Here is a 144,179-nt window from a genome sequence, read left to right on the forward strand (position 1 = left end):
CTAATTAATTTGATCATTTCAAAGAAATTTTGCACAAAACCATTTTCTACAGCTCTTTGAACCCACCTGAATGCACACACACCAGTGTTAAGTCAAATTGAGATGCTCTCACGACCACGCAGAGGCTGCCGTTTTCCCACTATGTGAGCGGTCACTTAAACTCAGATTAAAAGCACTCATTCTTCACTACACCTCTTCAACCCTCCCAGCCCTACTGACCCTTTTCTCCTGTCCCCTTCGACCGTAGGAGGTCGCAGCCTAGCAGTTGCGGACGGGAACGCATGGATGGATCAGAGCGCTCCCACATGACAAAGCTACAGCGCGTCTGGGAAACGAGGAACGGAGAGCGGGCGTTTTTGGGAGAAACCGTAGACCAGATAATTTCTTCAACCTGCGGCACGTCCGGCTTGGTTCGCTGTCAAACAACTTCACTGTTTAGCTTCTTAGTTGTGAGATTACTGAGGCGAGAAGCTCGCTTCTTTTCTCTCCCTCTTTCCAAGTGAACTTTATAGGGATGTTATGTATCAGAGCATCACCGCGCAGTTAGTGCTGAAGTAACTGTAGGACGGATATAAAGACTGAACATCTTCTTGTGCTACTTTTTGTTCGGTTTGATACACAAAAGAAAAAAAGAGGGAGAGAGAGAGAGAGACAGGCCGTGTGTGAGTGAGTGCGTGTGAGTGTGTGTGTGCAGAGAGAGAGAGAGAGAGAGAGAGAGAGAGTCGCACAGGTTTTTTTGGAGCTACGTTTTCATGCCGTCAGTCTTGCGGACTCTGAGATGGACGTCAGATTTTATCCAGGTCCCCCTTCAAGCGTGGGTTCATGTACGCTACCGACTGACTCCGGTTTGGACTATTACCATTCCAACAAGGTAAGCAATTATCGCTACTTCAGTCGGTCAGATGTACAGCCCTAAGTTTGATGATGCAAGCGCTTAAGTACATTGAATACACATGGTGGCATACGGGTCGTATTTGTTAGGGCACGCTGTTTGAAGACTTCTAGTGACAAGTGCTGCACTTGTGGTTCCCTCGGGATAACTGAGTGACAGGCTGCATTTACCAGGCAACTTTTGTATTTTTTTTTTTTTTTTAATGCTTTTTAATGCTTTCAGATCGTGCACACGAGGTTTCTTTTAATTGCAATTTGCTTGTTTGTTAATCTGAATAAACTCGGGCTGCGTTGTGCTGTGGATGTCCTGTTAGCAGAGTTGGAGCGCACTATTTTATCTGGCGCACCGGAGGAACCGGCGATTGTTTTTCCAAACAAATTGACAAATGGACAAAACGAATGTGTGCATGATATTTTTCCTGCTAATATATTGACCGACAGAAGGTTCCCCATACGACTTAAACATTTCCGAATTAACTACATATACACTTTCCAGCTACCTTCACGCGGTCAATGCACTGTTACTCTGAAATATAATTATCGATATTGCGTCGAAATATGAGAGCCTGTTATGCGTCTTGGTGCAGGTTGTGATACTATAGCGTACCCTATATCTTGCAGTGTGATTTTGCATATTCATCCGTTTTATTGTTCTTCATTGTTTGGCAAAATTATTTCCATTAGGAGTAATCACCAATATATTCCTGCATACTTGGTTATCCCCACCTTTATAGACAAAAATTCAACCGCATCAATGTGCGCGTGGTAACTTTTTAGGGATTATTATTCACCTTTGTCATGAAACGAAGTCTTCTGTTTTGGCTTAAAGTTTGATTATTATGCGAGCTTTTGTGTTTATATTAGGACTGATAAGAAGTTCCCCAAAATAACTGCGCTGTACGCATGCGATTCAGTAGTAATAGAAGCTTTTAATGACAAACTTGAAGTGCCACCATCTGCCATGAATTATCCCCTGAAAACATGCTCTTTGGAATAAAGGGGAAAACACTCTATTTGCAGTAGTGCTTTCTGGATTTCCAATTCCTTCTTGAATTACTGTATGTAGTTATTGATATTCTGTTAATACTAGACCTATTGTAAAGAGACCAGGTATATACTATTACACTCTGGCCATGCGTGTACACCATTACAGACTATTTGCCTTGCAGAAAAATGTTTGGCATCTACAAGTGAGAAATGTACATACAGACCTACTTAATAGTCCAAGGTTACAAGCTGCAAGTAACGAGCCAAGTTTCTTTTACTGTGGTGGTCAAAGTAAAACTTGTGTTAACATTTGCCAGTAACTACTGAGCAGAGTTAGAAGAAGGCAGCATACCCTCAGCCATTCAAATCGGTTTGCTTGCCTTAGCACCTGGAGGGAAGCCAGCAGGCAGTTAACATTTGCTGATGACAAAGTGAAACATTATAGCTCAGTACAATATTTGAATTGTTAATCTGTCCTGTTCATGCACACAGTCACCTGTATGTATACATGTCCAACACATGCGGTTAGCTGCACATGCACACATTCTTCTACAACAATCACATAACGCATACTTGCAGAGAGATTTGAATTACAATCCATGAGTACTTTACATCGATTACTGTTATTCCTTAACTCCTTACTCACTGGATCGTCAACCTCAGGCCTTAAAATCCAACATAAAGTATTCATAATTACAGCTTAATTTCAGTTTACACATTAATTTAGTCCATCAGTAGAAATAGGATTCAAATAGGGCTTTGTAATCTTTCTGTCCTTTTGAAAAAGTTGCATACTTGCCTGTGTTTCTGTGTGTGTGTGATTAACTAAACACACATACTGCAGGCAGACACAGAGTAGCTGCAGATGTACTATCTGCTGAAGATCACAGTAGGACCTTGTTGTCTCTGACTGAGGCTAAGTCCCAGCTCTTGTAGTATTAACACAATGAACTGTATTGGTTATCATGATTCAGCAAGCGTACAGGCTGTTGGCTCAGTAAGGAGCAGGTTTGGGTTTCAAGGACAGAATCATATAACATTGTCATTACTAAAGTAACAGCTGTGACTATGATGTAAAGCGACACGTTATCTGTACTGTACTCCTGCTTCTACACATATCTGTTGAATAATGATACAGGATATTTATGCGACATTTTGGCAATAGTTCATCTTACTGGCACCTTTAATTCACAAGTATGGAGTTCACCTCCTGGAGTGGCTCAGTGCTAGAAGTGCCAGAGCTGTTTAATGCTGCTTCACCTGCAAGTGATGAAGCTGATTTTTTTTTTTCTCTCTTAATGTGAGAGTCATGAGAGAGTTAGTCATTGCTGTCAAATCCATGATTTTAATATTTTCTTAGAATTTTTCATAGTAAATTGGAAAGATGATTGTAAGTAACACATTTTTGCAGCCTCAAGAGCTGCAAAGAGCTTCTGATTAGCCTCGAAATACACCCAAATGAGGCCTCCTGAAAACATTCACACCTAAAATGGACAATATATAAATTTACAGCTTGTGTGAAAGTCACTAGTGTAGTTATGCACTGCAGTACAGTATTAAACACTCTAACCAGGAAGTGAACATAATACCAAGTGGGACAGTCCACATGTAAAAAAGTCTATGGCTTCCTGTTCTAGTGGTGTAAACTCAAATCTATTTCTGAGGGTGACTGTTAAGGTTTGTGAGAATGACTGTAAATGGTATGTGTGCACATAATGATCAGATATGTATTCATTCTGTTTTTCTTTTTTTTTTTAAGGAATCAGTAGTAGAGGAAGTAAAGATCATTAATGATATGCTTTTATTTGTGTACAGGACCTGTAGGACAGTTTACCCGCATGAAGGTTATAGTGGTCAGTTTCTGGTAAATTCTGTTGCATTGTATGGAGAGGTGTTTTTATTATATTTAGCGTTTTCTTTAGTGTTATATACAGGGTGGGCAGAATACAGTATAGACAGTATATATATATAGTCAGCACCGTCATCTAAATCCTGTAGTCATAGCACTAAATCAACACCTCTCTAAAACAACCGTAAGAACTAAAACTGAGCACTATAATCTCCATGAAAGCAGGATTTATTGCATGACTTGACTACATTAGTCCTAACAAACTGACAAGTGAATGTAAGCATCACCCAAATGTTTAATCAAAAGGTTACTCTTTAGTTTTTGTTCTTCAATCCAATTCATATTCAGAAAACAAAAAGGTAAAGATATTGTCTAAAACCGTTGTGCTTCTCTGCATTTCATTGTAAAACAACCTGTTCACCCGTACTTCAGAACAATGCAAAGAACAACACATGAGAAAAGCATCGATTTGTGTTTTGTTAAGAACCCCACGGCTCTGTTGCTCTTCTCAACTCCATCCAACTTGCATTGTCCTGCACTTGCACAATCACTGTGAGTCATCTTTACTTTTCGCCCAAGATTTCTCCTAATCTTTTTGAAGCCTCTCTGTATCTTTCCTCGCTGAGTGGGAGGCTTGTTTGTTCAGCGTACACTCAGCTGTGTATACCAGCGCTGAAGGCCACTTCTTCGCAAATGCCTGTTTTAGTGGGAGACTATTTGTCAAATGCATTATGACTTGTGCATACCCCCAGGCAGAATCACTCCGGTGAAATGAAGTTGGATAGATTACTGTAGATGCTCCACTTTCCCCTTATCCCTTTTCCCTCTAACAACACAGTGCCCAAGAGAGAGCCTCTCATGTAATTATACTGTAGTTATACTGTAGGTTTATAATTCAATGGTTTGCAGATGTTACTCTTTACATAGTTGCAGTCTGTTCCAACTTACTATCAGTTATTTAGAGATTTTTATGTAGCACTAAATGCATGCACGTGTGTGTCCACAGCACAAATCTAACTGCTAAAACACTTTGGCATGAGATGTATGAAATAGGTTTGAAGGTAAGCCTCGTTTGCACATTTATCCAGGTTATCTTATGCTTTATCTTATGCCTTATTTTACACCACTGCATGAGTCCACATTACCGTTAGCTGACATTCATCCACTCAAAAAGCAATGAGGCCAGTTTTTGCAGAGCACGTACCACCCCTTTTTAAGTGGTCCGTTCCATTTCCAGTGCTATCCAAATCACTGTATTAGTCACAGGATACTTCAAAGTATGGACAGGCAAAAATATTTTCCATTTGAATTCTCAGAATGCAATTTTTTTTTTCCCCCTCTTCAAAACATGACAGTAATAGAAACAGAAATAAGAAGAGTTATTTCAGCAGTACCTCATTCTGTACACATAGAGAAGTTAATTACATGGAGGCAAGCATTCTTGGGTCGACAGCATGGACTTGGGGTTTTTCATTGTGCCCATTCATAACATTCTGCTGACTGGCCAGTCCGAGTTGCAATATCCCAACTATTCTCACTGGGAAAATGTTAACCCATGCATGGCTCACATGCACACCAGAGGGAAAAATGCACTCTGTGTTGCTGGAACTACAAGTGGTGAGTTTATTGTTATAATGCAGTTCTTGGCAGTTCGCTCATGGAATGAAGAATTTTTGGATTTAAAAATCACTAAACTGTCTACAGTGTGTTTTTTGTTTTGGTTTGTTGTTTGTTTGTTTTTTTTTAAATATTATTCTTTTTGTCTAACCACTTCCTGGCAGTATTCATAATGAAGTCATTCTGTCTCCCCACCCCCCCCCCCCCTCGCTGTGTCTAACTTCTTCTCTCATTTACCTTCCCAGCAGCAATGTCAAAAGGTTATGGAGGGAAGCTGGATCGCCTGGGGCTGATTGTGTCTTTGAGTTAATGATAAGTAGCTACAGTGTTACTCTCTGGAGCAGTGGGGCTTAGATTGTGTTGTGTGCATAGACTGTTACGGTAGGACTGTGAGTATTTTGCTTTAGATCAGACGTTTAAAACAGAAAAAAGAGAGCTACGGCTAGAGGTACAAGGTTGACTGCATTTTTCAGCTGAATTAAATCCATGCAGAACCCAACCTTCCTTGTTATGGCATTATGTCTGTTCAGCTATGTTACTGTATAGTTGCATCACAGGAAAAAGCCCCAATGTCACCACATCAATGACACTGTAGTTTCTATTCTATAGCTGCATCTATCTTGGATTTCACAGGGTATTTTAAGGACAGCAATTGCCAGTTTAGAGAACAAGTATGGGGATACAGTTATCCATTACAGGGATTTACCATGATTTACCAGGACTTGAGTTTAACCTGCAAGATAGTGAAGTCAACCAGACTCTGCAGCACTCCAGCGCTCTGAACTTCATAATCTAGACCAGACATGACTCAGAGCTACTAGAGGTGTTAAGAGGTTCATAAGTCATGTATGGCTGAAAATAGATTCTATAGTTTATCCTGCCTCGTTAGCTACTTAATCACCAAGGCCCATAGAAACAGGCTATTCATGTTGATGATTGATTATATTAACTACCAAGAATTGAAACATGACGGTGCATTTTTAGAAACTTCTCCCAATATACTTTTGTGATATACTATTGCCATCCAAGCCATTCCTGCATTGTTATCACTCTGTAATCTATCACTCAGTAAGTCTATCGCCAGACTGCTTTTAGGATGATATCAGGTTTTCAGCCTGGGTGACATGCATGACAGGCCGTAAGTTACTGCGATACACAGCCGCATCATAAGGTGTCAGAGTAATTTCAATCTTGACGTTGATTACGAACTGAAACAGCCAAGCCCCAGTTCAACTCGTGCCCCTCATTAAATCACATTAACCCTAATTATCGTCACAGCCCCTTGAAACAAAAATACAACAGTCAGGCTTGACTCTTGGCTCCTCGGCTGGCTGTTGGGTGTGTGTATTATACACTTGTGACTTGTGTAAAGTCAAGTCCAATGTGGCAAAGCATTTTAAACTGTCTTCACCTCAGGAGGCCACCAGTTTCTCAGTTTCTCAGTAGCAATCGCCTTGACTTGCTGTATCCCTCTCCCCCCTCCCCCAGCTCTCTCTATCACCTCCCTCATGAAGCCCAGTTTCCTTGTGCTTTTTTATATTCACTTCTTGATTGGTTGGGGGATGGGGGTGGTGGAATAGCATTTGAGAGGTTAGCTGGTTAGTGCAGGGAGGGGGAAGAAGGTTGGTGTGTGCATAAAGAAAGAGAAGGGTCTGTAGATGGAGGGAAACTGGAGAGAGATTTTTAGGGGTACTTTATTTTTCAGCTCGCCATTGAGTCTGTAATGTCATTCAACGATGTGGAAACCAAAATGAGCCTTGCCACCAGATGTGTTCCAGTCCAGATAGCGACTTGAAAGACAGACGTTTATTGTTTTAGTGCATTTGGTGTGGTTCAAACCCAAACTGCATGAAATGCTGATTGATGGATTTCACTAAAGAATGTCTGTGCATATGTGTGTGTGTGTGTGCCTACGCGCGTGTGTGTCAGAGAGAGAGGGAAGCAAAGAGAGAGAGAAAGATCTCCTTTATCTGATTTATTTAACTATTTTTTTGCCCTGTTCTTTGCTCAGTCTGCTGACGAGAAGGGAAAACTGACTGTATTTCACTGTGCTACAGTAGCATTTCAAAGCAGATTCATCTGCTTTCCATCAGCACTGCAGTCTTTGTTGAACTTGAAGGCTCATTCTTTAAGTAATGTATCACTTTTATGTCTGTTGAATGCGGTCTGTGTATTTCTATAAAACATGTAGACAAAACAAATGTAGCGTGCTTCAGTAGAGATAAGCATGGTAAACATACTTAGTAGTAAGTATTACAAAACTGTTGTATAGAAGGTTCTGTTCTTATTATAAAAATAAGTCAATGTAATTTAAACTATTGTGACCTTATGTTGTGCAACTTTATGTCTTTGGTTCACCAAGGGCAACAACCAAACTTATTGTTGTTGCTGACATTTAGCAGCATCCACATGCATGTGGTTTAGACTTTAGGTCAGGAAGTGCGCAGTTCAGTCTTTCTGTGCTACAGTTTTAGAATCCCAACTGTGAATTGCATGTTCCTAATTATCATATAATAAAATTTTTGTTGTTCCTATTGTTTTATGATTAGGGAATCAGCATGCCAACATGGATGCAACCAAGACAAAATGTTTTCATTGTGCTGAAATGCTGCAATTCCCCCAGCAAGAAATCTGATCTTCATTAGGATAATTGCTTCATTTCATTCATAAACAAATAGGCCACAAAGTGATTATTCTAGATGCTGGAGATTATGAGCACAGTTATTGGACTTGGCAGATTTGTGTAAAGCAGGCTTTGGTACATAAATTAGCGTAACCATTGTATGACAAAACGGTATCAACATTTCAAATAAGCACAAATGGATCTCATCATCTCTCACTTTCACACTCGCCACTGTCCAAACATCTTACAGTTTTTCCAGCAATTTGTTTTTTATTTCATCTCTGTAGGAATGGTATATCATAGCATATGTTTTGGTACTGCCGTGAGTTTTTCAGTAAAGGCTGCACCTGAAATGTTGCAAGACTGCTGTTTGGGTCTACGAGCAGGAAATGAAACACTAAGGAGAGGAAAGAGTGAAAGGAGAAGGGGTAAGAATGATTTGGGGCATCTTGACAGGTCAGAGCGTGCAAGTTGTGACAGAACAGATCTGGATCTGATGTTTCTATTAGTTTTAGTTAAGTCTGGTAAAGCTCCATATCTCTCGATCAAAATTCATTATCAGCTTTTTTTTTTTTTTTCAAGACAGTAAATTATCCTGGTTTGTACTGAAGGCTTGTTGTATTAAAAGGAAAGAGGAACAGGAAAGTTAAAAGAATGTACTTGTTAAGGTTACATCGTGGTAAGTGGTTTATTTCCTGGTGTTATTGCCCTCCTTGCTCCGCCTGATGGGTGTTTCTTTAAAAAAGGTCAGTAAGGATAACATGATCCAACAGATTCCATAAGATAAATGTATAAAAACACTAATAATCAGTGTGTCTGTGCTGTCAAAGAATGCAGCTGTCGGGTGTATTAAGAGAGGTTCGCAAGCCTGGGCAAACACGAACAGTTGTCTTAGCTTCCTGAGGCATGTCCTGTGCAAACAGAACTAGAGACTGCTGGTTCAGGTCCACACTCAAAGACTGCAGGCTCACTGAGAGACGCTCAAAGACATACAATTTCTTGCAAGTAGACACTCTTGCATGCAGTCACATAACATAAATAAACATGTGCATATGTGTGGTCATAAACCACAGAAATGATGTCGTGTTGAAAATCCACAGATCACTGTACCTGATAGTATGAACTTCTTATTAACAGTCGATCCCATGACTAAATGTGTGATTATTATAGAAGGACTTACAGTAAGATGTATCCAAAAGACTGTTCAGAAAGATAATTCAGCTTTATTTCTTTTTCTTTTTAAAAATCTTTGACTTGTCAATAAATCATTGTTGAGTCGCTTACGGGATGCGCCGGAAGTTAGTTAGCTGGTTAGGCCACCAGGGATTGGTCGTCTGCCATGTGCCATTTGTTTCTGTGCCTCTCTGAGCCAAGTGTGTGTGAGATTCCCCTCCCTATCACTACAAACCCACAGTCCCCCCAAGGCCTCTTTTTTGCCTCTGTCTTGTAAACCACCTCTGGCACTTCTGGGCTTTGTTCATAATATTTTCATTGTAGCTTTGCCTTACTTTCCAGGAATTATATTCTCTGTGTGTTGATAGCCAGACTTTGCTACCCAATCATTTTCAGTGACAACTCAGCATAGTAAAAACACCTAATCTTACAGAGGAGCTACCATGTACTAAAATGCAGATGCAAATTCATTTCTTTTCATTGGTGCACGATCATGCCAAGCCTAATTTGGCATTGCTTTTACACTTTAAAAAAATCCATTGTGTATAAAATACACAGAATAATAATTCCACAATGTGTAAAATAATTGATAATAAATTTAATGTTTTGTACCCTTAGATTATTTTGGATCTATAGTAGCTGCTTATGCCTGAGTATTCTGTTGTGTTGGTGCAGCTGAAAGTGAGTGTGTTCACAGTGCAAACACAGCATTGCTGGCACTCCTGGTTTCACTTAATCTTTGACACAAAGGCACTTGCTTGTGGCTGGAATCTCGGACAGATTTAGTGACAGAGACAGAGAGCTAGGGAGAGAGAGCGCTCAGTAAGTGTGCATAAATAGTAGGCAAAATTGCTTAAAAGTAAAAAAAAAAACAAGCAAAAAAAAAACACATTTTAAAGGATTTATATTTAATTCATTATTATTAGTTAGATATCTCCTTATACAGAAAATGGAGAGTCCATTTTTGTAATTTCTGAAATGCTTAAAAATAACAGACGATTATTTGGGCATCCTAAGGCAAACATAGTATAGCAGGTACTGTGATACTGTACCAGGTACTTTGGTCACCTCGGGACCTTATTCTTGGTTGTGGTGTACACAGACATCTACACGTACTGTCAGTGTGATGATTTATTCATCTGCCATTTCACTGAGAGCTTCTCTGATATTATAGTATCTTAAGCAAATAAATAAATAAATAAATTATTCCCAAGAGACTTTAAATGATTTGCTAATAAGCTCTTTTAAGGCGTCTTTTGATGTTTTATCAAGGACTGACACATTAATTGGAAATGTTTTCACCATTGCTGCAGTGATGAAAACGGAAAACAATTTGAAACATTTGAAAAAGGAAAACATTTATTTGTTTTTATCCAAATTGTCATGTTATCTGGAGTTGTGTCCTTAATTATGCTTTTTTTTTTTTTCCGTCGTATAACTTTACCTCTTGGCACCACAGGCTGTTGTTTACAAAGACTCATGTCTTTAGATGCAGAAGCATTGAATTTTGATAAGTAATTAATGAATATTTTCATATTAAAATGAGTTTTTCTGAATCTGCCTCGAAGGCTCGAGGAATTCGTCCAAAATGGAAACTGACAACCTCTCATCAGACTTCCCCAGAATTTGCTGACACCATTCAGGGGTTAATCACCATATTTTTGGCAGGAGGAGGGTGTCAGTTCTTTTTAGGTATAACCACCTAGTACTCTTTTAATTGACTTCAGGAGAAACCGTATCAAGACGTGCTGATGAAGTTACAAATTGGCTAAAGCGACTCATTCTGAGTGCCAGATCTCCTTGTTCCTTTTTGGTTCGGTTTGTTGTACTTTCTGCTGCTCCGCATAATGACGAGGGTGGAAGAGTGGAAGATTTCAATTACTCTGAGAAAGTCAAGGAGGCTGTTGAAGTTTGAAAAATACAACATGAGCTTGTTGCTCTGTGGAGATTGTGCCCATTTGGAATGTAATTAAATTGGTTTGGCTGCTTGCCAGTGAAAAAATACATTTTTTTTTTCTCATTGCAAATGAAAATGTATAGAGTGTTTTGCTGAAAAATACCTGGAGGGAACAGTAAGCTGTTGAATATTTGTAATACAGCTTGCATTGTGCAGTTGAAATGAGTTTTGAGATGAGTTATCCGTTGTGGTTTCCCCTTTGACATTTCAAAGGTATGCAGCTTTTGAACCATGGATTTACTGTAATCTATTTTTTTTCTATTATTGATGTGTGGTTGAGTTATAAAGTGTAGATTGGCTTCTCTGCCATTTCTCTGGCTTTGCCATATCAGAAACCACAAGGCCACGCTGCAGCAGCAGACTTTGTAATAATGTTATATATAGCGACATGTAAAACTCAGTTGTTGGTCCCAGTCTACATGTGAGACTGTGCAAAATTGGTGTTTACTTTATAGAAACACTCTTAGTAGCATTCACAAAGTAATCAGTCTGTAGTGACAGAGATATTATCAAACATTAAAATTTGAACATAAATTTGAAATTGAGGAACTGCAATTTATTGTAAATGTAATAAACCATGAATGTTATGGTGTCTGATGATCTCACTTAATTTACAGCCCCACTTTATAGGAAACATTACTCAGTTTCTGAAAAACCAAGTTTAGATTTTAAAATATAAATGAAATTGAATGTTTAATGGCTAACAGTTTGAAAAAGAGAAACTATTATAACTGTGTTATCACTGCTTCCCTTTTAGCTTCAAAAAGACCAAAAAATAATTGACATTTGAGATTGTTTTGGCAATCATAATGTGCAAAATGATCTTCCAGTTTTTTCAAATGACCACAAAGCAGCATAAACCTCAACGATAAAAATAAAAAGATTGTTGGTCGGGGTACTGTTTACTTTTAAGAGAAGGAGCGAGAGAGAGAGAGGAATGGAGTAGAGTGAGAAAGAGAGAGAAGAACCACAAGTAGAGTGTGAGCTGTTAGGTTTGTTAGGTTGTTGTGTGTTTGTTGTGGAGTATTATAAAAATCCAGCTTCTGATCCACTGTTCCTTGATCTGCAAATGGATCGAGCTGCCTAGTGGAGCCATTCTTACAAAATCAGCCTGACATGGCGTTATAATAGCTTTTCCTTGTACGTGTTCTGTCAAATCAACTTAGCCTCTTTGGGTGCTATTTTAGTGGTCACAGAGTCGATAGAAGAAACTGCAATTTTTTTTTTTTTGTCTGTGTTGCTGCTTATCCCCAGAGAGCCTATGGATATATTCATATATCTAGTGCCATAATGCCATCGTTTCAGCACTGTGACACTTTTGGAAAGTGTACTTTGAAACCAGATCTGTGAAGCGAGGCAGAGAGGTGCTGAGCTGATGAGCTAATTAGTGGGGTCTACCACTGTTGTGCTAATGGCTGTTGCTCATGCATGTGTGTATGTGCTCAGGCTGCTTTTTTAAGGCTTAATCCAGCATGCGCATGACACAGCTTGCTAAGTGAATCAAATGGCTGGGTATCAGTGGAAACAAGGCTCCTCAGTCTCCTCAATGGAACTGCAAAGATAGAGCAAATGGGCACAGATATGCCAATACACCTTCAGGGCATTGATTCTGTGCCATAATGCTTTCATGTGCCTCTGAATGTAAAGTCACATCTCAATGGAGCACAGCCCTGGACTTTTTTTTTTTTCTGTGTGTTGTCTTATGTTGCTAGATACATTAATGGGAAAACATGTATGTTTGCATGTGTGTTTGAGACAATCCAGACTCAGGAACATACTGCAAAGCTATAAAATCATGTAGGTTTCTAGTGTTGCAGCTCTGTAATTGTGCAATCAACTACAAAACAAACATGTTCTAGAGAGAGGAAGCGATTGAAAGATAAATCTTTATCTGGCAGACAGAGAAAAAGACTCGTTGAGCAATTTTGCAAACTTACACGGAGTAAAAATATTAAAATAATGAAATGGAGTGGATGTACAGCGCACATTATCACGTTTCCACACAAACACACGAGCAATACCAGTCTTCTTTCCCAAGCATGCACGTGCTGACATGACAGCAGCTCTCACTTTCATTTGTGCTCATGCACCTGCTGACATTCACTGTTATTTTCATTACAGTTGTCCTACATCAGTGTTCTTACCACAGTGTGATCACACATTAAACAACAAGTTTCTACAACTAAATGGAATGTACTTGTCAAAACAGTTCAGAGTGAGCCATATTAGAGTTTATGGGGTTAAGATATGATTAAGACTTTTAGGCTATTAAAACCCTAAACCCTGTTTGTCAAAGGAAACCCTGCAGGTAACATGGCTATTTATATTTTTGCATTGTTTGATACTCAAAACTGGACAATGGATAGGAGAGCACACAAGATTTGTAGCTATAAATAATTTTTTATATAACTAAAAGGAAACTAAAGATAGACTTAGCAAAACAAAACCAACAGGGTGGAAGCCAGGGAGGCTGACTGCCTCCAACTTATGTAGTGCAGCTGAACTGAGTGAACTCCACCCACCTTGCTCAAGGAACCACACAATCAACAGATAATAAACTGCCAATATTTTTGATGACTGAGCAATAGTTTAAGTCACAGGCCAATCAGCTTCATTATATGCCATTGTGTTTTAGTAGCTCAAAAGGAAAAGTAGAAGTAGAAATGAGCCTTTTTTTTTTCCAGTAGAAGAAATTATAAACAGAGAAATCGGTAACAAAACTAATCGAGTATAGTGTTAACAGGAAAGTGATGATGATGGAAATAGTGTGGTTAACTGAATGAAAAAAGACAAAGTAGTTTTGTGGATTGCTTTGGAAGCACGATCGGAAACATATGCAAATTTGTAGAAAGATTAAAAAAGAAATAAAGATAACAATCCACAAACCATCCGTTTGACTTTTCAGTAACACTTTCAAGCTTTCTTACGATAAAATACAATATCTTTTTTCTTTTGTTGCCACTTTGAAGCAACCACACTCTACGCTGTGGATGAGGACATTTAGTTACTCTTTAGAGCTTGGTTGTGTGCTGTTTGCATTTTTATGATCCCTGTTTCTTGTCATCCTTTGTAATTAAATGAATTTTTGTGTAGCCATTCAGCCTTATTTAGTGTATTTGGCAACTACAGTCATTAAGCTGCGCAAACAAACCAAAGCAACAAAGCAACGTGAGAGTAAGCAGGTCTCATGTATGGTGTAGAGGTGACAAATAAGCTAATTGGGGATTTACGGTTAATAACTGAGCGAGGGAAGACAAGTGCCGAACCCCTTTCTGTGCCAAAGTCTGCGGCGATTTTTTTTTTTCCTCCTGACTCACCTGCCATGCTTTTGTTCCTATCGCTCTGCATTCTCATCTTCTCAGTCTCACTTAGCTGGATTTCTTTTCGCTCCCCTCTCTGATTTTTGTCTCTCTCTCTGTCTCTGTCAGGCTGATTCTCATCCTGTATTAGTTGCAAATGCAGAACTAAGTAGCTGTGACAACATTCTCAGATGCTCCAGCTGTCACAGATTTATTGAGTTATTAAAGTAATGTACTGTGATTAAAAATGCTAATTTTCCCTGAGTCGTATGCCAGCTTACATAGTTTTTTTTTTCAATAGTTGATTTAATTACATGGAAAATGAAACAAGGGTTGATGATTCAATCTTTGCAGCCAATTGCCTCACCATACAAAAATGAATTACCTCATGATACAGAATTATTGTTTGAGCTGCAAAAAGTGAAATGACAGTGGAATTCTCTAAATAATCAGAGCCTTTTGGCATTGCGCTGTGCAAGCTGTAGTGAGCACAAATGCTCATATTATGCTCATATTTGAACCATCAAATATATTAGGTTAGCTAGCATTTTGCTTATACAGTATATAATCTCAGCAGTCTTACCTCAGGCCACAAAATGAAAGCAAGGCTTTGAAAAGAGTGAAAAAAAAAAACTGATCCATTAAAATCCTTATCTCACTGCTCAAGTGTGCTCAGTACATGTAGGGTAGTTTTGGTTTTATATTTAAAGCATGGATTTTAAATAAGGAGAGAAAAAAAAGTTTCTCTTCTCAATATTATTTGAATTGTGTCCTCGTCTAGTCTGAATAATTTCCTTTTCCCTGGGGGATTTGTTCAGTGTGCTTTCCTTGGCTCATTTTGGCCTCTCATTATGCATTCATGTATTCGTTTATATAATGCGGCACACTGCAGCTTCATTGGACAAATCTCAGTTGTTTTGGACACCATTGTGTATGATACATGAATAGTAACGTTTCTTTTAACTGAGTGCTCTTCAGTTTTTCTTCCCAGTCTTATTTCTCCTGCTAAAGTTATTTTTCAAAATATGCAAGACCTCTTTTAAACATCACTGGGTTGAATCAGCTACTGAAAAAGTAATTTTCATTTCAATAATGAGATAGAACTTCTCCCTTGATCACTTGATCTTTGCGGAAAACTTTTGCTGAGTGGCGCGCTGTGCCATTACTCCAGCCTTGTAAAAATCTCTGCAAGCCGAACAGCTTTATAAATCTTTTGAATCCCTCCCAAATTTTCAGGGTGTCATAACAGATCTGCATCAGTACCACTTCCTCTCTCCTCTGAATAGTACCTATAGGTGAGCTTGTGAAATATCCACGATTATGACACATGTCTTTTCCTCTCTGGAAAGGATTGAGTTGTATGTGGAGTTCAGTGGAGTGAGTGGCTCCAGCCCTCCAGATGTCCTAGACATAACAGAGGCTTGTCAGCTCTGTAGCTGTAGCTCTAAATGGGTCACTCTTCTTGATATCACACAGCTACTTCACAATGACCCCACTGTTCGCCTGATATTACAGCACACCAGGTGGCTCACTATGAAAGTCATGGTTAGACAAATATGGACTGCATGTGTTTGTAAAAAAAAAAAAAAAAAAAAAAAGCCAGAAAAAATATATCTGACTGCTGATTTCAGAATTAAGGTGTGAATATGGCCTTTTTTCCCCTTGCACTACAAATTCAGAAGGCAGAATCCTCTTTGTATGTTTCATTTAGCTCTTGTTCCCCTTTTCCAGAACTCCATGCATGACTGTATGTAAGATTACATACGGGGAGCTCTGCAGAGCGGAGTAGGAGGTAGTAACTAAACTAAGGGTGAAAGGGAGAGGGAGAGGGTTGGGTGGATGGCAGTTCAGTGATTTCTGATTTATGGTTTGATTACAGTCTTTCCATCCTGCTGAAGACTGGCTGTATTTGTCTGCATCACGTGAACTTGCGTGACTTAGTCATGCAGCAAGCTCTGGCTCATTCTGTTTCTTGTCAAAATGAAACATACATATGCACATATAGACTTACATCTGTGGGATAGCATTAAGGCATGCACACTCACACACTGATGGAGAGATAAAATGGAGAATTGCTCTTTTAGTCAGCTGAGCAGTCTCCCCTCCTGCAGCCTGGCAACCATTCAATTCGGTTTATCTCGTACTGGGAAATAATATTGATATTCACAAATGCACCCAGTAAAGGGACAAAAAACAAGCAGCACAATAAGACGGTGTGATTTGAGCACAGGTGTCCACCGTCTTGGATTCATGATATCCCACTCAACTGAATGAAAATCAGCATATTTATTGCTGCAGATATGAATGAGAAGCCAAACTCTCTTCATCTAGAATGTCAGCGCCACTGTTTGTAAGAAGAGTAGCCTTGAAAATCAGACAATGGGCCTTTTTTTTTTTTTTCACCTGTAGCTGGCTGGATATTCTCTACTGAGAGCTACATTCCATTAATAGTAGTGATCAGACCTTGGTGAGAAAGAAACACAGTAGCTAAGTGTGCTCCCTTTATGTGCCATTAGTGTTTTTAACCAGCATCGATCCACCTGCATTTCGACTATGTTGGTGTATGAATAGGATGAAAGCTCCTGTGAAAGAGCCAGCCACTGATATCATGTCTCCCTGGGCATTCATTAAACTGCCATTCATTCTTGTATTTTAGGTCTCTTACTTTGAATTCTCTCTCCACTTTGCATTTTGTTCCATGGGCTGAAGTAGACCGTTTGACTTCATCTTGTCATGGTTATGAAACACTTCAATAAAGTGGGGAACCAGTAGAAAACCTGTCTTGATTTATAGCTTTGGCGGGACAGCTTGATCTGTCAAAATATGCCATTGTAGTTGTGAAAGGTTAATAACTCATCAGAGTTTAAATAAATAAGTTCTTTCAGTAAAAGAGTCAGGAGAATGTGGAAATACACTATTAGATAATTGCAAAGAACAGATAGGTTCACCTTATCTGGTCTTTGAGACACAATAGTGTGAATTTATTTATCAAGAGTCTAAAGCACCAAACTGCCTATGGGTTTTTAGGTGAACCTTCATATGCTACAGTTAGCCTGACAGCAGAGTGGAAATGATTGTCTGTGACAGCACTCAGAAAGATGTGAAATTAACACCTACTTAAAACAGGAAAAAGAGGCCTATCAGAATGATGGTTGAGCGTGCAGTAGCTCTGGCTTCAGCAGGTACATTTGAATATGAACATCCCTGAATGAAAGGTTATGACCCATAAAGGGGGCGGGGGGGGGACGATTTGAGCAAAGCTTGCTGAGGGGAGAAATGTCAGAGTGAGAATGGCAGGAAATATGTTAGTGACAAGGAAAAAGCTGCCCCTGGTATTCTAGAGCCCCGATGAGTAAAAATAGGGCATTGGGCAAGAAGGCAGGAAACCAGCAGAGCGAGGCCTCTAGTTGGAATTTCTTCTGGGGAGGAGAGATAAGAGACTTAACTCCCTCCTGTCTGGGCTGGCTGACTTTAACATGCGACATTTGATCGCCGATCACTTTAGAATGGAAAGGAAGAGAGAAGAAGAGATTGAAGAATTGAATAAATGATTTCAGCACTGAGTGATGTGTGTGTGCTTCTGTGTGCTTTCTGATGACTTGTCAGTTATTGAGCATTGACATGACATTTTAATTAGGTCAAGACTTGTGATGGAAACCAAAGACCACACTTGCACTCTCATGAGAGCTCTCTCACTCAAATGCACATTTATGCGTACATTTATACTTCACACACACTTGTGCACACAAACACACTTTGAGGTAATGGTTGGGGGTGGAAAGTACCCTGTGTGAGAGTCTTTGGTTCCTCAGGTTGGAGAGTGGAAGTTAGACAATAAACAGTGGCCTTATCATGCTTTGGGCAGAGCTTCCAACCTGATAGTCCAACATAGGACTTCTAGCTATTAGAAATAAATATGACCTCTACACCACTTGCCTCAGCCCACTCACTCCCATGAATAAGCAATTATTTTAGGACCCTCGGTGGTAACTTTGTCTCGGCGTTGAGATTTTAGACTGCCGGGTGCATTAGCCTCAGCCCCGTGCTTCTTCACTGTCACTTTACCACACTGATCAGGCTCTTTTATTAGATTTCCCTGTAGTTACGTGACATCACCGACACAAGATTTATCAGGATTTTTTACAAATCAAATTTCCAGGCCTAGTGGAATGTGAGATTGATGGCCTAGAAGAGGCGAGACAACAAGGTCATTATCATATCATTGATTACAGTAATTTGTACATGGTGTGGCAGTTGTTCATCTGATAGGGCGTTCACTGCCAACTACACAGTTTACAATGTGGCCACTTCTTATAAACTGTGGGTGGTTCAGGAGTTCCTGATGTCGATCTCGTGAAGAAAAAAAAAAAGTCAGAACGTGCCGAGCATCTACGGAAGAAACTAATAATAGTGTACAACAGTGCAACACTTACATCAGCAATGGCAGTTGCTGCCATTTCTTATTTGCTTTCAAATACTTTATTCCTGTTCTGAGACCAAAAAAAAAAAAAAACCCTACTTCTGGATGGAACTGATCAAACTTTGCACTGCTTATTTCCTAATGAAGTGTGTCTGAATTTTTATCAGTAAGAAGAAGAAAAGGCAAATACATTTGTTGAGCTCATTTTAGCTACTCATTTAATTGCAATTATTACTGAAGTGCCACTTAAAAATATTAATTACCTCTAGAAAGCATGCAGTTGGAAATTCAGACATTTAAGAGGGGGTAAAACAGAATTTCTGCAGAAGAATAGTAGCTTTGTGTGAAATATGGTCTAGGATAATTAGAGTTTAAAGTGGTTGCATGGAAAAGAGAAAATGTGTTACATATGCGCCCTTATGTGTCCTTGTTGTGTCCAGTTACTGTCATATTGAGGACACAGCCTTCCTTCCAGCAAGACTGCAGTATGAGACAATAACCTAATACCTGGTGGATTTCCGACTTTCATTCTTTCTCTTTTCTTTACCTCACTCTATCTTCGTGATCCCCTTTTATTCTCACATTTTCACTCCTCTCTCTCTCTCTCCTTTTTTTTTTCTTATGCACCCGCTTACCCACTCTCCCTCATGGTCACTCTCTTAAGTGATTGCTACATTTCATCTCATGGTAAATCGGCCATCAGCCCAGTGAGCTATCATTATGCAAATGATGGGCAATTCAATTTCAGCTGGTCGGAGGGGGAATTTCTAATTAGGGTGAGGCACAGCACTCAAGATAGAGAGAAAGATGTAAAAGCAAAGGCAGACAGTAAGGTGGAGAGGTACTGTAAATGGATCTCAGAGGTAAAGTGAGAGGTAGCAGAGAAAGCCTAGAAATGAAGAAGGCATATCCAGCCACAAAATCAACACCTGCATTGCACATAGTCTTCAGTTATCTGTTAGCTGCTAGCGTCCTTCTCTTCCTATTGTGTTTTTTTTTTTTTTTTGATCCTTCCTTAACAGTTAATTGTAAAATACTGGCTTCTGAGGATAGGACATGTTTTCACTGTGGGATCCTCTCCAAAACTCTGGAGACTCATAATTTAGAAAACATGATCACATTAATTTTGTTTAATCACATTGATACTAAACTTTTCCTGATACAGCAGTGAGCAAATGTTTCTCATGCAGCTTCACATGAGGACAGGGGAAGGGTAATTTAATGCAAACTATAAATACCTACATTTGACTCATTTGCCACTTAGGTCATTTTATTTGTCCTATACTGTACCTCATTTCAGGTCACACTTCAAAAGCATTTAAGAGGTTTTAATACCCTAAGATATGAATCTTTTTACCTTCCCTGATGTGTTACAAGAATTTCTTCTTGGTGTGCAAAATCAGGTTTCAAGTTTTGTGGTGTTGCCTCATGTGACTGATACAGCAATTCATTTAGTTCAGTGTGGGTGAGTGTAACCCTGCAATTTACAGATGTGAACTTTAAACACATCACATTCAGACACTGCAGTTTACCAGTGTGACTCGAATGTCTCACATACAGTACAGGCTATTGGTCAGCACTGCAACAAATGTATGTTCCCTATTCGCCTCAAATGCAGGCTATTGGTAGACGCTACAGTTACACCAATGTTCCTTAAATGCTGCACAAGCAGGCTACCGGCAGATGCTACCATTTTCTAATGCAGTAGTTTTGAAAGCAAAACAGAAAGCAACCCTTCACAACCCTTCATCAAAACAGCTTCAGACTGAATATTATATTTAATTTAGTCCAACAATACCCCACCAAGTGTAAACTGGATGAGACAAACAGTTGTCAAGAAAAGCATAGAAAACACAGAAAGATATACAGAAATTCCTTGATGTATTAGTGAGCAATGGGATTCAGGTATCTCGAGACTTAACATGATGACTACAATTAAAGTATCTGCAGCATCTGCAAGTTTGTGCATTACATTTTACAAATGATGTTTCTTGATGTTGTGCTGCTGTCAGAATGGACTGGTACTGTGCAGCAGATTTATTTTGATGGAGTGTCTCTTTTTCTTCCCATTGTTGTAATGAAGCATTGGGCTTGTCTGTTTTTTGTTTTTTTTATTTATTTATGTATTCAGCAGCCCAGAGGGACAGCAGTTTCCTACAGGGAAAAAAGAGAGAGAGAGAGAGGAGAAACAGCTGGTCAAACTTTTTTCATCACGATTAATTGAATGTGTTCAATTTACCTGCATATGAGAGTTGTTTGCATACTTTAGTAGTTTGTGTTTGTTGTTAGAGCTAAGCAAACTGTCACTTATGATTTGATAAATCTTTCGGTTCATTTTCTGTTTTTACACATCAACATATATCTGAACATGTGTAGGTGTATGCATTTGTTGGTTATGAGCACACACACACACACACACACACACACACACACACACACCACACACACACACACACATGCACACACACGCACACACACGCACACACAGAGAGAGAACAGAGGATTCAGCTGAGATCAGCAGCTCACCCAGGCTGTCAAATATTCTGTCAGCACAGCCAAGAATCACAATTGGACTCTTTGGGAGGCATTAATTCAAAGCACCGTAACAATGCTCTCTGAAACCAAATCAACTGCCTGTAGTCAGCATATCAACTACCAACTAACTCTCTCCCTGTATCTCTCTATCTCCATCTATCTCTTTGGACTTGTGTTACACAAACTTTCTCAGCACTGCCTTTGCAGCAATGTCTTTTCTCACCCACCCCACCCCCCCCTCCAATGTGTGATTGAATTTCTAAATATGTTTCGGAAGCTGACTTTCTGTACAAGATTGCCTACCATTGACAGTAACTACCTCTTGAGCGCAGATGTAACGGTTTGGAGTAAACACGTGGCTTTGTTGCTTTAGCCCAGTCAGTTGCCACTCAACAAGGACATACTATATATACATCTTCCATAAGGATGAACCATAATGCAAATAAAAGACTCCAGTGTTTGAGTACAATAGTATTAACTATGGATGCTTTTAGCATTTAAGGGCTAAAAATGGCATTTACAGTTACAGATGGATAAAATCCAAAATATTCCATCTAAATTGATATAACACAAGTCAAGTCAAATTTGATAAGCTAGAACCAGACGGCATTTGACATTTTCTTTAAAAAAAAAACAAGTTTGACAACTGATTGCAGAATTTTAGAGGGATGAATGTTTTGCATGAGCAATTGTCACACACTGCATTATAATAGCCATAGCTATAGTCTAAAAATTGCTGTGGATTAAATTGATCTTTTACAGTCTAATTGCTTAATCATATCAGCACTACTTTTCCTGACATGTTGTATTTTGATAGTGCCATTACTTCATCTCAGTCCTGTTAATGAAAACAAAATAACTTTTTACAGTATATTACAGTGACAGCTTTCTCATTGAATTGGGTGACCTATAAAGCCAGAGATTTGGGTGTATTTGTTCTCCTCAGCAATCCTAATTTATTAAGGAATCAATCTGCCCAGCTTCTCTCTCTGTATTAAAGTAATCTAGCCTTTGCATTTTTTATTTGCAGAAAAAAAAAAAGAAATGAGAAAATTCTCTGTTTTTGTATTAGCTAAAGCTTCTCCCAGCCATCTGTTTTCTGCCTGTAACACACTAGTTGTGTCCAGCGCACAGCAGAGGTGCTGCGTTCTGCTTGTCATCTGTTGGTGGTAACTTGTATTATTGCAACACTGTGTTCGTTTGTCCTCAGGAAACAGCCTTATAAAGATGAAGGGTTTGAAAATAATCAAAAACAGAGGATAAAGGAAAATGAAAAGTTCCTTTTCTTCTCTCTGAATCAGAGAGGGCAAGGGCTCTGACTGCACTTTATTAATGCACTCCATCTCGCTCACTTCTGTGTCAGGCGTAATACAAAGGGCAGGTGGGTGCGTGTGTGTGTGTGTGTGACTGTGAAGAGAGAAAGTGACGGTAGAGAGAGGTGAGCAAATTTTTCTATCATTAAGACTTATTGCAAGTAGTTGTTATCCTTGGCAAAGTGTGTAGTGTTATAACGGTCCTGGTGGCATCTTTATAATTGCCTAGATGGAAAGAAGAGATTTATAGCTAGTTCAGTGAGGGCTGTCTTGTCCATTCAGCTTTCCTGTGAAAGCCTGTTTACCTTTCCTTAAATTTCAAATGTAATCTTTCTAGTCTTTTTAGAAGATCCTTAGAAAATAGCAAGACATAGATACAGTAATTATCCATACCTTTTATTCCTGCTGTGGAAGAGTTAAAAATCCAGTTTGTACTCCTTTCAGTGGATTGTATGCAGTATCTCAGCTTTGGTACAATTTTAGATGCCTCTGTTGAATCTCCTATCTCACTTGAAAACATGACAGCCAGCAGCCTGCGTTGTTGTTCCAGTAGTATATCGCTGACAAAAAGTCAGGAAAGCATGAGAAATGAGAACAGCAAAACAAACAGGCAAACAAAAAAAAAAAAAAAGATAGAAAACAGCATCATAAAAGTTTAAGAAAGAGGAAACGTCAAATGCATAACCACAACTTTCACAATTAGTTATAGTTCTTGGAACATTTTTCAACTGCTTCAGCATATGAAACAGCATGGCAGCAGTAACTCTGATTAAGGCCCAGGTTGGATCACAATACTGAGAAACTGGGGGATTTCTGTCACCAACGGGAGACAGCATCTTGGCATAAGTTTAGTTAGAAAGCAGATACAAACATTACCTCCTCATTATCACTTTGCACTAAACTTTTTCCATGTTCAACATCATGGGCGTGCAGCTGCAGTTTTAACACAGCATGCCTAATTTTGTAAAATGCTTGCAAACTGACTTGAAAATGGAGGAAAATGAATGAAAGAGACACTGAGCTATAATTGAATATACAGATACCCAGAGAGTGAGGGACGGATGGACTATCTCTGACTGATGTATTGACACTCCCCCACCCTCACCCCGTGTTGACTAGTGGAACAAAAATTATTGGAGAAACATAAACACAAGATAAGGCAAGAAGACAAGACAAAGGGTGCAGGAGAGGAGAACGTTAAAAGCCAAGTGTAGACAAAGAGAAGGCAAAACAGTGTTCATTTGAACTATAATAATTATTATGTAAGTGCTTCTTCCCAGCATAAACGCAGCCTTAAGCATACAAACTGAATGTTTACAGTAGGACATGAACACATAGTCACTGGAAAAGATGCGGTCATCTATAAACAGTCACAGCTAAATGCTGGTCGTTGGCTGGATATTCCCAGTGGTGTGATCAATAGATTGAAAGTCAGTGCTGCCTGAGGCAGGTAGCCCCTGGCCTTCATGTCCCTGGTTATGGTTCGAGCTGTTTAAGCCTGAGCTAACATCTCCTTTCACACATGATGGGATGCGTCTTTCTTAATGCAGTTTTTGGAAATACATAAAAACTGCTTGCATACAAGTAAGAAAGACACATATTTATCCATGTTCTTTTAATTTATATTGTTTTTGGTTCAGTTTGTGCATGCCCTTCTCTTTGAAATAAACAGCACTTACATGTCAGTGTTTTCAAGGTCTGCAGGCTGGAACTCACAGATGGTAGCAGAGAGACTGTGGATAAATTAACATCAAAAGATGTCAGTTTAATCCTTTTCAAGTTCCCTGCAAAGAAAACTTAGTTACATAAGTTGAGGAGTGGAAAAATCAAAGCAAGCTGTAATAATATTCTAGTACGATTACAGAACCTACAACCCTCCAAATATAGATGTACTTTCAGCTTTCGCTAAAAAAAAAAAAAAAATCACACCAAAGCTATAAAGCTATAAAATCACAGATCACAAACAAAAAAGGAATACCTCTAACATCTGTCGTTAAATTTGAATTATATCACATACTGTGAAAAATGTATGAAAGAAAATGATTCATCACCAATGCAATATGCAGACCGATGTTGCATCCTGCATCTGGGTTTTGTCTCAGACTGTTTAAAAAAAAACACTGGAAAAAGTGATTCATACTCTTTCACTGACTGTTAGACCACCACATCTTTAAATCTGACTGATATGATGTTTATGCAGCACAGCTGACGAGTTTTTAGCAGAATATCAGAAACAGCAATTTTAAGGGAAACTCTGTAAAGACTGAATGCCTATTTGGAATGAGTGTAATGTTTTGTATTATTGATTTTCTGATGTCAGTGTGCATGCATTGTTGAGTCCATACTATATGAAGTGCTGCCTCCGTGATGTATCACTACGTGTACATGGCATGACTGCGTGTGTGTGTGTGTGTGTGTGTGTCTGTGCATGTGTGTGTGCGTGCACGCACATTGTGAGTATTTTAAACCATAGATGAGTGATAGTGTTTCCTCATAAGCCTGTCTAGGCCTTGCATTCCTCTCATTGGTAGAGTCTGGTGTGTGCCGGCTTTCAACTAATCTGGGAAGAATGTCGGTTCAGATGCACATGTGTTCCATTAAGTCCAGATCTGCGTAAATAATATACATGCAACAGCTAACATTACAGGTAACCATACCCCCACCAGCTGCTCCTTTGGCTTTACAGTCCCCCAGTGGTGCAGCCTATAAAAAAGGAAAGCCAGTGTTGATTTCTAATGAGAAAATCTATTGCAGTACCCACTGCGCTTTAAACAAGCTACAGGAGCGAGAGCTAATAGAGAGTGAGAAATATAATTAATATATTTTTTGACAGTTATATTCAACAATATGACCTGAGATACTGAATTGTATTTGATATTAAGAAAAATAAAATTGGATACCAGGGTATTAGCTATTATTGCTTAGATAAGAAAAAATGGAAAACAAATGGTACATAATCATACATAATATATATTAAATATGTTGGGAGATATTTCAGTTACTCACTTACTCACTTTCCTGTCAGACACAATCTAAAATAGTCATATGTCAGAATAATTAGTGTTATGTAAATCAAAATGAAGACATAAATGTTTGTTGCATGGCTGGAGTCATGCAAGAATGCACGCCTCCCCTGTTATTAATGATTCTACATTCAGACAACTGCCATTAGACCTTTGTGTTTATTGTCAGTCTGCTGTGCTTGTACTGATTGGCCTGGCACTGTCGAGTGACAAGCCAGTGTTTGTTTCTGCTGTCTGCCTGGGGAAACCCCTTTTGTCCCCAAACAGCCACTGTATATAATACAAAGTTCAGAGGATGCCAGCGTCTTCCTGGTGTGGTGCAGCATCTTCCTGTGGCAGATCAACAAAGTTAGTTAGAAGTTCCGAGTCACTTATTTATTTATGTATTCATTTATGTACCTTTGACTTTTTCAGCAGGGATTACAATAGCATGAACAAACAAGTAAACCTTGCTTTCTGCTCTATTTTGGTCAGCAGCAGAGAGTGGGTGGGCAGGATTTAAAAAAAAAATGAATAAGAGGTTAGACTCAACCTGATGTCAAGTAGAGATGGTGCAGCATCTGGCTTGGCAAAAAATATCATAGAAACCCAAACCGACCAAAAAAGTGAAAGAGAGGTGATAAGGGTGGGAGCCTCTGAAGTGAGTAGAAAACAAAAGAAAGGTGTCAGAGAACAAGTGTAGAGAACAATGCTTCTTGCACTTGCAAACTGTTGTGAGCCAGCAAGGAAATGTGAGGAGTTTGGCTTTTGCCGTTCTGGGTGCCAGCACTCCTAATGAGTCTGTCAGGGCCAGTTAGCACAGCCAGGCCTGCTTGTGTCTCCTCCAGGCCGCAGACAGCTGTTATTAGCCCCGTAATGGCATGCCACAGGGCCAGATTAGCCTGGCACACTGGAGAAATATCAAACATTCACTTACTGTGGCTCCTTCGCTGGCTAAAGCAGCTATTTGGCAAGGCATTCATTTAGCTGTGATGCTGGCAAGCTACCTAACAAGCCCCAAAAGAAAAAAGGTCTTCAATGAGAGATGGAGTTAGTGTACAGTAGCTCCTCTGGAAGGGGAAAAAAAAATGGCATACTAGCGAATGTTTAAGGCAGCGCACATGAGGTCAGATTACTGATTCCTACAAGAATCATGTTTTCCAAAAAAAAAAAAAAACCTTCTGATTTGCAATAAGATATTGCATATATTAGATATGAAAAACAAATTATGTCATATTTTTTCTCTTTGATGTTTTTTTTTTTTTATACCTCGCTGATGATTGTCAAACATTGCATTGTTATCTTAAAAAAGCCGTGTCATCATTATGCAAACCTCATCGACAAGATGGCCACTGCTGTCTACTCATCTGTTTTTACCTTTCATAATGAGCACAGGAAATCAAAACCTTACACAGCAAGTACTCATACTCTGCCTTGGGGGATAGCATGCGCTATGCAGTCTGTGATCAGCCTACACCATCTTAATCGGCATACTGGAAACACAGTACACTGATCTATAGAGTATGCTACTTACACAGTATACTGTAAATCATGCTCTTTGAGTCTGCTGTTTCTTGCATATAAATATGCAAGCTTTTGCATATGTTGCGTTGTGGCTTTCACCCCATAGCAATCACTCTGCATTTAGGGCCATAAACACAATCTGCAAAGGTGTGCTTATTGTGTTCTCCTGTAAGAGCTGGGGCCTGACTCACACATTTGCACCCTGTATGTGTTTTCCGGCATCATGTGTCTGATTTGAAGTGGAAGGCAGAGATCGTTGCAGTTCGTTCAGGGATAAATCCATTGTTAAATATTATTAAGTACTGCATGTCTCACTGCAAAACAATCTCAAGCTCTGCCCTTGAATTTGTGTGTCTGTCAGGGTGTTTTGCATATATGTGTGTCACATGAATATTAAAAACGAGGTAAAGTGAACAGATTAAGCAAGAGTAACATGAGTGAAAGATAATGTGATATTTATTAATTAGTGCATTGTGTTTTCTTCTCTCAACAATCTGCATCATATCCTCATTAGCAGACCATGTGGATTGAGCGTGGCAAAGTCATTATATACTATACATAGCAAGCAACAGCTGTAGTTATTTCTAAATATAAATTTATCTTTTATTCTCTTATTTATGAGGGAGCTGTTTCCACATCACTGATTGCAGCTTTTATTTCCACAACAAGCAGGGTACAAAGCTAAAAGAGGGTCCTGAGAGAAAAAGATGCAACTCACTTTATCAATGAATACACACAAAGCACATAGCCTCACTGTTTTAAAAATCAGATGACTGAAACAACACAAAAACAGTTGAACACATGTTCCTGAAGAGTGATGCTAATGTGCAAACAACAGGATATCGAGGGAATAACAGTGCTGTGCGTACTAGCCGAGAGTGAAGTGAGGAGATTGATAAAGACAAAGAGTGAGATTAAGAGCATTAGATTTGAAGTAAATCCTGTGAGGTACCCATGCTGTGGCTGTGGGCCACAGTGTGAACCCCACTGAGCTACACTCTCTTTCCCTGGCAGGGTTCACTTTGTGCGAATCATTAGCTTCCCAAGTACGGAGGGCTTTTCCACCACTCCCGTAGGTGCAGCTGAAATCCACACGGGGCAGTACAGGGAGGAGCTGGCGGGCTTAAGAGCCAGTACCTACACTCTGATTATCAGTTGTGTAATGTATAAAAAGATGGAGTCAGTAGTAAGCCAGTGCACAGGAACACTGGCCACCAAACACAACAGCTTAGCACCATTAGTGCCGCTGCATGAGCCAATTTTATCCAGTTATTATGTGTAGTACATCACCATGAAGTGATGTGATTAACATGGCAGCCAACGTGCAGGATTGTGACTTGGGTAGAAATTTATGAAACTAACAGTGGTAAACAAAATGAGGACCATAAATAGAACTCAGGTGTGTTTAAGGACTGAATGATAGCTGTATTTTGGATGAAACAGTAAAAGTTGAGAAACTTTGAAACTAAATTAAAGTAAATTTGATTAAAATATGGACATTTTCACTGATACTTTATGTTAGTATTTAAGGTATTTTTATACACCTAATGTCTTTCTGTTTCTCTCTCCCCCTCCAGAGCAGATACGGCGCTCCAGATCGAGGTGTAAGGCTCTACAGTTCCCTGCCCATGCGCCCAAACCCTGACGGCAAGAGACTGCCCTCTACTGGGGTAAGACCCATCTCTCCCAGCCTCCCCTCCACCCCCTCACCCATTGGTCTCACCCACACCTACATGCTACTTTTAAACCATACAGAAAGCCACTGGAGAGAAACTTGTCTCAGTTGCACTGCAAGACTGCCCAGACATCAGAGGTGGAAGACAGATCAAAATGAGTGCAGAGTTTTACAATGACTGCATGAATTGAAAATGTTACATAGGTTGTTGATAGAACGAGTCTGAATGGAAACAACTGAAAAATATGGCCAGCAATGTCCGGACGTAAATCACTTCCAGGAAACAACTTAACCTAAAAAAACTGACAATGTTTCAAACTTTTTTCCTAACCTAAACTGGCCTCTTCCTCATTCTTTGACTCCACATTGCAGCCTCCTCCACTTGCTAATAACCACCCCATCATTTTTTCCACACTTACTTTAATAGACCTTCTCTGTCTCCTATCCTCACTCTGTTATTGACCACAGTAAGGCTCCCAAAAAAAAGCACCTATCTGACTTGATGGTTGGCGTGGTATGTCTCTGGTAGCTTTTCAATGAAGCCTAAGTGGTGCAGGTGATAGGCCAGCTAATTGACTCCTACTGAATTTGTGTTGACACAGAACAAAAGGCAATCTGTGCCTTTCTGGACAAACTGCTGCTGCCGTAGAACTATTTTAGGTGAAAAAGAGGATGTTGATTAAGCATGAAAATTAAATATTTTTCCTTTTCTCTATATCTTTTGTTGTAAAGTAGCTGTGTTTGGACATCAAAGGCTCATTCTTCCTGTTATTTTATTATACAAATGCTCATGGACGTGCTTGGGAAAAAAAAAGAAAGATTACATTTATTGAAGTTAAGTGATGGAACACCTCCAGTACTTTGACTTTGACAAAGTGCTGGAACAGTCAGTCTACTTTGTTTGTGAAACCGTTCTTTCATTTTTTTTTTTTTTTTTAATAAAACATCTTTTTGTGGAAATCATAATTAGAATCTAGCTAGCCTTGCTTTAATGCATTTATGTAACAAGGAGAGAAAATGAAAGAAACAATAGAGCAAAAAGAGAGAATTTAATTTCATATGTCTCCCTTTTTCATGTTTCACTCCATGCAAGTGCTTTTTGAATTATCTCTTCACTGCTCCAGGGCTCAATGGGAGGAAGAGTGGGGGAGTGAGGGAGAGGAAGAGAAGAGACAGGCAGACAAAGCGAAAGCTGTGTAATATTGTTGGTGCGCACCTTTTTTAATTACAACAGAGATTGTATTGATGTCTCAGGCCACATGTCCTAAATCATTTATCAAGGGGGGAGAGTGCTAACAAAGCATTTCTAAGAAACCCATCCTCTCCCAGGGCCTGGAATCATATGTTATCTAAAGTGAATATTGTTAATGCTTTTCAGTGGAGAGACCCACTTACAAATCATGGAAATGAGTTCCTTGTCAGGACATCCGTAAGGTGGTAAAGATGTATATCCACCTTCATCTAATCTTCTGTTGTGCAAATGAAATTGCATTTAAATCTCTCTGTGGAAGTTGTTTATAAAATAAAGATGCTCAAAGTTACGGATAAATGTACAGAAATGACAAGAAGATTTATAAGTAGTCTAGTTGCTTTGTTCAGATTAGAATTTGTAGAAAAAAACAAAACAAATCACACAAAGAAAACCCAAAACAAAATACACACAACACACACACAGAGGGACATTATAACAAACTCTCTCACTTACTCACCTTAGGTTTTGTGTCATTTCCTTTTGTCTGTTATTACCTGGGTACAGCATCAGTACAGTAGCATACTGTAGCTACAGGCTGCATGGAGAGGAGGAGAATGTAAACCACTTAACATGCAGGAGGAAACCAGACGTTTTTCCATTGCACTTATCAGGTGCTGCGGGTGAGAGCAAGTGGTAAGGTGCAGTAGGTCCCTGCCCCCCCCATCTCCTTTCCTCCTCTCTTACTTCCCTTGCACACCCCTTTTATTTTCCCCTGATCTTTATCTCTGTCCCCCACCACACCACCACTCACCACCCTCCGTTCAGTTAAAGTGGGCTTGGCACTTCCTCACCCACCCCCCCCCCACCCCCCCCCCCCCCCCCCCCCCCCCCCCCCCCCCCCCCCACCCCCCCCCCCCCCCCCCCCCCCCCCCCCCCCCCCCCCCCCCCCCCCCCCCCCCCCCCCCCCCCCCCCCCAAAAAAAAAAAAAGAAAGAAAGAAAAAAAAACACACACACACATTCCTCACCACCGCCACCACTTCTTTTCTCTCTGTCAAACTAACCTCCAACTCCTGCTCTTCACCTTTATGTTTCCTGTCAAGGTGCACTGCCCACCCGCCTCCCCTCCCCCCAACCACCAGCTCTGCCCCCGCAACCTTTTCTTTTTCTTTCTTTCAACATCTATTACAGCTCTAAATGCCTACGGTTCATTTTTATAAAAAAAAAAAAAAAAAGCTAAGTGCAGAGGGCGGGACCTGCGTTGCTCTGCGGTAATCTTGTCATCCCTACATGTACATGAATTGAAGGGGGCTTTTGCTGTATTAGTGGATTTGAATGGAATCGCTTTAGTAAAACAGATTCAAAACTTTATTGGAGCGCTCTGAAACTTAAACTACACAAACTTCTGAAAATGTGATGACTGTAGGAATCTGACCCAAAGTCAAAAGTAAATTAGGTTTGGAGATCTACGCCAAAGACCGACCATCCTGTTTTCTCCCTGTGAGACTGGTGAGAACCCATATCATAGGGAATAATGATTAGAAAAAAAAAAGGAGTGACATTTAACTGGCTGAATTTTTCTTTTTTCCTTTATACAGTACTCTGCAAAACTCTTGAGGCACTCCTCATTTCTTTATAATTTGATAGGAAATCAGGAAATAGGTGTAGTGATTTATTGGAACATGTACAAGCCAGCCTAAACTCTCTTATGCAGACTTTCTTGTAATTTCATTAACTAGGCTTCAGGAATAGTTCTCCAGGCTGCTTGAAGGACATCTAGAGCTCTTTGGATGTTGGCTGCCTTTTGTTCCCTTCTCTGTCAAGATGATCCCACACCACTTCAGTCATGTTGAGGCCTGGGGAGGCCAATCCATGACTGATAGTGTTCCATTGTGTATTTTTCTATCCAGGTATGCTTTTACTGCACTGGCAGTGTGTTTGGGATCATTGTTATGCTGAAAAATGAAGCCAGTGACATTTTGTAGATGGTATTGCATGGTGGATCAAAATCTGACAGCACTTTTCTGTGTTCATAATTCCATCAATTTTAACAAGAACCCCAACACCACTGGCTGAACACTTCTGTCCTGGCCTCAACAATTTGAACCAAAAATTTTGAATTTGGATTCATCAGCCTATAACACCTGTTGGCACTGATGCAAACAGTGCATGGATCAACTGAAGGGCCAAATGCATCTCTCAGGTCCTGTGCCAGGTCTTTGCTGGATTTTTTTCCCCCCTATTTCTTAAGGACATGACTTTTAGACACTGTTCATGTGCTGTAGGTAGTTTGTAGGTACTTCTTTTTGTGTCTTCCACTTGTCCTATTTCCTTAAATTTTTGAAGGACACACTACACATCTTGCCGAGATAAGCCAAGCTTTCAGTTTATGGCTCTTTGGGAATCACCTTGTTTGTGCAAAAGTTATTGCTAATCACTCTGGCCATAGTAGATCCCAGAATCCTTCTTCTATTGGCACAACCTTAAAGACCACATTACTATAAAGGGCAGGGCAGTGGAGCATTAACTATCCAAACTACTGTAAACAGTAGTTTACAGTAGTTTTGACTTTATTTGACCAGGAAGTGAAACTCTTGAGATTAACAACCTCTTGTGTGAGTGTCCTGGGCCAAGGTAGGCACCACTGAGTGAGTGTTGACAGCAGGAGAAAACAGAGCTCAAAATCTGCACAAGCACAGGGAGAATATTCAAACTCCACACGAGTTTGAAGCCTGGACCCATTTGTTTTGAGGCAGCAAAGCTAACCACTGAGCCACTGTGCTGCCAAACAGTCTAAAGCACTAAACATAATGTAACAGATTGAGAGGGTCGTGCGGCCCTTTCGAGTTTGTTCTGAAGACATGGATATGGGAGGGGAGGAATGGATATGATAAAGAGGGAGTGGGGGTATTTTCAGCTAGACTCTCCAGGGAGACATTCATACTGTAGCACTGAGTTGTTTATAGTAATGTCATAAATAGCTCTCACTCACCTTTGCATGACTTGGCTAACAACCCAGTGATGTTGATGCCAATGTCAGATTCTTAGTTTTGGACATGGGGAATGTGTTAAGGAAGTAGGTTCTGATGTTATCCTTCTGTTAATCTTGCAGGTTGTACTGCCCTGATGTACAGTTAACATACTGTTTTCCTCATTGATATTGCATATCAATCAGGTTAAAAAATCCGTTAAATGCATTTTCTTCATCAAAAGACATTCATGAATCTGATTCTTTTCAGTATTTAAAACCTACATTGTTTACACCCATGCATACAAGCTTGCAGGCCTCTTTTGCACTGTGTTTACTGGCACATTGCTGCAAATCTTGGCGCGTTACCGCCACGTATAGATTGCTGGAATTGTGTGAAACCATTGGTGGGAATGTGTATTGCATCAGCTGTATGCTTTTGTGTATGCTCGCATCTGTTAATATGCACACATGAGAAGAGATAAAATGAGAACCCACTCACACAAATGTTCCTACAGTGCTGGTTGGAGTAACTTAAATTTGTAAGAACTGCATATTCAACATTATTTCAGAATATTGTTGATTTGTTTTGTAACATCCAGCACATGCCATATTTCTCTTATACACATCTGTTCGAATGGAATGCAGACTTTTGTGGGCTTCACCCATTGGAAGATCAGTCAAGTTTAACAGGTAACCTCATACATGCTGAATGTGCGATTACTTTAATTAGCTCAAGTTCAAGTTTTATTGTCTGTAATGGAACTAGAGTAATTGTATACACTGGCAGTGATACAGTGAAATAATTAAACACATTGAGTGTTTAAAGTCATGCACAACAACTCTTAAATATGCTTGAGTGGAGTGCTCAGGTTGGATTAGCATCAGTGTATCTTTTGCAGGGAGTTGCACTGTTTGAGCTATCGTCTAGTTGTTATTGTTGTTGTTGTTTTAGCTCCACTGCCTTGACAGTGATACATAGGGTGAAGGTTCAAAATCTGCTGTAACGCGAAGATGACAGGATCATTTCAGGACTCCTTCGTGTATTTTTTTTCTTTTTCCTCCACTTCTCCCTCCCTCTCTCTCTCCTCCTCCTCTCTCCCTTGCTTTGTGTCTCTCTGTGTCTTTCTCCAAGCTGATTTGGAGCCTTGCATAGTCAATTATGTAGGGAGTGAGAGATGGAGTGGGGGCTCCAGCTTCCATATTTTGGTGTGATATTAATATTGCATGAGCACTATTCTGTAGCGAATATCTAAGAGACTGCCTATTAAGGCAGCAGCAGGAGAAGAATGTGACAGACACACACACGCACGCACACACACACACTGTACATAAACAGACAGAAAACCAAAGAGCAAGGGTGAATCAGTCAGGATCAGGCACAGGTTGTTATAATTAGTGTTTTCCTGATTTATTTCAGTGGGATAATAAGAGTGACTCATTTTCCTGTTTAATAAGTCATGTTTGTTTATCTTGACATGGCTCACATCACACTGTACAGGCAGTGTGTTTGATGTTAGTGAGAACTGAGTGATATTCCACTGTAATCGTGCTTTGAATGGAATATTTTAACTAACCAACTGAATAAACAAACAAAACAGATGCAAAATAAGTGCTCGTTGTAAAATGTTTCCAAGATAATTGTTATATTGCATATTGCAAAGCAGAAGTGGTCTGATGACAGGCTATTTATTTCCTGCTGCTGGGTGGGCATCAATGATGCACAGAGTAAGTGTCAACAGTGACAGGCTGAGAAGATCCCCGGCGATGACTGAGAGGCTCAGCATGGACACTTATTGCTTTTTGGGTGCTAAGTGGCAATGACACCGTGTGGTCTGTGAGAGACGTCTCATTTCATGCCACCAGAGACTAAAAAAGTGAGGTAATATTGTTTTATATGAGAACATATAAACAGTACAAGTACAGCTTTCAGGTATTACACCAGACACTTTTTAAAACTTATACATTGGTTGATCAGTTCTAGTATTGTCCAGGATGTCATCTTTATACGTTTTTGTCCAAAGCCAATAAAGATAAATAAACGAAAAGCCAGAAATTATCACATTTGAGAAAACATAACAAGTGAAATGTAGTATAACATAATATATAGTCCTACAAAATGTGGCCCATTTTCCCCCTCGCAGATATATTTCTTCCTATGGTGTCCTGAAATGTATCACAGTCTGTAGAGAAAACTGTCACAATTCAATTTGTTCAGTTATAATAAAAAAATATTTTCTTTATGTGTCAAAAATGCTTTGCAAGGGGCAATTATGGTTTTAATTCATTATCCATGTTCATTGTTTCATCTCTACTAAGTTGTCCCACTTTAGCTACCCAATCATGTAGGCTACCATCAATCTCCTGCTCATCAAACATATGTAATAATCAGCAGACTCATGGGAAAAGGGCCTGAGAACACACTGAAGTGGCACTCCTTTACAGCTTTTTCCTCTTGCAGTAGCATTGCAAGGTGCTGAGAAAGCCTGTTCTGGAGTCGACAAAGCCAGTTAGTCTAAAGTCTACAAACATCACGCTGGGCTTAACGTCGAACAAGTGCTTGGTGACCTTAGAGCACCAGCTGGAGTTTAAAGAAGTCTTTAAAAGGCCGATTCTCCACAGTAATATCATCGCCCATGCCTCAAAGAGTCAGGATTAAGGCCCACTTTCCCTCACTAAAATGTAACAAATGTGTGAAAACATCACAGCCAAAGCCAATGTGGAGAGAACGATGTAGAGCGTGGTGGCGGCAGTGGTGGCGGAGGTGGTGGCGGTGGTAGGGGGCCCACAAACGATACAAGAGGCAGAAAAGAAGGGAGAAAGTAAGGAAAACTCAACATCTTAACACTCGCCAAGCCCCCTCCCTGCCAGAGATATCAATGTAGTTGGCTTTCTCTGATATTCAAATGGCAAGAGGAAAAAAAGTAGATGAAAAAAGGGGGGGGGGAGAGAAACCTCTGCCTTTGGAAAGGGGAGGGGAGGAGGGTGCTGAGAAAAAGACCTGCCATCTATGTATTAGTGCTCTGTAAATATTACATGAGCTCCACATTCACTCAGTTGTTTGGCATTACTTCCACTGGATGGGTATATTATTTTAGAAACCATGCCTTGTTTATGGAGAGGCATGACCTACTTCCAGACACTCCTCTCTTTCTCTCTCTTTGGTATTTTTTTTCCCCCTTCCTTCTTTCTCTCATTCCCTTTACCTCTCTGTTCCTTTCCCTCTCTGTCTCTCTTTCTCGCTCTCTCTTATTCACTTTCAATCTGCGAAATCTCAACTGGTTGTCCCTGCTGAACAATTACAAGGCAGAGAGACCCAAATGGAGATGTTTGTAGAAAACAACATGTGTATAATTAAGGTTTAATGAGCTCTTGTCAGGGTGGAATGTGCAATTAGATTGGTAATAGAAAATTCTGTCTAAATGCTAGTGGCAGAGGCTGGATGTGGAGTCAGCATGGCAGTGAATGAAAGAACAGTGAATTATTTTGAGCCCTATTGACAGAAGTAGATGGTACTGGATGCTGCATTTAGATTTAAATACATGGTGAGTTCCCAAATAGACAAAAAAGGTTGTTTTTTTTTTTTTGCTTTGTTTTTTTTTTCCCTGATGGTGCTATATTGTGTGTTTTCAAATTACTGTGATCAAGCACACCAGGTTTTTTTTTTTTTTTTTTAACAGCTAAAGATTTTCTCAACCCCTGCAGAATGAACTGTGTGTTAAACTATGTTTTTACAGTTGCCAAATCTTAAGCAAACCTTTTTTAATGACTTTAATCTTTTCTTTAACTAACAGTACGACAGCTTTTTTTAAAAAACAAAAAACAAAACAAAATAAAAAACACCTTCATGTGTGGTGATATGGTTAGACTGAAAAAACTAAACAAAAAAAACAATTAAACCATTACCTTTGAGGAGAACTGTAACTGTATTTACTAATCTACCGATGGACATCACTGACCTATATTTGGTCTCAAATCACTGCCTGACATTTCTTTCGAGGTCTCTCCTTTTTTTCTGCCATAGAGACTCACTATTTTAGGGACAAACACTATTCCACCTTTAAATAAGGCAGTTGTGAGTAAAACCAGGTATTTTGTTGCTCTCTTTTCCCTCTTTTTTTTCTGTCTTCCTCTCTTCTGACAGCCTTTCTCTTGACTTTGTGGAATTGTGGTTTGTTGGTCTGGTGGAGAAGATCCATGCACACACAAAAAAATTGCATTTGGCTCTTTCTGAATTACTTGACTAGTCCCTGAAAGAGAGGGCCCTTTGTTGGCTTCCTCTGGGACTGCCCTTGAAAGGCTCCTATTGTGTGGTAAGCACTATGATATAATGCAAGTGGATTTAGTAGATTTAATGGAACAAGCAGATGTGGTTTTGAAGTCTTCATGTGATGAGTAGCTGCCTGTTTTAGGTGATCAGAACCACATCTTAAAGAAATTAAATAATATATGAATGGTGTGGCACTCTAAAATCATTCTAAGCTTTGATTGTGTGTTAAATACTCTTAAATACTTTTACTCCGTGTGGTGAAAAAAATCCACAGAATTTATTTGTACATGATTTAAGGTATAATTTGATAACTCATTTGTCAGATTTCACTTGATCTTCCATATTGGTGTGTTGTAAGTCAAGGTTAGGCAGAGTGGGGGCAGTTGAATGTCAGCGATGTGTTAGCTTTGTTTTCATTGTGTTAACAGGAGCACAATGGTACAATTGTGTGGCCATCTGAAACCATACACCTACCCAGAGCTTTCGGGGGTCAGAGGTGGGGGAGATGTGTGTGCCTTTAGTCCAATGAACCATGCATTTTGAAAAACCCAGAAACAGAAGAGTAATCCATCCAGCAAGCCATCAAAACCATTCTGCTCCACTGTCCTGCACACATACCAGATCTGCTCATCCTGAAAAATGTCATCATCTTCCAGATATAAATGACACCCCCCCACCCCCCATGTTGCTTTATAATCAGTTATGCATTATTTTAAGGTGTCATTTGAGAAGTGGCCTGCTTCTTGAAGCCCCTCAACGTGATGGACAAGATCATAAAGCCGAGCAATAAACCTGAGATAAATGTTATATCTTAACACTGATAGAGGCAATTAAGTCCATCATAAGCGAGACAGGGAACACTCTTCTCTGGAGACTCATTCACTTGCATGGTTAAACATGATCCCCAGCTAAATGCCTTATTTTATTTCTCCTCTCAGCTCACAGCTTACAGTCGAGCGCAAATTGAGCTGATGTGTTTTTTTCTTTCTTCACAGAATTTGGTCGTTCTGTCTGGTCTGCCCTTTTCTGTCTGTCGTCATGTGTCTCCCTCTCTCTCTGCCGCTCCCTTTGGCTCTCTCCTCCCCACTTCAATGTATTTGTCATGGTAATGTAAAAAATCTCAGCTGCTTCAATTCATTTCGTGCTCTTTCAGTCGAGAAAGAAGGGCAATTCTGTTTCTCCTCACTAGTTTCTGTGTGTTAAGGCTCAGGTAATGAAGACCACATTTTATCTGCATGGAGTTATATGACTGGGTGTGGCTGAGCAGGTCTGTTATGGGAAAATAAATATTATGAACGGGCTAACTTTGTTATCTTTATCACACTGAGATCAATGTATGTGTGTTACTGGACAGGAGACATTGCACAAACACTAAGGCCAGTATGCAGTGTGCATTCATCCAGCTCTTAAAATACAATGCATCCATGCTCATGTTGTATGCGTATGTAAACATGCAAACCAGTGCAACACATTGGTGAAATATATACGCAGCAGCAGAGATATCCACATCTGAAGGCATGCAATCCATATCTGCCTTAAATCACACAATCCCACTTATTTTCTGTACTTTAGTTATGTGTGTGTGAGTGTGTGTGTATTCATTAAACCGTGTGTCTGTTTGTGTGTGTGTACGTGCCTGCCATTGAGTCATTGAATGCTCTAATGACCACAGTCCTGACACAGGTATTTTGACTGCTGCCTCTTTCCATCGGCATATTGACTGGCATGCGATTAGTTACGCTGGGGTAGAAAACTAGGGAGGTGCATATTGCAACCACGAAAAAGACTGGGAGAAGAGTTAAGTCCTCTGCTCCACATCTCTCCTGTTTCATCGTTCTTTAAATCTAAAACATCCCTGGCTGCATTTAAGGGTTCTGTTATTTGGTATTCAATACGTACAGGAAAGCACAGTTGGGCTTACAGCGACCTTATGAGAAAAACCCTCTCCTCTAGATCAATGCAGGTTAGCAGCACTGTAGTAAAGAATGCAGAGGAGTTATATAGTGACAGTAGTCATAGTAGGAGCAGGAATTTGGTATAAAACTGATCTCAAAATGCTTTCTAAGTTGAACATGTACTGTTTGAACTTAAGGGATTTATTTTGAATACTGAGCCCAGTGAGTCCCACATATTGAGGTTGCACAGATTTTAAATTTGGGGTGTAAGAGAGTGTTCATGTCTATGCCGTCCTCACTATCGACAGATACTTTTCAGTAGGGCCCAACCGATTTATCAGCAGGGCGATGTTCATGGCTAGCATTAGCTATTTGCCAATCTATTGTTATCTGCATTTGTAACAGCCAACAAATTAAAATAAGAAAAATAAAAGAAGACAGAAGAAACACCCTTCAGCTATGTTGATGTTACATAAAGGGACACACTGTTGGGTACAAATAAAAATGCATGCAAAGCAGTTTTGTCAGCACATTATTTTGGGCCAGTTATTATAGAAAAAATATAAAATAACTGGAATATAAAATCTAAAATAATTGGAATCTAGTTCACTCTACTCCATTCTGCATCCCAGTGCTACTTGAAAACATGATGTTCTACTTTGTATCTTCATATATAATCAACCCTTAACTTGCAAATTACAGAATAAACCCAATTACCATATCTACTATCCAGTAAAAACAAGATCCAGTTATTTAAAAGTAAAAATGAGTCTAAATCTTATTTATCCCACTTCTGTACTGTGGATTTTGCTTGTAAAACATATTATTTACTGAATGGGTGAAACCAGATGAAACTAAAGGTGTGAATCCATGTTTGAAGTCTTTGCAAAACTCAGTTTCTGATATGCTGTGTTTCACTCAACTGTTCTATAACCTCAACAACTGTGGTGCACTTCCTGCGTCAAACTGACATTGGTTTGGCTTTACGCAAACACAAAGTTATTTATAGCATCTCTCCCACTTTATTTTCTCTCTCCCATTCTCTCCCTCTCTCTCTCTCTATTTGCATTTCTGCTATGCAAACAAGAAACTGGTGTCAGCTGCATCAGTCCTACAGCCGTAACTTGTCCCTTTTCTTTCTCAAGCCTCAATCTTTTTGAAAATTTCTGCCCTTCTTTCCCTCAACTCCCATCTCCTCTATCTCACTGTAGCTTTCTAACTCTCTCACCTTCGCCCTCTCCTTCCTCTTCCCTTCACCCTCTCTCTCTGTCTGTGTTTTCCTTTGCTCAATTGTTTTGCTGTAGATTTGACCACTATGATTAATGACCTCAAAGCCACAGGAAAGCAAACACAGAGAGACACGACGTGTGCACCATTCTCTTACGTACCTCCCTTTTTTCTCATATGTCCACTGCTTCTGTTCACAGTGAACACATTATGACTTCTGGGTAAACATGTTTATATTAAAAGCCAGATTATACAAAAGCAACATTTCCTTATTTTCAACTTCAGTTTCCTGGTTGTTTTAGTAAATAATTTTTTTGTCATCAGTCTCTGTAAGTAATAGCGAATTATGTGTTTTTCAGCATCATCTACTCTAATGCCGGAGCTCTTGTCTGTCTTTTCTGTGTTTGAAATGAGGAAATGAATCTCGGAGGTCAGTTAAAGATCTCAAAGGCCAGCAGTCAGAGGTCAGTGGTCAGAGATAAGCATCAAATTAGGCTTTCAGAGTTTTGGTCAAGTACGCTTCACCTGGGTGCTTGGCTGAATGAATTTCTTTCAGAAGGATTAAAATTGACTTTGGGTATTTAATAACATAAAACAGTTTTGAGTGGTGTGTGTGCACTCACCTAGGTTACTACTGTAAAATAAGCTAGAGCAGCTGGTTAGCTTAGCTTAGCTTAGCTTAGCTTAGCGTAAAGACAGGATATTACTGCACCACACCCAGAAGGACTTACATTAAGGATTAAAGACAGTGCAGATTAAACAAACAAGATGTAATAAGATAATGTGATAACTATTAGATTTTTTTACCTTTTTTTTAACCAGAGTCAGATGAGCTGGCCTCCTGCTTGTAGTTTAGCCTCAGCTATCAACTGTTTTTTTTTTTTTTTAATTATTATCATCAATTTGGTGTCAAGACTAGAGAATGTATTTATGTTCTCAGCTAATTCTAGGCAAGAAAGTGAATAATTTTGCTTCACAAAAGGTAAAATCATTCATTTTGGCATACTCCAGATCAGAGTGAGAGCATTAAATTAAAATTAGCACGGCATGAAAACCAAGGACAGAGCATGCTTGTAAAACTGTGTGTACAGTACACTCATCAGTTGTTACCCTCAGAGTACCAGGAAATGACTATTTTTACCTTTTTCCTCTGATTTTAGGTGGTGTTTATTATTCTAACAGTTCTGCCCTTAGAGACTCTTCCTATTATGCAGCAAGAGCATAGTTGCAGACCTCAGCTTGCTCCTTTGACATTCGATATAATTGTTTTGCACTTAACCTGTTTTGCTCATTGAGATCTGGTTTGCAGGTGTGAAAATAAACTATTCCAAGACATCATCACATCTAGCACAATGTGAATAGGACTGCATGTAAAAACCATTTTCCAAGAGCAAGAAAGTGATTGTGTTTTCATTGCAAAATACAATGATTGTGCCTCCTGCAAACTAATAGTGCTATCAGACAGAAATTATTGCACTAGAAGTAACAGTTCCATCAGAGGCTGAACGATAATGTGGAAATGGAACTGGGGCTTCAAATTGAATAATGTTGCTAGGAATTACCTTTGTACTCTGCTTTGGTTGTTGCTGTGAATGTGTTAGGTATGAAGATGGAAATGAATGTTAATGAAAACTGTACTGAGTTGAATCTGACTATAACTTAAATGGAAATATTAGAATATTCAAAAGAAATCTCGAGATTGCTAATAATAATGACTGAACAGCATAAATTTGTCTCTGCAACACATTGCACGCAGTGAAAAATGACTACAAAAAGATCTGGGTCCATTATCAGTCTCCAAGCCAGAGCTTGAGAAACACCCTCCCACTCGAACTTACTGTAGGCACATACCAATCACGTTATTTGACCTTACAGTAGCACCAGTAATTCATCTCAGCCACTACTAGCTGTCTTGAGGTGTGTTTTGTTTTCTCATAAATGGTTGGTGCCAAATAGTGTCAGACAGAGAGGCAGGGAAGGCCTCTGGGACAGTGTGAGTGTGTGTGTGTGTGAATGTGAATGTGTGTGCATGTTTATATTCCTCTGTCTTTCAAGCTGCGGCCTCTGGCTGTGACCCCAGTGTTAATCACTCTACAGCCAGAACAACCACAGGCTTCTGTCGCCACTACTGCGGCTACAGCCCTTCTCCTCTGCTCCTTTATTTCAGTCTCATTCATGCTCCCTGTGCTGTTTTTATTTTTCTCCCTCAACCCCTCCATACCTACAGTATGTTCCCTACTTGGCCTCCTACTTAAACAAGATCATTATCCCCTTCCCCATTAGCTCTGGGATACACCCATGTCATTCTCATCCTCTCTCCATAACCTCAAACTGTCACCTTTTCTCTAGCCTATGCCTCCCCTTTAGGCTTCTTGAGCTTGGTATTTCTAAGCTCTGAAATAGCAGGGCTGCCCTGTCCTGATTTCACTAGCAAAGTGCAAAATAAGCTAAAGGCTGTTCTCTTTGTGTGGTCACTAAATAGGTAGTAGGGTTGTTAAAAAAAAAAAAAAAATGTTCGCTTGGTTATTAGTGTACTAATTGACAGGTTGGTAGACTAAAATGTTAGTATTTCCTGGTTGTGTTTTATTCTCATATTTTTTTATTATGATATACATGTCTTGATAATGGTTTGCTTTACCTTTATTGTGTTTATTTGAAAATATACAGAACTTTATGAATAAATCTAATAGCAGGAAAAAGCCAAACAAGAAGTTCTGGGTCTGAAAAATTAGAATGTAGAATTGCCAAAAACTGCAATTCTTAAAATGACCACATGAGGGTGGCTCCCAAAGCAGATCAATCCCCACAGACTTCCATGTTAAAATGTCCATTTTCACAGCAGAAAGTCTGAACTGCCGCTTGACCCTGTTTGTGGTGTTGGTGCCTTTTAGAGGATTTTTAATGCAACAATCTGCAAAATTTCTGGCAATGTGGTTAGACAGTATGGTTAGTTATGAAAACAGACTATACAAGGCTGTATTCCAGTTTATCTTTTTATATCTATGTTACTTAGAATTAAGTGGATGGATGGATGGATGGATGGATGGATGGATGGATGGATGGATGGATGGACTTAATTAGCAGATGTGTGCAGCTCACCCATACAGTCTAATGATGCAGCTTGGTTAGCAGTCAGCCTCTTGTCCTTACGTAGTCACTTCTGGCTCTAAAATAATGCAACTATAATGGTGAAGTTTGAGGCTTCAAAGTGGGGTCTAAAGAAATAATGGGTAATCTCACAGTATTGACTTTTTTTTGTATCTCATTCTGTGCGAAAAGCTTACCTCATACAACTTAAAAAATGTGATCTTAACAGAAATAATGTTTGATACTTTGTAAATATTTAAAGTAGTCATCACTGGAAATTCCTTTACTTACTGAAGCAGAAATTATAGCACAGTAGATCAGTTTCTTGGTTAATACTGCATGTTGGCTGACTTACAAAGGTTATTTAATGAAACCAGTGTTGCCTTTGATTAACTTATCATGCTTGCATATCTACACCTGAGTCTACAGAGCCTCGGAGGCTTGCAAAACAGTTCTGATATTCTAATATTAGAACTGTTTTGCAAGCAAATAATGGCAACGCTAAAAAAACTGATGTTGAGAAAGACATAGATGACTGATGTTGCACTAAATGCAAATGTTAATTTGTGCTAAATGCATGCAGAAGAGGATGATGGCAACATCATTAAGTGAAAAATAACCTAATGATGGTGGTAGAACAAAAATCAGAAAATCCCCAGAGTCATGAGGACTTGTCCTCAGGGTACATTATATATCTGTACTGCATTTTATGAAAATCTGTACCTATTTAAGTCTGCACAAAAGTGGTAGACTTACTGACCAACCAACAGACCAATTCACTGTGGAGTGATTAGAAATAAAATGAAAAAGTACATTATATAAACTTTTCTTTAGTAGATCTGGATGTGTGAGCATGACTGCCTGAACCAACTTGCTAGTCGACTAACTAGATGGCTGTGGGTGCAGTTGTTGTGATTATTACTCTGTTGTGCCTTTGTTGCTTCATGACACCCGGAGAATAATGGCAGTTAGGCATGCATAACACTTACAAACACACACTCAGGCTGTAGGCAAGCTAAGAGGAAGAGTGTGAGTTACACAAGCTTTGACAGGGCCTAATTATACAAGTCTCTAATGAACTGTAATTACTGACATTCACCGGAGCATCAAGGTCTATTGCAGTCATTAGGCTGCAGTGTTACACTCTTTCTGTATCGGCACTGACTGACAGAATTTCTGTCTCTTTTTTTTTTTTTTTTATCCCTTTTGTGATCTGTTGACCTCTGCCTTACTGTTTTCTCATCTCTCTCTCTCTCTCGTCTGTCTCTTTCTCTCTCTCTCTCTCTGTATTTATCTCTCTCTCTCTCGCTCCCTGTGTCTCTCTGCTACAGTTTGATGGTGACAACATGTACATGAATGAAAACAATCATGAGTTCCTCCCGCCAAACCAGGTGAGTCAAAATTGCTCATAATGGAATACCTGCTCCTCGGCTTTTTTCCTCTTGTTACATCTCATCCTCAAAATCATTGCCTGAGCTGCTTTAAAGCCATTTTTCTTTCACTGTTGTCAATTCCTGTTAAGATGAACAACAAGTTGCTGTTACTGAAAACAGCCATCGAGTTATGTGACATCAGCTGAAAGCAAATGGACTGAAGATAGTTTATTCATGTTTCCTCTCACAAATGTAACAAAGAACATGCTTAAATGCTCTATACATATAACCAAACAAATAAAATGGTATCACAATCAAAGATTTGTCATACAAAGAACAATTAACAGTAAAATTGGTAATATAATAACAAATACAACACTAGACAATTAAATTGATAGACCATTTAAGCTGATTAGTCATGTCAAAGGTCTTAAAAAGTAAACACTGTAGTCACAATTTTTTAATGACTAGATTCTTGAGATATAAGGTATGATGATATAGAAAATGTGTGTATTAAATATGTGATTGGTACCTTTATAATAGAAAACATATGCTGCTTTCTTTAATAAACTGAAGCTGGACTCAGCTACTACATTTATAGTGCAGAAGGTATGGGAACCCCATGGCTGCTAGTTCATCATATACTAATCTGGCATGATTAGAGTTCTGCTAAGCACATGGAAACCAGAGAACCTAAACTATCAAACCTGCCCAAATTTCACACAGACTGAGCGGTGACCTTTCTGTAAAGTGACAGAGTCAACCATGAAGCTGACTCTGTCATCATAAAATTTTAATTCCCTATATTCCAAATGTTCAGTGCACACAATTTTGGTAAAAGCCAACATAAAGAAACATTTGGGCTTCATTACAAAGGATTTATTAAGTTAGAATGTGCTCTTCTACAGTACATGGCAACTCTGCCAGATACACTGTAGCACAGCTGGTCATGAACAACTGGGAGACCATATGGTTGTGTTTGGACAGGGGGATTTGTGGAGTTTGGGAATAAGCCCATCTGACATACACAGGGGAGCAGGGAATTTGTCCCTGTCAATTGCAATTATTAGAACCAACCCGGAGGCTACAGTAGTTCTGTGTTTCAGTTGCATTTGTTTTTTTTGCTTAATTTCTTAATTCTCTGGTTTGTTAAGGTTTGGCTTACAGCCCACAGAGCTGCTTGTGTTGCCGTTTCCGCATATATAAAGTTTACTGAAAAGCCCTTGACAACAAATATGTCTGTCACAAAGTAATTTCAAGTGGAACAGTGCTGTTAACTGACAGACTCTTCCATGCAGATACTTGGCTTTCTAAAAAAAAAATCTAACCACTGCTTTTATTATTCATTTTGATATAGCACATGTGGCTTTACTACAGTGCTGATTGACTGAATACAGGTCACGGTGATGGGCTCAGTGCTTTATGCTGAGTTACTGAGGGGTAGGTAAAACACTGCAAATTTGTTAGAGAAGACACAGCGAGTGAGTGGGAGATAGGTAGGGAACAGGGAAGCAGGAGCGAAAGAGACAGAGGGAAATAGCGTGAAAGACGGTGATAGGATGAGAGACGATTTTGCTTTGCTCTGTGTTATACTTTGTTTACTCAAGATCCCCTCATATTTGACATGTGCCTTGCTCTATTCTCCGCTTCACCAAGTTTAGCCTCTCGTTGCCTCTGACAGCTAGAATCAGGGAGGCCTAAGGGGTGGACACACACTCTGACAACAAAATGTAGAGATGGGAGAAATACAAAAATCACTGATCTGCACCTCCTTAGCCGTGCTCAAATTCTGCGCTACGTTTTAATCCAAGCAGATTTTAAATATAGTGTGGTCACACTGGAATAGGAGCAAAGAATTCACAAAAAAAAAAGAATTTTTGCTTTTGTTGAGACAGCTCACAGAACATCTTAAATCTTTATGAATTTTAATAAACAGTGACATACCAAAGTCATACATATCTCTAATCCATACTACAACCCAAGTACGCAATGTTTTATGTACTTATTATGTTACACTGTCTTTGTGGTCAGCACACAAAGAAATAAATATATAAATAAATTAATATTTTCTGCAGTGTTCTGGAGTGACCAGCATCAGTAGTTTGTTTTCAGGAAAACGCTTTACATCGACAGCATTCATAAGCACTCATAAAACAGATTTTAATACGCATGCATGCGTTCTGTTTTGAATATTTAGTCATTAAATTTGGAACAAAGCAACAGTTTGATATCAAGTGCACTAATATTCTGTAATATATACTCCATGTTCCTCAGAAGTAACGCTATCAACACTTGTGTTGTTCACAAATGTTTAAATTTTATTACGATAACTATTATTCTTACAGAAGTGTGTAATACAGTATACAGCGTGTGCTCCGTTCTCAGTATAGCCTATCTTGAACTTAAACTAATCATACTGCCTAAAGCTGACATTTCTGTGGTTGCTGCTTTATTATCTCCCTTAACTTATCTTTCACCCATTTTCTGACTCCCCCTCTTTTGCTCTTTTGCTCACTGTTTCTCTTTTTCACTCTCTACCCCCATTGCATTTAAATGCATTTGGGTCAGCGGTTCTGCCTTGAAACTGTGTGAAGAGTGTGTTTTTCACTGCTCGGCTTTCTCTCACTTCAGTTTCACCGTGTAATTGCTCTATTTAACGTGGCTCACCTATATGAATTAATTTTCTATATGTATTGCAGCTTCATGTAGGTCACACATATGACACTGTTGAGTAAATCTGGCAAAGTAACTACATCAAATTTTGTAGTGCTTAGATGGGTATGTTCTAGTGATGAGTCACAAGGAAATGGGGTCAGTGCCATTGTCATATCGATGTTCCCATGAGCATCGCTGTCTGACCCTCCTTAGTTCTCTGTAGAATTTCTTCTTCCCCCAAGCAGAGTGACAGAGTGTTAGTGATTCAATGACAAGGTCATGGACCCTGGTCTTAGCATCAACAAGCTCTTTGTCTGCCCCTGTGGCCACTGGCCATTGTCATGGCATCACTGTAGAAAAGAGTAACCAACGAGAAGAAGCTCTGGTATTTTCTAGTGTTGTCACAGATGTTTGAACTGACAAAATCTCCTCACTTGGAAGGATTAGAGCACCTCCTAAGTAGAGGCTTTTGTATTATAAAGGTCTTAGTAGACCAGATCACCTGAGGTAAGATTCCTCTTGCTATAACTAAACAGAACAGTGCGAAGCGACACGATCAAAGATGATGCACTGTGAAAGATTTCTTCTCATAGCTCCATGGCAAAGTGAAAGAAACAGTATATACTTCATCAGCACTTTACCTTGACAATGTTTTCTTTTGATGTCTTTCTCCCTGACTTATGAATTAATTTAGCAGAACTGCTGTTTGAGAGAAATATGTCACAGAAAAAAGAACACGAGAAAGAAATGGGAGGGGGGGGAGGGGGAACTGCACAGGGGAATAATTCGGCTAATGGAGTGACTGTTTGGATATTCAGCAGAAGTAGGAATGGAGATTATGATCTTGCAATTAGCGTAACAAGGTTTTATTGATTGGCTGCTGCTGTAGCGTCTTTGCTGCCAAGACACTGCATGTGGCTTTAACATGCACACTGTGTGTAGCCCAGCCAGTCACACTAGTTCTTCTACTACAATATGACCAGAGCAGAATCAAGCTCAGTGTTACCATCAAGCCACGGCCATTTCCTGATCATCAAAGCTGAAATATTATGGATTGTCGAGTTGAAAGAGTCTGTTTGAATGCCTGATGATAAAGTGGACTACATTTGCATTTTCCGCTCACTTTTAAGTTAATGCATTGCCCTCCTTCCCCTTTGAGTGAAATGCAGGTATAAAAAGGCAGCTTCTGATAGCGAGCAATTTGAAAGTTTGTCTGCCTGTTTTACATGTTCGGAGCTCAAATGATATTTTCACGGTAAGTTTGATGCAATTTCTCATCTCAGTTACTATTTTGTAACTCATTGCCGGCAAGGATTATGGAAGTCCCATGGGTGTTGTAATTGTAATTAGAGAGGTGAGTGCCAACAGTAGATCTGTTAGACACAGAGAACTAGAGAAACATTGATAGAAATGATTTTTTTTTTTTTTTTTTTTAGGGCAGCCAGCAGATGTGAATATCATTATGTTTATAAAACAAGATGACAGATTAAACTCATTTGTGTTTTTTAATTCATCTTGTTTTTAATGAGCGATTTATTGGCATAGGAGCTCTTGTTAACAGATCTGAACAGACATGCCCATCACATATTTTAGTGCCTAAACTTGAAGAAACTCCCCTCTTATGAATATGATTGAGCCCTCAATAAAGCTCCCTTGTGTCTCTCATCTTCTACCATATGTTTCTGATGAGCCATTGTAGAACATGATCCCATAGTCTTTTATGTCCAACCTTTGACAAATCTATCACCTCTTCCCTCTATGCTCTGAATTAAAGGCCCATTCCACCTTTCCAGTTTAGATGAATAATTCGCTTGTTTGGCAGCAGCCCAAAGCCCAGCCAGCATGTCTGGAACCTTGGTGGAGCCTGATTGGTCAGGTTCAGTCGTGTGTGACTGACAGGAAGCCTGCTGATTGGGGGAGACCGTATCTTTGGATCGTTGCACTGATTAAAGCCTTGCAGCAGCATTTTGTACACTCCCGCAGTTTGGGGTCCCCGCACTAGCGCCCTGGCCCTGCTGGTCTGAATTACAGCTTGGTCGTATTAGTCTGATTTACAGCTTCCTCCTGCTGTTTAGATTGGAGTTGGGTACCAGAATGGCAGGCTCCTCCTCTACTATACTTCCACCTGCCCCCTCCTCTTCATATTGATTCCCCCACTTTGTGCCTCACCCTTTACTTGTCACCCCAATCTCTCCAACCTCTTTTCTGTTGCATTTATCCCACCTCACCTGGTTTAACTCATTTTCAAGTCCCCCTGACTATCTGTCCTCTACTATGTCTTCTGCTCCTCATCCCCTCTTTTACTCTGGCCCACCATTTTCTTCTCCCCCTTCCCTTTGTTCTTTGTTTTTTTGCCTTATTTCCACTTCCCTATAACCTGTCTTCACACTCAGTGTCCACCCGTGTACTTGTCCATCTTTTCTCATATGTCCCTCTAACCTCTCACAACACCCCTTTACCTTTCCTACCCAGCAGCTCTCCCCTTCTCTCTTTCTCTCTTTCACTCCCTCACTGCATCTTTTGTGAAAATGAAAACAAAGAGCAGCCTGCCAAAATATTTCTATAGCCATTCGCTGACGAAGCAGGGAGCAGAGACAAAGCAAAAAGATGTGCAGGCATATTTGTCGCGGCAGCAGAAAGATGGAAAGCTCTGTCCCCGTGGCCTTTTTACAGTCATTTGGAAACTCCCCACCTCTCCCTCATCTCTCTTGCCCTGTTTAAAAGCCCTCTGTTTGAAATACTCATCTGACATGGCACTATATATAAATGCACAGTTGTATATTTGTATAAGGGCCTCACTCTGCTAAGCTGTCCATCCCCATGTTGCCCTAGGTGATCAGATGAAACTAATGCATTCCAACTTTAGTGTGTTTCTGCAGGCCTTTCATCTCATTGGATAAAGTGAGTGTTTGTTAGGGAACAAACACTCTTGTGCTAGATTATATGTTAAAGTATAATAGAAGACTTTTTAATTTTTTTTTTAGTTAAACTTGCAAAGTTTGCCTTGAATTGTTTTTCTCTCGTGGCTGTGAAAAAAAAAGCTGTGGGTTATTAGAGAGGAAAATGTTACATTCAACCACAATTCATTAGCAAAATATTTGGTTAATTATTGATGCAGTATCTTTAAGGTATGAGGAAAACTCAGAGCTGATATCGATCTATGTTGACTTATTTCCTGTGCTTAGAGAAAGTTGAAAAGAGGTGGTGTAATTTCTCTTATTAAACTAGTTAAACAGCACACAACAAAAATGTTTGTACAAAGCCTATAAGCAAATGGCTTTTATAGTTTTACATTAAATGGATTTGTGAGTTTTTCTGTCTTGTAATTCTGTAGGGGTAGAGAGTCACAAAGGAGAGAAGATAAAGATAGAAAGTAAATACAAAAACAGGACACATGAGCGCTATCAAAGTAAAACAGGAAATAACCCAAAAAAAAAAAAAAAAAAGGCAAATAACTAACACAGATATGTAAAGACTTGCATTAAACTTGGTAAGATAGTGTAACACAGAAAGGACCAACACATGGATGAGATAGAGGGATGAGGAGACAGGGGAACACTGAGATACAGGAAGCATACAGACATTAGAAAAAACTAGAACCGAGGGAAGCAGTCAAAGATCCAGTGATTACTAAACAAAAACCCTGCATCATGACAAGGAGAAACCACAATGGTTATAGGAAATACCCATATTCACAATGACTAATGTGTAGAGAAGCTGAGAGAGAAAAATGGGACTGGGCAGTTACTGTATTCAAATCATTCTTTTTTTTTTTAACTCAAAGTAGTTTCACTAATCAAGGACACAAAAATAGTCAGGAGACAAATATAAATTAATTTGAAATACCAGCAAAAGTACTGCAAAATGTAGTCTTAGTTTAACCATTAGTTTAATTACATGCAGTTCACTACTTCAAACACAGCTATGGTCAAGCTCAGGATAACTGTTGTGTACAAATGGTTTAGCTGTAAAACTGTGACTTCTGTCACCATGTGGGGAATAATTAATTGTTATGAATAAATAATTAGGTTACTGCTGTTGTGCTTCATGCATGAATGTTCACAACTCTGTCATTGTGGAGATACTCATATGGATTATGTTTAGTTTATGACACTTCAGGCATTTAATGAGTTCAGAGGAAAAACTCCCACAAAGAGCAACAAATAGAATTTCAGCTCCTTGTTTTGTTGGACCAGGACACAGGACTTAACACCTGACAGGATTAAGCACCTAAGCTATATTTTGTGTTCTTCTGTGTTTTTGGAACAGCATTAGTTCTGTTTTCTAGCAGTAAGCTTGATGTTCAAACTCAGCACCGTGAGCAAAAGAAAACCTTTTTAACTTCGCTGTTTTTCATAAGGAAGGGGCTTCGAGGCTTCCCCTGATTTGTTGTGAGATTTGTTTGGGCAGCATGAACGCATGAGACTGATGGTGAAAGCATGTTGGCACGCAACAGAAGCAAATTGGAAGAATTGGAAACACAATACGAACAAGGGTTAGCGCTGCATGAATACGAACAAGGGTTAGCGCTGCATGAAAGCTCCTTAAAGAATAATTTCTATACCGAATAGAATAGCCAAATTAGCCAAATAGCCAAATTAGGAGCAAGAATGAATATTCGCATGAATCGCCTCTGTGAGGCTGCCTGCATTAACGGTGTGAGGCAAGTCTGAATGTTAGCTCTTAGGATATTTTGTCATGAAAAGGTTAAAAAAAAAAAAAATGTTATTTGATGTCAAATAAATAGATAATAGATTAAAAGCCTGAAGTTAGTGGGATATGATTCAGATTTAAGGTTACATGAATAGCATCACCAGAGAGATTGAAGACAAGCATTAAAGAATCCTGCATTAAAACCTACAGGAGAATTTGTTAGTGCTTCAATAGAGAAAAGGCGCCCAGAGCTGTTTCAAAATGGCCGCCCAGTGGCAAGACTTATTGGCAGTTGGTGCGGTCGCTCTAATCTAACACTTGGAGAAACTGAAAAAAACAAAGAAAAACTGGGAGTGCGCCAAAATTAGGTAAATGTCTTCTGGATGAACTGACTGACCAGCATAGCCATATTAAGGCTAGCATGTTTTTGTTTATATGTAACTCATTTTTTGTGGACACTTTGGTGATACACGAATTATGACTTGCAGCACAGAACTCTAGTGAGAGACAGGGAGGTTCATTGACCCTGGAGAGCTGTCTCCTCCACTCTCCTCCATTCACAACCAGCCTCTTATTAACAATGGCACCAAGAGTACGAGGGTCCAGATGTTATTCTCCTGCTCCCACCAGCTGTGCCAGCCTCCAATACACAGCCTCATTGACTCTGAACCAGCGAAGCAAGACACTTAAGAACACACTGACACCGGACTCGCACAGAGCGTGCAGTCTCTTACAGTAGGTTTTTGTTTTTAAAAAGGAGGATACCTAAGAAATGTCCACATAAGCAGTTAAGAGCTGTTGCTCATGCCCGTGAAATGACACACACTCAAACACCCATATGCATTCTCATCAGCCACATGCTCTTTACAACCCCTACTCTTGGTGTGGAGTTAGCAGGAGAGTTATTTGTGGGTGACAAGATCCTAACAATTCTGAGAATAATGCACATTTGTTTGGATGACTGCGCCATCAGCTCTCCCTTTGTTATTTTGAGCATTGTTAGAGTCAGTTTGTAAGGATCCATCAACCCTTTATTCTGCTGTTTTTTTTTTTTTTTTTGTCCATTTACTTGTTCCTATAACAATAATTAGTTTTGTCATTCAGCCACAGTAGCACTATTGTCCACATGCTAATAATGATTTTTGACAGTGGGCGCAGAAAAGCAGATAACTGAAGAGTCATTAAAAATAAAAATATGAAAAAAAAACCCAAAAAAAAAACAGCTGACTGGCTGCTGTTTTTGGCTTGTTGAGTCTCTGGCCTTCTTCGGCATAGTTGTAACTCAGCAATAGGCAGTGGCTGTTGCTAAGCCTTGTTGATCAGGTAGTGGTGTGCCAGTGAGGAAAGTTGAAAAGACTTGGGTCTTTAGGAGACATGGCTGCTCCCAACATGAAGTGACAGAGGGGACTCTGGAAATAATACTGTATGTCTGCCAGTGTAACATTGTAATTATAGATTCATGCTGTCAGACAATAAGTTTGATTGTGGTTCTAATTGGAAATGTGGGCTTCATCTCTTTCCCCATGCACCTTTATTTTCATGCTACTTCCTCTCTGTTTCATCCTTTCTCCTCTCATTCTCTCGAGCTACCTCCTCTACCCACACGCAGCAGTATGAACATCAGCATCACAATCACTCTAGATGACTATTGGGAAACCTGAGCTATCTTGTGCAACCATGGTTTATTTTTTTCCGACCACATTACTGGAGATCGCAGTTGTCACTGTACGCCATCTGCATGTCATTACTACTACAAGGTCCTGAACTCTTTCTGTGTTTCCAAGACCAGAGAAAGATTTTTTTTTTTTTAAATTATCAGTAAATAACTCAATTTCAAAATAACATTGCTTTTCTGTTTGGCAACGATTTTAATGTTGTGTTCAGCAATAATAATGTGCTTGTTACAGTTGACAGTACATGTTCTATTTATCTTTTTTTTTGCCAATATCAAGTGTTATTTGACAGGAACAGAAGAGACAGAAACAACATGAGAGAAGAGGGTCAGTAGGACATTTTCACTGGTTCAAATTAATAAAAAAAAAATGAAGAGAAAAAAAAACACAGAAGGCAGCTAGTTTCTCAGCACTTGTGTCTGTTTGCAGAATAAAAAGAAAGCATATGAGAAACAGAAAGAAACAGAGGTACAAGGGAGGTTGTGTTTGTTATTTGATAAAGCCTCCCTTATAACCTCAGCATGTTGTGCAATAGCGCTGGCTCTCCTTCAACTCTGCGGTGTGCCACTTCAAATTAGTCGCTTGTGGAGAGGGTCTGCCCCATCTTTGCAAAATGCATTAGTACACCACTCAGAGCCTCATACAGCCTAGGGTTAAACACAAATTATATCATTTCTGTCATCCAATCAAATCAGAGTGACCTCTTGACCTGCAAGATGAGTCAAATGCATAATGAAATATGACGTGGCACAAAAGCTCTGATTCTAATCTGTTCTGACACGCGATCAGATGAGGATGACCTCCTGACCTTGACTGACAAGTGAGACGGGCACTTGGAACAGGGAGAATGAAGGGAAACTTAAAAGGAAAAGGGAGAAACATACACAATTAGAAAGGCAGGTTTGAGTCAGAGGGAGGTTAGTTAGTAATCAGCTCAGGGTCTGGGGTGAATGGGGCCATCTGCATCTTTTGACTTTAGACAGTTTGTGCTCACCTTAATTATTCTCTGCATTCTCTCCGTATTTTCCTTTCTTCTCCATCGGTTTCTTCACGGGGTTTATTTCTTTGAAAGAGTTTATTTCCTCTCTTCTCATCCTCCTGTGAGACACTCATTCACTGAAAAGATACCAAGTACATGGTGGTTTAGCATCCCCATCCCCACAGTTCCAAATTTCCAAACAGTAAAATAGTGACAGATAAATAAAGCAGCTGGGCTGTTTTAGAGAGAGATGAGATGACAGAGGGATGGATAGGAAGGGGGCTGATCAGAGTCTTCGGGATGTGGAACAGGGCCAGAAATTTGGGGGCTTTACAAGGGACAGAGCCGACTGGGATTGAGCCAGCCAAGAGAGGAAGAGGAAAGTGGAGGTGTAGGGTGGATGTAACTGGATCTTCTGCCCATTTTCCTTCCCTCTCTTGCATGATATTGTAGCAGAAGAACAGCTATGGCTTTAATTAAGCCTGAATTGAAAGAAAGAGATGGCTAGATAAAGGGAGAAGCCAAGGGAAACAAGAAAGAATATCAAAAACAGCAAGAGAAGAGTTCATGCCTTTTAGATTAGGCATTTAAAAATAACTGATCTCTGTTGTCAGACAAGCATTATTTGCCTTTGTTGTATTACAATAAAACAAGAGCTCTGTGTGCACTAGTAAACAGGATCATTCTTGAATATGCAGTATAATCCCCCTTCTCAAGAGCAATGACAGAGGGAGTAAAAAAAAAAAAGATGATTCTTTTAAATTCATCCCAAAGATAAATTCACAGTTTTCTTCACAAACCGGATTGCATGGAATGAGAGATAACAAGGCCTGACTTTGTCTGCAGAGTGCTGCATGGCGAATTTGGGAAGACATCAGAACGAAGAGTGTCAGAGGTGATGGAAGTGGTGATGTATGAGTATTTCAAGGATAAATCACCACTTTGACAAAGCTCTTCAATAGGCAGATAAGTGCACATTAGTGGTAAGACAGATATGTCATCATCTGTCTTTGAGCTGTCGGTCCCGCCCTGTTTGCGAAACAGACGTTGACTTGGGAGGACACCAAACTCTTCGTCCATGTGGAACACAAGGATCCGGCATGAAAACACAGCACTTAGTGTGTCACTTGATGTCTTGCTAGTGGAGCTTTTCCCAGTCTGTGGCCCACCTGTCAAAATAATGTTTGCGTCATGAAATTCCTTTGATTTACTGAGGGGGGAAAAAAATGATACAAGTACAGCTGAAAAGAATGGGTTTTTGTGATTATTGTGTTACCATTATGTGCCGGATTTAAAGTGTTCTCACTGAAAAAGAACTTGAACAATCAATCAAAATAAACAGTAGATTATTCTTTGTCAGTTGAAGCTTAATAGCCTGATAATTTTATGCAAGAGGAAACATTATGCCAGGAGGGTAACCATCATTCTATGTAATGCTGAAAAAGACAAGTAGCCTTTTATTGAACATATGAATTATAATTGACAGATGAGCATTTTAAAATGGATATACAATTTAATATTAGGTAGGCGATGTCCCAAATCCTGATTTCTACAGGCATCATAACAATAATCTAATAAGTAGAAGAATATAGAGATAATGAGCCATTAGCCGCAGTCAATATCGTCTCCAGAAGGCCTTGAATACTCAGGCAGTGTTACAGAGGGAGGGAGAGATCTGTGCCAAATAAAAGACAAGCTGGAAAGCTCCCCAATCAATGTTATTTTCTCTCTCAGTCCCAGACCAACTGTCTATTCATCTGTTTCTTTCAAATGAAAGGTGTGCTGGTATGTAACACTTACAGTCGAGAGATCTGTCTCTTAATTAAAATGTTACAGATTGCGTTCGCTCACAGTGAAGACAGCATACTGCGTATTGGAAATAATGTTCCCTATAGTGTGCTACATTGATCAGATGAGGAAAATAAAGGATGGTGAAAAATATAGTGCTGAAAATAGAATCTGCGGCTTTTTGAGGGAGAACAGCCTTGACTATTGAAAGTAAACCAATGATGAGTACTTTATAGGTAAAAGAAAAAAACTTGGTGGTGATGGTGGTGGGGGTGCTGTGTGTTTGAATAGGTACTTCCATTCTAGGACACATGCTGGTCTATACGATCCATCAAATACATTGCCTTGGTTTGGATTTTACTTTTAAAGGAGAAAAGAGTATACATTAGCCAGAGTGTACATGTGGTTCTGTACATGCAATCTCATTCTGAATAGAGACATATGAATAATTTATCTTGCTACAATCCAACTGGGAATGTCCTTGGTATTTACATTTTATCATCAAGGGCACTGGATGAGCCTTCATAGCAATCCAACACATGACTCATTCTCAGTCCTTGTTCCCTTGCACAATCAAACCCAATGGACGGGACCAGGGAAATATTTCAGTAGCTGGGATATAGATGAATTTACTGAGAAAACAAAAGATTAATGAACATGCTAGGTGATCGCTAAAGCATGGTGGTCTTTAGATTACATAGTGGTCTATTACAGTCAGAGTAAAGCACATGATGGCTCAGAGGGACACACACGCAGGGACTCACTTCACACAATAGCGCCAATGTTTACAACAGACAATTTAGTTTCCTTCCAACAATTATGAGGGAAATTGAATCTCAGGAAATGTTCGTTTTCTTGTCCATTAGACCAAACAATAACACTATCCCCAAAGGATTACAAAAACATCTGTCTTCAAAGGACAGTCCAGAAAATTAATATCAACTTGCTTGCAGGCTATGGCAGGACAAAGTAAATCAAATTGAGGCAATCACTTGCTAAATGTTACACCAAATGAAAAGCAAGAGAGAAAAAGCAAGAGGAAAAAGTGGTTTTAATGCAGTGTGTGTCTATAGTCCTGGTTTAACAGTGAAAATCTCCTGTTTTTGCCATTGTACTTAGGATGTGTGTTTTAGGCTTTTCTTATTGACATTCGTGTTGTTACAAAATTAAATTTATCCCATGTGGCTTTGTGCTTGTTGCCCCATGTGTGATTTAAATAGAAAAACACTCTTAGGTTTTTCATTCCAAGGATGTAAAACGCTTATTCATACTACTTTATCTGTAATTGATGTGTGCTCAAAAATTACAAAATAGGCCTTTTGCACTTACCTTGATACTAAAACAGGATGGAGAGAAAAAACAAGAAAAAAAATGCACTCCGTATCCTTTCTTCTTCCTTCCATCTCCACATGCCCCTTATTTTCTAAAAGTATCTGTTTGAGAGATAAATGACCGCTCTGCTGCCGAGGATGACAGCCTACACAAAGATGATATTGAATTGATTTCAGAAATGTTGCAGAACTGACTGTTTGATGTATACTGCTAGACATGAATCATAAAAATTCTATTAAAAAACCCTTGAATGGCTGACACAAGAATATTATTTGTGATGATTAATTTGACTCAGTCATTACAATGGGAGTCAAGTTGGATCGTCTCAGACAAAATTGCTTTTCATTCCCCGTTGAATTTCCCTGCTATTTTTCTTTTCTTCTTGCTCTGTGCAGAACCCTGATCTGATTGGACTTACTGCATTAGCACGACAGCACACAAATAGAGACTGTTGGTCTTCTATATTACTGATCACTGAGTATTGTTTTTTTTTTTCCTTTTTTTCTTTTTTGTTCCAAAATGAGGCATTTAACATTTGAAACAAACTTATACTTAATCTAGCAAAATGACAGATCAGCATTTAAAAAGCTTACAAACCTTTTTTTTTAATGAAATTTCTTGTGAAAACACAATAACAATTTTATATATATATATATATATATATATATATATATATATATATATATATATATATATATATATATATATATATATATATATATATATATATATATATATATATATATATATATAGTTGGTCTTTTTCTATGTAACAGTGTTAATGATTTGGTTTAATGTTACTTCAAAAATAACACACTTTCCTCCAGTTTGTTGTTGTAAATGACTGCAATCTAAAACTGACTATAATTTACTTGTAAACTGAATTTCTTGTAGCTTTTGTTCACTTTTTGTGAAGCATTTTTTTATGGAATGTGATTTGGGAGTTGTAGTTGACTTGCCCATACACTTTACACTTTAGAGACATGTATGTTCAACTTGGTATAAAGCAATTAACTTTGCAGTGCACCTGCTTTATGGCATTAATAATTTAGCTGGGAGTTTACATGAATCTAAGTGTTTGATGGGCAGGGCATTTATCACTCTTGGCAGCTCAAATAACTGTTTCCACTTTTCGACTCTTCTACTGAAAGAAAAAAGCCTGTAAAATACTGAACATTTCTACATTCAATCTGTGCATAATAGTCATAGGAAATATGACTATTAGCTAACACTATAACTGGTTGTAGCACTTAATGAAAACACAGTCTATTTCACTTTTTATTTCTTTTCTTGTCTGTCCCACCACTCAGAGCTACACAGGTCAGACAGGTGGCAGTGGGGGAGGAGGTGGAGGTGGCGGCACCTCAAGTGGAAATGGAGCTGGGGATGAAGACTATGAGATCCCACCTATCACTCCACCTAACCACCCCGAACCTCCTCTTCTTCACCTGATGGAGCACGAGTCCACAGGCTACCTCGGTCACTCGTTGCCACACAATGGGCTTATCAACCCATATTCCTACACAGAGCTGCCCACACTTATGATGTCGAACATGCTGGCGCAGGACAGCCACCTTGTATCCAGCCAAATGCCCTCGGTGAGTAGTGCTAGTTTAATTACAATAAGAAAAACATTTAATGCTTGGGAAGAATGAATGTTGGCTTTAAACTAAACTCTTTTAATTTAAAAGAAGACTTGCAAGCTATTGACTTTTCACATGTAAATACATCTGAAGCACTTATAATGTTAACATATAGGATGAAATTATGGTGGAGCACTTGAGAAATGTTTAATTTTATAATGATTTTGAATTATTTTAAAGCATTTTGTTTATTTCAACCATCCAAAATGAACCGTTTAAATACATTAGCCCTGCACCAAGGGAAAATGAGGTTTTCAGGATGTAGAGAATGGTGCTAAGTGGGGAACTGAATGATTGTTCAGCAGTTGCCATGTCAGCTCTAATGCATGGAGAAAAGGATTGTGGGTAAATCCATCAGCATCATATCTGCCTCGACAGCAGGCATCGGTCAATCTGTCAGGCCTTCAAACATGAATACGTGCTGATTACTCCCTCAGCTCCACACAGAACTGCTCCTCTACAAATTAGCATCTCCAAACCATAATTGCATTCATGAGAACTGTTGGAAATAGAGCAGGTTACTATCACAACAAATGAGCTCTGCAAAGCTTACGTATGATACATATGAATAGACTGCATTAAGCAAATAATCTGTATTTAGCAGTTTAGAAGTATATTGTACATGTAGCCCTAAATGTGTAGTATAGCTTGAATTTGAAACAGAGCTTGGAGTTCAAATTAATGTATATAAATTGCACTTCTTGTTCTTTCACTGTATCATCAAGGACAAATGTCACCAATGTGTTTTGTCTTTGACCATGTCTGAGTACCTGTTATTTATAGTATAATTATAGACATGCAAATGCATGTCAAGGTCAAGCATAATGTATAATGTTCATCATACCCAGAAGATAAGCAACAATCAGAGTACAGTCAAAATATGTCCCGGTAAAGATCTGAAATCTAAACATGCTATGCATTATATATACTTTAATACTGGAATATTCCCTCAAGGCATTGGATTCATATGTCATTTATCTTCATATTCATTTCACATTTTGGTCATGACCTTTACTGTGGAGACAGTGGTTGATTGGCCAGTCTTTCCCTCTGCAGTCAGGATATTTGTTACTGCTACAGAGGGCCACACTCTGTGGTTTTAATAGATTGAATACAGCAGGCTGGGTGATAAAAATGCATGAGATTTTAAATGTTCAACTCACACGCGATGAACTTGTGTTTAAAGCACGTGTAATGTGGATGCTGGTAACTGCTGGTGATTCTGATAGCACTGGTAGTTAAAAGGATGCTTTTTGCTTTGAAAAACTATTTTTGGGGCTTTAACACATAAACACATGAATCTGGGGGGAAAAAAAGGTTGAAAGACATTACACTTCATTTCAAATAATCTGGAATTTTTTGACAATTATATTTTTATGTGTAAACCCCCTGAATTGTGCTGTTTCTTACTTTTCTGAAAGAGTTCTTGAATGCATTTGGAGATCTTTTAAGAGCTGAGCTCAACTTCACTGCAAAAAGCAGCATATAAAGCGAACTCAGAATTTTTTTAATCAAATAGTCTGCCTGGCAAAACTACCAAACCGTAGCAGAGCTTCATTTGTGCTGAGAACGGAGTGTCTATTAAATTGGTGCCTCACCTTGACACAGTCTGTTGAGCAGAGTAATTAAGCAAACTCTGCAGTTCAAACATGAGTTGCTATCATTACGAATATCTCACTTGACATGGATAGATAAATAATCTGGGTTCATTCTAATTTTAGTCTGTTTTGGTAGCTAAAAAATACAGTGCACGGTGCAGCTGCTTCTGCTGACATTGGACTGTATGTGCGTGTCCAAGTGTGTCTATGTGTTTCTGTGTCTTTACTATAAACAATATATCTGCTGTTGAAATGGATCCACTACATCTGGAGGTCAGGCCTTATATTCAATCTTGAGCACATTGAAAAAAAAAAATCCATTAGGGTTCATCTTTCCTGCATCAGCCATTCTATTGTGGTGCTGCAGTGAGATCTGTTTTCATCAGGCAGATTCAATACGTGAGCTGGGCAATGAAAAGAGTGCAATAGAGTTGAATGAAGAAAGGAGGGGTGAGGATGGAGCGAGAGAGAGAGAGAGAGAGAGAGAGATATACAGAGAGACAGAGAGAGAGAGAAAGAGAGATAGAGAGAGGAGGGTATTGTGGGGAGGAACACAAGAAGGAAAAAGTGACTCTTATTCAAAATGAGCATATACCTCCAGTTTTTGTACTTCCTGGATTTCATTATTAGATATTTTAAAGATAATTCAGTTGAGTGAAATAGGGTTATTCTGTCTGAACAAAAGGCTGAGAGCCTCTGGTTTTTAAATTTGTGCCTGTGTGATTCAAGTATGAGGACATTTGAAAGTACTCCAAAGCAGGTGCAACAATATAAACATGAAATAAATAGGGCAATTATATAACAAAGGGGATTTAGACTCGAGCAGCATCACAGCAGCAGTTGATCATAGCTGTTAAACAGAATAGATAGGGTGTGTTTAGTTTGTTGTGAGAGGGTGAACTGCAGGGCTAAAGAGTGTTAAATGAGGTTGATTTAATGCTGAACTGTAGCCATGGATCTGACAAATTAATTAAAAAAAAAAATTGAATGTACATTTGTCAAAACACCAATGACACAGGATAGGACCGGAGGTTTATTGTATTTTTCTTTTTTGTATTTTTCTTATTGACAGTAAATTACATTAGAAACCCAAATTGTGCATCCAACTCTTGGTAGTGAGTTTCCTTTTAATTTGCTCCTGCTAAAGATGTACATTTTTGAAAATATGTAACAAACATCAAGCTTAATTAATTCGAAGGTAAGTTTGTAAAATAGTACTGTAGTCTTTAATAAAATAGTGGATTTAGGGGTTAATTTGTTGAGTATTTCTGCAGCCAATTAACACATATTTGCTTCACTAGAGATTACTTACAGCAGTGGGATTATGTATGTGCAATAAATGCAGCCTGGATTCACAAAATGTGTCAGAGCAGTGTTTTTTTAACAGTTTCTGGACAACTGAAACAGCAGGTCCATAGCACAGGACATGTTTTCGTTTTATAATGTGCATCTTTTATTTTTACGCATAATGCACATACATATGCATTAGCATTTGAGAGCTCTAAAAAAGAAGATCATAACTCCTATGAAACTACTAATACCATACACTATATATATATATATATATATATATATATATATATATATATATATATATATATATATCATCCACTGTGACTGAGTGAGTGAGTGTGTGCCCAAACTTTTGATTGGATGACTAACAGCTAACACTAGCAGATTTGGTGTGGAAACTGTTTGGCTCTGACACAAAAAAGACAAAAGCCTGCTAATTAGTGCTAAGTAAAAGGCTAGAACTTCAAAACAGAAGCTCTTCGATGGGCTGTGTCTCATAAGAAGCTATGATACACATCAGGTCATTACAAATAACAATTAAAAAATGCTCCAAAAAGAACCAACACCACAAAAACACCAGTGAAGTAAACTGGTGAGGCTGCAGTTGCAGCTCCCTGTCAATCAGAGTGGCCACGCCCCAGGCTTTAAACCATGTCAGTATCCAAAAAAAATAAGGTATAGAGCAAGTCACCCCATGTATGGTTTTTATGAAGGGGAAAAATATCCATATCTAGTTTTTAGCAGCCTGTAAACATGCTTTTTAATGCTGTTAAGTGGTCATTGAAGAAATTGCTGTTTTTGTCAGTTCTCTTGTAAATTTCCATCTCCTGAGGCTAAAACATTTCCCTGTACAGATACTGTAACAAGAATGTGTGATTGTGGTTGTAGCCTTAGATTTGCCTACAGAGGCAACATTTAGTTGATTGATGACCAACTAATAGTCTGTTTATTAATGTGGTCAAAGTAACGGGAGTATTTATTCATTTTCTCTACTTTACTGCCTGTCAAAACCTGAAATACAAAATTGACTGTATTTTCCGGATTTTGTAAGGAAGCCATTTTTGTATTGTTTTTTTTTTTCTTTTTCTTTTCTTCTTTTTTGGATGATGCTTATTGTGTCTGAAGCCCCTCCTGGTCAAACCTGATATCTTTCAGAGAGCTCTTTTCTGCATGTTTTGATGCACTTGGCAAGGCCCCCTCTCTCTGTCTCTCTCTCTCCCTCTCTCTAACTCTAAGTCTCCCTCTCTCTGCCACTCTCTCTGTTAATGCCCCCACTGTCATAGCATCTACAAGTTCCAAAACACATTAGACATTTAATAGCCTTGCTCAGGTTGCATTGATCTTATCAATAGAGCCCAGAACGATGCACAGCTCTGCTGCTAATTCCTGGCCTTACTGTTTTCTGTTGCATCCTTCTTTACACTTAAACAATAAATATATTTATATATACATTTTGCCCTGTACTATAACCACTATATCTGCAATCTATTCAAACGGGAAGGCTTCATTTTCAATTATGATATATTTATAATGCTCGTCAATGTGCCAGCAACTGGAATAAATTATCTTTGATTGAGATTATTTTTTTCATGTTCCTCAATTGTGCATGCAATATTAGCCATCATCAAACTGGCTCAAGTGTGATGTTTTGAATATGTAACAGATAATGAATGCATAATCAGCCAGGGGATGTTATGCATAACAGCTAAGTATTAGCTGAAAGATCTATATGCACGAGCAGCCTTAGTTCCATCAAACATCCAGGTATTATCTCTCTCTCTCTTTTTTTTTTTCACCCAGAATACAAGATGTGAATCTGCTTGAATGAGGGTCAGTTTATTTGTAATGAGGATTGTGACACTCTAAAGATCTGCCTGCCGCATTCATATTCAAATTCCATCCTCTAATTTCTTTTGTTGCAAAATTTAAATGTAAGAATTTCCTCACAACCTCTTTATCTTCATTTGTTGAGGTTAATTATCAAGTATTAATCCCATCTTGATTGTCATGTTAAGTTGGGTGGAAGCCTGTTCTTTTTCTTTCTTTATTTTTTCTCACAAGGTATTAAGTGCTCTTGGCAGGTGCTCGCTCTCCAAGCCTGCGTGAAAGAAATATGAGCTGCAATGTCAACTGAACTTGTCACAGACAAGCTGGGATGAATTAATGATAAGAGAGCAGAGGTGTGTTTTAATGTGTTCTCTCTCTGATGGAGGGTCTCAGCAAACGTATTATCGCATACTGTACACCTGCTGGTTTTTGTATAAACATGAAACAGAAAAAAAAGGTGGATTAGAGATATGGTGACGCATTTATAGAGCAAATCATAGTCCTCATTTTAAGTTTAAAGAATAAAAACTATATCAGCCAGCCTTCTGAGAAAGATTATAGTTAAATGTGTTTACACTTTTTCCATATGGACTTTAAATTGTCTTATATTTTTTTTGCCTTTAAGGACTTTCTGCTCTCTGAGGCTTTGCCTTATTCTATACTTTTTATTCAGATGAAGAAAACCTATTTCTCCTTTGAAAGACCTTCATTTTAAGTCATTTTTTAAAGGGATTAGAGCGTCTGCAGAAAATGATGGAATGTCTGTCGCTTTTCACCACAGTTCAACAAGCTCAGTAATAGAATGGGACTTGTATTAGTAATTCCAATGTTGATTTGGGCATAGATGATTTTGAATGATCAATGCCACCAGTGGAACAAAAATCACTTGCTTGTTTGATGGCCTCTTGAAGCCTACAGGAAAAGGGAGGGCTGTTCTTTAAACTGCTTCCTCTTTTTTTTTTTTTTTTCACTTTTTGTGATTATTTATTTTCAAATTGTACCTTAGGCTAATGTTCCATTTTGGCATTTCACACCTCCCTCTCCCATAAATGAACCATCACAGCCATAAATCACTGGACAAACAGAGACTTGTGCAAACCCTGAAAGGTTCAAAGATTTATGTAACACATTCATGTTTTCCACTTCCTCATTTTAGTACTCCACGGGTAAAGCCTAGCTAATAAAAGGTCCTATTAATATTTCCTGTTGCTTAGCAACGGCAGGCAGCAAGTAATAGCATTCTGTGGAAAAATAGATGACCGATAAGGAAAAATTCAATTCTTTTCTCATCTCTTGGGAGAAAGTGCCTTATTTCTCCGGCAATGTGATATGAAACTGTAGTTGTATATTAAGAAATATCCTAAAAGAAATATAGGTTATTTTCCAATTTCACCATTTTAGAGGGATTTTTGTTGCAGCCTAGAACGGCAGCTCATCTTTTTTTCTCTACCCCGATAACGTCAATTAACCTACCAGATTAAGTTAATAAGAGGATAAGAGTTTACTTAATTTCTTTCTTTTTAATCAAAAATCCTAAAGGGATGGTGTCATATAACGCAGCCACTGGACTTTAAAAAGATCAGTTATGTGGGAGAAATTGCATTTCATTTATATTGCATGTAATTTAAACTTGTTTTGCACAAACACAGACCAGCTTCTGTTAAGCATTATGCAAAACCTATTCTAATAACACTTATCACTCTGATCACAGGTAATAGAAGATCTCTGCAGTGACAATTTCCAATTTAGATAATTCATCACATCATATTTCAAAAACATCTGGGTAAAATATGTGTTATCGCACACATGTTGTTGTCATTGTCCTCCTCTCATAGATGTGATAAACTACAGCATTCAAGCAAAGAACAGAAGCTAAAGAAACAAACGCAGATTCAGCTGCAGCAGATATCTAGTGTTATGAAGCAGATACGAAGATAAGGGATTTCATATTACACTTAGCCACGCGCCCCTGCTGAGATTTATCATGCCATGAAATCATGCCCATATTGCACTATGCCCTATCTCAACAATCCATCAGCTCATTCTGCTTTCACCACCAGGAATATTCAGCCGTAGTGGCAGTGGAGAGCTATCCCATGTCATATCATTCTTGGACACCTCCCCTGCTGTGTCACCAGCCACTAGTTCAATGCAACTGTTTCTGTTAATGTCCATAAGAGTGGCTTCGTTCACGGTGATTAAAACACTCGGTGTATTCGTGTAACATGGTTCACAGTGAAATCTGCATTAATCCAGAACCGAGAGGCACATAGTATGCAAGTATATCTTTGCGTTATCTCAATTTTCTTAACATTTTGAAGACTGTAGCCGGATAGCTGTTTGCCTTGTTTGTCTATCACCAGAAGTGTATTCTGAGTTGTCCATAAGCAAGAATCATCTGCCCCTGTAAAAACAGTGTATTCTTTGCACTTTGTGAATTGTGCAATCACTGTAAAAATAGAAGTTTTGTAATTTGCTGTATTTGCTATATTTCAAAGCTTGAGGATAAGGTGAAGAATTCCTCTGTCAGACGTGCAAAAGTCTCTGTGCACATGGATTTGGTACACATCTATAACCTTGGCCTGACCTAGACTTGCATGATGCATTCAGTACAATATGCTTTCTTTAAAAATTCTATGGCCTTTGTTGTTTTTGTGTTCATTATTTCTGCATGTTGAATTTTTTTTTTGTTGTGCAAGTATAGGTGCGCCCACACACATGCACACAAAGTGTGTTTGACACGGCAGTCAGGAGTCTCATTAGTGGGAGCAGAGGAGCCTTGCCTTCTGCTGTCAAGAGTGTGTGTCCCTACCGCTCCTCACAACCGTCTCCTACATGTCATGTCAGGCAAGGCTCTGATTCTCTGACGCTGTGCTTTGTGAGGTGAGCTCAGTGACACGCCCAGGCTAAGAGGGAGCTAGAAAAGGGGAGAAAGAGACTTTGGGAAAGAACAAGAGAGAGAGAATATTAAAAAAAAAAAAAAAAAACATGAGGAACTAGAAAGAGAACTAGAGGGGTGGAAAGAGATAGAGACACACAGAGAGAAAAAGAGAGAGAGAAAGAAGCAAAGGAGGTTCTAACATTAGCAGTAATGAGGAACATGGAGGATGGTGCCCAGGGGGACATCATGACATTACTATCTGCAAATCAACCACTGCCTTTTTGCTGCTACTGATTCACCCTTAAAGGCGTTCACAGTGGTACTGTACATTTGAAACCAACAGTCACCAGTGCAAAATGCTTCCAGCTCAAGTTTAATTACATCATTATTATTAATATTATTATTTTCTTTTTTATGACTTTAATTCAGATTGTGTGTTTAAAAGTCCTTCCTGCATTTTATGAAACTAGAAAAATGTGTTAGTATACACTGTTCTTGGCGTTGAGATTTATAGTGGTAAATTCCATTTCAACACTGGGGCTACTTAAGGCATTCTTTGAGTAAACTGCTTTTTTCTCTCATAAAGTACGTGCTAAAACTCATAATTATTCCCTTATACTGCTGGTTTGTGAGGTATTGCTGTTTTTCTGCCAGATTAATTACAGGATCACAGTTCAGCACAGGAGGTGCAAGAGCAAGTGTTTGATATTTTTCCTTTTGACTAGCTTGTAATTGGAACGTTTGAAAATGACCTTATAGTGTCTTGTTTTGGCAACACGGTGCAGTTGCCAAGCTAATAAATAAAATGATGTTTTAATAGTGTGTTGGTAAATACAGTTGGCTGCATTGTACCTGAATGAGGGCATCACACATTACATTAAATCAAAGCCACGTTGCCTTATTGTGTAATATTTTAAAACGTAGTCTTGACAACTTTCAAAACACATTCACTTGGGCTTTAACAAATTCTTACTTTTTTTTTAAACATCCTGGCATCCTGGCCCATCAAGCCTCTGTACTTAGCATCTGTCTGATGTCACAAGAAGCCAGATACAGCATTTTGCCTCTGTCTTTATAGTTAAGTAGAGTATGATTCATGAATCCACTCTCTTCTTCTCAGCTTGTGTAAATGACCCTCCTGGGTATATATAAGCTTGATAAACCAAAGACATGGATGAAGAGAGAGAGACAGAGGGATGGAGTGAGGAGGAGGTGGGAGGGGTGGGAGAAGGCTCTTTGAGAAACAGAGTTGTTAGTGCTTTGCCCTCGGGGTGAATGAGAAGTAGCTTTGAGGGCTGTAAGATCCAGGGCTGGCTCCCCCACCTAAAGCCGTGTTTACCACCTTGTTGCACGGTGGCTGTGCTTTTGAAGGATCAGTCTCGAACGCGCCTCTAATTAAAGCTGTCATGGCTGGGTGCCTGCAGGGATAATGTTCTATTATTATAGTCATTTGTTTCAATTAAACGCTGGCTGATTTTACAATAGCAGCCGTGAACCTGTGTGAGTGAGCTATCACTCTAAACAAGATGGCTCCAGTCAAGCAGGGAGTGAGGAAAGAGAAGTCTCAGGACTCACACAGGCATTGATCAGTGAATATCGAAACAGGGCAGGGCGGGATTGGGTAAGAACCTGATGGTGCTGATTGTTTATTCAAAATCCAAATTAGACAGATATCATGCAGCATTTTAAGAACAAAATACTCCATCATTTAATTAATTTTTGGCTTTCATTTACAATTTGAAGCAAGTCAGCTAAAAGTGAATTGACTCCGACTCTACAGAAAGTACTTAATTAAAAACTGACAGACAAAGGAGATTCATTTTAGATGGTGCTAACAAGTTGAAACATGACAACAGTTTATTGATTCTATAGCATCCACAGATGGGTTTATTATGACACTAGCATAATAAAACCTGCATAGCAATCAGCCAGCTTATTTAAATGATGAAACAGATGCCACTCTGGTATAATCATCATAAGGACAGAGAAAGGTTAGCTGTTTTACTCTCCTCTGGTGTGCATCTCTCCTCTTTCTCCTTGTAGCTGTGTATAGGCTCTCTTCTCCCCTTCTCTCATCTCTGTGCTGGTGGTCAAATCCCCTTAGCTAAATCAAATGGTGCAGGCAATTGGAGCAGCCGTGAAACCATTTCAAAGGTAAGGTCAGCAGGAGCAGGGGAACAATGGCTTTGTGATATTCCATCTCGCACACAATGTGCTACACATAATTGGAAAGCCTTTGTTATTTGACTCCCATTTGACTATGATGTACAAGATGTGAATACAAACACGACAGGCGTAACGATGGCAGAGGAACACGTTCACACTGAGTTTCCTGGCTTTACATCACAGTTTAGGTCTGCCTGGCTGCTCATCACCAAAAAGCAATATCTAACTGTCCCCGCACTAACTTCGCTAACTTTGATTTTACTACTTAGGTCATGTGGCTTTTTTTTTTTCTCTTATAGTTTCTGTACTTTTTCTTACATTTTCGCTTCCAGCTTTAACTCCACTTAACTGGCTTATTTCCTTGGGGCTGTACAACAAACAACTACATTTCTGAAGGTTAAACACAGCTACAGTAATGCCCAAGAGAACTCAGAAACCCATTTTCAAAATAATCTAAAAATATAAATGAGCCATGAAATACAGCAAAATGATAAAATAAATAAATAAAACAGAGTGTTATTTCCTTTAAGATCAATTTAGAGTATTTACAGTCCTATCTGAGTTTTACTGACTCAAAATGATAGCACTGTTTTTATGTTGGATCACAGATCCTGTGCCCAGAAATAAGGCAGTGCTGTTCATGTCAAGAGTCCATGGAAAGTCAGTATGTGTTACATGCTAAAGGCAGAGAGCACTGACCAACTAAATCCTGTTACTCACTGTGCACTCCCACCTCTTTCTAGCTACTTAGATGATACCAATAAGAATTAGCATACAGTACCTATGGCAACCAGCAACCTTTGTCAGATTCTTTCATAATATTTGTACAGCCGTCTGCCACTAGCTTTATTTAGCTCAGGCTTGATGGCGCTATATGATAACTTCTTGCTCTTTCTGTCTCAAACAGGTGAAAGCTCCAACCAAAAGCACTCTGAGACAGTTTCAAAAAGGATGTATATTGCAAATTATAACAGTGGCAGTATACAGTACAACTCTGGTTTTAGTAATTATAATAAGGTAATTTAGATTTTCATACTTTGGAATAGCATACTTTCATCCTTATATAACACATTTTGTGCTATTATCTTCACACTTGGAGTGGAATAGTTTATATGTTTCTGTGCTTTCTGATGACTTACTGCTTCATTAGCCTGAGCAAAAACATGCAGCTTTAATGAAAATGGGGTTCATGAAATATGAGAACAAACATAGATAAATACCCATTAAATAACCAAACAGCAAATTGAGTAATTGCTATTTTTCTTGTTTATTTGTTTATTTGGAGAATTTTTTTGATTTTGCTCATATCTGTACTAAAGAAAAAAAAAACATTGCAAGTAACTTCACCTATATGATTTACTTCCTCTAGTAATTTAAATGCATGTCTGTAAAGGTTGATTTTTTTTTTTTTTTCGTGTCTCTGCTATTATGATGCTGGCCAAATACTCACAATGCTGTGGTGTCTTCCCCCTGTGAACTCTTCTGCTCTGCATGTCTCCTTCTTGTTTACATTAAACATGGTGTGACTCAGATTAAAGGGTGACAATTTTGCCTGGAGGCTGTTGCTATGGAAATGCATCTGCTATAGCTATGATAGGCCATTCATGTTTGATTAATTGGTTTTTCAGTGCTTCTTGGTTTGCAAGGACCCTTAAAGAGCAAGTCCATGGAAAATGGAAAATTAATGGATTTTGATTTCCTTCTTTTTTACTCCCTTTTCCTTCCCTCTTTTTTGTCTGACTACTTATTTTGCTGAAGCTATTTCCTCATGTTTTAAAAAGTGTAGTGATGGTGTTTTGAATTATGATTGGAAGTTGGAGATTGTCATGGATGGGGGAGGTTTGAGCTTGGTTATTTGAAATGCAAAATGAATGTCTTTGTTCACGCCTGGCTTTTGTGAGCAGCTGCTGAGGCAAACACAGAATCTAATGTCGTGTGAATATTATGAGTTTTCAAAGCAGGCCAGAGCTCCGCACAACATTACTTTGTTGTGCATTTTTATTCTAGCAATCTACTGGGACCAATTATGATTAGAGTGCTGAGCCTTCATCTCTGAACCTCTACTCATGTTTATCAAGACCTCATATGCTCGGGCCCTTTAAATTTGATCTTTTTAGCACTGCACTAATGTGTAATGTATTATTTAACTCATAAATGTTTAAAAGAGCTAACAAATGCTAATTCATCATTTTCAGATCTGTAAATTCCCAAACATTCCCATTTATGTCTGCATTAAAAGCATCCTTTGGTCTGTGTTCATGTTCTGTCCTGATGAATCTTGAAATAAAGCCTTTGATGTCGTTACTGTTGAAGATCTTACAAGATGGTTAAGAACAGAACTTTGCGAGTGTGACTCTGTAACTACTGAACAGTGTTTTCCATGTAGGGGTTATTCCCAGCTGTGAACAAAAATTTTGTTTCTGCTCGTGCTTGCAGAAGTGTTGCAAAAGTTTTTTTTTGTGTGTGTGTGTGTGTGTGTTTTTTTTTCCTTTTTATCACACAATAAGCATAATATCTCATGTGCATCAATAACATTGATTCAGTGACTGCTGTGCCAGGTGCTAAGATATCTGACCTTTAAAAAAATTAAGAAAAGGTTTTCAGGAGCAGTAAATGAGTAAATCTTAACCCCAATACCGTGCAGGCTACTGTGTCCAAGGGCTCTGCACATGGTGCCTGTAGCAGTGAATAGGAACCATGAATTGTACTATTGGCTGTAATAGAGGGACCCATTGAAATATGATTTCAGTGATAATAGGGTGAATTCAAAATTGCTTTGGGTTACACTTCACTGAGTGGCTTTGACATAGGAGAAGTTTGGATTAAATAAAAAAAGAAAGCTTTAAATTGCAAAGTCAATTTTCTCCTTATTAAATAATATCACGTAATAACACGTACTGTATGTATTTTTGGCAGCTTGAATAGCCAAACATGTAATCACTAGCACACAAACTTACCACTTATTTGGAGTCTCTAACTCTGTCTGGCTGACACATGTGGTGTGCAACTGTTTTTAGAGCCGTTTTGCTTGCTGTGGCCATAAACCATGTTAAACCAAAATATGGAGCATGAAGATGCTCAGTGCTCAGTAAATCTCTGAGAGGGACTACAGAGTTTGGTGGCATTCGATGTAACTTCATAACCATGATCAATTTTTGATTTAAAAATACTCATGATGGATGGATGGATGGATGCTTTGAGCTCTCAGTCACTTCTTAAAGTGTGTATTTTGTGTAATTGCTACTTTCTCATCCAACATCAAGCTCTCACCCAGCAGTCACTCATTCAAAGTATTTTCTGGTTCTGCTAACTGTCAAAAATGTCAGAAAGCAGTAAACCAAAAATGCCCAGGCTTCAAATCAGTCTGTTTTTCGAGTCTGAGTAGTTAACAGGGGATGTCATTAGCATTTAGGGAGCAAACATGCCCTTTGATGTGATGTTGCATTTAGTTGTCTTGGTTGTTTTAGTTTAGATATTTAGTTTTATTATTCAGTTCAGTCTCAGTTAAAAAAACAAAACAAAATAATTTAAAAAATCACCCTGCACAAAAGATAGTGTTGATGTCAATTCAGATCACGTAATCTGGCTAAAAAGCTACAATTTTACAAAGCGGGACTCTTTTCTTCCAACAGACAACCCCCTCGAGTTATCAAAATTTTTTGCACGTATTTATTGTATTAGATTTCTATTTACACAATTTCTCAAATTTGAACATGTCATCTCCACTTCTAAATATTTGCATATTTGGCTAATTGGCAGTCAGGAGTTTTAAGTAGAGAAGATAGTAAAGCTGGTGTTCTTCTCTCACTTCAGATGCAGGAGATGGCTTTGCAACACCACCAACAGCAACACCATCACCAGCACCCTGATGGCGCTCATTATGACCCTGCCCGTAACCACACCCTGATAAACAACTCACCTCCGATACTGCCCAACCCCATGAGTGCACTATCCCAGCTAAACCCACAGGTCAGCCGGAGTGCAGTGCCTCATGGTTCCCCCTCACCTCCCGGAAGTAAATCGGCCACACCCTCCCCTTCAAGCTCCAATCAGGAAGAGGAGACTGATCCTCATTTGAAGGTACTGGTGTGGCTTCTCTGGCTTGTAGTAGGGGAGATGAAGGCATACGCTTGGCAGTGCTTCTCACAGGTCGTTCACATTTTAACTGCAGTGCTGAGTTCAAGAGGAATGGGCATGCTTGTGCTTGGTTTATTTGGTCGCTTGGAAAACTCAAACACTGTTGTCCACTGGAGTTACAGCTATTTTTTCTTTTATGTTTATAATAGTGTCTCAAGAAGAAACTATGTTTGAGATATTTACTCCTGTTCTCTTCAGATCATCTTTCTTCAGAGAAGGATATTAAAGTAACATTTAAAGAGTTAAAAAAATCCTTTTAAAGCAAAAAATTCTGTTTTCCATGTCACATTAGTAAATAGCCATTAGCACGATGGTATGTTTGTAGGTTTGCTGCTTACCACTTAGACACAGAGGGACTGACATTAATCCTTTTCTTCTTTCATAATGAATAAACCGAAATTTATGTAGAGATGTGAAACATGTTTTAATGGGTTAGCACAACATGATTTGTTGCCAGTCCTTCCCAACTTTGTCACTGCTTTACCATGTGCTCAGTTACAGTCTGGTTCTAAAGCGACCACTCCTTCAATTAAATCACTCATTCATTTAAATGAGAAGAGAAGGATAGTTGTTTACATTCATTTGGTTTATGTAAATCTGTAAAACTGCTTTCATAAATTGCCCACCAACCAATGTCTCTGTGGATTTGCTTCATTTCTGTCAGGGGAATGTGAATGAGAGTATAATTGAATCTGCCACTTCCACAGTGTTTCCGATTCATCTGTGTATTTAACTGCCAACTCGCAGTGATACAGTATAACAAGAAGGGGATCCTTTAGTTTAAAAAATATATATTTCCAAGCCTATAGATCTCTGCTGTGCTTCTCACTGTGTGTGTGAATAAAAATGATTACCATCTCTCCTATCAGTAAGTAATTCCATTTGCTCTCTCCAATTCATTCTGAGACCACATCAAAGCCAGAGCAGATACAGCAGGCGATTTAAAATTCCTTTCACCCCCAGCATGAAAAGTCAGAATTTATGACTTGCTGAACAACTGCAAAATAAAGATTTGAAAAGGTTTGATAAATTCAAATAACAGATGTTATTTTTGACAAAGTAAGGCAGGGGGAAAAAAATGCTGTCAAGCAGAGTCTGTGTAAAAGCATTACTGTCAGTGAATCATTGCTGCAATATCCAAATGCTGGGTATTGAACAGTGAAATTAAATTCTGGATTTAATGAAGTTTACATGCTTCACCTGGACACAATGTTATAAGCATTCATCAACAGTGTAATTATTCATCCTATTTGTGTTTGGGTTTTTTTTTTTTTTTTTTTTGCTACCCAAGTTGAATCAGTAGACTCGTTTTCAGTGTCAATAAGCTGTTTGTATTTTTTGTTTTGTGCCACTGATGGTCTTCCAGATCACGGGTGAGAAGCGGCCGTCTTCAGAGATGATGAAGCCCAAGCCCAAACCCCCAAAAAAGAAGAAGAAGAAGGATCCAAATGAGCCCACAAAGCCTGTGTCGGCCTACGCCTTGTTCTTCAGAGACACCCAGGCAGCCATTAAAGGACAGAATCCCAATGCCACTTTTGGAGACGTATCCAAAATAGTAGCCTCGATGTGGGACGGACTGGGAGAGGAGCAGAAACAGGTAGAATTTTTTTATACATCGACACTGTGTGTATGGAGAAATAATTGTTAACTGATCTTTGCCCTTACAGCAAATGATAAATTCACAAAAAAAAACTGAAACAATTTGAACCTGCTTGAAACCGATAATGTTTCCATTTTAGAATGAGCCTGTAATTGCGACTTGTGCCACAGTTAGAAAAATGTACATATTCTTTCAGTAATCGAAGGAACATAAAAATGTAGCTTTTAACTGAAAAACCTTCAGAGACAAAAGCCAAAAAGAAGGGAAACAAGCTATAACACATTATTACTACTTTTTAAGATGACGCCAGTATGATAAAATTGTTTTAAAAAATAAATAAATAAAGCAAAACTAAGAAAAACAGATTCCTATTTATTTGAACAGCTTGTGTCTGCCTACCTAGCAATTATAAGTTCAGTATTCGCTCCCCTTTTAGATCTGCTTTTGGGTTGCTGATGGACACATTGAGCTTTATTGAGTTGATGAGAAATTTCCTTGTCTTTGTCATTATGATGAGTGACCCACATTATGGAATCTGAATAATGCAGTAATAGAAACATGTAATTCTGATTCTAAAATTAAAGAACTATCCCCCACTCTAGATGATGGCAGCTTGCAAGTGAGTGAAGCAAATAACATTTTATATGCTTTTATTTTATGAGGTGAGAGTCATGTATTCAGTGTCTTTCAGTCAAACTTGTAAAGTTTTTAACCATCTGCAGTGTAGATATATTTACCTGAATTGAATATTAAATTTGGTTTTATTACAACCTGACCTGAGCATGAAACTGCATTAGCATTTACTGCAATTTAGAGGTTTTCTGTCCACCACATTTTCTATTTCATTTTCCACATTGCAGTCCAACAGGCAAAGTCAAAGGTTTTTTTTTTTTTCTCTCTGTGTTTGTGGTAACAAATGATGGTGTGAAATGAATGAAAAACGAGACAGTCTGATGATCATGCGCAGACTCATATTTTTAGAATATCCAGTCAGGGCACAGCCTATTGGGTGTCAAATAAAAGCACCTGTCTCCATGACAAAGTGCAGCCCATTCTCCCCAGCCCCAGCCACTATCTACCAGACCCTATCTAGCATGTGTGTTTTTCTCCCACCAAACCTACTTCATACGCTGGACTTTGGAGGCCGTCTGTCCCTTTTATTTGCAGTTAATTTTTGCCGCCTTCACCAGGGCTCTTCACCATGAATCTTCATTTCGCCGCTGACACCCTTGAATGTGAATTCCTCATTTCCTGTCCTTTTATTTATATCTGTTGCCTGGTGATTTGATCATGCTGGGAATACAAGATTAGCAATTGCCTTGTCCTTGGTTTTGCCTCAAGGACATCTTCTCCTGAAATGTTATTGTTTGTGCTGCTTAACCCTTTGTGTCCTGGTTTTTATCTTTACCTTAGATTTTGCACTGTAGACGCAACTCTCTTTCTGTCTGTCTCTGTATGCCTCTCTTTATCTCATCCACATTTGTCCTTCACAGTTCTACCTGGGAACACAGGCAAAACTAATAGTATGGCAATTCCACCATTAAAATCCTGCCATTTAGCATGCCATTTCACAGCTAATTTTTTGATTTGTTTGTGCATTCATGTGTTTAATCAAACATGTCACCTCGCAAGACACATAATTAACTTGAGGTAATGATGTCATTATGGAATAAAATGTAGTACCCTGTCTGGGCAATAACACCGTGAGTGCTCTAATTATTCTCACTGACTAGCACTGTCATTTATTCCAGGCCAACAAATGGATAAACTTGATAACAGTGTATTTACAGAGTACAACCAATTCAGCTAGTGCACATTAATCCTCATTAGAGTCATTAAAATTTCTGTCCTTGTCTTTCCTAATGGAATAAATTCATGAATGGACATTATAGCATACTGTATTCACATCTGCTGGCTGGTAATGCAATAGTAAAATGCATTCATAATGTTTTCATATCCTTAACCTTTTCAGTATACAGTTTTAATGCTGTTCTTCCCCTCCTCTTGATCTGCTGATATGCATTGTATGAACTCAGTCAAGAAAACAATATGCTCATCCTATGTAAATTGTTATTTTTCAACATAACTGAAAAAAACAAACAAACATTTGATTCCCCTTTGAAACAAATAGATGACATAAATTTGTCATTTTCATTATTTGAATACTTTTTTTTTAAAAAGCACATTGGTCACATACAAAAAGTAAGTAAACCCCTGCATGGATTCTGCCTTTGGAGGTATAAACCTAGAGTCTGGGGTTTCAGATTTTATTCCAATGACTAGAATGTCTCGTGGAGTAACAGGTAGAATTTGTCTTGTTTAAAACGATGACATCTTGGGTTTGCTGAAGAACTCTCTAAGACTTTCAGAAGGATTCAAAGTGATTTAAAATGGTCTCCAAATTATTTGAAAAAAAATTATTCCACTGCAGGAACAATCATCGTCAAGTAGGTTCGAAACTACTGTCGTTTTGTCCAAAACTGGAAGACCCAGCAAATCCAGGAGCAGACTGATGCCAAACGCTTCCAAGAACCCTCAAGTGTCATCACAGGCTCTGCAGGTCAAACTGCATTTTTGTGCATGCATTTCCAAACACTGGGAGATTGCACAATTTGAGTCCTGCTGTCCTAAAAGAACATTAGAGCAAAACTAGATTTGAACAGTGAGCATGAAGGCAGAGATGCATCCTTTTGGAAAAATGTTTTCTGGAGAGATCAGTCAACCAGTTGGTATGCTTGGCAGAGACCAAACAGCTTTAAAGGAGACCAACACCTCTAGCATAGTGGTGGAGCTGCTTCAGGGAGTGGACAGCCTGCAATATATTTATGAATTGCGCATCATATCCAAGAGTGCTTGAAGATAATGTGACATCTTCTATCCAATAGTTGAACCAGAAGTGCACTTTTTAATAATGATTTTTAAATCCACCTAAAAATCTCTCAAAAAGCAGAAATGAGAGGTTTTGGTATGACCAGTTCCAACCATGGATTTGAATCTTACTGAAATCTTGTGTGCTGTTGTTGAGTACTCCACATTTATCTGTAGACACTATCAAAGAGGATCAAATGTTTGCTTGCAACAAAATGTCAAAAGGCCTAGAAAATCCAAGGGATGTACTTACTTTTCCACATTCCTCATGTTTTTTTCCACCAACACTGGCTGTCACGTCATCTCTGAGGTGTGTTCTCTAATGTCCCAGTCAGACCCTCTGGAGCCATGCAGGAGCTTCAGAATGTAAACACAACCCTTCCCCTACACACAGCTTTGTTTTAACTAGATCACAGTCCCTGTTTCCAATTACCTATAGCCCTCTTCACACACACAATGCAGCAAAATTCACATAAGTGAGCTGAAGGCAGCTGTTTTTTTTTTATTTTTATTTTTTTATTGCTGTAGTTTATTGAAGAAACAATCAAAAGTTTCATTGTTGTGATTTATGTTCCTTCTGTGATTCTTTTTGTGATGCTTCAGTGTGCATTTTCCCCACTTTTCTTGTGTTCTTGTGTATTCTCCAGTGCCGTCCTTGAGTTTGGCAGAACAAAGTCTTTTAAAGAAAAAAAAAGAAATCATGTTTATGTTCATATTTTCTTTTTTATTAAGATGTTTTCATAGCTTGCATGCTATACAGCGCTTTTTAATTCCCAAAGGCCTTTGCTTTATAGTGCAAGATCAATGCATTATTTGGGCTGTGTTATCCCTCAAGGTGACTACATGTTAACGCTGCCCCAGAAACACAAAAGAACATTTTTCTTGTTTTTGTTATTTAAATTTAAGATCAATTTTTAGTTTTAACTGCTATGGGGGGAGGAACAGTGATAATGGATTTGGGGAGGAGGGAGGGGAAACCTTAGTGTTATTTAATTGAGCCTGCTTTGAGGTGTACTGGTGAAGGGGAGGAAAGAAAAGAACATCGTCAGTTTGTAAAGATGGCATGTTTAGATATTAAACTCACTTTCTCATGTTAAGCTTAAAAATCTGTCACACTATATTCAGCTATTTTTGGTCCAGTCTCTGCATCTTTGTCTGGTTCTCAAATACTGGTATGTTTTTTTTTTCTTTCTTCTTAATGTAACTCTACCTTCCCCTCCTTTTAAATCCTCCTATTTCTCCTCCATTTCTGCTTCCCATTAGTTTCCTCTCCTCCTACTTCCCCTCTCACCAATCGTTCGGTCTTCACTCTCCTCAGTGTCAGCAGGGTGCAGAGTTATTGTCTCCTGTAATTAACTGGTTATCAAACAAGAACATTTCATTAAGGTACAATTAGGGGCTAATTCAGCCGGGACACCTCTGTGTCAGGATTACGTTGGAGGCATATGCTCTCCCCTTGCAGCTTTGTTATTTTTTATTCATACTGACCTGCAGCCTTTGACGGCTTCAATTGCCAATGAATCCACCCACTTTGGAATAATTAGACATCCTTAGGCATGGTAATTTATTTAAAAGTATCCGTCATTGCGCAAATCATTAGCTGTGTTAAATTAATTTGAAATTAAAGCTGCTGGGAGTAGTTTGGGTTATTAAAGAAGCAACCATGGGTCTGTCAGTCTATTAGAGGTGGCGGGTGAAGCAGTTTTTTTTTGTTTTTTTAAATTAATTTCTTAATGGGGATTATTTGGTTTTATTTTGAAAGTCTGAGGTTTTAATTCATTCATTTTTGTTCCCAAATATCCAAACGTCTATCAAAGAATGAAAACAATTATGATATTGTAAATAAGGATGAATGAGAGGATAAACATCAGCTGTTTGAGCATGAGATTGTATCCGCCATCATCCTCGGTTTGTTTGCTGTTCTTTGTGTATGTCTGTTTGTTTATTGACTGTATGTGTTAGCGGCTGCCAGCCTATGTGCATTTGGCAAGGCATGAATGCTTAATGGTTATCCTACCCCACCTCTTTGAAAGAAATGACCCTGTCCACGGAGCCACAGACAGTCTCCTCACTGAGGATCAGTAATTACCCAATGCATTTACTCACGCACAAACATACACTCGCCTTTATATTAAAACGCTCAAGAGATGAGCTGAGATCTGAGTCTTCCTCATCGATTTAAGGGTGGACTTTTTGCAACTTGCTTTTCCTGCATCAAAAAGGCGCTGGCAGCTATAAAGAGCCTGTGAGCGACATGTGATGACATTAATTCGAATTCCCTGTCTTAACGCATCATTTGAGGTTTATTCAGAAGACTTGAGATTGCCTCTTTGCTAATGCTGTTTTGAATTCTTTTATTTATTTTTTTCCCCCCATCTGAATGATTTGCTGGGACATCAGCTCTGATTAAGAGATGAGCAACAGCCTTAATAGAGGAAGAGACGGAAAAGCAGTACACAAAATGACAAACAATGTCTCACTCCTCATTTAACTCTGCTGAATTTCATACTATTTTCATGCTATTGTGCACGAGCTTTATGCACATTTCATTCTGGATATTCTGAGGAAACAAAATCTTTCAAATACGCAAACATCATGCAGATGGTCAAATCTCCCTGACCTGATAACTGGGAAATGAATGCATTTGATATGTTTTTCATCATGGAGCACACCGCCGGGTCACGCAATCACACCATGACTCCCAAAATCTCATTCACATCAGTCAGTGTGGACCACAGGGTCATTTTAGCCTTTCGCATCACCTTGTAATCAATCGTTGTTGTTGTTGTGTTTCTTCCTGCAGAGCTACAAGAGGAAAACAGAGGCTGCTAAGAAGGAGTACCTGAAAGCCCTGGCCGCCTACAGAGCCAGTCTGGTTTCCAAGGTAACAGCGGGGGTCATGTCTTTGATATACATGGGTCAGCGGCGATATAAGGGATGATAAATTAGACAGAGAATTCCTTTCACTCTTATTCCATGGAAAGGGTCCACAAACCGCACTGAACTATGTTTGTGCATATATATGTGTGTATGTGTCAGAGAGAAGGAGGCTATGTGTGTGCTCAGAGGAGAACAGTGAAAATTAGGCCTCAAACACACCCGATTTGTAACCTGGGGAGAAATGGAAAGTAATAGTACATGCGTGTGTGTTTGTGTGCATGTGTATGCTCATCACTGTGCATGTGTAAAAGTAGAAGTGGACATTACCTGTCATTTGCTATCCTCTTGGTGTTTCTGTCCTCCCTGATGTGCCACTAATGTGTTGCCTGAGGTTTTTTTTTTTTTTTTTTTTCACACCTGCTGCTCCGTCTTTGATGCAGGTTACTACAGTTTAGTTCAGAACATTAACATATTTCTATCCACGGTTGTTTAAAAAAAACAATCCCAGATTGTTTTCTTTAAAAAGCTGGTAGAACACTCCTCATTGGCTTGGCTTACATCTGCAATGTCTGTACTATATTGGTGATGGTACAGGGGTGTTCAGTCTGTTGGTGTGCTGCATTTCATTTCTGCCTTTCTGCATTGTTTTTTTTTTCTCAAATACAACTCTAAATTGCATTAGCATATACCGAGTCCCTCCTCTTTTCCCTCCCTCCTCCTTCCTCCCCGAAGCACAGCGCCACACTTCCTCTCGTGCTCATGGGCCGAAAACAAGCACCTTGATTAAGGCATGAATAGTTAATTCATCAGCCTCTTCACTGTGGCATACTTTCAGCTAAAAAGACTATTCTCATCTCTTGTCTTTGCTGCAATTAGACATTCATGTCATTGCTCCTATACAGAGGCTTGATTGATACTATATGCTGGTAGATTGCCAGTCAAAAATCTGACTGACTAAAATAAACCTGCAAACCCTCCTTCACTCATTCAGGATCAGCCAATCTGAATGCAGAGCTGAATCTCATGATTCAACACGACGCTCTTTTTTTAATTACCAATGAAGGAGTCTTTTCAGAGTGAATTGGGGTGGGTGGAATTGAAGGTAATTGGAGCATCATTTGAAAGATTCACATCTTAAGCGTGCACCTGTTGCCTTTTTGTTTTGTGACTCATGTTAGTTTGTTTGGGAGGAGAAGAAAAAAACGAAAGTTTGATTGCTACCCACTATATGTCATGTCATTTCTCTTGTGTTCATTTGAATCCAAAAAAAAACATTGAGAATTTAATTTAAAAAGTTTAAATTAAAAAAACATGCTATATTAAATATCACAAGCAATTCATATTTGTGCCTTGACAATCTGTCTTTTAACTTAAACATTGCTGTGTAAATCCATCTGCTGCCATATGCAACTCTCAAGTTGCAACAAATCAGACCTATTATCTCACTCTCTCCCTTCACTTCATTTTTTTTGTATTTCATTTTTCACTTGACCCTGCAAATGTGTCTGTCTCTCTTCTTTATCCATCCATTCATCCTGTTCCATTGATTATTTCAGGGATTCAGTTGGATTGATGTGAGCCATAAATAAGTAGCAGTCCAACAGTTAATGAGAAATGCTGGATGTATTTCATAGACAGACATACACTTACCTCCATGGAAAAAAAGGGAGACAGAACAGTCTGCAAAGCAGATGTGTGTGTGTGTGTGTGTACTGTATGTGAGTGCAGTGGTGGGGGGGTGGGGCCAGGTTACTTAATAAATTCAAAAAAAAAAAAGAATGAATAAAGAGAAGAGGAACAGAGTGATGACTATGGGTAAAATTAGCAACGATAGCCTAACATAATAAGGACTTTAATGCAGGTAATGTACAGTATAGAATTTGGGTACACTATTATGTGTTTCTTATATAGTACATCCATGTGAAGAAGAAATTCAATTCTAAAGCTTTATGTATCAGGACATGATAAAAAATTATCTATTACACAGCAGGCTCTAAAAATAAAAATTTAAATACAACCTCAGATGAACAGCAGTGCATGACATATTACACCATTTCAGTATTTATTAAACAAAAAGTAACCCAAAATGCACAAGTATTGTACGAAAAACATGATTCAGTAGCTTGTAGAACCACCTTTAGTAGCAGTAACTGGAATATTATCATTTTCTGAATTACTTAATCGGTCTCTTCACATCGCTAGGGAGGCAATACTGTACTATTCTATACAGTATTGCCTCATTTTATTGACATTTGTGGGTTTTTGTTTATGTAGAGCTCCCTTAAGGTCCTGCCAGACATTTCAGAAGGGTTGAGGTTTGGACTGGGCCATTGCATCACCTTGATTATTTTTTAGCCCTTCTGTTGTGGATTTGCTGGTGTGCAAATCCACAGCAGAATTGCCCTGTAGCATGACCCAGTTTTGGCCAAGCTGTAGTTATATTACAGATGGCCTCACATTTGACTCTGTAATACTTTGGCATATAGAGGAGTTCACAATAGATTCACTGACTTTAAGGTGCCCGGGTGCTGTGGCTGCAAAACAAACCCAAATCATCACCTCTCCACCACTGTGCTTGACAGTTGGTATGAGGTGTGTGTGCTGATATGCCAAATGTGGTGGCACTGACAGTCGCCACATTTGGTTTTCGCCAAATGTAGCAAACACCAACCATCTCCACTTTGGTCTCATCTGTCCAAAGGACATTGTTCCAGATGTCTTGTGGTTTGTTCAGATGCGGCTTTGCAGATGTAAGTGCTGTGCTGCCATGTTCTTTTTAGAGTGAAGACACTAACTCCTGGCGACCCTTCCAAACAGCCATACTTGTTTAGTCTTTTTCTAATTGGACTACTATGAACTTTAACATTTAGCTGGGACATCCACTCCTGGGAAGATTGGCAGGTGTTGAATGTTTTCCACTTGTGCATAATCTTTCTCACTGTATAATGATGGACTTCAAATTGTTTGGAAATGGCCTCATAACCCTTCCCAGATTGATGGGCAACAATTGCTTATTTAAGATCACTGCTGATGTCTTTCTTCCTTGACACTGTGTTAATATACAGCTGAATGCTCCAGACCAGCCAGCTGACTTCTTTTATAGCAGTGCTCATACTTGCTGATGATTAATTAATCAAGTAGATTGTATTGCCAGCACCTCACTGCTACCTGCCATCTTAATTCTTATGGATGGTGTACTTAGTTTTTCATATACTGTTTCTGCAGATTGGCTTAATATCATGAAACAAATAATGAGACTGTAATATGTCATGCTTTGTTGTTCATCTAAAGATATATATATATAATTTTAAAGACCTACTGAGGGCCAAATTTTTTTTTTATTATTCTCTGATATGTAAAAACTTATATATCAACTGTAACTGTAAAAAGAGGGTGTACTTTTTTTCAGTTTACTATATATAATACCAATGGAAACTGTTTTCAGTCGATTTCATAAGCTAACTTGCAGATTCCAGTGCCCCCCCCCCCCCCCCCCACACACACACACACACCCCCAAATGACCTGAGGGTTACAGTTGTGTCTGTGGGAAAGAGTTGATTGATCATCATTGCTCTTATCTTCTTCAAGCAATATTTGCATACTAAAGTTACAGTTTTTTGTATATGCTAGTAGTATGTAAAATAAGTGCAGTCACAAGGGTCACAATACGACACATATTGTTTGGTCCAAGGAAGGGCAGTACAGAACTACAAGTAATAGAACAAACAAATAATTCCATTCAATGTTATTTATATAGCACTAAATCACAACAAACAGTCACTTCAGGGCACTTTATATTGTAAGGTAAGTGTAATAAGTAAGTGTAATTGTACTGATCTAATTTTCTGTGTATGTAACCGTCATTTCAGTGGGTCAGCTGTAAGTTGGGAATTTTTAAATGAGAGTCTATGGAGAGTTACTCAAGTCAGCCTCAAGTGGCTCAAGAAACTGCAATTTTTTTTTTTATAGTTGGTTGTATGTATAATAAGCTATATTAAGTTAGCATATTGTTACAATGAGGGTAACCATTGTTGTGGATTTTCTCTCTTTAAGACATATAATGACCCAGTGGAGGCAAAAAGTGTCCAGACAAGCCAGGCTTCCCCACATATGATGCCAGCCAACCCGCCCCTGTACAGTGTGCCACCTTCTCCCCAGTCGTCATCGCCATACCTGGGACCTGGGGCCTTTCCTCTTACAGACCTGCAGAGCTATGCAGGACACGCCCCTCGCCACACTCTGTCGCAGACGCTCAGCCAATCGCAGATGCTGCCCAGCATTAGTGCCTCTCCCCCTTCCTCCTTCCAGATCAGCCCACCACTTCACCCCCACCAGCAGCTCTCCCTGCACCAGAGCTCACTTCTCAACCAGCCTATCCGCATGCAGCAGGTCCAGTCCCAGTCAATCATCTCTCACCAGATGGGGCTTCAGGCCTCGCTTCACTCCCCACCTCCAGGGCAGCAGGTATAGTAACAAACTAAGACACATCTGCTGCTGGGAGATTATAAATTAAAATGTGTGCCTAATTTTAATGTACTTCCTGTAGGGTTTTTCCCACCTTCAGTCAGAGTATCAGAAGAGTATTGGAGGCTCCCAGTCTCCAGGAGCTCCTGGCCCTGGTCCAGGTCCTGGAGTGGCTCAGACCCATGACTGGGACAATGAATACTGCAATCGGGAGTGTGGCAACCACTGCAGGTCAGTGGACACTCTTCAAATCATATAGTTTTGGTGAAAATACTTAGGTTAGGTTGTATTTGTCAGATAGATTTAGTCCAATGGAAATCTTAGACCAGAATTCCTCTAGAAATAAGTGTGTGTGTGTGTGTGTGTGTGTGTGTGTGTGTGTGTGTGTGTGTGTGTGTGTGTGTGTGTGTGTGTGTGTGTGTGTGTGTATATATATATATATATATATATATATATATATATTCATGCCAGACGTCTCTTCCACTGCTTTTGCAATGCAAGTGTTGAAAATTGTCAGCTCGTTTCCATCGAGACAGGCAGACAGCTGTAGAAGTAACGGTGACATAATAGAGCTCATCATGTGTTTGTCAGACAGCAATAAAAAAAAAAGTTTTCACTCTTATTGTACTAAATGGTTTGGAAAGTTGTGCAGCCCTGCTGCACTGGAAGGTATCGTATGTCAATCGTACCATTCATGCTCATGTTCATTAAGAGAGTTTGTTTTGAGAAAGGAACTATGAAAAATTAAATGATCACCTCCAGTGAATGATCATGCAATCAAAGAAAAGTGCTCCTCTGATTTCCCACTTCTTTTCAATTTTCATGAGTCAATCTAAACTGTGCCTGTGTTTTTGATTTTTTGTTTGTTTGCTTGTTTCAGTGGCAACATGATAGGCAGGGACAAGCCACTCTACCTCACCTGAAACTGAAGATGATACTCTGTCGACAAATACAACACAGAGGAGTCTACTCTCATCCCCGATTCCACTCCCCTACTCCTCCCCCACCCCCCCGTTCTTCTTCTTCTGATGCGCACACTTACATGCAGTGTACACTTAACATACAAATACATACATGCACATACAAATACATACATGCACATTCAAAAACACACACACACACACCACTTCCCAGACACGTCACCACCACCTTTTTTGGTCAGTGTAATTTTTATTTTTCTCAGTTTCTAGAATTTGTGACCAGAATTTGATGACTACTGTCTGTACCACTTAATGTATTAGCAGTCCTCTTGCTGTTGAAATTTGCCAAGCACTTATAAAGCCTCCCCCATGCCCTACCCACTCATCCCTCTTCCACCTTCTGAGTTGTGTGTCTGTGCCCTCTCTCTGATACAGGCCGGGCTGCAGAGCACTCCTCTCGCGTGTCACCACAAAGTCCCCTCAGGGACCCCATCCAGCTTTAATTAGAACAGGAAGAAAAAAGATACTCTTGCTTTCCTTTAATCGCTTTATTTTCCTTTTGTTTTTCTTTTCTTTGTTGTTGTTGATGCTGTTTTATTTATTTCTGGCTTGCAAAATTGTTCCTCTTTTTTTTTTGCCAATAAGCGATGGGCCCTGTACTGTAGAGAAATATTAACATTTAGTAGGTTCTAGCAGGCATTGATGTTATCGTAGCTTTGCTTAAGGGCCTGCAAATTAATACAAAAAGTCTGGGTGGGGAAGAGAAACAAAACAAAAAAGAATCTTTTTTTAATATTAAAGACCTGTTGAGGTCTACTGAGCTGTCACAGTGTGATTGTAAATATCACTTTTATGGGATCAAATTGGGAATTGGAAGTCCACATAGATTTGTTTCTTCTTTAATATTACATGTAAGTCGTGTGTGTGTGTGTGTGCGTGCGTGTGTGTGTGTGTGTATGCGTGCGTGCGTGCGGGTGGGTGGGTGGGTGCATGTATGTATGTCTGGACATTAGAATGTACCCATTCATGACGTGTGCAGTTGAGTATGTGTGTGTGTACGTGCACAGACACGTGTGTGCAAGAGTGTCTCAGTGTTCGGGCGTCGAGTCTTTCTCGTGAATTTTAACAGCCTTGTGCAGCTGGATTTCAGAGGAGTATTTCACACTCTCATTCTTGCATTAAATCTGTGCTCACTGGTGTGTTTTTTTCCAATAAAGTTCAATCTAAAACTGAATACACAATATGTGTCCTGCAGATCATTAAATGGAAAGAGCCAGGTGAGAGATAGAGAGCAGAGAGATAGAAAAAGAGAAAGAAGCGCCGTGAGATAAAATGAGATGTAATGTTGCAGGTGGGAGAAAAAAAAAATTGCCTCAAAATGCCTGCCCCACCCTTCTGTTATGTTCTGACCATAATGTCAGTTTGTGTCCTTCCACATGCAGAAGTGAAGTAATGAAACATGTGAATGGAGCCATCACAGCCACATTACAGTGACTTTTATAACTTTCCAGTTGGTGTTTGGTTGTGTTGATCTCATCTTTTTTTAACTTTTGTGTGATTAACAGAAATGCATTTTGCTGACATCTCGTTTTTATCTCTTAAGTGTAGCATCATTTCAGTTTTAGTTGCTGCAAAACTATAACATTTTAAGTTCTGTTTAAAAAAAAAAGAAAGAAAAGAAACCCTGCCAATTGTAGTTATTTTATTTGTAAAGCCAGTTATGATAAATATTTTAAACGGTTATCAGTATATTGTTTTCTGCTAGTTGCCCATCAGCCATTTGACAGGTTCTTATTTATAAAAGAAATTAGATCACTTTTGCTTCTTACAATGGAGGTATATTTTTATTCTTATTTTATTGTTTCTTTGTTTTGGTTTGATAAACTTAATGATGATGACCACAACAGTGATTATTTCTTTATTTTTTACATTTTGGGTGCTGCTCCTTTCTTTTCTTGCCAGCAGCATCGGTTTGTGTCACAATGCTTCTTTTATTTCAAACCTGCATAATAAAGACAAAAAAAGTTTAAAAGTGATCGTGCCTGCTCTTTTCCCTGCGGACTTGATGTCGCTCCTTTTTTTTCCTCCTTCTCTAATTAGATGATCACACCTTTTGTGAAGATATGGTAATAGTTATTTAAAAAAAAAAAAAATGCACAAACACCCCCAACTCACTGTACTGTACAATGTATTTGCACCTAAGAAGGTCACATATTTGTATCCTAAATTTACATTCAACTCAGGGCTCCAATGGCAGCAACTAATTAACCATGGATACAGTGTGCACCAGCCAGCGTAGATATTGCCAGTAAACTATTTTAACAAACAGAGCAGATGCAAGAAGACGTTTGCTTGTGAAAGTAGTGCATCGTAGGCGTCTAGTGTGAGATAAAGAGAACAGAGGAATGCAATGTGCATACAAACTCAGGCAGCCGTCCAAGTGCTGATTTTACCCCAATTGCACACAAGTCTTCTTAGAGACTTTATGAGAGAGGGAAAGAAAGATTGAAATGGAACTGTCATGATCCTTTCATTCAATGTTTTATTCATGTTATGTCTGCCTGCCGTCTCTTCTTCAGTAGTATTGAATTGGCAAATAGATCATTATTGGACAATTGGAAAACCTGCCACTTTGTGATATGACACACATTATATGAAAATCACAGTCATACATTCTTAATGTAGTGTCAGATAAAAGAGGTTTTGGGTGAAGCCACACAGACTTGCCTCTGTGCCTTTTGTGTACATACAGTTATGCGCTCGTATGAATATCTTCTTATGTACGTGTGTTTCTTCTTTTCTGTGTTTGGGTGTTGCCTCTCCAGCTGTAGGCATATCTGTGCATACAGAAGTGGTGTGGTAACAATGGGCTGTTTCTGCTCTCTAATATTTGACAAAAAAAAAACCTACTACGTATTCAGTCTGTGCTTACAATCATTGTCTGAAGTAATTCTGTAGTAAATACTTCAAGAAGACCATATCAATTTGACACTTCTATCAACTCCTTTAATCCCATCCCTCATCCCAAAGTCAAAGTCATGAGGCCAACAGAGAATGAAAAGTAACAATTTATGGTGGAGGACACCACTGAGAAGAGGTGAGTGCAGCAGTCTTCTTGGTTTCCATTGATTTGAAAAGATCACTGCTGCAACTAAATGGGTGATATGAGTAACAGCAGCCAGGATGGCAAAGACAGGGTCAGTGTGGTATCCATCTCGAAGGCAGTGATGGGAAACCATAAATTTAGTCTTTAACGCTGAGTCCAAAATGTTATAACCACTACAAAAGGTTCTTTACATGCAAAGATGGATAATATGAATAGAAGTGTCCTTCAATTTAAAGATTGAGAATATTTAATTAAAAAAAAAAAAAAAGGAGCTGTGTGCATAGCTGCCAAAATGTTTATTTTCTCTGTGTAATCAATTATTGTTATTATAAAAAAATAAAATAAAAAAAAAAAACTTGGACTGCAAGTTCATCATATTTGTGGGTGAAGAATAGCCAGTGATTTAAATTTTTCATCACCAATGCGCACTTGTATTTCTTACATATTTGCTGATTAACAATGCCCTTTAAATGGAAAAAAAAAAACAAAAAAAAAAAAACAAGATCCGATCCCATGATACCTACTTTCGTCTGTCCTTTGAGCTTAGCTTGATGCAGGTGAGAAGGTCAGCGCTATGGTTAAACTAAAGGCTTACATGCAACTGAACTCCAAACACGCCAAGCCTCAGAGACCAGCCACTGCAGCATATAGGCAAAACGTTTCAGTTGCAACTTTGGTGCTGCGGTAACAGAAACAAACAGCAGGAAATGTGGGTGGTTTTAACAAGAAATGAGTTTCGCTTTGTGTTGAGAATCAGTTAAGGTTTCTTTTTTATGCTGACTGTACTGCACCAAAAGTAATGGTTAATCTACAAAATGGAAGGTTTCCTGCATAATTTGTGAACAATACTAGATGTTGCAATTTTTCTGCTTTTCTTTGTTTTGTTTTGTTTTTTTTTTTAAATTGCTCAAATGCTTTTGCTAAATGATGAAAGACTAATAATTAAAAAATAATCAAGTTTGCGTAGATAGGTGGGGTTTTTTTGAACAAAGTTCCATTCTTTAACATAAGTATTGTACTCATAGTTGTGCACAAAGCACTAAAGCAAACATAGGGTGACAAAATATATCAGGAAAAACACAAGGCACAAAGCACACTTGCGGTTTCACACCTGTAGACATTTACGTAATCCAGCATATATGCTATATCAGTTTTAACAACCCTTCGACAGGACTTGTGGTGACCGAATTTTATCCGTTTCCTGTTTTTATTACAAACAATCAAATGTTTCAAGATGCTGCATTATTTGTTATACAATGCAGACTTTCTTTTTTTTTTTAAATCTAAAATTCCCCTGAGACTCATTGTGAAACATCAGGTGAGGAAGAGTTTCTCACTATGATTGGATTAACTCAAATTTGAATGTATCAATACCAATTTAGCAACGTTGCCTCACACCTTATAGGGCCATTAGAAAAAGATGGTATTCATGGCATTATATGGCAAAACAGCACCGTTATTACCGTTATTGTATCACAGCAACACAAAATACTTCCAGTAATCAGTTGCACATTTGTTTTATGATGCTGTTAGTTGCTAATGAATGAAAATAGCAACTGTAACATTTACCCTGTGTCTTTTCCAAGCTACTCAAGTAATTAGCCATTTCTGCCAGGTGTTTATAGAGGCCCCTAAATAGTGGTCATACAGACTTCAAATTTTGAACGCAACATGGATGTGTAAAAAAGCATGTTTGCCGAGATTCTCATCACATCAGCCTTCCATATGTCTGTACTGTATATATATGCATATACATATGTTTCTTTCACAATCTGACAGTAAACAAAAGCTTATTTATTGCAGGTTTAGATATGTTTGATTTTCACAGTATAATATATTTCAGACACTGTAGATATTGTACACATTATTCTATTAAACTACAATGAAAATGGCATGTGCAAAAGCTTATACTACAATTTTGATGTTTATGGATATATGAACATTGTGGTTGAGAGCATTAAGGCAATGGTGTCCAGATGATACCCTTTTTGATAAGTAGCAAATCCCCCCCTCCCCATTACCACCCACTCTTTTGGCTGTAGGACACGAGTCCTCATGTCTGTAGAAAACCCGCAGTTCTCACTGACTAAGAGGTAAAATAATAAAGTTTCACATTTCTTCATCTCAGCATTTCTTAAGTCTTGACTTGAAGTGGAGATGAGTCAGACCGAGAACCACACACATAACTATTTTCTCATCACCTCTGCTGTCGTCTGTGAAAGTCAAGTCCCTTTATGCCCTGATCACCTCAGACTGGAGCCACAGAAAGAGGACCAAACATATGCAGTCATTTTAGATGTTTGTTAAACACTGCAGCTGCTCTATTTGAGCAATATCGCCCACACATGCTCCACCTTACATCCTCTAATAACTACATGGGGGAGAGAGTGTTAGAAAGAAACGGTTGTGTTATTGTAATAAGGTTCCTGTCCAGATGTTTGGGATTAAAGGCTTGTTATGAAAATACAATATAGTTACTTAGGAAGATAGGTATTCAGGTCTGTCATGCACATGGCATGTAAGACTGTTTAAATAAGTCTGATGATGAAATTGGGAAAGGATTCAACTCAATATAGTGCAACATGTTGGCATGTTGTATAATAGACAGTCCTAGCATTTGGTTGGCATAAAAAGGGGTTATGTTCTTAAAATCAGCACCATAGCAACCAATCTGTGGAACATGCTTTGCCAATATACAGTAAACATAGCATCACTATACATTATGGTGATTTACTCCTTACTTTACCATTGCTGTGATACCCCTGAAAGACGCACTGTTCATTTCACTCATGTAATCATCAAATGCAAAACATGTAGGAAAAATAAAGATACATATTAAATCAAGCATGCCTTTAGGCAGCATGCAGAAAGGGGCAAGGCTAAACACAGAGTATTATGTCCAGCCAACCATAATTTGATTGCGTTATATGTCATATTTGGGCAGAGTTTAAGATTGATTTCATTGGCTGGACTTTGATTAATGTATTTCATTGTGTCATTTCATGTTGCCTCTGACGTTGCAGGCAAATGAAGAAGGACAGACAGCTGTGTTATATTACATACCCAATAATATGAATAATTTGTTAAGTTTGCTCTGTTGACCCATTTAATTAGGTAAACCTGACTGAATTAAAGATTGAACAGCTACACAGTTAGTCACGATGCATGCAATGAGTAGTGGTTCTGGAAACCTACTGCTAGCTCGCACCTAAGCTAGCTAAAGTATGAAGAAAGCTAGTTAAAAATATCGATATAAATGTCTAAGGCCAAAATGCGTAATTTGACTGTAACAAAATACCAAGAACATGATGTGAGACTTACATTTAGTTGCTGATATTGCACTAGCAACTACTGTGGCATTCAAATGTTGAAATTTGATATTTAAACCAATCAAATCATGGTTAGTGGGACTGGGCATACAATGCTGTTATGTAAGCTGCAGAGGTGCTTCTTCAATAAATGTTTGATTTATTTTATTTATTTATTTATTTTTTGGATTACACTTTTGAATACATTTAATGATAGGATGTTTCTTTTGCCCACTTCACTTCTTTTTCCCACTTCACTGATAACAACAGACTACCAACACAATGGTTGCAAGTGCAGAAAAATGAGTTTTTACAGGTTGCTTCTTTGTGCAGAGAAAAGGCCTTTATTCAGTACTTTTATCACTTGGTATAGATATAATTTTGCCAAGTAACTGTCGGAGCAGATGAAGGCTGTGTGCAATTCATGGCTCATAATGGCAAATATTTCCCCGAATCTCTTCTTTAACAACTACGTGTAACATTTTTTTCTGTTTCATTTTTGTTCAGTTTATTGTCAGTATGCCTAAGAGGTTCAAATCTCTCTGATCTTCTCTGAATTTGAGCTTTTGAGATGCTAGCCACAGTTAAATGCTAGAGAATGCACTGTTGGGTTGGAAGATGGCTTTACTGGGAGCAACATTTTTTTTTCTGTCTTTTTCGTTTGCAGTATATTCTCCAGTCGTAAAAAACGCTGACCTTTATGGCTCACTTTAATCAGTGTGTCTCACTCAGTATCTCAGGTGAATTTAGTCCACCATACAAGTCAGTTGTAAATTGCAAATAAAAGGTTTTCTTAAGTTTTTTTACACCACCATCTAATGAGTCAGATGATTCTTTTTTCTTTCTTTTCTTTTTTTGCATCTTTTGATCTCTGAAAATTGTCATATTTTTGTCAATTCCTGAGCAAAAGACATCAATTTAGAATGCTTTTTTGGATCAAAGGAAATTAAAGGGAGGGCAAATTGGTTTGTCTTGTTATCTTACTGTTATAACTGTGAACTCCTTTGTGTCTCAAACATGGCATATCATGCTCACATGGTTTTCCTCTTTTACCAATTACAGTTTTTGTGTACCTGCAAAATCCAGAATACTTTGTGCATGATTGCAATTTTCATATTTCAAATCCAATATGCCACTCTATCTTTAAACCCTCTCACTTTCTATTTATGTCTATAAGACAAACTTGTTTTTTCTTCCCAAGGGACATTTATTTTTGTCAGGTGCATCTGCATTCATTAGAATCAAATACACCAGAATGTTTTTCTTCTTTTTCTTTAGTTTCATCCCTCACTGTGTCTCTTCCAAGTAATGATACTTTCTATCACACTAAAGTGTTTTCAATCAGTCTCCCCGGTTTTAAAGAAATTGACTTAAAAGGCTTGGAGCAGGTGAAAAATGTGGATTGAATTCTAACTTGGGATTCAATTCAAAAAAATCAACCTAAGCTAAAACACTCAGAGAGCTAAACTTCCAAACAAAACCTCTGATGAGGGCCACAATTTAACATTGTGGGCTTTATTATTAATATATTTTTTCTCTGTTAAAATAATTTTACTTCCTTTCTAAATATTTTTAATCGTTTATTACACTTCATGTGTGCAGCAGGTGAAGTTGTACCAACTCCTTCCAAAGTACCTGTTTTAAAGGAACTCCACCGTGCCATGGAACTCAACATCAGAAGTTGAAGCTGTGCTCTGCCTGAGTATGTGAAAGGTCAGATGTTTATGTGCCACATGAGTCAGTCAGGGTTATTATTATTATTAGTAGTAGTATTACTACTACTACTACTACTACTACTCCTATTTTAGAGACATTCGACTATTCTCCAGAAACATTGCAAGTTAATAAAAAATACATTTGAGCCCAGCAAGCATAGCAGTGGTGCAGTAGTTAGCATTGTCACCTCACAGCTAGAAGGCTTCTTGTCTGAACCTTGGCTGGGTTCTTTCTGTGTGGAGTTTTTCCCATGTCTGCAGGAGCTCCACGAACTCCAGCTTCCTCCCTCTATGACCATGAATGAGAGGTAAACTGTTTAAGATGTAAATAATACCATACTATATGAAGCACTATATGCATGTATTATTAAATGTGGCTTGTAGTCTTAAGTGTTTTGAGTGTTCAGTATGACTAGAAAAACACAATATAAATGCCAGTCCATTATATTCCATTCCATATTAATTAATTAAGGCTTATAGAGAGCATGCTCAGAAAGACACATTTTGGCTTATTGGAAAATCTGAAAAATATCAAAATAGGGACAGACAGGACAAGTGCACCGTTTTGTCTTGGAAGGTGAGTTTAAAAGTTCTGACTAAAACAAAATAAGTAATAATTCATCAAGTGTTTATGGAGATTTTCGGCAGCAAAACTAAAATAACACTTTAATGGCAACCAATGTACTACACAGCACTGTAAAATGTACAATAAGACAAACTGTTTTACAGTAGGCACACTGTAAAATAACAGTTTGATTAACATAAATCAAGCTGCCAGGACTTTACTGTAATTTATCACTGAAACTTCTCACAGAATATGATTAATTTTAAGAAATAGACAATCTTCACCCATTACTTCCAAAAATAGCTTTTTGCTATTCCTTCTTTGATAGGTTTCAGTTGCTACAGCTATAAAACAGTAATCTGATAGCATGAATACAGCACAGAACCTACCTCACCAGTCTAGTAGCCTACCTTAACCTGAACAAATTCATATTAGAAGCACTGCAATGTGATCATTCATTCATTAGTAACTTTAATTGCATTTGTTAACCATGAGCCAGTAATTACTTAAATCCTGTTTTCTTCTCACACCCACATACATGCAGCTCGCGGCCTCTCCTTTCTGTACTTATCAGCCTCAGATAACAAACACAGGAGAACACTTTGGAAAAGGCACTTTTTAATACATTTCTTTTGAAAAATGGATTATCAAATTAATGGAAACTGCTCAATAACTGCTGCAGTGAGGAAAGCTTCCCACCTAATTGAATTAGGGTTTTCATTTCTGTGATTTCTGTGTTTGTTTTTGGCAGCTGCCATCTGTTTGCCTGGGACCAGCTCTATTAATAAGCTATTCAGATTGAGATGGGGCTTTATTCCAGCAACTGTTTCTCACCTCCTCTCTCTCTTTCTCTCTCTCCCTGCCTTTTCCTTTTTCTCACTTCCTCACTCACTCAAATGATTGTCATGGAAATCATCAGAGGTGCCAAACCGCAGACAAAAGAAAGAGCTTTAACATACACCTGAGCCAAAAAGAACAGAACTGTAGTCTAATTACGATGGGAACAATTAAGGCTGTGCATATTTATTGACAGGGGACTTCACACAGGAGCATATGCTCATGAATACCAAAAAATTAAATGAAGGAAGGAAGGATGGGGGGGGGGGGGGGGGGGGGGGGGGGGGTATGGGGTACTGGTGTTGGGTCTCAATGTTTATATGATGATACTACTATGTGTTTAAATTGTTAAAAAATATACAAACAAAACATTTTTTTGTGATTTCTTTTGGAGCTATTGTATTACAAACTCACATATAATATTTTACTTTAAGATAATATGGTCCCTTCCCATAGTTTCATATTTTTTAAAAAGTACTTAAAGTGCTTGACATCAAGCAATATTAACTCCCACTTTTCTTCCCCTCTTTCTTTTTCTCTTTTTCACCTCTCCTGTTGACAGCTACAGTCTCCTTTTCAATGCTCCAAGAACAAGGAAGTCCAATCTGGGCTTTGCTCAGTATTCTGATCACACACCTCTCTCCTCCAGTAATACAAGTCTACTTTAAAATTCATAACTACATTTGGAAAGAATAAAAGGGTGCCCTGATGGAATATTTCCAAGAAGCTTACTTGAGCGAAAATACAATTCGCTTTGGCATATTTAATAACTCTAACCTGGTCTTTAAGACATACAGTAGTAATAACAATTTCTTTAAAAAACAAAAGAAAAAAAAGATAACTGAAAAAAGAATTTCAAGCTATACCTTAGCATGAAATGAGTAGCTATGATTCCTGCCTCTAGGAGACTGATGAGAGAATGATAAAGAAAGAAAGAAAGAAAGAAAGAAAGAAAGAAAGAAAGAAAGAAAGAAAGAAAGAAAGAAAGAAAGAAAGAAAGAAAGAAAGAAAGAGAAACAAAGGAGGCAGGAGCTGGTGAGAAGCTTGTCAAAGTTGGAAAGTGTCAGCTCAACTCTGTTTTAATTCTGTTTTTTTCTCTTCTGCCCAGGAGGCAGTCTGAATTGAATCAAACAACCTAGATTGATTAAGCTTGGATGAATGACTTTCCAATGACACAGGATTTGGCGTTAGCCTCACCCCATCCCTCTGTACATATTTGACATGGTTATTGAGGAGTTGATGTGAAAGTGATTGCACAGTTGCTTCTTTTGGATTGCAAGGTTGAAACGTTCGAGCTATACTAAATGCTGTTGCCATTGTTCAGTTCCTTGAAAGTCGTATTTGATTCCGGTTGAACCCTGCTTTGATTCGAATGCTTCTCAGGAAGAAAAGCACAATGAATGAGTACGAGAAAATAGATAACATGCTCTTCCAATTGGAATATGAATTGCTCTGCTTGAGCCTAAGTATTAATCTCTTGTCCTCTTTCTACTCTGTAGTCCTTTTGTGTTTGTAGGAAGGGAAGGGTGGGGAGGAGGGCACAGTATTGAATACTGTGGGATGTCCTGTTCTGAATTTGGTCAGGACCAATCAAAGCTTGAATGCTCTCCCTCTCTCGTGCTCTCTTTGTGATTCTTCCATATGGAGACACAGAGACCCCTACTGCCTCTGAAAGGTACACTGCTGCTCAGTTTTTCTCTCATACCTAAGTACTCTACTGCCACCTGCCTGCTACAAGTGTAATATAGATATATAGATCTCAAGTCTGCAATAATGAATTACTTAGACTTCAGTGTATATGCATTGAATTTACAAAACTGAAAACTACTGCTCTGGGGCAGAAGGGAGATAAGTATTAAGTTCCTACTAAGATATCAGAAGAACAGCTTTATTCTCTCATATGTCTGCAGCTAAAAAAATAAACATTGTTATTTTAAGATAGAAACACTTACATAGTTAATACATTAAACAGTGGATAGCAACACAGTGTCCTAGACAAGTCAGCTGCATCTGTGGACATCCCTAAGGATGAGCTACTATTAAGACAAGTGTTAATGGGTCTTATTTTCAAACTACATTGTTAAAGCATATATATATATATATATATATATATATATATATATATATATATATATATATATATATATATATATATATATATATATATATATATATATATATATTTTTTTTTTTTTAAAAAACAAAAAAAAAACCTCTGTGACCTTTTGTGTGAGATAATGGTACAAAATATCCTTCATATCTGATCACTGTTCCTGATACATTTGCATATAAGTACCATTTTTGTTTGAGGTAAAGTACTGTAAAGACTGGATGTACAGAGTAAAAAGTAGATTGCGTTCCGCTAATTCAGTACCTCACATTTGTACTTGAGTAAATGCACTTACTCAGTTACTGTGTGAACTATGATCCAAGATGAACACAGAAAATTGTCAAACGATATTGTCCATATTTAACTTGAGATGATTTTCATTCACACTTTTGATCCTTATCACAACTTTGATGAAAAGTTACAGATAAGCTGTGTGATGATTCAATCCTTTAACTTTCAGAATGACACTGATGACAGCACTGATATTAAAATGACTCGCTTATTGCACGCAAGTAGATGAACCAATGAACTAAACATCACTTTCATTAGTGGGTTTTGTTTCTGTTTTTTAATAAAGGCTCATTTTTAAAAAGATGACTAAATAATTGGGCAATAAAGTGTAGAAACTATGCCAAAAGGACAATTTTGGGTCTGTGCCTAGCCTCAGGGATAACACTATATTGCCAAAATTATTCACTCACCCATCCACATCATTTAATTTAGGTGTTCCAATAACTTCCACAGTTGTATAAAATCAAACACCTTGCCATGCAGATTGCTTCACAAAGACCCATTCTTTGTGGCCAGGAGAACGGTATTTTTCTGACTGCATTGTGCCAAGTGTAAAGTTTGGTCAAGGGGGGGGGGGGGGGGGGGGGGGGGGGGGTCATGGTGTTGGGTTGTTTTACAATTGGATTAAGGAGTTGGGCTTGTCCTGTTCCAGTGAAAGGAACTCTTAATTCTTCAGCGTGCCAAGACATTTTGAACAATTTCATGCTCCCAGCTTTGTGGGAACAGTTTAGGGATGGCCCCTTCCTGTTCTAACATGACTGCGCACCAGTGCACAAAGCAAGGTCCAGAAAGACATGGACAAGTTTGACGTGGAAGAACTTGACTGGCCTGCACAGGATCCTGACTTCAACCCGAGAGAACAACTTGGGGATGAATTAGAGCAGAAAGTGTGAGCCAGGTCAACATCACCTTAAACCCTATAGATCAGGGATCCTCACATCCAGGCCTCGAGGGCCAGTGTCCTGCAACTTTTAGGTGTGTGTCTGCTTCAGTGCACCTGAGTCAAATATAGAAGTCATTAGCAGGAATCTGGAGAACTTGACTGCATACTGAGGAGGTAATTCAGCCATTTGATTCAGGTGTGTTGGATCAGGGACACATCTAAAAGCTGCAGGACACCGGCCCTCGAGGTCTGGATTTGAGGATCCCTGCTATAGATTATGAATGGGATGGCAATCAAGTTCATATACATGTGAAGGCAGATGAGCAAATACTTTTGGCAATATAGTGAGTTATATACTATTGCCATGGATGTGGCAGGAGTAAAGATCCAAATGCAGACATGAGAAACAACAGAAAATGCACTAAAAATAGGCCTTTAATGGGTGACGGTCCACTGATCTGGGGACCAGGTCACAGGGGCAGCAGCCTAAGCAGAGAAACCCAGACCTCCCTCTCCCCAGCCATCTCCTCCAACTTATCTGCAGGAACATCAAGGTGTTCCCAGGCCAGTTGAGAAATATAATTTCTCTGGTGTGTAGCGTGTTCTGGATCTGAGGACCATGGCCTCAGACTTGGAGGTAATTCTCATATCCGCTGCTTCACACTCGGCTGTGAACCACTCCACAGCGCAAGCTAGAGGCCACTACCTGATGAAGCCAACAGTACCACATCATCCGTATAAAGCAGGGATAAGATTCTGAGGCCTGAGGTAATTAGTGTCAATGGGTTTTTTTTTCAGCTGCCTTTGAAGACCCACAGGCTAACCAAGGACTCCAATAGGACTCCTTCTTTAGTTTGATGGCTCCCTTCATCTGGTTTGGGGATTGCCACCATGACAGGCACCAACAACCTTGCAGCTGCAAATCTGCAATGGACTTAAAAAATGGACTAAAAAAAAGTGTTATATAAATAAATGTGAACTTAGAGCACGTTAGGAAACAGAAACAGACATTTTGACAAAGGGGAAACCAGACTGTAAATACACTGAGAACTAACTGGGGATGACACGCAGGTGAGGAAGGAGAAGCAGGTGAAAGTAAAGGTGAAAGTAAAGGTGAAAGCAGTCTGAGACACAGGGAGGACAGAGGAAAAGGAAAAGTAACATCTTTAGAACAGAACCAGGATCCATGTCATACATTGCATTTGTAATTTAAAAATATCCAGTTTAAGTGTCTTATCTAACATTATACTTCAAATATATTTTTAATAAATATATTTTATCTGAAATTTTAGAGTACAAATTTATACTGAAGGGTGAAACCCTTGAGCAGAATATGATTAACTGTGTATTTTATTTATCATGTAGCATTTTTTCCCCTTTAGTATTTTATGCCTGTTATATTCATTCGTTTTATGTCATTTATCCAAAGCATGTTCCGTTTTCTACAATTGCAGAAAAATGCATTTGTAGCAAGTTTTTGATCCAAATTTTATTGTGAGGTGAGTTGCCTTCCTTTCTTTCTCTCCTTCTTTCGCAAAAATTCATACAAATGCCCTGATGCCAAACCAGATAGGAACCTTATTTAGAGAACCTCTCTTGTATATCACGATGTTTGCTTTTCAGACTGCAATACAAAGAAGAGTCTGTTTTATCTAGTACAACATGTTCTTTTAGCCACTTCTCTTACTAAAACTGTATTTTCCAACAATTGAATCCCTCTCTCTCTCCCTTCCAAGTGTCCTTACAATTTTATTGATCAAAATATATTCACAGGTTTTGATCCTCCTCTCCTGCAGGATCTGAGAGGCTGATTGACAATTTCAACAGCAACAGCCATAATGGAAGAGGTAGACGGAGCTCCCTGCCGTTTCTATGGTAACATCTAAACAAGAGGGGTGAGAGAGCTGGAAGGGGAGGAAGGCAGAACATATGATCAAATGTGAACACTATTGTGATTCGATATACAGCTCTGAGTTTGTTATTACTAGACTGTCATTTTATGTGCTGCTCTGAAACACGCAAATTCAAAGGTGTGTTTAAAAGAGCATATGTGTGCACGCACACACACACACACACTAACATAAAATTTTTCTAGTAAAAACAGCATCTGGGCCTCACTGATAACACTTCTTAATGACAGTAAAAGCACAAGTGAGTGGACTGTTTGCTTGCTCTTTTTACAATGGCCAGCAGCAGGCCTAACTGCCTCCATCACACACCCTGCTGACTTCAGCATCTCATCATCATCATCTTTGCTCTTTCCATTCTACAGATCTGTCTGGACTTAGTAAAACTGTCAGATCACCAACTGGGACTGTTAAATAAAGACAGCACGAAGGCTAGAGCCGCTGTCTGAAGCTGCTCAGTGGAACGGCTCGTTAAAGACCATGAGATATAAAACATGCAGCTGAATATATCAAGTGATTTGGAGCTGACTAAAAGGACTCTGGCTTAAGAGGGATTTAGAGTGATGGATTGATGGTGTGGGTCAGAATGAAAACACATTAAAATCACATGGTTGTTTTGGCAATCAGCGAACAGTTAACTTATTTGAACGTTCAGCCGACCCATTTAGAGTCATGATGCTGGGTACTTGATGGACATCAGCTTTAGCTCTGTTTTCTCCCCACCATTTTCTGAGAGGAAATATATCAATTTTAAGTGCTTTACTTGCTAAGCTTCACCAGTCATTAGTCCCATCTACAAATGTGGTGCAGTGTTTATTTCAATATAAAAATAAGAACAATAAAAATGCCCACCCCCCACTCCCCAAAAATAGGGGTGGTAAACCAGAAGAAATAGCTGTAAGGTACTAAAAGTGTTTGGGTATTCTGAGCGGTACGCCAGAGTCATTAGCTGAAAAATTAAGTCCGTCTTAAAACTGCATTTCCTCAAATTGCCACCTGAGGCTTGCTCCAGGTGTTATGCAGTCCCCATAATCCAAGATTTAAATGACAGTCTTTACAGCTAGAATAAACATGTTTACACCCTGGTACAAAAACTTTTTTTTATCTCTCCCCTTTCATGACAACTGTAGGGGGGGTGGTCTTTAAAACATGGTCGTAGCTTCTGGGTCTGGAAAATGAATCCAGTGAAGAAGTGCCTTAAACCAGTATTCAATCTGAAGGCCATTTAATTTGCAAAAAAAAAAAAAAGACTTCCTATAGAAGATAAAAACTGCTTTCTGTTTTGACCTCTGTAAACAATTTTGATGCCTTTGTGGGTTCAGTCACTCATTTTGGATCATATGAAATAAAAAATGAAGGCTATTTTGTAACTCTGTTATACTGCATTTCAAAATAAGGATTATCTGTGGTGTTGACTTGTGATTGCAGCGTGACCAGTCTGTGACATCATGGTAGCTACATCCATCTTTCATACTGTCTACATTTAACTCACCCATTATGCCTTATTAGGGGCATGGTTGCTTTGACGCTTGGGTACTGCTGGTTGCCTGCTAGGCTTTGCTTCTGCTAATTTGTCAGTGAACTTGACTGAATTTGTGGTATTAGAACTTTGTGGAGCATTTGAAATTAAATTATCTGAAAAATAACATGGTGTGCTATTTGGTTGACAGCCTGTCCAAGAAATCTGTGCTCCAGTTTTGGTGGGTGAAATTCTAGTAGTTTTATGTTACTTAGTAATAAGTAGCAGACATCTGTGCCTGTGCCATGCTCCAACAATTTATGGATGGCTGTACCTTGCAAATGAAGCTAACTAGCACTACACCCTTTCATGGCAAACATGGCAACAGTCAAAATGCTAATATTGAAGATTCAAAAAGGCTCTAGGGTCATAACAAGCAACAGCTTTTATAAAATGCATATTATCCTTTAGTAATCATTAAATATCAATTAGTTCAGCTTTAACTGTGTTTAGATAATGTATTCTTTCTTTTAAGAGAAACAAATATAAAGTATAATAATCAGGTGCATGCAAAGTAAACAATAGAAGTTAACAAAGTTTATTACATATTTATATACAAACAACCCTGCAAGGCACACTGTTGTTTAAATAAGAATATACAATACATTTTATTCTTGAAAGCAAACACTTAGTTTTGATATATATATATATATATATATATATATATATATATATATATATATATATATATATATATATATATATATATATATATTAATACAAGTCTGTTTAGTGTTCAAAGAGAAAAGAAGGCCCCAAATTGCAGATGTTCAGTCAGCACAGATAAAAGGACAGAAATGACCAACCTAACATTTTTCATATGGTACTTAAATTAAAACAAAGAAATGTGTGAAACACTATGGTGAAACTTTCTGTCTTAAAACCTCCCCTCTCAATCATAAGTAAGGGTTAAAAGCTATAACCATATAGGAGAAGTAGATTAGTTAAGCCAGCTGTATGTCATCCATCAATAAATGATCATGCAAAATATTTGTCAGTGTTGTGAAAACACAGGAAGAATTCTCACCACATTTTTTTTTTTATTTTATTGACATAAAACTAAAGCCAAGACTGATTAAGGCCATTGATACTCAGCACAGTTTTGCATTTGGTATAAATATTTTGTCTAATTCATTGGTTAAGTTAAAACACAGTAAAATAGCCTTTTAAAATATACTCTGTTCTTCTTCTTGTTGGGCCATAGAAAGGAGAGGGATGTATTTCAGCTGCAATGAAAAATCTATTTTAACTGGCGTTTTGGAAGTTGTCTTAAAAAGCATGTGACTTCTTACATAAAAATTCAGGGCAAAGGCAAGTTAAGAGTCCGCATGAGCAGTATATCATAATAGTTGGATTCTGTACATTGTTCAGTGCAGACTATTGATTATGTAGTGATCAGCCGTGTCATCCTGTCACTTCATTCAAGCTGCCTTTATGAAAATGTTTGTCCAACATCAATCAGGACCTTTGTGAAATAACTTTTGTTATTCACAACAAAATCATTTTGTTCACAGCACATAAAGCAAAGATTGAAAGATGAAAGGATGCTCAAGACAAAGGCCCATTTTGACTTATGAAATAAAAATAAACAATGTGATGACAAAAAACAAATGTCTGGGACTTTAAGCTTAGAAACATTGAGATACAGGCAGTCATACACACATGCACACGCACACACACATGTACACACAGTTTGCCATCATAAAGTGTCATGACATACTGTGACAGATCTGACAGATGAAAGATCCCTTAAGTGGCTACTGACTTTCACCAACAGCTACAACTTCAACAAACGTCCATCGTTGCTGCAGTTCATTCCATAGAAAAATCAGGAGGTGCCTGACCAAAGATGATTTTTAGAGGCTTAGGAAGGCTTGTTAGTATCATTTCCAGGGCCCCATCGTCTGGAATTTCAGAGTTTCTGGGCTGTTTTATTGAATATTCCTATTGTGACATTCTGGGTAATTGGCCACTATCAGGCCAAGAGACCAAGTCGTTTGACCTTAGCAGACAAGAAAGAGTGGATTATGAAGACTAAGGTCTTAGGGCAACAATGCAGGTCCAGTTGCTGAAAGAAGATACAGATAAGAACAAAGAGTTAAAAAAAAAAAAAGTGATTATATGAAGGAAATCACAAAATGTCAAAAATCATAAACAACATGATTAACTTTAAGAGTAAAATATGATTTGTAGCAGGCCAGGGAATGTGGCTGCAGAACACATTCAGAACACAATAGTACAGAAATATAATATAATATAATTTCAAACATCATTATGCTGTAATTTTGCACACACCTATTCATATGAGTCATATGAATGGGTGTGTCCAAACTTTTGACTGGTACTGTTTGTTTGTGATTTGAGTGTGGTTACATGGTTTTCCAGAGTTTTCTCATGTGTCATTGCTTAGATAGAAATTGGTTTAATCAAGTTCACTGTGTCTCTAGGAAGTAAGCACTCACCACTCAGAGTAATGGTTGGAATGATTTTACTGTAGTATCACTGCCCTGAAACATCACATATTTCACTTTAAGGCAAAGTCGAATAGAAAACAGAGGAGAACTTACTATCTCAGCCTCAGGGCCTCCAAAGTCAAGGAACATCATTCGAACCCCGTCGTCTGAGGACATTCTGAGGCGCTCAAAGGGCTGCTGGAGGAGAATATTTTTCCTGACACCCAGTTCTTCTGTGAATAGCGTGAAACCCTCATCGATGTGCACTCCCAGCATACACTCTTTCCCATTCCAACTGCAGGCTGTCAGAGCAGAAAAACAGGGCTTACGTGGAGTGACGGTAAGGTAATGATTGAACAGTGATCAGCCTGAGTCATCTCAAATATACAGGGATTTCTGATTTCTTTGTGAGTTCACTGCGGTATTGATACAGGGCCACAGATCAGTTAAATACAGTTTACTAAATGTGATGATGAAAACATAAAAATGCAGTTTAAATATTTTTTTTACTGTTAAGAAAACAGAATTTTAGTTTAAAAAAAAAAGGTAAATCTTAATGATTATATTGGAATTAAAAAATACATTTTTACTTGATATCTGAAAGTTTTTGCATCATCTTATTCTACCAGCAGAGGGCAATGTGATACTTTTACTACACAGCACCTTTTTAAACTGTTTATGGCACTTGCCCCCAAAAAGTAGGACTGTTACGAGCATCATGGGTTAAATCTAAAAGAGCTGTAGGGAGTGCAGATATCAGGGCAGAGTTAAGACTTTATATACTGCTATACATGTGACAAAAAATGTTTTGCCTGCCCTCAAGCTTTTTATAAAAATCCACTACAAGAAAGTTTCATTTCTAAAAACCCAGATCTTTTATGAGATTGCAACCAGAAGAACTGTGCAAAGATTGGGGACGTTCTACAAAGAGGTACAGCATGCAAATCACTGTGTAAAGAACAATAAGTCACACTAATCCTGCTTTGTGAGATGAGCCTCTATTTTGAACTGGAACGTTTGCGTGTGTCTGGTGAACAGAACCGTGTCTTACGCCAAAGCAGGAATTGTTTTGGTTGAAATAGATTTGAGGTATATTTATAGAAATGATTCAAATGTCTGAATCAGAATTTCTGACTCTCAGAAGACTGAAAAGAAAGTCATGTTGTACTGCTAGTATTTTGACTTTCAGAAGCGGGGCTCCGTTTTTATTCCCGTTTAGCTTCTACCGTCAAAGAAAGCATTTTTTTTTTCTTTAGGCTATTTAAAAGAAGGTTTTTTGTGATGTGCTGTTTTTGGAGAGTAACTGAATATCAGTCCAAATTATCTTTATGGGTGAAAACCTGTTGTTAAAGGTACTTTCTTCTTTAAAAATTGTTTATTTCTTTCAGCTTACCAATGTTATCAACCAGTGTGTCTGATAGTAATCAAAAAACAACAGACCCTTACTCTGAACTTACAGAGGAAGAGACAGATGCTACTAATTGTTTTAGAATATCAGCCCCTCGACATAATTTTATGTGGACTGTAGTATAACCGACATGCCATCATGGTGCATTTAACATATAGCGGGATTTATTTTTAATAAATCTGAATTTCTGCTTATTCATAGAGGAAACGTGCAGCAGGCATGGATCGAAAACTTGAAGAATCTTTGCATCTCTGTACCCGTGGTGACCTCCTTGGTGAGTTCAGCAGCACTGTGGCAACCCTCCACCAGCAGATGAGTCCAGGCTGACAGCTCCTTAGCAGAATCCACCCTGAAAACATGAGTCTCCACGCCTTGCTTGGTGCCTGTACGCAGGCCAAATGACAGCTCAGAGTCCAGGACTGGAGAACTTTTTCCTGGACCAGAATGGACCAGTCTGAGAAAGGAGGGTGTGGGATATGAGAAATAGTAAAAAAAATTATCAAGATTTACAGACAATAATGTAGACATAAGAGCAAATAATGTTGCTGAGAAACTGCTACAGGGCTACACAGGAGAGAAAGGAGGAAAAATCCATGACTCATAGGTTCTGTTTCCACTTTTTTTTTTTCCCCACATGAATATGATGTTATATGCCAAAATATCTCATAGTCCAGCTATGGAAAAAGTGAGCATGTGCTCTTTGGGCTAAAAGAAACCCAGGGGAAGGCCTGAGCTGAACAGGGTGGGGTTTATGAAACTCCATATTTATGTGTTATGTGAATGTGTTTATATAAGAAAGAGAGAGAAATAACCACAAATGTCATGTTGTGTAGCGTGTGCTATGAGGGCGCTAACCTGGTAGTGATGAGCGGGTGACTCTTTGTGGGGTTTTTGAGGCTCTCTTTGCTTTCAGGAAACGAGGGATACAGAAGCAGGTCCTTGTCAGTCAACACAGCCAGCACAGGTTTCTCTGGACCATGAGATACCTGCAGCCGTTCACATTTGTATCAAAACTTCAGAAATATTTTAAACGATTAGGCTGCAGATCAGTATAACCATTTCTATTTTTCTAAAACACTAGTTCCCACTTTTCTTTTCTTTGTGAAATTCTTCACACACACACACACACAAGTGCGTATTTGTTTATAGCATGACTTAGTTTGAGTTAAATTTGACCTGTATGGTTTCATGTACATAAGTAATTATAACTGTTTTTCATCCAAATTTTCCTAATGTTTCTGTTCACTGACTCGGTTTGGCGACGCAGATCAAAATGTGGTTCAAATTATCGAATTTTGGTGAAGGCAGAAGTTAAATGAGCTCAGAAAGACTAAAGGGTCAAATTTCTTAAAATGTTTCAACAGCTTGTACATTAAATACGATGCAGTATATAACTTAAGATTTGTAGTCATGCTAAAAATAATAGACAAAGAGTTCAACAGTACACAGCCATTTATGGACTATTTATCATGTACAACAGTATTCTTCCATACCTGCTCTGTAATCCAGCCCAGATGTTTGACCTCCATGCCAGGCTGCATGTTCCTCATCTCCTCCTTCACTCGTGGCAAAAGGTTGGCAGCTCCAGTCTGGATGGCATTGTACCAGGATTGAGCCATAGCAGGGTCTTTTGCCCTCAGGAACACAGAGTTCTTTCTGTTGGATGAAATCACCTCAAAATACCTGGCAAATGAGATGAGAGGAAGACAGAGAGAGAGAGATGCAAGAAAAGAAACATAAAAGAGGTGGGGAAAAGGCTGTTAGAGGAATAAAAAAGACATGGCAAAGTGACTGAAGCCTGAGGGTGAAGAGGAAGTTTCAGATTTTAGCAAAGAGAATGTGAGCAAGACACAAGAAGAAGTCTCTCACAAAGCCATATTATTTTCATGTTGTGTCAGATTTATTTTATTTTTTTATTGAAATGTATAAGCTGTGTAAAATATTAGATAAATCAGTAAATCATGTAGTACCGGTTTTCTGTGTCTGGAGGGCACTGTTTTCGTGACACCTGGCACAGCTTCAGTGGGATGCTCCGGGGCTCCTTCACCTCAGCAGGGGAAAGCTCAGTGCCCCTTTGAGGTGTGGAAGGGGGAGAATCCCACGGGAGACCTGCTCCGGGGGACCCAGAGCTTTTAAAGAAGGCAGACATCTCCTTGATGTACTTCACTGAAGCAGAGTGGGAGAGTGTGGGAGATAAGAGAAAAGGCAGAAAAAGTAAAAGAGGACAGAGGAGAGAGAGAGAGAGAGAGAGAGAGAGAGAGAGAGAGAAAATGTGAAAATGAAGCCTTCAGGTTTGAAGATGAGTTGAAAACTGCAGCACTTAAGAACTGTTTCAAAGTGCTGCAGAAATCAACACACAGCATAAAGAACGATATGTCACTAAAGTTATTGATCATACAGAGCCTGTGATGTTTATGTTGTATTTGTATTGTATGCAGTTGATTCTGGCATGTCTTTATGCTGGAGCCAAAGAGGAGATGTAATCTGACACTTGTATCTTGCTTGTGTGTCATACGTCCTTTTGGTGCTCCATCACAAGGACTACCAGTACTGACAGTTACTCCATATTTGTTTTTGCTACTAACAGCAGTACTACTGGTGCTATGTCAATATAAATCATTATTAATTAAGTATAAATACAAAACACAAAAGCTCTTGAAAAGCTTTAAAAACCAAGGTGCATGTGAAAAAATAATACTGTGATTTAATATATTTATTGGGTGTCCAAGGTGCAAAATGTGGGATTATTTACAAAAAGGCAAAAGGTTAAAAAGATAAAAAACAGAAAACAAAATATTATCCCATCCATCCATCCATCCATCCATCCATCCATCCATCCATCCATCCTCCCTCTTATAAGCAACTTCAGGGTCGTGAAGGCTCAAGGCTATTCTAGCTTATTGGGTATACCCTGGTCAGGGTGTCAATCCATTACAGGGCCAACACATACACACAGACAACCATTTATGTTCACAATCACACCTGCAGCCATTTTTTTTTTCAGCAGCAGGCCTAACAAACATGTCTTTGGATCCTGGAGTGTACCCAGACAGAACCCATGCAGCCACAGGGAGAACAATAAACAGCTCCACCCTCCCACTTTATTATTAATAATCATAATAATAATACAATTTGGAAGTTCAGTAAATGAAACCATCTATGACTGCACAGAACACACTTGTGGTGTATTTATGCAAGAATTCAACAACAAGATCCACCAACCTATTCTGATGACTATGAATTTACATATATACACCTGAATCCATTACTCAGGCCCATCAACCATTAGAAGTGGCCAAGCTGATTCGAGACTGCACCACCTCAATAAAACACTCACCCTGTCATTTGTCATATGCTTCAGGATCCAAGCACAGTAGACCTGAAACCCAGGGGGATTCTATTTCAGGATGTTCTACCACTGAGGGACTAACTGCCCTTCAAACTGTAATGTTGGAGGAGAGAGTAAAACACAGCAAGAAATACAAAGGCATACTACTGAGGACAGTCTAGCTAAGAAACAGTGTCAGCTGATAATAACAACAAGAACAAGACAGAAACAGAGATATGAATTAGATGAGGAAGTCTGTGCAGCTCATAAGATTAGATACGTTATTAAAGGTTTATTGATGCATCATTGTCTGAAAGACAGAGGTCTTCCTGGGCCAGGAGTGCTCTAAGGTTGACTACAGAGGTGTCAACCTGAACACGGGAAGAAAACAGCATTCATCTGACCATCTGTGCTGGGAACACAGTTCTGTGCATTCCCCTCATTTCATTTCAGGACTAGCCATCCCATTTCTGACACCATATGTTCTGGGGTTCTTTCTTGCAAACTCTTAAGAAGTTGGGAAAACACAGCTTTAGGTGCACCGTCACAAGGACTATCAGTACATATTTCAGAACTGTGCTAAAAACCTATTTACAAGATTTGTATACAGGCTCTGTAAGTTAAAGACAGATTTTTCTCTCAATGGCCAATGCCACTGTCAGAGCTACATCTAACTGGGTGGGAAGTTTCCTGTTTAAAGTTGAATGAGGAAGCTGAGGCTCATGGTCAGCATCTCAAACCCCAGGCCAAGGGGGTGCCCAGAATTTCTGGTGGATATAACTGTTATCAAATTGTTACTGTAGCTTATTTTGTACACATATTTTAAATTCAGTTTTACCACTCACACGCCCATGTTCATATACCTAGACACACCACAGATGGAAACACATAGCCTCTGCTGCAGTCCAAAAGGCTGTGGTATGGGTTTAAGCAGTAGCCACTGCTGGAGTAAAAATAGCCCAGAGGACGTGGCAAAGCAGTAGGTTTAAGGCAAAGCTTTGGTTTCACTGGGGAAGTGTGAAGTGCTCTGTACAAGAGGCATGTAGCCAGAGGGCAAGCAGAAGAGTCATAGCACAGGACAACAGGAGTGAGAAAGGACGCTTCCACCATTCCCAAAATAGAGCTCCTGCCAGATTTTCTTCCAAACATTAAATTGCTAACATTGTATGTTTTATTTGCCAATTTGATGGGTTTAAATTTTCACACATAGATCTCTGTTATGGGAAAATGGCATGACGACTTTGCTACAACTGTGTGCTTTTAATGGAAACGTAAGTGTCCACAGGTAAGCAGTGTGCAAAATGCTGTAGAAATGTTACATGGTACAAAGCAGGAAAACTGAATGAGCAACATTTACAGAAAAAAATGACTGCGGTCCTTTTCAAACATGCTGCTATGAGTATTTAAGGATCGCAGTGCATGTCTCAAGAGGTTTTAAGTTGCTGCAGTAAAGGGCATGACCGAAATTCGGAATATTCCTTTGAGTTTGCGCGTCTTCTTTTGAAAGCTCATTTTCAATATTTTTCAAAAGTAATATGGTGGATCAATAGCAATGTCCTAGATCTAAAATCTCCCTCTTACATTTCATTTTTCTCTCCTGACAGAGATGAGGTCATTGCAATTTTGTTAAAGATTTTCTTTGAAAATCTACAAAGATTTATTAAGAAAAAAATATTAGTTCTCACTGTGGATTGAGAGCACTGAAAATTCTGTCTCTTTCAGTGGTCTGCAGGAGGGTTTCCTTGGATACACATTTGTGAGTCACACAGTCTGGGTTTACACAAAAACTTTTTTATACTCTTGAATGGGTACATAAATAATATGCGGTAATATGTGGTAATGCATGATGTGGAATCTTTACTACTGACTACTGAGCTTTCTTGCAGTTTGGGTACTGACTAGTAGTTCATATTTTTCTAAAGAACAGATTAACATTTAGGAAAATATGTCACTGTGACTCAAAGTCTGAGGCCATGGTCCTCAGCCAGAAAAGGGTGGAGTGCCCTCTCCGGCTCAGGGATGAGTTCCTGGCCCAGGCGGAGGAGTTCAAGTATCTCAGGGTCTTGTTCACGAGTGACGGGAAAAGGAAGCGGGAGATCGACAGACAGATCGGGGCTGCATCTGCAGTGATGTGGACGCTGCACCAGTCTGTCGTGGTGAAGAGGGAGCTGAGTGTAAAAGTGAAGCTGTCGATTTACCAGACAATCTACGTTCCTACCCTCACCTATGGTCACGAGCTTTGGGTAGTGACCGAAGGAATAAGATCGCGAATACAAGCATCAGAAAAGAGTTTCCTTCGAAGGGTGGCTGGCCTCTCTTTTAGAGATAGGGTGAGGAGTGCAGCCATTCGGGAGGGGCTCAGAGTAGAGCCGCTTCTCCTCCACATCAAGAGGAGCCCGCTGAGGTGGCTTGGGCATCTGACTAGGATGCCTCCTGGGCACCTCTTGGGTGAGGTGTTCTGAGCATGTCCCACTGGGAGGAGGCCCCGGGGTAGACCCAGGACACATTGGAGAGATTATATCTCTCGGCTGGCCTGGGAACGCCTTGGGGTCCCTCTGGATGAGCTGGTGGAGGTGGCTGGGGAGAGGGAAGCCTGGGGTTCTCTGCTTAGGCTGCTGCCCCTGCAACCCGGCCCCAGATAAGCAGAAGAGAATGGATGGAATGGATGGATGGGTGTCACTTAGTTAAATAAATATATAAAGAAAAACATTTTTTAAAAATGTTTCCTTTTTTTAAGAATCAAAATCAGTTGCCATATTGATATACTGGTACTAGTGCTGAAAATTCTAATGGTTATAGTTCATTTGTTATGGCCATAGACCATACATCCATAGAGCGTATGTCTCCACCGTGAGGTTTTAACTGCCACCACTTTGCTTTTTTTGTAGTCAGAAGTGACCATCTGTGGACAAGAGGAACAAATGATAAATTATCTTTTAATGCTAGTTAGCTTGATTTACAATTTCTATCCACAGTCTTACACAGTCACCAAGCACTTTTAGGTACACTTGCAAGTATTGGGATTGACCCTCTCCTGCTTTAAGAAATGCCTTATTTCTTCATGAAGTAGATTCAACAAGGCGCTGGAAACATTCCTCGGAGATTTTGGTCACTGACATGACAGCATCACACAGTTACTGCAGATTTGTTGGCTGCACATCCGTGATGTAAATCTCCTGTTCCACCGCATCCCAAAGGTGCTCTACTTTATTGAGATGTGGTGACTGCCATTTGAGTACAGTAAACTCATCAGCATGCTCAAGAAAGCAGTTTGAGATGATCTGAGCTTTTTAACATGGTGCTATGAATATTTCAGCATGTTTTTATATTACTGATAGCAGTTGCTTTGCCATGTAACATAATTACTGAATCTCCAAGCCCCATTATTGTGTAGTTTTAAAAATGCAATTAAATGTAAATTCTCATACAAACATCCACAAAGTGACAAAACTATTCCATATACAGAGTGCATAGTATTTTTCTCCCAAACCCATGTAAACTGGTTAAAACACTTTGTTTGCCTGCATCAGCAGTCCATTTGAGCTAATGTGAAATGTGAGCTAGCAACCATAACATTTCAGAGCTGAGAATGCTGCTAAAGTTTTTTAAATCTGATTTTATATACTTTTTTTAATAATTCAAATTTCACACAGTGGCTGTTAACAAACATTTCTGTGTGTAACACATTTATTACTGTTTTACATGGACCATTAGGTCTGTGGGTGGCAACTTAGTGCAGCCAAATACATGAAGACTGCCACCTTGGTGACAGCTGTCAGATAAGGAGGTCTCAATCACACAAATAGTTCACTTTGAATAACAATAGATTCTTAAAAACACTATAGGAGAATATAAGGAGACAAAACATAGTCATGGCTAGAGAGGCTAATATCTAGCACGTAAACATATGTCTATTCTTAGTGGCCATTACTCTTTATTATGTAAGATTGAATATATGTGTGGTGTGTATGGTTCTGCACAAACTGCAGAACAGAATAGGTTGGGAGAAAACACCAACCATAGTAGGTATAAGGAGAGTTTACTTTTGTAAAGAAGCGTTATTATTATCCAAAAAGGGATGTAGAAATATTTACATTGCTGTCTCTCATATTAGAGATGGCCCCAAATAACAAATCGGATGTGATAGCTTTTAAACAGAATTGTGTATTAAAAGAGAGGAAAGATGATGAGAAAGATGGAGAATTGAAAAAGCAGTAAAAATAGAATTAACAACACGGAAAAGAGGGAGGCAGGGGGGAAAAAAAAATGAAGATCAGGAGCAAGAAAAGAGAATATGAATGCGTGAGACAGGCAATACACAGAGACCGAATATACAGCTTAGCTCAGCCAGAAATGTTGCCATGAATACCAGTGGCGGCTCATTCAATACAGGGCTAAAATTAGCTGAGATGGCACTGTTATTACTTTAGCTTATCTGGCAGGCAGTGAAACTACTTTTGCAGTGTGTGTGTGTGTGTGTGAGTGAGAGAGAGAGAGAGAGAGAGAGTTGTGTGTGGGTGTGAGTGTGCACATGTGAGGAGTTTCTTTGCTTCTTCTGCAGGATCTGCCACTAAGCTTTTACTGCTAAAGTCTTTAATTTTACATTCAACCTAACAAGTCCTAGCCAGACATTTTCAGTCAGCTGAGTTCCAGGACAACTCACTTAACTGTGGTTTGGACAATCCAAATTGCCAAAGAACACATCTAAATGTTCAAACTGTAAACAGCCAGACCTCACTATTGCATTAATTACCTAATATATCTTTTGCCTGCGCTTTTCTACACACTCTGAAGAATCGATTCTATTAATGCTAAAACCATCCATATCCAATCAGGAGCTTGAGAAGTTAAGCATCAGCTGACAGTTAAAAAGTGGAACCGGCTTGAGAGAGACCAAACAACGCACCAAAGTTAAATGTCAGCTCTTCGTTTGCCTGCCACTGGTTACTGTGGGAGCAGCTGGAATGTGACTGGAGAGTCACTGACCTCAGAAGCATGTAGTTGGCTCAGTAAACCATGTCAAGCAAAGAATGTCCCAATGTTAAACCTCAGGGGAACAATGTAGTGGGCAAATATGACATCATAAATTACATACAAAAGAGGCTCAACGTGTTCTGCTCAGTACATTGAGGTCAACTGAGGTAAAAGAGAACAAAACAAAAAGGACACAAGAAAACAATCAGTCTTGCGATCATAAATCAGACATACAGAAAGGCGGAATTCATGGTTTGCGACATTTAAGATGCAGACTACTCAAAAGAGGATGAAAGTAAACATCAGACTGATTATAGAGTTAGCAAACGAACTCAAGAATGCAAAAAGGAATGTGTGTTGAGTTGGGCCCGACTGATACATTATTGGCTAAATACTGTTCACTTCATACTCGATCACTATATAGAGGAGTCACCCAGTATTCAAATATTATCTTTTTACATGTGAAATGTAATTGTTTGCCTTCCCTTAAGGGCAAAAAAACCCACATTTGTTTGTTCTAGCACTTATCAGAGTACATTTCAACGGAGCTAGATTTTGAGCTAGACTAAAGGTAAACAGTCAGGACTGTTCTTAAGAGTAAGAACATTTGTGTTTGGCTGATTTTTTTGTTTGTTGTAACAATGTTTCTTGGCAATAAATCTTAATTTAAAACCTAACCTAAAAAAAAAAAAAGGTCACTGTCAGCAGAAGTATTTCACTTTGTTTGGTATTTTGCACATTTCCCTTAAATATGAACATTGTTCTGAACTTGTGAATATGCTTGGTATGAGAAATTATATTTTTGAGTAGGTTTGCTGTTTGTTTTTGGAACCACTACACAGGCAACCAGAACTGTATAAGTGGAAGAAGATGGAAGAATGGTCGGACGGATGGATGGATGGATGGTCGGTCTATAGGGATGGGGAGGCTTAACAAGACAGGAGCTAAAATGGCTTGTTTCAAACAGTGATGAACTGAGGGATGGCATAAAGGGCTGGTATAAGATAAATAATTTTTTTGAATTGTGTATTATCCAGTTCTAGAGTCTAAGATGCAAGCGACTTATTTGCCATTTGTACTCGCGCGCAAGGGTTGGGTACATTGTTGAATTCTTGTGCAGAGCTCTTGAGTAACAGTGCAAATAAATAAATAAATAAATATATACATAAATACACATATACAAAAATCTAAAAATAGGAAATAGCAGTGCAAGATTTAAGAAATATAGATAGAAATTTAAAAAGAAACGATTAAGTAGGAAAAGGTTGATTTCTTATCCAGTGCTCCAAATAAATATATATTACAGAGTACCAGGTTAATGGAGATAAATAATGTAAGTAGTTGGAAATTAACACAATAGGTCCATTTTAAGGGACACTTTTAAAATAAATAATCATTAATAATGAAAATCAGACTTGGGTTTGACATGCCTAAACCACAAGTGGTGTTTGCAAACATTTTGAGATATGTTATACACAAGAAAGAGAAAAAACAACACTCATGTCATTGCCTCTTTTTAGTGATCACTAATCTTGTGTTGGACTGTTAAATGCCAGCTTTACTGTATGTGTCTCCAGTGTATCACTGATTAATGTGTGTCTCCTTCTGGCCAGTTCCCTTGTTCTGTATGATTTAGATGAGTTTGTCATTCTTATGGCCCATTTCATTAAAAATCATGGATAAATGCCAACCTTGGGAGGTGTTAGGTATGGCATGAGAGAGGCTGAGAGCGGGTGCGAGAGAGAGCGAGACTTTTAAACTAATTCACATACTGCCAAAGAGCAGATATTTGATTACTCTGCATAGTGTGTCAGGAGAGTTAATTATCCTAATTCAACAAAGTGAAAGTGAAGGAAACTTGAACTGGATCTGGCAGAGGAGTAGAACAGAGTGAAAGGGATGTTTGGCTGCAGATGTTTTTACTTTCCTTTCTTTTCCTGATTGCAGCCTTCAAAAAGACTCATCCATCTATAAGTTTGTATATATTTTCTCAGTGTAAAAAAATATATTTAATTATTCATGCTATAGTTTAAATTTTAGCTTCCAACAATTATAAAAACAAGAAAAATAAACACAAAACATTTACTGTAATGTTCTCACTTTGTTTTGTGCATTAAATCAACACAGTTTGCACTTGTCCCACTCCTAAAAGCCTTTACTCACTCCTTGCCAAACATATTTAGTTCAACTTGAGCCAAGATGATGCAAAGAGAACCTTTCGTCTATCTAGAGGAAGGGACATGAGCCTTAACAAGGTTTTTGCAGATGAACCTGTGGAATGATGATTAAAAGTTGCCTGTCTGTCCTTGCCTGAGTGAGAAGTACGCTCTCCACTGCCTCCAGATCACTGGGGATCTGTCATCCTCTTGGAGAAAGGGCCTGATAGCTTTTTCAAGATTTTGCATTGGTGTTTGTGTAAGTACTCGATCATACCCCAGACTCACACATAAACATGGACGGCTTTCATTTGATCCGTGCCGACAGAACCAAGGAGAGTGGTAAGAAGAGGGGCGGGGGTCTGGCTGTGTTTGTAAACGATAGATGGTGCAACTCCAGACATCTAACCATCAAAGAGATGCTCTGCAGTAAGGACATTGAACTGCTCGCTGTTGGTATGAGACCGCACTATCTTCCTCGGGAGTTTTCACATGTTATTGTGATAACTGTGTATGTGCCGCCCTCTGCTAACGCTGCTGCAGCCTGCGATGTCCTCCATGCTACTACCAGCAGACTCCAAACACAGCACCCACAGGCCCTCTTTCTGATCTCAGGGGACTTTAACCACGTCTCCCTGTCCTCCACTCTCCCCACCTACACCCAGTATGTCACCTGCCACACCAGGAATACCAACACACTGGATCTACTGTATGCCAACATCAAGGAGGCATACAGCTCATCACCTCTGCCTCCCCTGGGGGGCTCAGATCACAACCTGGTTCATCTCCAGCCTGTGTACAAACCCTTGGTACACAGAGAACCAGTTGTGACACACACAGTGAAGAAATGGTCTGAGGAGACTGAAGAAGCTCTGAGAGACTGCTTTAGCTCCACTGTGTGGGAAGAGCTTTGTGCCCCTCATGGGGAGGACATCGACAGCATCACGGACTGCATCACTGATTACATCAATTTCTGCGTGGAAAACACTGTGCCCACCAGGAGGGTACGGTGTTTTTCAAACAACAAACCCTGGATCAACTCTGAAATAAAGGCTCTCCTGAAGGAGAAGAAGAGAGCCTTTAGATCAGGAAATAAGGAGGAGCTGAGAGCCGTGCAGAAGGATCTGAGAAGGAAAATCAGGGATGGAAAAAACATCTACAGGAAGAAGATGGAGGACCAGCTACAGCAGAGCAACATCAGTGGGGTTTGGAGGAGTTTGAACTCAATTTCAGGCCACAAACCAAGCCCTAGGGTTGTGGGAGACTTAGAGTGGGTTAACAACCTGAACCAGTTCTTTAACAGGTTTGACCAGCCACCCACCCCTCCCCCAGCCCAGTCCCCCCTGCTGTCAGCCCCACCATCTTTAATGACTGCCAACCTTTCTTCTTCTTGGGACCTCACACCTCTCAGCTCTCAGCCATCACCCACCCCCTTCACTTCTGAGGACTCCATCTCACAACCCCCATCCCCCACCTCCATCTTGTCCCTCTCAACTCATCATGTGAGGAAGGAGCTACGTAAGATCAAGGTGCGAAAGGCTGCTGGTCCAGACGGCATCAGCTCCAGGCTCCTGAGGTGCTGCGCAGATCAGCTGTGTGGCATCATGGGATACATGTTCAACCTGAGCTTGAAGCTGGGGAAAGTACCACAACTGTGGAAGACCTCCTGTGTGGTACCGGTACCAAAGACCAAACATCCAAAGGATCTTAGCAGCTACAGGCCGGTAGCCCTGACATCGCATCTAATGAAGACCCTCGAGAGGCTGGTCCTCAACCATCTACGCCTCATGGTGTCGTCTTCGTTGGACCCGCTGCAGTTCGCCTACCGGCCTGGCATCGGGGTGGATGACGCCATCATCTACCTCCTGCACCGAGCTCTGACCCACCTGGAGAAGCCTGGAAGCACTGTGAGGATCATGTTCTTTGATTTCTCCAGTGCTTTTAACACCATCCAGCCAGGACTTCTGAGAGACAAGCTGGAACTGTCAGGAGTGGACCACCACATCTCCGAGTGGATACTGGACTACCTCACTGACCGCCCACAGTACGTGAGGACACAGGGCTGTGTCTCTGACAGGCTGGTCTGCAGTACGGGGGCCCCACAGGGAACTGTGCTGGCACCGTTCCTCTTCACCCTCTACACTGCAGACTTCTCCATCAACTCCCCACGCTGCCATCTGCAGAAGTTCTCTGACGACTCTGCCATAGTTGGCCTTATCACAGGTGAGGATGACTCAGAGTACAGACAGTGGACTCAGGACTTTGTGGACTGGTGCCAGCGGAACCACCTCCTGATCAACGCCGCTAAAACCAAGGAGCTGGTGGTGGATTTCCGCAGGCGCAGACCCACCACACGGACACCGGTGAACATCCAGGGAGTGGACATTGAGATAGTGGACTCTTATAAGTACCTGGGTGTTCACCTAAACAATAAACTGGACTGGACTCATAACACTGATGCGCTCTACAGGAAGGGTCAGAGCAGACTCTACCTGCTGAGAAGGCTGAGGTCTTTTGGAGTGCAGGGGACACTCCTGAAGACCTTCTATGACTCTGTGGTGGCATCAGCCATCTTCTATGCAGCAGTATGTTGGAGCAGCAGCTTGTCTACAGCTGAGAGGAAGAGGATAGACAAGCTCATCAGGAAAGCCAGCTCTGTCCTAGGATGTCCTCTCGACTCAGTGCAAGTGGTGGGAGACAGAAGGACTCTGACCAAAATAACATCACTGATGGACAAGGTCTCCCATCCCATGCATGAAACTGTTGCTGAGCTGGAGAGCTCCTTCAGTGACAGACTGCTGCATCCTAAATGCACAAAGGAGCGTTACCGCAGATCCTTCCTCCCAGCAGCTGTAAGACTTTATAACCATCACTGCTCCCAACAAAAACCACAATAGCCTACACAATGTAGGATAATATATAATATACTGTAAATAGTCCGGCCTGTTAAGGTTCAACACACAGGCACATCGTGTACATTGTATATAGTGTTATTATTATTAGTAGTAGTATTAAGGTTAATATTGTTTGTTGATTTTATATATATTCTTTTCTTAATAGTGTGAATTATTATATCTTTATTTATATTTATAATAACTGCGGCTGCTGTTACACCCAAATTTCCCCTCTGTGGGACAATAAAGGCTGTTTCTTCTTCTTCTTCTTCTTCTTCATCTGGGACATGATGCTCTTGAGTGCTTAAAAGCCAACTGGACTTCTTTAAGTTTGTGAAAACATGTCACCTCTCTTCCAGAAGGCTTTTTCAGTTCTAAAACAACTGGCAGAGAGTCCCAGGTATTGAACTCCTAGTGGCGGATGTCTCATTGGAAGTGGTCCTGAGGGATGCTGACCCACTATTATTTATGTGAGTCATCATATGAGACAAGGTGTGAAAAAAGGCATGGATCATTACCTTCGACGGGGCCAAAGTATGAAACCTCCGTAAAGCATTGGCCTACTCCAACATCATGTGAGATATTGAAATCACCTAAGGCAAGGTGTGAGTGGGAGTTGAAATGCCTGCATTGTAGATGAATGATTGCTGGTGCCATAAGCCACCACCTCTGTTCAACGATGGTCATTCACAGTTGATGTAAATGGCCTCCTTTACTCCTCTTTCAAACCATCTGTCTTCCAAAATGTGAATACTGGCTTCCTTGAAAGAGTTTTCTTTCTCCTTTAAGTACAAGTGTACAGCTGAGTCTTGTCCTGTTGACACGATGCTCCTATGTAGTGCCATGTCTTTATGGAGTGGTTGTTTGGTTTCTCCTACGTAAAATATGGAGCACTTTTGCACTGCACATCATAGACTATGTTGCTTAAATTGTGTTTGGATGTTTTGTCCTTGGAATGAGCCAGTTTTTGTATGAGTGCGCTGCTGGGTCTGGTGCACTGGCATATTATGCTCGAAGAAAATCCTTCCGAGTTCCTCCAACAAGCCTGCCAGGTAAGAGACGACAATGTTGTTCTGTCTGTCATTCTGTTTTTCCCTGGTTGATGTCTGATGTTCTTCCCTGTGCATCTTCACCAATTTAAGGATGCTCAGTTAGGATGACTGCATGTTTTAAGTGCTTTTTTTAATGTGTGTGTATCCTTTTTCTTTTCCCTCTGCCTTAGAGGGAATGTTCTCTGTCTGGTTGTGTAGGGTCCTGATTACTCCCAAATTTGTGCTCTATCAGTATCCTTCCTGGTGAAATTGATGTTTGTCCTCTATTGAGTTGATGAGTTTGGTGAAGGTCTCTACTTCTTGGGTTTTGATTTTGACCCAGGTGTCATCCACATATCTGAACCGGTGGCTAGGTGTTGTGCCTAACTACTGCCCAGAGCTTTACTTTCCACTTACACCATGTAAATATTGGCTACAATGGGTGACACTCGGGAACCCATGGCACATCCCCTCTTTTGCCTGTAGAAATCTTTGCTGTATCTGAAATATGTGGTGGTAAGACAGATGACTAACAGGGTGCAAATCTGATCGGGGTGAAGCTGATTCTGTTGTGTAAGGAGTTGTCTTGCTACAGTTGTAGCTCCACTGCCTCAGTTGTAGGTATACAACTTCACTCCCTTTTTCTGTTCTGGCCCACTTTTCAACCATTCAGCATTTGACCTATGCACAGTGTCATCTTTGTCAAGCTACATGCTTACATGCTGTTGGTTTATTGCAGAACTGCACACAAGCACATATGCATACCCCTCTGCATAGGCTCTGTGTAGGCAAATACCTATGCAAACTGACACAAACACAGTAACATAAATCCACTATAAGTTGCTATCTTCATGCACCTCTCAGGTTTGCTGCTAAATCAAACTTAACAGAAAATACATTTATTTTGGATGGCGCATCCGCTGTTTTCAGGAATGCTATAAAGTCTATTTCTTCCTATGATTTACCTTGTGCATTTATTCTGAATAATAATAGCATAAATAAATATGTCCTCCCACTCCATCCCCACCATGCGCATGCTACACAATACTGTGAGACAGTTCAGTGGAATCTAAACCTGTAATGAAGTGAGAGAGTGGTACAAAGAGTTGGCCACCAGTTAAACAGGGGCCTAGAATCAGGGCAGAGGGTTCAGAGGGGGCTTGTTAAGCAAACTTGATGCCACAGAGGGAGAAAGAATCTGCTGGAGATTTGTGATTTAATAAAGCTATGTTATTTTGCCAGTTAATCCATTCCCTTGCTGAGTGTAAAAGCAATGTCCTTACGGGCCAGCAGCTCTGAAGGAAAAAGGAACCAAGCTTTGTGTCCACAGAGTTAGAGGCTTCATGGCAGGGGTAGGGATAGAGAAACAGCTAGAGTGCGTTCCACATTAAACTACAAACTACTACAGAAAATGACTGATGTGGACAGATTGCTCTTAGATTACATTCTGATACAGAATAAAAAAATACTTTACTGTATCAATACTCCTGTTTTTAACACTCACTGCAAGAGAATAATAATATAATAGATAGTGGCAGCAAGTTTGCAGCACTGAAAGAGATTATTTGCCTTTCATAAAGCAGTGTTAGTAATGCTGAATTAGCATTTATATTTCTGTAATAATATTCTTTGTCACTTTTACAATACATCTCTTTCACAATACATCAATTGGAAGACTCAGGGCAGTCTTCCAATTACCTGGGATATGGGACCTATGGATTCTTCGACATCCAACATCTAGACTAACATCAAAACAACTAATAGCTCAGTGTTAAAACATCCTCAAGTAGTAAGTGCTATTGCAATTACAGATTGATGAGGTACAGCACAAAGCTAAGATGTCAGGTCAGGGGGAAGATATCATCCCCACACTCTGAGATTGGGTACCAAGCCCCAAGAACAGCTGATATGTTGAATGCCAGAGCAGCTGACCTGAAAGAGAAGCTGATGGGTAACCTGCAAACCTGTTGTTTCAGTGAGAGATGATCCTGCAATTTACTGCAGTACAAGGAAAAGTATTTAATAATTTATTTTATTATGAAAATAATATTTTGCACTGAAAAAAGTTTATATGATTTGTATATGCTGTATATTTGTATATGCTGGCAAAAATCTGTTTTGGCAGGTCACACTTGGAATTTTGAGTACTTAAAAAAGTGTAGTTGAGAAATTGTTCATATAATTGTAGTCACAGTCACATAGTAAGGTTTAACTCTGTGTGTGTTTATCCATACACAAATACATCAACATGAACATAATAAATTTGACAAGTCAAATGAAGAAAAAAAAGAGGAAACATTTAAATATAAAAAAAGAAAGACTAGGTCTGATGTAGAACTATAAATTATTCCCCTGTTAGGGGAGACGTAGTTTTAGGGACATGAATTCTTGTGGTAACAAGTAACACAAGATGAAGAAACAAAAGAGATCATTCCAAACAACAGGACCGTGCTGCTGCTGTTGCCACCCACCAGATGAATCCATTACCTAATACACAGAAATGCCAACTATTACTTTGCTGACTGGACTGATGCAGCTCAGCCACAACCACCTGAGAATTTGCTGTTGGAACATGTTAATTAAGAAAATCTCACTTGCCTCCCTCACTACCTTTCTAGCAAGTCCTAAAAAAACACATGGGCCAACCTCTGGATCAGGGAAAGGGAAAAGTACTGTGTGTGAGTGCAAATTCATGTGAAAGTGCAGTCTATTTACAGATTATATCATGTGTGAATAGATAAGAGAGCTAAGACATATGCTGCTTCAGTAACAGAATCTGAACTTGTACAGAAACTATTTCAGACAAGGAATGAATAATCTTAGCCAGCAGCATGCTGTGTCCCAGTGAGAAGCTTAAAACTTTACTCTCCACAGTCATTATGTTTCATAAATCACTCGCCTAACCCTACTTAAATCAATGCAGGAAGATAAAGTAAGAATATATATCTCTGGCCTTGCTTAAAAAGACTATATGGTATGTATCTTCCTTTGAGGGGCTATATTCACACATGTCCTTGAAGAGCTTGATTTGTAGATAAGAAATATAATTTTAGCCCTCAAAGCAAAATGTAACTCAAACTGGTCCTCTTCGCTCTACTAAAAGCGATTGTACTGTTCGGTTTGTAGCCAAGGAAGTGACTACTTACAAAACCAAAGCTAGAATGGGTATTACATACTCTTAACATGGACACAGTTAAAGGTCAACCTTAAACTTCTATGTAGTGTGCAGTATAAATGCTCTCAGTTTGATGAGTTGTGGCCCTGCTGTTTGTAAAGCACCAGTTGTGGCATTTATCGATTTCCATACAGGCAGGAGACTGCAGAAGAAAAGACTCTAGTGCAAAATACACAAAATACTAGATTTGAATTGTGAATGCTAGTACAAGGTTTTTATTTTACACTGGGCAGATAGCCAAACCCTTTCTGCTTCCTCAGTCACATATCAAATGTTTTTCATTGAGCCAAAGGTACAATATATTATAAAGGTACAAAGCGCCTTGAGGCGACAGTTTGTTGTGATTTGGCGCTATATAAATAAAATTGAATTGAATTGAATATATTGTCTTGTTGATGCTAATTTTCACTTATATTAAAAAAAAAAAAAATAGAAAAATATGGCAATGTAAATTCACAGATATCAAACAAGAACCTTTCAATAATTTACCCATTAAATCGAATGAAACAGTGTATGTGTTACACAGGAATTTCTAGGTGCGAGCTGTGATATAAGAGGTTGCCAAATCACAATACCAAGAGTCTCTCCTTTACGATATATGTTATTGTTTCAAAATGTGATGTAGCGGTTAAATTACGCAGTCACTTCAGAGAAATGTTTTATCTTCAGATTCCATGCATAGTCAGCAATAAAGAGTATTGTTAGGCTGTTGTCTTTTTTTAATACCTCAGATACACTATATTGCCAAAAGTATTTGCTTATCTGCCTTCACAAACATATGAACTTGAGTGACCTCCCATTCTTAATTCAAAGGATTTAATATGATGTCGGCCGACCCTTTGCAGATATAACAGGTTCAACTCTTCCAGGAAAGATTTCCACAAGGTTTAGCAGTGTGTCTAAGTCAGGGATCCTCACATCCAGGCCTCAAGAGCTGGTGTCCTGCAGGTTTTAGATGTGTCTCTGCTCTAACACACCTGAGTCAAATCGTCCCTTTAGAATTATAAGGTTCTATCTGACATTTTTGACGAAATTGACTTATTGTGATATTCTTATTCGTTGACTGCTAAATCAACAATATGTAAGAGATTTTTTAAAATTATTATATACCTTTGGCCATTTTATTTACAAAACAAAAAGGTTCTATTTGCAAAATCAAGCTTTAACTTTATTATAAGGTTCTATTATTTAGTATCTCAAAACTGGTCAGAATGCAGATAATTCTAATGCTTTATAATTCTAAGGGGACGAAATGTAGAAGTCATTAGCAGGACTCTGGAGAACTTGACTGCATACTGAGGAGGGAATTCTGCCATTTATATTCAGGTGTGTTGGATCAGGGACACATCTAAAACCTGCAGGACACCAGCCCTCGAGGCCTGGATGTGAGGATCCCTGGTCTAGGGGAATTTTTGACAATTTTTATAGCAGCACATTTGTGAGGTCTGACACTGATGTTGGACGAGAAGGCCTAGCTTGCAGTCTCCACTCTAATGCTTCCTAAAGGTGTTCTATTGGGTTGACGTCAGTCAAGTTCTTCCACACCAAATGTCCTTATGAACCTTCTGTCAAGGGGCTATTCCCAAACTGTTCCCACAAAGTTGGGAGCATGAAATTGTCCAAAATGTCTTGTATGCGGCCCAACTCCTGAAAAACAACCCCACACCATAATCCTCCATCCACCAAACTTTACACTTGACACAATGCAGTCAAGACAAGTGCCATTCTCCCGGTAACTGCCAAACCCATTGGACTGCCAGACAGAGAAGCGTGATTCATCACTCTAGAGACTGTGTCTCCACTGCTCTAGAATCCAGTGGCGGAGTGCATTACACCGCTGCATCCCACACTTTGCATTCCACTTGGTGATGTAAGGCTTGGATGCAGCTGCTTGGCCATGGAAACCCATTCCATCAAGGTCTCTATACACTGTTCTTGAGCTGATCTGAAGGCCACATGAAGTTTGGAAAATTGTAGCGATTTACTCAGCAGAAAGTTGGTGACCACTGTGTAAAATTCTCCTCAGCATCTGCTGACCCCACTCTGTGATTTTACAGTATGTGGCCTACCACATTGTGGCTGAGTTGCTGTAATTCCCAGTACATTGTTATAATGCCACCAACAGATGACTGTGGAATATTTAGTAGTGAAGAAATTTTACAACTGGACTTGCACAGGTGGCAGGAATCCTATCACGGTACCACGCTTGAATTCACTGAGCTCCTGAGAGTGAACCATTCTTTCACAAATGCTTGTAGAATCAGTCTGCATTCCTATATGCTTTGTTTTGCACACCTGAGTTCAATGATTTGAATGGGTGAGTGAATACTTTTGGCAATATAGTGTACTCCAAGAATAATGAATAAAGGTTATGGTTCTTGTGGATTATTTATTAAATGCTGCTAAAGATATCAGAGTTGAAAGATGCAACTTCAGGGTATACATGCAGTATTTTTACCTTTGAGTAATTGATTCTTATGGTTTGGGGAGTTGTCAATGAGGTGTTTCCCCTCTAGGGGAAAGATTCAGTTTGCATCAGTGCAAAATGGTCTTTTGCATTTAGAAAGACTAAGATGCACCATTTTGAGACTGAGAAGCGTGGACAGGGGTAGTTTTGCTGCTTGACTTACAACCCCTGGCAAAAATTATGGAATCACCAGTCTCTGAGGATGTTCCTTCAGTTGTTTAATTTCGTAGAAAAAAAGCAGATCACAGACATGACAAAAAACTAAAGACATTTCAAATGGCAACTTTCTGGCTTTAAGAAACACTAAAAGAAATCAAGAAAAATAATTGTGGTAGCCAGTAACAGTTAGATTGTTAAAACAAGCACAGGGAATAAATTATGGAATCACTCAATTCTGAGGAAAAAATTATGGAATCACCCTGCAAATTCTCATTACAAACACTAACACCTGCATCAGATTAAATCTGCTCGTTAGTATGCAGGTAAAAAGGAGTGATCACACCTTGGAGAGCTGTTGCAACAAGTGGACTGACATGAATCATGGCTCCAACACCAGAGATGTCAATTGAAACAAAGGAGAGGATTATCAAACTCCTCAAAGAGGGTAAATCATCACGCAGTGTTGCATAAGATGTTGGTTGTTCACAGTCAGCTGTGTCTAAATCCTGGACCAAGTACAAACAACATGGGAAGGTGGTTAAAGGCAAGCATACTGGTAGACCAAGGAAGACATCAAAGCGTCAAGACAGAAAACTTAAAGCAATATGCCTTGAAAACAGAAAATGTACAACAAAACAAATGAGGAACAAATGGGAGGAAACTGGAGTCAACGTCTGTGACCGAACTGTAAGAAACCGCCTAAAGGAAATGGGATTTACATACAGAAAAGCTAAGAGAAAGCCATCACCATCACCTAAACAGACAAAAACAAGGTTACAATGGGCTAAGGAAAGGCAATCGTGGACTGTGGATGACTTGGATGAAAGTCATATTCAGTGATGAATCTCGGAATCTGCATTGGGCAAGGTGATGATGCTGGAACTTTTGTTTGGTGCCGTTCCAATGAGATTTATGCAGACGGCTGTCTGAAGAAAACATGTAAATTTCCACAGTCATTGATGATATGGGGCTGCACGTCAGGTAAAGGCACTGGGGAGATGGCTGTCATTACAACTTCAATAAATGCACAGGTTTACATTGACATTCTGGACACTTTTCTTATCCCAACTATCGAAAGGATGTTTGGGGATGATGAAATCATTTTTCAAGATGATAATGCATCTTGCCATAGAGCAAAACCTGTGAAAACATTCCTTGCAGAAAGACACATAAGGTCAATGTCATGGCCTGCAAACAGTCCGGATCTCAATCCAATTGAAAATCTGTGGTGGAAGTTAAAGAAAATGGTCCATGACAAGGATCCAACCTGAAAAGCTGATCTGGCAACAGCAATCAGAGAAAGCTGGAGCCAGATTGATGAAGAGTACTGTTTCTCACTCATTAAGTCAATGCCTCAGAGACTGCAAGAGGTTATAAAAGCCAGAGGTGGTGCAACAAAGTACTAGTGATGTGTTGGAGTGTTATTTTGTTTGTTTGTTTTTCATGATTCCATAATTTTTTCCTCAGAATTGAGTGATTCCATAATTTATTCCCTGTGCTTGTTCTAACAATCTAACTGTTACTCGCTTCCACAATTATTTTTCTTGATTTCTTTTAGTGTTTCTTAAAGCCAGAATGTTGCCATTTGAAATGCCTTTAGTTTTTCGTCATGTCTGTGATCTGCTTTTTTTCTACGAAATTAAACAACTGAAGGAACATCCTCAGAGACTGGTGATTCCATAATTTTTGCCAGGGGGTTTTATTCAGTTGTGAGCACAGTGCCAAAAATTTTACTCTTCAGTGCATGTTTAGGTCTAAGCCCCACATATTACTGGTCCTCAACTTAATGTGGAACATCACAGGAAGGGAGGAGAATCTGCATTCTGCATCTTGTTTCACAGGCTGCCAAGTTACTTTTTACAGTGAGCAAAGTGGTTTGCAGTGTTTCAGGCTTTAATTCACATTTAGACTCAGAAACAGGCAAACAATGAAAACAACTTGTGTCTTGTGAGTGCCGTTTCTCAGCAATGCACACACTAAGCAACATTTTTAAAAAAATTCTCCCTGGTATTGGATTTGTTTTGAACCAAATTGAAATTTCTGCAAAATTTTTGCTTTTAATGGGACTGTGTTAGAGCGCTCATATCTGAATGTTACAATACGTTTACCGGCAATGGGAATATTAAAAAAACCCAAAGTGATGCACACGGTTACACATGTGGTACAGTTAAGAGTATCCTCATTAACACATGGACAACAGTGATCCCACTATAAACAATGTGTTGTTTATAGTGGGATCACTGTCCCCAGCAATTTCTAAGACAGCATTTCATCTTGTTATCAAAAACATATCGATTCTCCTTTCATTTATCTAAACTGCTACAATGTTTTCAGAAAGAAGCACATAAAAAGACATAAAACCTAGGCTAATACAATTAGTATATTATTCGCTCCCTCACATCCCGTCATCAGATCAGCTTATTTTTAGCTTTTTTCAGCTCTTGGTAGAATGCTTCTTATTATTGAAATGAACGTCTTTGTACTGTACATAAATTAGTGCATTGTTAGAAGATCACCCGCAGAACTCCCCTCCGAAGTCATACCCATTTTGAGTTTTTCCTCTTTGAATGATGTATATTTAGTTCTTGCTGTGAACTTCTTTTCAAAATTAAGGAGGATGGTGGAGATAGATGTATTTTTGTATATTTAAGATGTTAATTTGTTGGTACAATCCACAATTACAGTCCACAAGCTCCAATAATAATAAGAAAACTCAGAAATGTGTGGTTAACTCCATGAAGAATCAAAAATGATTACATGAATGTAAGCCTTCATCTGACACACAAGGCACCAAGCCGAGAATACAAATTCACCATATGCTGCAAGGGAACTCCTGTCTCCATCACAAATGCAGTTAGTCAAAATCTGAATATATTTTACATATATATAAACATATACAGAGAGAGAGCGAGATAAGGATTGGAGTTAGCTCTTGTTGAGAATGCTGACAAAGCATCCTTCAGCCAACACTTATCACAAACACAAATGAACCTCTTCAAATTTAGTCTCACCTCAGGCACTCCTGAAACATATTCCCGTTTGTGCATATTGGATGTTCACATTCTGACAGCTTCATAGCAAGTATTAATACCCTTAGGTCTGGAGGGATGATAGAGCCACATTTATTAAATTCAGTCAAATGTGCACCCACTGTGTTCACTGAGACCTCATCTTAAGAGACATAATGAAATTCAGATTCAAAATACAGCCTGCAGGAAAGGCACAGCCTAAACAGTGTAGCAACACATGACTCAACAGAAGCTGTCACTAATAGTTATCTCTTGTTCCCTGGCACATGTGATACTGTGTAGCCAGTGTGGCTAAAAATTAACAACTGAAGGGAAATGCACACAAGGGGCTGGCTAGCAGTTAAAGTTCAGAAATATGATCGACCTCCACATTCACTGTTGCTCAGGATACAAATACTAGAAATGTACCATGATACCCTGCCATCGAAAATGACACCTTCTGAATTTAAGAGGGCAATTTGATTTGACATCATACTATATTTTGACTACGTTAACAGACAAGTGTTTAAGAAAATATGTGTGAATAATAAACCTAATCAGGCCGCTTAACACAAATTTGAAAGGTGTATTAAGTCCTGTATTCCTAACATACAGGACTTAATACAAACTAAGCCAATAGATAATTCTGACTAGCCAACAGCCCAGCAGGTATAACAGAAATTAGGATTCTTTATACAGCTAACAGCACACGTGCAAAACATATACCATTCATGCTGAAAGAATTTTAGACAAAGGAAAGACTGCAGCCGTAGAGCTTCCATAACTAAGCCTACTTAATCCATGTGTATGTGTGCACTGGGCCTGAGCACAACTACCTTAATGAAAAGAACAGGACAAAAAAGAACTGCGAGTGTCCAGGAAAGTCTTGGCAGAGGAATGTCTGTCATCCTCTCTGTCTGAAGCTCTCTCTGTCATTCCTCCCTCATTCTATCTCTGCACACATATAATCACACAAACATACAGAATGTGACTCCTAGTAAATTCTGCTGAAAGTCAGGGTGACATTAAGCACAAACACCGACCCCACCAAATGGAACAAGAATGTTAAACCTTTGAATCATGCAAAAACATACTTTTCTTGGCACCTTTCAACATTGACAATTTCAGCAATTTATGACTGCAGATGAGCACATCTTGTGTGTGGAATATTCTTCCTATACTCTGGTATGTTGAGAGAAGAGAATTTTTTATGTCTTTCCTTAATTACTTCAAATATTTCTCCTTTGTACAAATAAGCACATTAGCCTGAAAGCCTTTGCAGGGAAGAATACTGTAAGTATTCAGTAAGACTGCGATCTGTTCTCGCCATTTAATGATGACCGCATCTCTCACTGCTCTGCTTTAAGGCCAGCTGTACTCAATGGGGCAAAGTGACTGAGGCTGTAATCACAAAATGTGCAGGTGGGAGCTGAAATTTTTATTTATAAACAAAGACAGGACATTTCATTTGAATAATGAGCAATGCATTCTACCAAGAAGAGTGCAAACTCATCAAAAATGAGCAGACCCGATGAGGGAGTGAAAATCTGCAAGCAAAAATAGTGCAGCGTAATCACAGGTTTTAAGCATGTGTTTCTCTCCAGTAACAGCATAACAATTCAGATCAATGAGCGGCAGCTGAAGGGGAATTGATATGCTTTTGATATAAGGGGAACTTGCTGGGGGCTGCGTTAAGTCTTGCTGGCTGAGACAGCTGTTCTCTGTATAAATATGACAGCTCAGGTGGAGCACTGGATTTATCCTAAGGATAAGACTAATATTACAAACCTTCGTATAAATGTGAAAGCTATATACTAAAACTGACCTGTAGGATGCGTAGAAGAACACAAAACATTACTGTCAGATCATGCCTCGTCTGTGTATTAATTAAGTATTCATTAGGTATTAATTAATTAAAGTCAGTTTCAGTATTGTAAGTCAAAGCTTTGGTACCATGCTCACAGCTTTGAGCAATCCACCCGTGTCAGTTATGCAGTCGCTCTGATAACATCTCCCCTGAGTCATTCCAAATAAAGCCCTAGTGACAACCATCAAAGCCACATCAGTCGTAAAGTAAGACATGCTTGTTTGGCATTAAACAGCACAATTTGCGGGAAAACTGCGGTAAATCACATTTCTATAATTAATTTAAATAAACCCTTCCTGAAATTTTGTGCTCTGAAACAAACTCTAATCATTTATGTACACAATAAGAGCAATAAGAATAACAGCTGTGTTTTATGTTCAACTCTTTCACTTGTCAAAACTGATATTGCACCTCTCTAATAAATCCTGACAGCAGTTTTTTTTTAAAAACATTACCAAAGTCCTTTCTTACTACACCAGAAAGTCAGCCCTAACTGTGGTGTGTTATACTCTTTCCTGCACAATAAGACAGTAAAACTTGACTCCTAGGATACCTTGGATACATGGACACCATTAACTGCCCTAAGAAAAAAAAAAAAAAACCTCACACCCACACCCACAAACTAGCCTTCACATTCACACTTGCCTCAGTGCCCTGACCTGTCCTTTACAGTCTATTTATCCTTCCTTCTAGCTTGTGTGTGTGTGTGTGTGTGTCTGTGTGTGTGTGTGTGTGTGTGTGTGTGTGTGTGTGTGTGTGTGTGTGTGTGTGTGTGTGAGGGAGAGAGAGAGAGAGAGAGAGAGAGAGAAATGGTGGGGGGTAGGATTAGTTCAGCGGGAGAGTTGTTCCCTGGGCAACCAAGGTTTGACAAAAACAGCACACAAAAAAACTATACAGCCACACATGACACAAACTGACACACTTCCACATAAAAATACATATGCACACACATACATGCAAACACACATCTACACACATGCACGATTTTATAGCTCTGTGCATATACTGAAATGTAGTGGAACACACCCAGGCTTGGCTGGTAAGATGGTTGGAATGAATTAAGATTGGGTAGAAACACAGTAGCAGTGATACACAAGTGTTGCTCATTCATCTGTCATTCATGCAAACATTACATTTGTACAACTTTGCTTCACAAAACAATGCCACATTTTTCCATGATGTTTTCACAGTTAGCATTTGATAAAACTCTTACATAAGTCATCCCATTCCTCATGATGGCCAAACAAGGTTACTGTGGCAGGAAAAATGTTGCATTTTCCTCCTCATCTCTCATCTCCATTCTTTTCCTTTCTCTTCACACATACAAAACCCAGACCGTTCTCATACACACACAAAGATGCAACAGAAACACACACACGCACACAGGTATAGACACTCTCATAGATAAGCACACATACAGAGTCAGGCTGTAAATGTCGCTGGGAGGAAATGAAGGCAGCTGTGCTTTTATGGTTTCATCTGGCCTGTTATATTTATCTGACCCCCCCACCCCCACCCCACTCCACCCCCCCATATGGTCTCTCTTTCATACACATACTTTGATTATTCCATCAGCAATTTAATATAAAGGTGCAACAGTAACGTAAAGAAAGCCAGCTCTATTTTCTTTTTCCTTCAAACAAATTGACTATTCACAAATTCATATTTACAGTGAGAGGCTTTACACACCTTCACAGTCACACCTGGGAGTTGCCCACCGCTGCCCTTTTCCTGTGCTATTGGCTGCTAAGCAACTGTGTGGCCTATTTAAAATCATGTGACTCATTATAAATCGATAAAGTAAACACTGGTAAAATCATACCCAGCTGTGTCACATCTGTGCAGCTGGAAACCTTTTAACCCCTTACAAAAAGAATTCTAATAAGCAATTTAATGCTGTAATTTTTAAGACAACCCTGTAGCCAGTTCACCACTATGGAAAGAAATACAGCGTCCTTGAATCGTCTGATTATACTGCTAAAGGTGTAAAGCAAAGCCTGACATTAATACCTTACATGTGCTGAAGCAATCAAATTGCATTAATCTGAATGAGCAGATATCTGTTTAATACAAAATATTTTATCACTTGACTTCCAAAAGAGTTGGAAAAGAAAAATCCCACTGCAGGTGCAGAATGCCAACCAGGCATCTAATATACCATAATTCACGTACATGTTTTGAAAGGATTTATCTGACAGCTTCAAGTGTTACTGTTCATATAGTCATGATATTTTAATATGTTGAAGGCAGTTTCTCCTTGATCTCAGTCAAGGCCGTCTGTGTTATGAATTTCACAGAGCGCTGAAAACTGCCGTGAGCACAGCAGTGGTGTCTGTTTGTTGCTGTGCACATGTAAGACAGAGTGTTACCCTGACCTTTAACACCATAGTGGTGCCAAAAAGGAGCTGGCTTCTCACTGTGTTCGTGAGTATCTTGATAAAATGCCAAAACCAAAATAAGCACTGTACATGAACTTTATATCATCTGTATTTCCAAGCATTATCATGATGCACAATAGTCCTGAAATAAAGGCAATATCTTGAAAACTGCAGCTGGAAAACACATAAGCGTAAAAGTGTTGACAAAAAAAAACATTTTCTTCTATTCCCTAAAATGAATAGGTTTAAAAGATTTTCACAACAGATATGCATTCTGAAGTTCTTTTATCTCCTGGTCAGGCAGAAATACATCAGCAAGGAGATCTCAGAACATAAAATATGTACGTGCGTGCACACACACACACCCCTCAGTGAGCCTCCGAGCCACTCTCGTCTCCTCACTCCTCTATCAGGTCCTCAGGGGGAAGGGAGACCCATGAAATGAATCCTGACATGTCAGATCACACTGCAGCACCAGTTGAGCTGTCTGATATCAACACTTTTCTGCCTGACTGTGGACAAGTAAGACAGGGGGATTTGCTATGATTTCCCCTGGCTATAGCTGTAGTTGTATCTCCTGTGCTGACTGCAGTTACTGAAGCTAGCCTACTGTGCCAGTTAACCCTGAGAAATTCTGTGTCATAGAAAAATGGCAATTCTTGAACCTGTGCATTGAACCTGTTCAAATTCAATGTTTTAGGGGAAAAAAAATACATAATTATTAGAATTTGCATCTCACAGTTTGTGAAAAAAAAATAATTTTTTTTTGGAAATACTACATTTTCATCTGGAAGATGAGCATCTTTTCTCTGAAGCATCTGTTTGGCATCACTGAATAATATCAACCTGAAATAATCATTGCTCTAGCTTTGCCTTTAGACACTGTGCATTTGGAGTGAATTTACAATTCCACCCAGTGGCTCAACGTCGGCTTGACTGAAGATGGCAAATTCCTGTTAAGCATCATTTAGAAAGAGAAAAGCGTGTTTTTAATCCCTTCCCCTTGTCCTCACAATTAAAATTTGCATCTCAGATTCAGCTTGTTGCATTGCACCTGCTGACAGAATGTCACATTTACACCCACGCATGGACATCCCCTTAAACACTTCTCTGTCTCACTGAGAGTGAGAAAAAGAATGACTGAGATTTTGGAGCTATTGTACATGTGCTCCAGCATCTCACATGAATGAGTGAGCATAAAAGGAAAGAAATACACCTGCTGAGTCCACCACAAACCAAGGCAAAGCAAGCAACATCCCATAAGTTCTCAATAGTTACACATTCTGACATGAGCCTAACTTCATATCAGTGTCAAAGGTGATTAATGTTGAGAAGGACTACTCATTAGCATTCTGGGATGCTCACGCATGTGAGTACTAACAATATTCTTAAATAGTGAGACCCTGATTTCCTCTTGCTGTTTCAGTTCAACTTATTATTTGGATGTTTCCAGGGAAGTCAGATCAAAGTGATTAAATGGAGTGTTTCTCCCAGCTCATCATTTTTCACCCTCAGGGAAGACTGAATCAGGTCTGGAAAAATGTATAAAAAATATCAAGGTATCAAATATTCTCATTGTTTCTACCTATGTATCTATTTGGAGGTGTGGGGTGCACAGAGGGTAGACGGAGGTGCTCTCTCTTTTTCATGAGCTACAGGAACTTTGTTCTTTTATACTCTGAGGATTATATCGTTGGGAAACACAGGGAGCGTTTTCTTCTTTGTGTGTCTTGTAGTTGACTCTTAAAATCCTGTCACTTTTTGGAGCAACTTAACAGTAGAGTGGGTGAACAAGAAATGAAAAAGACTAAATTGGACAAAGAAGAAAATGTCAGAGTCACAGGATGTGTTCTGATTATTATTTTTTTAGCTCAATGAAAAATCTCTTACCTTCTAGGATGACTTCTTTGCCAGTTTTTTTCAGTGCTTGCACAGCCTCATCATGCGTGGCCTCTCGTAAGTCATAACCATTGACAGAGAGTATGGCATCACCAACATAAAGGGCCTCAGTCTGGTCAGCAGCCAGGCCCTTAAAAATTTTAGAGATGAGGATTGGCATCTTGTTTTCCTTGCCACCTGCATGACCAGATAAGAAAATCAAATTAAAAATCATGTGGAAAACCAACAACCAACCAACCACTGATTACCTTTACAAAAGAGTTTAGTAGTTCCAACTTACACAACCAATTCAGGCTCAGATCACAATATACAAACCAAATTAAATTATGTCTTTTCTCATACCCTGGTAAGTACAGCACTGGATAAAAATGCCCTTATATTCACTGTGACTCCACATCTAAAAGGTAGAACTTAGAGTTGAATCACAAAAGTAGAAAAGTGTGTGGCTGGTTAGTAGCTATAAATCTGAAAACAGTTTCTTTCCCTTATCACCTTAACATTAGTCACCTAAATTGCAGGAGAGCAATTAGAGCACATAAGGGCAGATGGAGACAGCAGTGATCAACCTACTGTACTAACTTCTGTGTTTTTGTGTCTCCCACTCTCCCCCCCTTTGTCTCTCTGTTGCTCAGTGAAGGTCAGCTAGTAAGCTGATGGATGTGCCATTTTGAAAAGGAGCTGAAGAACCAACAAAAAAAATGCAACTCAGAAGCCGAAGTAGCTGGATGCCATCTTATCTGTCTACTTTGCCCCACTCTGTGTTAGTTGAAGCTAAAGAAAGCACTTTCAGTTACCATTATTGAAATGTCCGTATGTCTGTATTGTGGAAAACAAACAAAAAAGCATGCGTGTAAGAGTTATTCTACGGGAAAATTTTGTGGTTCTAAGGAGATACAACTAATTGGTAAAAATTGTAGACTTTATAAAAGCTGCTGATTTTTTTTTTTTTTAATTGGGTGACATAGTAACAAACATATGTACACACAGGTTCCCCCAGAGACAGTCCAGCATATAGTAGCAGGATGTAAGATGCAAGCTGGGACAGCGTACACTGAGAGGCAGGAACATCTGTGCCACATACGGATTTGAAGAATCAACTCCCAATGGGAGACACTGCCGAAGGTAGTTGAGAATGACAGGGCTAAGGTGCTGTGGGACTTCAAGTTCCAGACAGACAAGCAGCTGCTGGCCAACCAACCAGACAGCAGTGGATGACATGGAGCAGAAGGCAACAATAGATGTCATAGATGTGGCAATCCCAGAGGACAGCAACATCAGAAAGAAGGAGCAAAAGAAAACAGAGAGGTACCAGGGACTGAAGGAACAATTGGAGCAGATGTGGAAAGTAAAGTCTACAGTGGTCCCAGTGATAATAGGGGTATTAGGAGCTGTAACCCCCAAACTGGAAGAGTGTCTCCAGAAGATTCCAGGCACAACATTAGAGGTCTCTGTCCAATAGAGCGCAGTCCTAGGAACAGCTACGATAGCGTGCAGAACCCTCAGACTCTCAGGCCTCTGGGAGAAGACGTGTGGAGGAATATGCACACACACGCGCGCACACAGATATACACACACACACCCACACTATATTGCCAAAAGTATTCACTCACCCATCCAAATCACTGAATTCAGGTGTTCCAATCACTTCCATGGGCAGAGGTGTATAAAACCAAGCACCTAGGTATGCGGACTGCTTCTACACACATTTGTGAAAAAATGGGTCGCTCTCAGGAGTTCAGTGAATTCCAGCTGGTACCGTGATAGGGTGCAACCTGTGCAACAAGTCCAGTAGTGTTTCCTCAATACTAAATATTCCACAGTCAACTGTTAGAGGTACTATAACAAAGTGGAAGTGACTGGGAATGATAGCAACTCAGCCACGAAGTGGCAGGCCACATAAAATCACAAAGCAGTGTCAGCAGCTGCTGAGTTGGATAGTAACACAGGTCGCCAACTATCTGCAGAGTCAGTCATCACAGATCTCCAAACTTCATGTGGCCTTCAGATTAGCTCAAGAACAGTGCATAGAGAGCTTATTGGAATGGGTTTCCATGGCTGACCAGCTGCATCCAAGTCTTACATCACCAAGCACAATGCAAAGTGTGGGATGCAGTGGTGTAAAGCACACTGCTTTGTGTGTGCGCGTGTGTGTGTGTGCGGGTGTGTGTGTGTGTGTGTGAGAGATTTACTTACAGGCTACTATAAACAACTGCATGGAAAAGTAAGCACAAACCACAGTAACATGACCTACCGCATTGCAAAATATAGCTTCAACAGAACCCATTACACCAGTTAAGCTTACAAATATAGCAAATGCATATCTATTCTAGCTAGCAAAACGCTTTAACATTAAGCTGAAAATTTTTTAATGTGCGGTTCTATTTGCCAACATTTTAAATATGTTGGCACCCACTCTCCTGCCCATTCACCCCAATCCAAGCATTCCCAGCTGGTTTGAGGATTAAATTTTGAATACCTCACAAGTTGTTTCTTTAACCTTTAGGTAACCTTTGTCCTCCAGGTGGCACCACCATAACTGTTGTGAATTATATTGCTGTTCTAATTACTTTTCACTGCATCAAAAGCCCCTCAAATTTATGTGATTTAAGGCTTTAACATTCAATTTGCATTTTAGTCAGTGGGTAACAGGCACAGGACAGCTGATTAAAGTATTTAAATACATAATTGCATTCTTGTACAAAACTGAAGAATAACAAAATAATAAAAACAATTAAGTATTGAGGGATATTTTTTGGCAACTGGGCAGTTGATCCAACCACAGAAAACATCTGAATTGAAACCCTTAGTACAGGAAGGTCCAGCAGACTTAAAACTGATATGGGTTTGTAGATCTCACGGTAACACAGTGCATATCATAAGAGCATTGAACTGTAGTTCTTTCTTTTGGATTTAACACTTGCACAGTAGGCAAAAGAGCCTTGTTTATAGGAAATGGTGACACTGGTATCTAAAGCCATTTTCAGACATGACAAAAGTAACATTGATGTCTTCATTAGTCTGTTAAAGTGGTGGCATTCAGATATAGGTCACTTTCACTTGAATGTTCCACACAGCTTCATTCATACACAAGGCAATGACGGAGCCAGTGCTTTTCACCATTTAAAAAAAAAAGAGCATTTGAGACAAGCATTGTCAGTATCAACTCTACTGAAGCCTAACAACACTTTTGAAAATGCCATTGTCTACAAGAGGAAGGTTTCGGTGTGTGCTCCAGGATATGAGGGCCATGAGTGGTATTGAATCAATAAAGAGACGAAATGTGTAACGGATGGTCAAAAACATTTTTTTCCCCACTTTCTTTAAATTATTAAGCCTGACCTTTGAGGAGAATGAAGTATCCCAAAGGAGTTTGAAGTCTCACTCAAGTCTGAAATACCACTTACTTGCATGATTGCAGAATAAACATTTTTGGAAATACTGTTTGCAAATACGGTCTGCAACCCACACAAACCCCTAGTCCCTTCCTACCTTTCTTAGACCAGCATTTCATGTCAAATACAGTTCAGCGTCTGTAGCAGGGAGCCTGCCAATCAAATGACAGGTGGGTGGCAGTGGTAGAGATGGGGTGGAGCTACTGAAGCTACTGATGGCAGGTTAATAAATGGTACAATAGTGTTGTGTATCTAATTTATTTGTTGTGATAATGCTTCTTCAGCGCAATCATCACTTCAAATGTCATCAGCTAAATTGACACAGTGCCAAATAGTGATGGAACAAGAACAAGAGATTCAATACAAAACTTCAAAGTATTGTGGGTTCATAGTCCTGCAATTTTATTAATATATTTATTATGCAATGCTGCACCTGAGCCTTGCAAAATGACAAAAATAATGTCTGGAAAAAATATGAGGTGGTCTATTACAAAAGAGTTTCAGGAACCAAAACATGGTTTCACAGTATTTGCCCTAAAAATCCAAACACTGATTTCAACTTCAAGTCCCACCCAACTGGGATTCAACACCTAGGGACTATTAAAACAATCTCTTGGATGGTTTTAAAAATAAATCATGTTTTTTATGATACTATTCACCAACTGACTTATCTCAAAGTAGCAGTCTCTCTGACTTTCACTATAGTTACATGCACAGAGCATGCACTTCAGTGGCTCCGCAGAAGGAAAAATGTCTGCAGAGGCACGCAGACTTTTACCATTCAGTCTATCCAGAGACCTGGAGTCTAGCTTCCACACCTCCCCTCTTAAATTTAGACATGTGCGTTAAAGTTGCCTCAGTACTCTTCTATAAGCTGGGGTGGGCTCCCTAAAATTAACACTACTGGAGTACTGCACTCCCAGCCACATAGCTTTCATCTTTAGCCAATGACAACTGACTGCTGTGAGCTGCTTCTCTCAGCTGTTCACAATGCGGGGTCAGCTAGCCCACAACTTTTGCTCTGTTCTTTCATTTGTTTCCCCTTGCTTTTCTTACACTTTTTTTTTTTTTGGCAGCATTCTTTTTTTCTTTCTTTTGACCTCTTTGACCTCTTGTCCCATATCCCGTTTCATTTGCAGCATGCTCTTTCTACCAGCACCTTTCACTTTCAGTCCTCTCCCAAAACTGCCTTTGAACATCCAGCATCACAACATCACGCCAACAGCCTTCTAGCTATGATTTGGTTTTAATAACATGCTGTCTGATTTTCAAACCCACCCATTTCCACAGATGGACATCACAATTATGTCATTAGGGCTTGGCTTTGTTTTGTTGTTGGTGGCAATTGCGGGGGAACTAAAAAATTAACATGTCACCAGCAGCTACAATGATGAGCCATCTCTGCAACATGACAATAATGAGAGTCAACAATTATCCATCAAATCAACCCTGTGCATCAACCAATGGCCAAGTGATTACCTGTGAATACAAACTTGCCAGGAAGAAGCTACAGCTTGCACACACTGCTTATAGTCCGTGTCTGTTATTTATTACACCTTTTACTGCCTTGGCAGCCCATGCTTTACAACACAAGGTGACTTAAGGTTGTGAACCGGCAAGGATCCATTGATATGACACGTGTCATGACACAGGGGTTATGATTTAATATATAATTAGCTATTTTGAGATTCTCAAAGCAGGGCAATGTTGTGGGTTTTTTATTACATGTAATTCTAGGAAAACTCTTACAATACATATTTACAACACAAGGAGGTGGAACACTATTGTGAGCAGCAAGAATATCCAAATAACCACTAAATTAATGTCTCAGTAGTAATAGCAATGTAGATACAAAAAAGGCATCATAAAGCTGGCAAGCTGCATAAAGGAAGTGTAAATCTATCTTTCTCTCATAGATTTCAAGAGAAAAAAAGTGGTAATAATTGTCCATTTTTATAAAATAAAATCAAACTCTACAGCTTTGTTATTGCATTCCTATCCATTTTATTTTTTGTATTTACATAGCTTACCACTGCTCAACCTTCCTAGTCATCTTCACTTTGAGATCCCTGCAGAGATAGTCTGTTTTGAGGAAGCGGGACAAGGAAAAGTCTTTTATCAGCTGCTGCAAAACACATCCCAGGTATGCAAGCTTGACTGGTAAGGTACGGAGCGATTACAATCTTTCCCCATTGAGAAGTCCCTGTAGAAACAACAGTCTTGTAGCCACTATATGCATTAGAGTTCTCTATGTGCATGTCTACTCACCTTCACTCATTGAAAGGCAAAGTTCAACAGCCAAAAAGGTCTTTGAACCACCTGAAATACTCTGCAGAAAGAGTATGAATTTAACTGTGTCACATACTTTTCAGTGACGTTAGAACTCGCTTTATATAACTATTTCAGATTCACTGTCATTCAGACACCACATCAAGATGCAATAAAGAACGAAATTAGGTTGCAGCAGGTTCACAGTGAAAGCAAATATAAACAGCAGATAAATAAAAACACCAAATAAATTAATAAAACTAAATAATATTAAAAACACGACAAATAAATAAATAGCAACACCATGATCTATGGCATTACACTAGTTGTTTGCGTCATCAGAATTCATCAGAATTTAGATAAAATAAAAGTTATTAGACTTTTTTTTCTGTGTGTAATTTTATAACATATAGGAACCCTGTTCTATTTACTGGTCTGTGAATGTGAAAAATATTAGGGAATTTGTGGAAACTTTTTAAAAACCCAAATGGAGTTGTACAAAATAATGTGCCATTTCCTCATTATTTAAGTTTGTGTTTATTATTAGCGTGTGTTTGAGTCCATATCTACCCTAACCTTACATGACAGTAGCAAACTAATTACAGTCTCCGGTGACTCCGGTCCACAGAAATGGTTCTCTGTTGAGGTGAGACGCAGCTTGAGAAAAATCACAGCTGTCATGTTTTTCTGCAAACAGCGGACCTAAAACTGTGCGACAGAACTCAAACGCACATTTGTCGTGGAGTAAATCGTGGAATGGTTTAATTTTACGCATGTTTCTGTGAATTGTTGCACAGTTTGAACTTAGCCAAGTTAACTGACTGCTGTGTTTTTCGCCGTCGCTGACAGAAGGCACACTGTAACCAAAACTTCTGTTGCCTGACAGTAACGCGCTGTTTATAAAGTTGGCTGTTTTTGAGACACTTTCGTAAACTGTCTTACCTTTGATACTGATCCCAAGCCCACCAACATCTTGCTTGGTAACTCGCACGGTGCGCTTCACGTTGGTGATGGTTTCCGGGACCGCGGACGCGCCGAGGTTCGGGGGGTCTCCGTTGATAGCACCGGCGGGACTCGGGTTGGGCTTCGCGGGTTCTTCGGCGCCCTCGCCGGGGTTTACCGTGAGGGTGTCTTCGGTAAGTGTAGCCAACACCCGGATCCAGCGGTCCACGGTTACTCGAAGTTCCAGCAGTCCCGTTTTCTGCGCCTTCATCGCGGCAGCCATGTTCAACGCATTCCTGGAATAACTCTAGACGGGCTGGCAGTCCTGTAAAGAGGGGGTGGAGGGCTGTGGTAGGGGGCATGCAGACAGACACAGATACACACATTGAACCCCCCGGCCCCACCACTCTCCCCCTACTTTCTCCTCCTCCAAAGAGGTTTATCCAGTAGTAAGCTAAGTAAAGTTAATTGAGGGCGATACGATTAGCAACGGTGTTGACACACACTCAAAGTTCAAAGACTAGAGCTTCTTGTTGAGTCCATCCTTTAATCAGCTGCGTGCGGTTGAGCCGCACATAATTAAGTTTTGATTGATTCATTTATTTATTTCAAATGCATTAAACCACCCAGCCTCAGATCGCAGATCAGATTTTTCAGTGTGCCCAAATCACGCAAAATCACTGCGCTCATATATGCATAAATTCTCTAAGGAAAACAAAATCAATAGACCAGAAATGCTATTTCCAGTGAAGAGAGCTCATATCAGGCATGACACCCACTTAGCATCTTCGGTTTGAATTCTGCTGACAGAAAACAGTGGGTAGTGGGTGTGATGTTACCATGAAGAAGCTTAATCATGTTGCTCTGAAACTCTGCAGCTTAAAACATAACAAAAAACAAACAAAAAAGAAACGAAAGAAAACAAACAAACAGACAAAAAATAATTATTTTGATTTATTAGCTCTTGTTAAAAATAGCATTCAGAAAAAAAGGCACTGAAAGAGGCCATAATGCCCACTCAGTGCCATGACACTTCTGTGTTGTTGCAGCAGCTGAGGCATAGTTAAACTGTTTTTGGAAAACAAAAGCTGATCAGTAACCAGTAAAATTTTATTAAAAAGCAGGAACATGACCAATATTAAAACCGCAAGCGGTGATATCGGGCCCTCGCACTCCGCGCGCGTCGACCTGTGGCGCTCGTCGACCCGTGCCGCACTCGGAGGTTTTGTGATCGTGATGGGTCTCTAGAAAGTTGAATTCTTTTATAGGAAAAGGTATCTTTTGCTCTCGGCATAGACGCAATGGAATATTTGGGGGTGTGGTCACGGCTCCAGCATGCAAAATAGGGCATGGGTCTGATTGACTTTTTTGATGGGCTGTTTGTCTAGATGATGTGGAGCCAATTTGGTCTCACTGGGTGAAATGCCCTAGGAGGAGTTCATTCAAATAGCAGGCCTGAAAATGGCAAAAATTGACACGTTCAATTGAAGATGCTGGACTTCCTGTAGGGTTTGGAGTATGGCTCCAAGAGACTTTTTTGTATGTCTTAGGATGTTACATGAGTGTGCAAAATTTCAGAGCTGTAGATAAAATGTAACTCAGGGGCTAGCTAAAAAACATGGTATATTATGATATTTAAAGCTGCCAGTAGGGGGCGCTCTAACGTTTATGGACTTTATGCATATCAATGTGTTCAGGGCAGGAGGCTTATCAAATAGATGATGATTTTGTAAGGAATGGTGAAAGATATTTCATGTATTTCAGAGCAAAACTAATTCTGTGGACGGTCATACAAATTTTCATTTGCTTCTGTAGGGGGCGCTATTGCGCCTACAGTCTTGAATCTGTAGTTATGGATTCAGCCTGGGTGTGTACATGAGTGATTAAATTTTCAGCCTGATCAGAC

General features: G+C 39.2%; 2 protein-coding genes across 5 annotated transcripts; one reads left to right on the plus strand and one right to left on the minus strand.

Annotated features, from left to right (window-relative positions):
- Nucleotides 1-325: 325 nt before the first annotated feature.
- tox2 (TOX high mobility group box family member 2) lies at nt 326-87,192 on the plus strand. 4 transcript variants are annotated; one of them, XM_030729319.1, is made up of 10 exons: nt 326-871; nt 28,768-28,860; nt 44,834-44,893; nt 59,266-59,553; nt 73,177-73,443; nt 74,855-75,097; nt 80,772-80,852; nt 84,903-85,313; nt 85,396-85,544; nt 86,194-87,192. In XM_030729319.1, exons 1-10 carry the CDS (start codon nt 779-781, stop codon nt 86,234-86,236), a joined length of 1,728 nt encoding a protein of 575 aa, XP_030585179.1. In that variant the 5' UTR covers nt 326-778; the 3' UTR covers nt 86,237-87,192. The 4 variants fall into 4 exon arrangements, with proteins under 4 accessions (XP_030585179.1, XP_030585181.1, XP_030585182.1 ...); XM_030729321.1 differs by having other exon boundaries at nt 74,867-75,097; XM_030729322.1 differs by lacking the exon at nt 73,177-73,443.
- A 16,011-nt stretch (nt 87,193-103,203) lies between these two features.
- Nucleotides 103,204-142,678, minus strand: snta1 (syntrophin, alpha 1). The gene is made up of 8 exons (XM_030729490.1): nt 142,274-142,678; nt 135,663-135,848; nt 108,306-108,501; nt 107,829-108,018; nt 107,191-107,321; nt 106,593-106,789; nt 105,042-105,229; nt 103,204-104,542 (listed from the first exon to the last, which is right to left on the minus strand). The coding sequence occupies exons 1-8, from the start codon at nt 142,554-142,556 to the stop codon at nt 104,450-104,452; spliced, it is 1,464 nt and encodes a 487-aa protein (XP_030585350.1). The 5' UTR covers nt 142,557-142,678; the 3' UTR covers nt 103,204-104,449.
- Between the last annotated feature and the right edge of the window lie 1,501 nt (nt 142,679-144,179).

The sequence above is a fragment of the Archocentrus centrarchus genome, chromosome 5, assembly GCF_007364275.1.
Source record: "Archocentrus centrarchus isolate MPI-CPG fArcCen1 chromosome 5, fArcCen1, whole genome shotgun sequence".
In the NCBI taxonomy this organism is placed as follows: Eukaryota; Metazoa; Chordata; class Actinopteri; order Cichliformes; family Cichlidae; genus Archocentrus; species Archocentrus centrarchus.

Coding starts and splice junctions, on each gene's coding strand:
- tox2 (XM_030729319.1), top strand. CDS start 779: ATGGACGTCAGATTTTATCCAGGTCCCCCTTCAAGCGTGGGTTCATGT. Junction 28,861..44,833: donor AGAGACTGCCCTCTACTGGG/GTAAGACCCATC, acceptor TCTCTGCTACAG/TTTGATGGTGACAACATGTA. Junction 44,894..59,265: donor AGTTCCTCCCGCCAAACCAG/GTGAGTCAAAAT, acceptor CCCACCACTCAG/AGCTACACAGGTCAGACAGG.
- snta1 (XM_030729490.1), bottom strand. CDS start 142,556: ATGGCTGCCGCGATGAAGGCGCAGAAAACGGGACTGCTGGAACTTCGA. Junction 108,019..108,305: donor CCTCCAGACACAGAAAACCG/GTACTACATGAT, acceptor CTCATTTGCCAG/GTATTTTGAGGTGATTTCAT. Junction 104,543..105,041: donor GAGGCCCTGAGGCTGAGATA/GTAAGTTCTCCT, acceptor ATCTTCTTTCAG/CAACTGGACCTGCATTGTTG.